The sequence below is a fragment of the Phodopus roborovskii genome, unplaced genomic scaffold (assembly GCF_943737965.1).
Source record: "Phodopus roborovskii unplaced genomic scaffold, PHOROB, whole genome shotgun sequence".
Lineage (NCBI taxonomy): Eukaryota > Metazoa > Chordata > Mammalia > Rodentia > Cricetidae > Phodopus > Phodopus roborovskii.
The window spans coordinates 1-126419 of NW_026125430.1; the positions used below are offsets into that span (position 1 = coordinate 1).

The 126419-nt window shown below is 34.2% G+C and overlaps 1 protein-coding gene across 1 annotated transcript; it reads right to left on the reverse strand.

Annotated features, from left to right (window-relative positions):
* Positions 1-700: 700 nt before the first annotated feature.
* Positions 701-121279, reverse strand: LOC127215308 (glutamate receptor ionotropic, kainate 2-like). Its single transcript, XM_051175679.1, has 5 exons — positions 121235-121279; positions 120909-121022; positions 78696-78902; positions 28262-28485; positions 701-785 (listed from the first exon to the last, which is right to left on the reverse strand). The coding sequence occupies exons 1-5, from the start codon at positions 121277-121279 to the stop codon at positions 701-703; spliced, it is 675 nt and encodes a 224-aa protein (XP_051031636.1).
* Positions 121280-126419: the final 5140 nt, after the last annotated feature.

A 126419-nucleotide genomic window follows, 5' to 3' on the forward strand; every position in this document is an offset into this window, starting at 1 on the left:
CAACCATACAGATATATTGTTACATGTATGCTATAATTTTTGTAAATTATGGAATTTCCATTTAACCTTCATATTATGAATTTTAAATAGTTTAATAAATACATATTTGCATTCACTCCTAGGCATGCAGTATTTTATATTCTCTTATAAGTTATCAAGTATAACTAACATTTTATAAAGAAACAGAAATGGATTAATATTTAAATTTACAAATTTATATGCAATTTAGTAATCATGCAATACAGATGCATCTAATCAAGAATTAATAAGGAAAGAGGAGAATATTTTACATCAAATTGAGACAAGAAACAGGTATTGTAGAATGGATTCTTGCCTCAAGGAGATGTAATTTTAGTATTTCTTTCTAGTGCAGCTTCCTACTAATGAATTGGGTTAGCTTGCTTGTCTATGGAGTAATGTACCTGTAGTGGGTTAATAAATATATAGATATGATTATACTCTATGTGGATTTGCAGAGCTCTTTTCTCAGAATCTCTGAAATGGGATTTGAGAAGGCCATTAAATGCATTAAATAGATGGAGAAGCTGGATTATGGACACATGCACAGGGGCTACCCATGCAAGCTTTGACTTGTGCCAGGAGCTGTCACCCCAGCAAAGAGTGGGACATGGTGCCCAAGGGAAATAGCAGGCTGAATCGTATACCTTGCTGCATGAGAGCCTCAACTCCAAACCAGAAACTATTTAGCAAAGGTAAAATTGTTTTCCACCACGTCTGAGTCAGGATTGCAAGGGTGTGGATTATACCACTCATAGGGACTAAACCTGTGGTAATTGAGAGAAAAAAAGAATATATTTAAATAGCAGTGAGACGATTCTATCCAAAATTCTTGCTGCAAAAGAAATAAAAATAGGTAAGATTAAACAAAACCAAGAAAGAATGCATTTTTATCACAAGATTTCATATGTATGACAACAGTATGAATTTCAAATATCCATTTACTAAATTTATATCCACAGTAATGTAAGAAGTAGCATTCTTCATTGTATTGTCTTTAGAAGAAGAAATCTTGTGTATCAGTCAACTAAACATTTTAATATAGGCTTCTACATATGCAGGACTGTCTTAAAAATAATATTTTTAAAACCTATAGATCATCAAAGAATCAAAGACTGTTAATACATGGGCATTTTTAAAGATGACATAATTGTGAAAGGAGAATAATAAAAAAGTGTTGTTTAAGTATAATAGATACCACCAAGCTGACAGATAATAGAAATAAGCAATGGATATTTAAGTATGTAAGGGACATTATGTTGTGTATACAGCTTTGTGGGGAAATGAACTCAACTTTGACCACACCAAACCAGAAACTCCCAACATTATCATTAGTTCCTGGCATGCATGTAGATTTCAGATCACATCCCAGTATACAAGATGTCAGTGAATATTTAGGAACAAAAATGAATTTGACACTGCATTTTTCTAATTATGTGTTTGCAAATTTGTAGTTCATTTGAATCATTGTGTTAGAAGTAAAGCACATTTGTAACTTTAGGCCAAGTACTGCTGATTTTTGAAGTATTATTAATAATTCTAGAATGATTCACATTTAACTTTCAAATATTGTCATATATATATACATAAAGTGATTTATGATAATTATAATCCAAATTCAGTTATCAATTAGAGACTCTCCAAAACACCATCCCCATAATTGAATGCATTTTAATTATTATGCTAACAAATTATTTTCCCTAATATCTCAAATTTTTAAGCCACTCTTTTACAAATTAATTAGTATATACATCTTTCAGGAAAGTAGTTTATAAATCTCATTTTTAATCCAAGTTTTTTAGAATACTGTATTTGTCATTTTAGAGAACCTAATTTTCTTCGCAAATGAACTTCTGACATTAAAATTCAAAAGATCAAATGAAGCATTTCATCCTTCAAATGCAGTTTTAGAACATGCTTGTCTTAATGGCCTCTGCTTGACAAACAAAGAAGTGTTTTGTTTGGTTTCTAAGTTGAACTGACACACTGAACAGAACGGTTCATTGAATAGTAATTAAACATTCTGATGTGATTTGCTGGGTGTTTCACTACAATAGAACTGGCTTACGTTGGTAGATATTGATGTTATTTAAATCCTTTTATTTGTTTTAGACTAGTAAGAAGATGTCAGTGCTATTTGGAACATAATTTCTACGTGCCAAATATTGGCAATCATCTTTATATACATTTTATTCCTTTCAAAATATAACCCTTGTAGAGTATTTAAAAATCTCCTTTCATATGAATGGCATTGTGATCTTTTGGATAAAAAGTTCTGCAACTAGGAGACACATCTCCACAACTTATAACCAGAAATACCCTATTTCTATTACTTAAAATAAAATTAGTAGTAAGACTTAACTCTCCAGAATTAAAAATGGAACACTAGAATTGTTGTAGTATTTAGGGATTGCTCATTGATTTGGTACAATATAAACATTGTATGAATATTTTTTAATAATATGATTTCACCCCTGAGATGTATTTTTAATTGACAGATTGAAATGTTGAAAATTAAAATATTCCTTTCCTATTCTTGAAAGTCTATTAACTATAAACATACAGCTGGTTTGCAGAGTTAGATTAATTCTCTACTCATTGAAGAGCTTAGAAACATAAGCACAGATCATAAAATTCTCTGTGTGAAAAATTAATTTCTTGATATTTAGGAGCTATGAACTTGACAAAAACAATCTAGTGATGTTATAAGTTGTGTAAAAAGAGATGGTGTGGAAAGGTTTGAGGAGGTGAAAGTATAAACACAAAGATACCCTTTTTCCCTTTCCCAATTATAAAAGTTATGTTGAAGGAAGAAAAAGGAAGAAAGAAGGAAGGAAGGAAGGTGTGGAGTGAATCAAAGAAAAGGGAGAAGAGAAGAAAAAGAGAGAGGGAAGGGAGGGAAGGTCCCAGCTTTTTTCTCTGATAGCTCTCCTTTCCATGATGAAGTAGTCTCATAATTTAAACTGAAGAAAGTAATCAATTTAGGTTATACAGACACTTTAAGTAAAAATTGCACACATTTCATGAGATTATTGTCTGCTTAATGAAATACAAAAGGACTATATGCCCAAAAGATGCATACCAAGATCTTTCCTGTGTCTGCAAACATGATCATCCAGCAGTGACTATATAAGCTCACATTGTTTCTTTCCCACATATTCTTCCAAGTGTCATTTGCCCCTCACAGACTCCACTGATTTCTATGTCTACTTTGTCCCTTTCACATTTGTCAGTAGCTCTAATTCTGTTTATTGTATATTTTTCTGTCTTCCAGTTATATCCACCCTCTGCATTTATAACAGATTTTGCTCATATTAGCATCTGTAGTTCCTTCCCAAATTCTGTCAGACAAATATTCAAAGCATGACTTGCCTACAAATGTATATTTTTACACGTAGATTTAGTTCCTTAATTATTCCTGCTTCATATTTGATATAAAGTGGGTTTTTCACACAATTCAGTATTGTGCTTGACAGTACTCATATATCCAAGATTAAAATTGCAATGGTCCAACTCAACCTTCCACTTGATTATTCACTCCATCTTCATGCCATCTTTAAGTGAACAGCAGCTTAGTAACACTTTGCTCACTGAGTCTCAACAGGCTTTGAGTCATTGTTTTTTTCTTTACCTTCTATTACTACTAAAACATAACCTACAAGCATTTGTCAATTCACATTACCACACAAGGGGATCTCCATCTGCTCTTCTTGACTGACATTATAGTATACTATGGTAGTTAAGGGCTACCATAGTGTTCAGCAATAGGTTTATAAGGAGATATGATTATCTGAAATGTTTTCTTCTCTCTACTCTCCTTGAAAAGTTTTAGTGCAGAATAATTCCTGTGCTATCACAGCTATGTATAAGTAAAGTCTTCAATCATGCCCAAAGTCTTCATTAAAAGAAAAAAATCATCTCTAGGCATATAATTCAAGGCTGTTATACTTTGTTCTAAAATAGCATAACAGAATGCACAACACCAGAGAAACTAGGAACCATGAGGACCCCAAAAGAGACACACATGGTCCCCCAAAGAAGGGGAAAAAGACAACATCTCCTGAGCAAATTGGGAGGGGGTCCAGTGAGTGGAGAGGGAGTTAGGAGAAAGAGAGAGGGGAGAAGAGGTGAGGAGAACATGAAGGGGAGAAGGAAAAATGACTCAAGAGAAGAATAGAGGAGAGCAAGAAAGAGACGCCATAATAGAGGGACCCATTATAGGCTTGAAGAGAAAACCTGGCACTAGGGGAAATGTCCAGAGATATAAAATAATGACCCCAGCTAACAATCTGAGCAATAGTGGTGAGGCTACCCTAAAGTCTTCCCTGATAATGGGATTGATAACTAACTTATATGCCATCCTAGAACCTTCATCTAGTAGCTGATGAAACAGAAGCAGACACCCACAACTAAACACTGAACTGAACTCCCTGGAATCCAGTTGCAGATAGGAGTGATGAGTAAAGGGATCAAGACAAGGCTACAGAAACCCACAGAATCTGCTGACCTAAACAAGGGGGAGCTCATATACCCCAGACTGATTGCTGGGAAACCAGCATAGGACCGAAACAGACGCGCTGAATGTGGGTATCAGCTAGGAGGCCTGAGAAGTCTATGGTACTTCTGACAATGGAACCAGTTTGTATCCCTAGTGCACAAAATGATTTTTGAGCATATTTCCCAATGAGGGATACTCCCTTAGCCTAGAGACACGAGGGCGTGCCTAGGCCCTACCCCAAATGACTTGATAGATTTTGATGATCTCTCAAAATCTGGATGGTGGATGGGACAGAGGAGGGTGGGTGGGCATGGGAGGTTTGAAGAGAGAGGGGAACTGGAATTGATATTCAAAATAAGAAGAAAAAGAATTAACTCTATTTTGTCTTGCAAACTGTGTTCTCCTGCATGTTGGGCTACTGAATCCTTAAAAATAAAAACTTTATTCACAAAATAAAATCCATCTACTTACTCTAATCAATTCCTTTTCTCTCATGACATTTATCCTGAAATTCCTCATAGCACTGTCTAGATATATAGCTCTTCTGATTATCTTCCTTGAGAGATTATGATGATAGAAAATGGTGGCTCAGTCTAATTTTCCATTTCCCACCCCTAAGAATATTTTTCAACAATTCACCTAACTGAAACTCTATTGACTACCTTCCTTTCTATGCAACTTGCTAGAGTTTGGAATATAGTCAGACTATATCTTAATATTTCACTTAAGAACTGTTGTCATGAACTGTCTCTTCTTCCTTGCATTACAAAAGGTGATGAGCAGGAAAGTATTACACGTTGCATGGTGAGAATAACGGGGCCTCTTGTCAACCTTTCACTGAATGAAAAAGCATTAGCATCCCTTCAGATACTCTGTTCCAGCTATATCTGTTAGAGAAGCTTACAAACAGCTAATGTTTTCTCTTTTCCTTATCTGTGGAACTAATAATATCAGGCCATATTTAACATTATTTAAATCTTCCAATATAAATCAATGCACTCTCCTTTTGCTATTACATTGCAAACTAATGCGTTCTGTGCAGTGTCTGATTTAGCTTTGTGTGTGTAAAATTTCTAAAACAAGTTCTTAAACATAGTATTTAAAATACTTTCAGTCTTTAGTGTTCCCTCCTACTTTAGTTTTTATTCATGTCTAGCCGAATGTCTCACCCTGTGTACTGACCTGTTTATGCATTATTTTCTCCTCAACCCTAAGCATCTGTTTCTGTGAAATCTTAATGGACATGTTGATCCTCAAGCCCACTTTTGACTATTTCCAACTTATGACAGAGTTATTATTAGTACTGTCACGTCTTTTAATTACTGGATGCTTCTTTCTTCTTACCCTTCTTCCTATTGCTGATGGCTGGTCTACAGCTCTCAGAACCCCCAATGATAAACACTATGCTAGGGATTTCAAAACTCTCAACTTAAAGCCATAGGATCTCTGTGTGTACTCTATTTAATTATATAAATTACTGTCTAGATAGTTACCAACTTCATACTGAAAGTGTTTAAAAAAAACACAGTGATTTAAAAGAACATTATGTTCTCTCCCTAATTTCTTCCATTTTAAACAAACACACCATTTTCTGCATTCTTAATACAAAGTTTATTCCCATATTTTCTTGATCATTTCCCTCTAATATACAAGCTGGAGTCATGTTCGTGTTTTGTGAACTGCTTCTATGAAGGATTCCATCAGCTTTCCTTGAACTTTGATCTTATTCTCAAATGAGGGATTTCTTTATAAAGGTGTGATTTCTCTTGTTTCTTATGTTGCATATGTTGAATATTTTATTATGACTCATTCAACTAATTCCTTTTAAAATCAACCAATTTCTACTATCCACTGAGTTATTTTTGTCATTTTTCTCAAACTTTGAATTAAACATAAACTTATGAACTTTATTATACTAAAAAGGAAATTATATTACAATTAATGGAGAGTAAATTGCTTATAATATTACATATCAATTTGTACTCAGTTTCTTATTTCCCACACATTTATTTTTTTCTTTTTTTAAAATTTAAATTTGAAACAAAGTTATTTTACATGTCAATCCCGTTTCCCCACCCTCCCATCCTCTCCTATCACCCCACCAAACCCCAGCCCATCTCTATTCTATTCCCCCTGTGGGGGGACTTCTAGGGGGAATCTTCAAAGTCTGTCATTATCATTTGGGGCAGGGCCTAGGCCAGCCCCCATGTGTCCAGGCCGAAAAAGTATCCCTCTATTTAGGATGGGCTATCAAAGTCCATTCATATACTAGGGATAAATACTGATCAATTACTGGAGGCCCCATAGATTGCCCAGTCCTCCTAACTAACACCCAAGTTCAGGGTCAGTCCTATGCTGGTTTCCCAGCTATCAGATGAGGGTGCATGAGCCTGATAGCTGAGAAAGTTCCAGACATTTAAATGTCTTTCCTGTATAGTATCTTTAAGCTGAAATGAGTACGCTGTTTTATAATTTTGAATTCATATCAGTAGTTACTTCATCATTATTATCAAATAACAAATAAAACCTTAAATTGAATTATGATATCACATAAACTAATGCAAATCTTGAAATTTTAATTGTGGTCCGCTATGCCACTCTGAGTTGTTTGTTTGTTTTGTTTTGTTTTTGTTTGTTTGCTTTTTATCAGCTTTACTCTGCTAACTACTATGATTATGTTTTTCATTTATTATCATATAATAAAACTGAGGATTTGAGAACAACTGGTCTTGCACTAAGTTCAAAAGAAAAATTCTCCAAATCTGATATTTAAAATTTCTATTCCTTTTCAATGGCTTGTGTATACAATATTATTTTTGATGATGATAATCATTGGCTAGTGATTTAATTATTAAACAACATCTCAAAAATTTCTTGAAATAAAATAAGACTAATTAAACACTGTAACATCCATTATTGTTATATTTGACGTAATAAAAATTATATTTTAGGGAAGAAAACTGTAGTAAATGTCCATACACATTGAACTATGTTTGTAATGGACTTGGCATAGTGGTGAATCACAAAAAGAACACTCATGCTAGAATATTTTTAAATAGTCAGATGACTTTACTATTGATCTACACTTTTGTCTTTTTAAGTCCTTATACACTATGACAGATGCTTATGGTGACTAGATGCCATGTCTTCAGCTGCACTCTTGTTTATTGTTTATTAATTTTTAAAGGTCACTGCTAGTCAGTTAAGCCATGTCCTTTTCCAAGACAGATGGATCAGCCATGTTTGTGCCAACAAGACCATCATGTACCCCAATGGGTTTATAGCTTAGCATTTACTTAAGAGGCAAAGCAGAGGAGAAAATTTCATAGAAGTTCTACCTGGGCATGCAGCCACAAATAAAGTACCATTTCTCTACAGAAACCCTGGTGGGCTGAGAAGCACAAGAGCAGCTCCACTTACAGGGAAGCAAGCTTCCATTAAGCTCCAGTACATGTGAAGTGTCCCAGTGGACAGAAAATCAGATTGAAATACAGGAAAGAAGGAAAATGGCTTCCCAAGGCATAGAAAAATCTGATCATGCCTTTGATTCATCCTGTTCAGACAATGCTGGTTTAATGATCTCCCTGGAAGGCTCAGATATAAAATGAGAGTTATTCTACCCACTGAATAGAGAGCATGCCTTCCACTATAATCATAGTTTTAACATGAGGCGTATTAAATTAGGATGACTCCCTCCAGACCAACTAAATTTAAATAATGAGATCCAAAAGGTGAGAAATGATTATGACTTTATGTTGTGTCATCCATGCCAAGTATAAGCCACTGAGTTGTGTTAGCTCATCTTGAATTGGTACACAAAATATAATACTGCTAATATCATTAGTATAAAGGAGTGTTAATAGATTCTTGTTCCCAAAATCCACAGAAGTCTGGAGCTAGGTAGTTCAACAAGAATCCATCTCAGATGGCATGAAAGTTCTTTATCATTACCCCCAGAGAAAATCAAAAGCAAATTCTTATGGTCAAGTTAAATTTCCATTAACAGAGAAATATTTTTTTCTAATTTTCCAACCATCCTCAAAGTCAGAACCTTTTCCATTTTCACTTAGAATAGAAGGCAACTTTTTAGTGCATTTGCATCCTGCATTTAGTGGATGCCAAATAATCTACTAATTGAAAATTTTAATGACATCTAAGATGTCATTAGAACACACAAAAACTCAAAATAGTAAAAAGACTATTTAAATAGTAAGCACATTAGGTGACTTCCAATTTCTTTGAAAAATTATTCTTAAAAAAAATGTTTTTTTTTTAATTTACTACTTAGTGACATAGTAATGTACATGTTCAAATTTTAAAATTAAGTAATTATGAAATATTTAACTTTCAAATTTTTTCATTTATTATGTGTATGTATGTGTGTGTATGTGTGTGTGTCTGTGTGTGTGCGTGTACATGGACACAAGTGTGCCACATCATGTGTAAAGAAGTCAGAGGGAAATATATGGAATTGATTTCCTTCACGCTATGATGCTACATCCAGGGATAAAACTCAAGTTTGGCAGAGACTGCCTTTCCTTTGTCCACTGGGCTAGCTCCCTGTCATGAGTTCTTTAGGGGATATTAACTTTAATCTGAACTCAAAAATTGTTTTAGTAGTATTTTGTTCTCAATATTTTCATATTTTTCTATCTCATGAGATAGAGTATTCTTTATATGCTCAATACAAGTCTTCTTTTTGAACCTATTAAGGATTGGTAAAGTCTTAAATGTTAGGCCGTTATCCTCAGGGAGGAAATACAGCATATTAAAGGAATTAGCATATCATTAGACTAAAAATAACTTTTAAGGTACGCTATTGATTTGCAAAAGCTTTTTATAAGTAACTTTCACAAAATGAATATAGGAATTAATATTAATTGCTTCTACTATGGCAAATTATCCATCATAATGTCAAACAGTTCTGGATAAAACACTATATCAAACACATGTCTGTCAAAATTGCTGGTTTACAAGCCCCAGAAAAGTCACATGAGCTGCTGGTACATATACCACAAACACTATTACATGAGTCTCTGCAAAATTCCTATGCCTTTCTCTAGTTGAATCTATACAGTTAACTTTTCTTAACTTGCTACAGCATTAAAGAAATAGACACAATGCCCTAGAATAGTGTTTGCTCCCTTTAAACAAACTGCTACACTACCACATGAAATGGGTACTGAGAAATTGCTTCATGGATATAATCTGGTTATATGTGGTAAGTGTTTTTTTATATATATGTTTTTGTTTACTTTCATAGTTTCTTATTTTTATTGATTTTCTTATTTCTGAAACTTACTAGCCATAAAATTTACATTGTATCCAACTCTTAGTTAATAGTTTAAATAATTTACATGTTCTTAAATAATTTAATTTTCAGAAATAAGGGTGGCCAGTATTTGAGATCAGTTACAGTCATGCATCCAACATTCTTATTATGTAAAAAAAATACTTCAAATACATTCAATTGTATCATGAATTAGATTTGTATGGTTTAAATGTCTGTGCAACTGAATATGATATACAGTCCTATGTAGATTTTTTAACTTGCCCATGCCTAAGACTATTTAAGAATTATTTTGTTTTTTTAGGGTACAACTCTGTAGTGGGTAACTTAATCAGCATGTGCATGCCCTTCGGTTCAATTCCCTGCACTGAAAGGAAGAGTTTCTGAGAAAAATAATTCTCTAGCTGCAAAGTACTGCAAGAGCTTTCCAAATCATTAATGAGCAGGATATTAGTTAAGGATTCCTATGTTTTCTATACTAAGATGCAGAAGGTTTCAACATGTAAAAAATGATATGACGATGTTGAAGTTGATGAAGTTAGATTACAATTAAGAGTGACAGAAAAAATAAGAAACACTATATAATCTAGGAAGTAATAAAACACCAATTTATAAAGTAGATAATTTTCCATTAAATAAACAATTTAACGTATCTGTTTTGTTCAACAAAATAGACCTCAATGCATAAAAATTAACTGTCATTTATACCCTCATGATAACTTTTAAAAGAACAAATAGAAACTATTATAACATGTTAGCTCTGTATTTAAAATTCCTGACACAAGACAGGTGACTTAATACCCATTTAGAAATCAACTTCCATATTGTAAGTACTCTCAAATTTTCATGCAGTCATTATAATTCATGGCAATATGTAGCTGGCCCTTTTGTTCTTCTCCAATAAAGATGTTTATTAGTTTGAGATTAAATAGAACATAATGTTAAAAATAACCCATACTTTAGTTTTTGTGTGTGTGTGTGTGTGTGTGTGTGTGTGTTTTCTTAATTTCTATCTTGCTGTGAGATATCTCAATTTTAATGACCTTCCAGACTTCATACCCAGGCTTCTCATAACAAGCTTATTATTATTTCTAAAATAAACAATGGTTGTCTTTGTAAGAAATCAGTTCCACAGTTAATCAAAACATCTTCGAGTGCAACTCAAGTGAGAATTCTCAGTCACCTTCATCTTTTTCATTATCGTGTACTCAGTCACCAAACTTTCCCAAATTAATTCTTCAGAGTGACTTGGGGTCTTTGTTTGTTTGTTTGTTTACTTTTTAATCTCAATTTCATAAAAACGTTTGCCTATAATTATATTTTGTGCCTTGGACATCTTCTAAACAAATTCCTTTTGAGTCTGCATTACATATGGGTATTAGGAAAATATTCCCATACTCTTATTTTTCTTTCACTATTTAATTAAAAATTCAGAAAATCACTTTTACCTTCTATCTATTCTAACCTTTTCCATAAATTTCAAGGCTGCAAAAGCTATCATGGTTGTGATTATTGATTCTATGAATTCTCCAAACAAATCAACAAATAACTCAATAATTTACATTCATATTAATCTGTTCACATGACAAACATGCTAACACCTCCAAACTTCTGTTGATTCTTCCTCCCTCCCAACAGAAATGTTTTTCTATTACAGCCAATCAATTAATATGTTGTTTATACTTTAACAATGATCTATCTGTTGGATGATTAGCACTTCAAGTGGAAAAAAAATATGCTATGTTTATTTCAGACTCCACCATTGGAAATGCTCTTTCCATTATTGTATATTCAATAGCATTTCTTTATCTGTTCATGACTAATTTATCTATTTGTATAATGGACCCATTAAAGGAAGGAAGTGTGCATACAACTATGATTTGTAATTCTTACGACATTAGATAAATACTGATAATAAGTAAGTGATTGGTAAATAGTGCTACTTCATTTAGTCTTTACATACTGAAAAATAAAATTCTATAACACTTTGTTCAGTGTTACTCTAGGAGGATGTGGCAAGAGTAGGGTTTGAAATCTCAGAGAATAATTACAATTATGTTTGCCACTTAATGATACATGCATTCTCTTAGGTATGTATATGGAAAGGAAATGTAGAATTTATTATCAGTTCTCTTTTTGATTTTTCTAACACGTGGAAAAATTGGTATTATTGAAACTTTGAAAAACAGTATTTATCTTGAACACTGATTATCTGATTATTTGCCTATCTGTGTATTTCTGTTGTTGTTATTATCTTAAATTCAGACATAATTAAATATCTTGAGAATCAGACCATTTTTTCTTTTGTATCCAGTTAAAACTTTCCCTAAACTATACACAGATGACTATACTACCAATATGATGAAGTGACTGGTGAAATCAGTTGGAATTTCCCTCATAAGATGTATTTTATTTACAAACGGGGAAAACATTAACCTTAGGCAAGTACTTGATATTGGACTCATTGGCAAAGAGCAAAACATAACTCCGGGAACCACAAAAAATACTTTCCTACAGCACAGAAAAAAAAAAAAACAAATATTTCTGAAAGGAGCCACAGTGGTGCAGAAGAACTAAGAAACAACAAATCTCTTCAGGAGACTACAGTGTAGACAGTAATACCCACCCATTAGCAGAATCTTGGCCTTGAATGAAAGCACAGCTTTCAACTGTGCATAGAGAGAGGAGAGTCTAAACCATTATTCTGCTCTTTCAGGCACAGCTCTCCCTCCACTGGTAATCATTGTTGATAACACAATCTCTGAGCATGAAGGGAAGCAGGGCACTTAAACACTGCAGGCTCACAGGAATGTGGGACTGACTGGGAATCCTTTTCACACTCAGGAATGTTAAGTACTGGGAGCTAAAGAGGCTGCATAAAAGGTGCATTGTATTTTTCCTGTTCTGAAAACATATAGAATTCTGCTCTGTCTCTGATAACACAGCAGAAGGTTACCTATGCCTGGCATTTCCAGTTCAGTGTCCTTCTAAGTGCCTATACAATTAAACTTGATGCCTAAACAAAACGGCAACTGATAATTGTCTGGACAGAATGGATCACAGTATCTTCTCTATGGACCTGCAGCTCTTTGTCTCTGTCTCTCTGTGTGTTTCTGTTTATGCCTGTCTGTCTCTCTTTGTCGACTTCTCTAAAAATATTAAATTTGGTATTTTATAATACTTTGCATGCATTTATTAAGTAGATATACTTCTTAATTATTTAATTAACATGACAAACACATTATAAATTTTTATGTTATGCAAACATTTTAAAATTGTTCTGACACTATTTATTTACATACATACTTGAAAGAAAGCATTTGGGGTAGAAATTAGGGGGAAATTAGCATATGCAGCATATTTATACATTAGGATATAATTATGCCGTGTATTTTCTAATATAGAAAAAAACACTGTGATATCTACATAAGTATGTTTAATCCATGAAAATAATAGAGGCAATTGTTTAAGTGATTTTTTAAATACCCAGATTTTACATTAATATATTAAAATGTTTTAGGTCATGTACTTTGAGAATTATTCAGTACATAATTTTAAAATTTATGTGTTTATGAGATTTCAATTTGTAGAAATTTCCCATTGTAGTCGATATGATTTTCAATAGTTCTTTATATTAGGTTTATTTGATTGTGAATATTTTATTATTATTTCTTGCAACTAATAATAGATTTTTCTTTTTAATGAAAATGCATGTGCATTGCCATTAATGCTTTCTATTATATGTGTATAAAGTCTGTGTCCACATAATCATGCTGTTATTTTCTCTACACGATCACATGTACGCACATGTGAACACATTAGCTTTATTTTTCTTTCAAAAGGTCAACGGAGATACTTTATATATTTTCACAAGAGCATTTTTCTTTAGTTTTCCATTCATGTTAAAAGGCTTTGCTTCATCTCAGCCAGGGAGACATGGCTCGTGATCATGAAATTAGGGGAAAAAGGCCATTTGTGGCTATTTATCTCTAAATTATCAGTCTTTAATTTCTCAAAGTACTTTTGTAATAGGGTTAGCTACCTATTTCATAAAAAATCTAGACTATTTTCAACATGTTCCAGCATATTTGTTTCCTGGATTACAAAAGATCTTACATATAATATCACCCCCTATCTTCTGCTTTTAATATACAAAAATCTTCCACACACAAATCTCTTAGTATATTTAAAAAGAATCCAAATTATTTTTCACCACACGTCTTTATGGAAATTTCTAAATATTACATTACCAATTGTATCTATATGGAGTTGGTCCATAAGTTAATGATACTTCACTAGAGTTTACAAAAACATTTACCATAGAATTTGCTTCCATTGTAGTAGCAGTCCATTCACCTGGATTCTAATAAAAGGCTTTTCTTATACATTGTATAGTTCATGGTAATTACTTAACAAGGTGATTACTAGGCCTTTTTTACTTGTGAACTTTTTCACAACTTTAAGTAACTCCTATTTCTGTGTCAAGTGAGAGCTTTATGCCTGGCTGTTCTGCCCTGACAAGATAAGTGCAGCAGAAACTTTTTCTCAGTTTCATGTGTATACAGTCAGTTACAAAAATAAAATCAGTATTTAAAAAATTACAAAGCTTGTATATTTGTGTTTAACATTCTTTTAATGTAATAAATTTACTTTACATTGCAAACACAGTCTCTCTTCCCACTCCCCTCCCTTTTTACTACCTTAGCCCCTTCGTAATCCACCCCTCATCTGATTTGCTCATAAAAGAGTAGGCTTCTTAAGAGCATATCAAGGTATGGCAAACCAAGCTGCCCTAAGACCAAGCTCCCCCCTCTGTATTCAGGCTGGGCAAGGCAAGCAAGAATGAGGAATAGGTTCCTAAGAGTAAATTAAATGGACAGACCATGCTAATTGTTTAGAATCCCCCACAAACAGGTCAGGCTACTCAACAGTCACATACATGCAGAGAGACAGTCTTCGTAACTCAGAGTTTTCTCCTTGCTTCCTCGTTTATACCTGCAGTCCACAATGTCTTTTATTGTTTATTGTTTCTTTCAGAGAACTACTTTTATATGAATGGTACATAATTACACTATGAAGACTACACTCTGTCAATTATCCACACTAAAACTCAATAAATTGATAAATATTATGTGTTAAAAATTATTAGTTCTCCTTAATCTTATTAATGTTTTTCTTTATTTTCTGCTGGTAACATGGACTTGTAATTCCCTGAAAATTTGAATTAACTTAATATTTATGTAACAATGACATTGTTATTAATCATAATTTTATCTAGCAATGGGTAAATTAAAGGAACAGTTTTATTTTATTAACAATCATTTAGACAAGGACTAAAAGGCTCTGCAAAAGATAATAAATAGCACATTTTATCAACTGGTCTGTAAAAGTGCATATAACATCACATAACATACTTATTCAATGTAGGATATTTTTCTATGTTTTTTTTCTAGACAATGTAAGACTGATGGGAGATGTCATTCTGTAAATATGTTCCTCTTATTGGTTAATGAATAAAGCACTATTGGCCCATAATAAAGCAAGATAGGCAGGAATAGGAGACATGGAGGATTCTGGAAGGAGTAGGAAGGAGATCCAAGAAGAAGGCCCTAAAGGATAGTACACCAGCCCCTCTCTGGTAAGATAAGGCCACGTGGTAGTACTTATATTAATAGAAATGGGTTAATATTTAAGACAGAGCTAGCCAATAAGAAATGCTAGTAACAGGCCAACATGAGACAATATAAAATTTGAAACTGTCAGATTTCTAAACAGATCCACAACAAATAGCAGGGTTTATCAAAAAATGAGGTGCTAGACAATTGACCAAAATATGGGTAGCATGATAATGACAGAGATACTCAGAAACCATGCTTCATAATGGTCCCCTCGGAGCGAGAAACTCAATGGTTCTGACTATCACATTGTATCATTTTAATAGTCTGAAATGGAGGGACCACATGATAGCCAGGAATGTTGAGTCCTTCCTATAGTGAGAGACTTTAAGCTTTAACCTTACTTCTCTCTGCAAATGTCTAGTCTGCTGATGCCTAAATCTAGTTTTGGGTGTCATGTTGTCATTAGTCTTTCTTCAATTCTTTGACCACATGACTTGAGTTGCAATGGTAGATTTATTATAATTTGTTTTCATATATTTATATAAATATATATTTATCATTCTAATTTGTCAAGAGTCTAGTACCCCAGAAGAGACTGTGTTTTTGAACTGATAAATGTCTTGTTTTTGACATGTAATTTAGTTTTCCTAAATGTCACATTGCATTTAGATCTCATTTACAGACAATGCCTGTCATTATACTGAGTTAGACTTTATGCTTGAAAGGTTTCACAAAGTTTAATTCTTTGTATTATTAAACAACACAGTTATATTTCGACTATTTGTTTGAACATTATGTTAATGACTTATGCCCATTAATATTTTGTCTATTTGCTGACATTCATTTTTCCCATTTTTTTTTTTTTTTTTTTAGAATTGAACTTAGCACTCTCATCAGCTCTCTGTAAATCTAGTCATTTTATTTGTTATATGTGCAATCTTCTTGACTTTTTAGGAAAAGTTTAGATTGATGAAAAAACATTCCAGGATGGAAGGGTCAGTATAAGTTTGATTATATTAACTGATTTCTAAATTGTACTACATTAAGTTGTCAATAGTTAATCTCAAGAGAATGAACACTTACACTGTCTGATCTTAATTGGCCACAGAGTTCTTCCCAGAGGAGAAATTATTTAGTATCTTCTGTTTGTAATAAGGTATCCTAGTATATTTTTAATTAATTTTGCATTTTTATTTAAGGTGTGTTATTATATGTCATAATATTTTAATAACTAGGGACTTACTATGCTTAACAATTTTTTTCATGGCTTAAGTAAAGTTGGGAAAATACTGCTGAGAATTTACCATATTAAATACTTACAATGAGTAATTTTATAGCATCATTTAAGATATTGTACTATACTTACTGGAAACAAACGTGATAAATTCTCATCTAAGAATATATCCCTTTTATTTATGCTGTAATACTAGCAATCTGAGACTGAGGCAGGACTATTACTGTAGGTTTGAGGACAGACTGTTCTACAAATGAATTCAAGAAAAGACTGGGCAACTGTATGAAAATTACTTTGCTGTTCAGTAAAACCCTGTGGCAGACACTGCCAAAAATAAACCCCTATGGGATTATCAGTTTTCTGACATAGCCAAAAATCTTGGCGTTATTATATGCCCTAGATAATTCTAGATGTTAAAAATTTCACATGCAATGGCATAAATAAAGGAAGCATTTCTCCAAGTTTAAAAACTAATAGCTTGGGCTAGAGACATGGCTCCATGGAAGAGTCCAGAGGACACTAATTTGAATCTATTAAGCATATGGTGGGGTACAACACTCTGTAACCCATTTCTAATGATCCATTCTGTCTTCTATGGCTTTTGCTTTTTTATTCCCTTTTTAGGAGTGGCATGTAGATGATAACTGATATTTTAGAAAGCTAAAATCCTAACTATAAGGACATTGCTGCTAGTTACACATCCCAGAAACCTTAAAATTAGTTCTTTAATCTTTCCTTATTCATAGCAATCAAAACACACATATACATGCATGCACACTCATGCATATGTGCATGTATTCGTTCAACCACACACACAAAACATATATTTAAATAACTATATGTTCAGGTTTCCTATTAAAAACAGATGAAAGTATTTTTATTGAAACAGGTTCTGAACCTATCACTAGCCTTTCAGGGAGTAATTATCAGTTTTTGGAGAAGGTTACTACTATAGAAAAATATCGCTATTAGAATAAATTATTAATAATATAACTAGGAGAGAATGTCATGATTTAAAATTGTTCAGTAAGGAAATACTTCTATATCAGTGAAAAGAGCTCAACAATAGTAAACTATCAACATCCACAGTGATTAATAACAATAAAATTATCAAGTAACAGAATTATTTCTGACACATTTTCTTCTCTTCACAGATGTTTTTACATACATTTATCTTTAGAAAACACTTTGCTACTTCTTTAGATATCAAATTATTCTCATGATATAGGATGTATTGGTATTTGATTTTAAAAATGCTCATATAACTTGATAATACTCAATTGCTCTGCAATGCTATTTAGGTTCTAGCTTTCCCTATTATTTTCTAAATCTACTTCTTACCTGTCCAGCACAGCTATGCATTAGCATTTTCTGCCTGGACAGTTGCAATCCGCTCTGTGACTTGTTCTTTCCCTTCCCCTGGAAATGTAGTTGAGTGGCACGCTGAAGTCTCCTCACCCTGAATTACAGAGACAGCTCCATTTAGCTTTCCAAATGCTTTATCCCGGAGACATCTTGGGCTACCTTGATGTTGACTGCAGCTGGATATTAAACCATGAAAATTAGCTAGTGATACAAAAGAAAAACACTACTTCATTGTTTATAAATAATCTGCATATTTCTTAAAACACATACATTATTACTGAGAAAATATGAAAATTTAAAACTAAAACAATTAAATACATTTTTCAGTATTTACCATTGACATCAATTGGTATCTTTTAATGCCAACAAGTAATATTTATGAGTTTGAAGTACCAGGATTACTTTGCAGAAACAATATAATAATATGCCATAGAACATATTATTTAGAATCTATAAATGGTTTAAAAGAGCTTAATGAAATGATAGGAATGATAATATTTACTAATTTGTAATGTATTGATGGAAACAATTAAATTATGGATAAGAAAGGAATAATAAAATAATGATCATAATTGAAATATATGGCTTTCTTAGACTCCTATTTAAAAATAACATTTGTAAAAAATTAACTTCAACAATAAAGTGAATCTTAATATATTTAAAGTTGGTCATAATATATAACAATATATTATTTCTTTAACTTGCCTAAAATTGTCTTATTTGTGGATTAAAAATATTTATTGTAATAATATACATATTCAAAAATTTAAGACAAGAATAAATTGGATGATATGAAATTTTTTGACAGAATTCAACATAAGAGAAAACTTAATTTTCTTCTTAAAACTAAAATCTACTTTTGAAATTATACAATGGTTTCCATGGTACACCATTATATGGTTACCAATAACTCAACATTCATGTAAGAGTGGCTTTAAATTGAGAATTAGCAGGAAAATGACTCAAATTTCAATGCTGCATTGTAAAAACTAAATTTGTTCAACAAATTATTTATTATCTAGCTACCTATTTTTAAAATAACATACTAAATGTTAAAGTTGTTACTTTTAAATAAAAATCAGGAATATTTTATTTAAAATGTTCCTTTTATATTTATAGATCAGAGGCAAGTGGTTCACCTGCAATAGACAAACTAAAGATTTATAACTCAGTAAGTCTAGTGTTCAAAGACTCAGGACTGCCTGCTTACAGACACCTAGTCATGAGATGTATAATAGTGAAACATGAAAAACACTACATCTTTTTATAAAAAAAAAAAAAAAATCTGCACTCAAAGGGGAGAGAAAATGTCTGATATAAATGCTTCATTTAAGTATTTAAAATGATTTAACTGCTGTTATTATGATTACAGGAAATATTATTCATCAACAAACATAAACATGCAATGTATATCATTTGTTTCCTTACTAATATTTTAGCTATAAAATTTATTTTTATAAGAACTTTCATAATTTTTTTTTCATTTATGGGCTTTTTGCTTTTCGACCTGAGTCAGAAATGTCCTGAAATATACTGTATTGTATCAACAAAATGTGTTTAATATATGTACTTACTATGTGCATACCACATAATTCTTAAGACAACTGAAGTATGTTTGGAAATCAACTATTTTATTTTTATCTTCAATATCCAATATAAGAATTATCAATATGAATATTTTCAAATTCTCCACAAGCAATTGAAACATAGCTTTCAAATCTTTCTAATCAAATGATTTCAAGCCCTAATTTTATATATGTATATCCATTCATAAACAAAAAGTCAGCTTTTATTTGTTGTTTCCAAATCATATCTCAGTGTAGCAATTGAATAAGCTTATATTGATGCAAGGTACCCACAACCCCCAATTTACACACCAATGATAGTAAGGGAAGCTAAGAAACACTTACCTAATTTTATTAGGTTAAAATAATATTCAGGTGCATATTCTGAACCAACTTAGATGACAGTTGTAGCCCAACTATTTATAATGTTTATCATGCCAGTAACATTGAAAACCTACCATTTCACCTTTGCTTCAAATATTAAATGCATTAATTAGTAGGATATCTGCTTTAAATCATTTTTATCACTTTGGAGTAGAAAGAAATCAGGACAAAAGGAATAAAACTTGTTTCAATAATTAATTTAAGGTTATGTGTCTTTCCCTAAAACTAACAAAAAATTAACCTGTAATATCAAGGTTGAAAAAATATATATGCTTTTGCTTTATGCAAATTAAAAGTTTGGATTCATGTACCTTAAGTTAAATATATTCATTCTAGTTTTAAAATGAGGAACATAAAATTAGTTCATTAGCAAGTTTTATCATAAAAAATATAAAAAAGTTCAATTATGTACTTTCATATACACATTCTCAACAGGATTGATATGAAAACAATTTAATTTGAATGATGTAATTATGTAATGGGAATGTAAAAAATTATAGCAACTAAGGTGCTGTGGCATGCTCTAATGAATGAAGTACTGGCTGATGATGCTGTATCTCCTACTCATTAATAATTTGGAGAGAGAGTGCATTATTTCATTTAACATGAAGAAATAAAGTCATAAATCACTATTTTTTGTTTTCATTTCATATTGATGAAATTTCACTCATATGCATAAATTATTGGGGATAAGAACAACATGAAATGAATTTGATTCTCATTAGAATTTGACAAAGACTTGCTATTCTTTTACCATATAAAACCCACCATTTTAAAGAGGACAATGCTAGGAAATTCATAGCACATGCAAATAAGGCACCGTGTTTTACTGATATCTCTGTCTAGATACTGAGCATTCTGAAAATATACTTTAACATTTCTTACTTGTAAGGCTAGTAAAAAATGTTAAATTTTCACATGTAGCTACTAAATTATTTTAAGAAAGTATCTGTTTTGTATAAGTGTATATGGGTAATGTGGAAAAAAAGGGTATTGTTTGAATACTTAAATTGATAGTGGAATTTTTTTAAGTTTTGGGTAAATCAGAAGTTGGCTTTAACACTGCAAGGAAAATAATGCAATTCCCTTTTTAATGTATTTTATGTGAGTTTTCTAACTGCAATTTCTTTAAAAAAAAAAAAACTTTCTTTCTGTAACAGCAGATCAGAACTTGAAAAAGAAAAAAAAAAATAACTTTGTGCCTGGGTGGGTAATAGGGTATGGTGCATAATTGATTAAAATAGGGAAATGAGTGATTGTCTCTGTGGTTGTCAGTGTAGTCATTGTTTGCATACTATTCACACACTTCTTTTCTCTCAAGACTTTCTTTACACAGCTTAACAGCAAACAGCTTCCTACACAGGGCAATGCGTATCTGGGGGAAATTCCTGACATAAATAATGACAATAAACCAACAGCTTAATTAAAACTCACATTTACCATTAAAAAATATCTACACTACATTTTTTTTTCTACTTTTCTATATCTTTTAGGAAAATATAGAAAAAAAAAACAAAACAAAAACTGTTTCTGTGTATTTGGTGTTTCAATAGTCCTCCTCATAGACTTTATCTATTGGTCCAAAGTAGAGTTACATATCATAGCTCTGGAGTCTCTTTGTTAGACACTGCAGATGAAACTGCTTCATATTGAATACATAAAAAGGACACTATCTTCACTAGATGAGTAAATTAACAATTTTTATTAGTGTGCCTACCTTCCAAAACAAAAACAATAAGGTTTTCCAGTGTCTTGGGAAAACAGAAGCATTGTTTTCAAACCTGACAGAACAAGCCATGTTTGTAGCAAGATTCTAACCAGCCTTTCCACAGAACCTCCAGCTGATAAAATGAAGATTCTTGGAAACTAAGAAGTATGGAGGACTTGTGGAAAGTGTGCTTCATGATCCTTAGCTGATTGGATCTTAATAGACTCACCATAGGGATTCTTTCCCAAAGTCAAAACAGGGAAATAAAATAGGATTACATAGAATAGAGTAGGAATAGAATCCGACAAGAACTGGACAGAAAAGAGAAATACATAATGGGGTGGGATGGGATGGTGGGATGGGATGGGATGGGATAGAATGGAACAAAATGGAAGGGAACAGATTGGAAGAGAGCAGAAGAGATGAATGACTAGGAGATGAAATGGGATAGAAAAAAGGTTTGGCCAGATTATTGTTAGTTTGCTACAGCTCAGCCTGTGTTAACTGATGAAAGTTAAGAGCATATAGAGGCAACTACCAAGGACTGTACTGGACCCTATATACTGGAAATTTAAATATAACAACTTCACAAACATTATTCTTCAGTACATTAAAATTGTATTTATTGTATGAAATTGATTGATTTGCTGAGTAAGTATTGTGTATCTCCTTAATGGAAACAAGTCATCACAGTCTGTGTATAGTTCTCAGAAGGTTTGTCATTACATTTGTGAATTTGCACAGCAAACAGTGACTCAAAGATGATAGCCACTCTATTCTAGGAGCTTCTGACTCAATTGTGCCATTGAATTAAGAATAGACAACAAAGACAAATTATTAATCTGCAGTATTAGTAAAACTGGAATAATAACTGTATTCTCTTGCTTTTATAATTTATTTTGTCTTAATTTAAAGAAAAATATAATTTGAGAGGGGGCTGTGTATAAAAGGTTTAGCATTAGCCCAGCATGTATGAGGTCTTTGGTGTGGAACAAAGGACAACAAAGCAAGAAGAAAATAAAAGAAAGAATGAAAAAGTAATTTTACTTTATTGGAAAAGTAAAATAAAATACCAACAGATGTTTGATTACAGAAGGTTGCTAAAAAGTCACTTTAATTTTATATTGTCTTTGTATTACTTAATTTTGTTCTAATATCTACTTTTTTTACTGTCTTGAAATTATAAAATTGAGAGTTGGAAAACATGTTTATTTCTACCTCTATGGTTAGAATTCACCTCCTCTTCATAGGCCTATGATCTCTGTCTAGATCTTTGTTGCCTGCATTACTTAGTTAATATCCTCATTATAGGTCATTCCACTCAGTCACCACTGGTTTGGTTCTTCTAAGAAAAAAAAAATGAAGACACACTATCTACTACAATGGCCATGATGTAGGGGATGTGTTATTTTATAGTGGAGTCATCAAGTAACTATGGAGATATGGAGATATATTCCTGTAGTGAGATATTCCCTGTGGTCTTATAAAACCATTCCAGTCTGTAGTTTGAAAGTGTCTTTAGATTGAGTTTGTGCTGGACCGTTAAATGTTTGATGCAGACACATTTTAATACATAATAATTTTTAATGATCTTTCTCATGTGTGTATATATTCTACATGGCAAAAGGAATAGCAAATAGTTTTCCCTTGAATTTACTTTCTTAAAACTTTCATTGAAAATAAAGCAAAATTTTACCTAAACCAATGACAGAAAAAGGTATAGGGTATATAGTTTTCTTACTATGAACTTGGAGAGTTGGTGGTACTAGCACAGAGCAAAATTAGTATTTCATTTTAATGTGACAATAATCTTTCTATCAACCAGCCAATTTCTCTCCCAAAACAGTTATCCATTTTGAAGTGTATAATAATTCATATTTGCCCTTCACTATACATGAGCTATCATTCATCATGACAAGCATATAAGAGCTGTTGCATACTGCTCAGGAAGCATGATCAAAATTGTTAATGCGGACATTGTGGACAAGGGTTTTTAAGCCAGTAAACTATCAAAGGCGCAATACTTAAAATCACTGAGTTCAAAGAGAAACGAAGGATTTCTTTTAAAGTATAAGACTCCAAGTGAGACATAAGTTTGTCATTATGTGATCATAAACCATGTTAGCTGAAACATAATGCAAGGCCCTGCCTAAGGTAACTGCAATTATCAACATTTAAGTAGATGTTGGGGCCATTCTTCATTGTTTTACTCAGAAATGTAGTAGTTATGACTCAAATATTCTAAAAATCATAAAATAGTAAACATAAAATCCATACTGATTTTTTACTTAGAAAGTAAAATTATATATATTCAACACATCAAAATATTCTTTAGTTTGCTATCCTGAGATAGAATTATATGTGATTATACTGTCTTGCTCATGTAAGAAACCTGAACTATAGTTGTGTATCAATATTCTTATAAAATTTGGTGTGAGAACAGCATTTCATCTCAGTTCGTTTACATTTCATTTTCTGATGTTCTGTCCAAATTCATGCATAATTATTCAGGTGACATCAATCCTGTTGAAGGGAAATGTGTGCACCAGTTTTTCCTACATGTGTGTTAAAATCCATTATGTATCTCTATATTACAAATTATAAAAACTGAAAATAAAACTTGGATATTGAAACTCAGGAGCTCAGATTGCCCTTGAGATATCTATAGTTGAAAGAAAGATTCTCTGCTATCTATGGTGATTATATTTATGAGAATTTAAATTAATCCATTCTATAAGTATCTTGTTGATTGTAGTCTATGTTTTTTAAAATGGGAAATATTTGAAGCAAGGTGAAAATCACATCTTATGCATAAATATTGTGGGTACCCTAGTCATCCTTTTTGTATGACTATCATCTCACTAATAATATAACTAGATTAAAGCAAAGCAAATGAGAAATAAAGCGAGTGATTAAGATTCAGAAATATTATAAGGAAGCAAAACATGTTACACACAGTACTTCTTCCTGTCAGCTAATAAAAACTGTTAAGATGTGTAGGACAGGGACATTTGCTGTCTAGAATGTATATATCAGCCTGACATCTACTCTTAAGCTACTTCTCTTCTAATTCAGAGGATGCTGATTGTGTCATTATGCTACAAATAATAAATCAGAGGCCTGTAAAGGCCATATGGCAGATGAAACCAACACTAAATTTTTTGAGGCATTTTTTTGTTGGTAACTATTAAATTTTGTTTAAAATTTAGGTGTATTAGGTGTGATTCTTTGAAAACTAAGGATGAGGTCAGATTATTTTAATTACTAAAAATATACTCCTTAAAAATCTAGCTTTAAAAGTATGAATGCTATTAATTGATATGGAGTTTAAATTTTTAATGAAACTAATGGTGTTAATATGATAACAGAGCATGCATCCAGCTTGACAATCTGCTTGATGCCTTACTTTCCTATAGTTGACTTTATGTATGTTTTAAAATGGAAACAATTTTTATGAATATGAGTTTCAAACATATAATTTTTTAATATTTAAATTTAGGATAATTAATATTTTATTACATTGCTGAAGGCACATGTATATATGTGGGTGCATATATAACTTAATGTATTATACATAGATGTGTGTACATGTGTGAGTATATGTGTGTTAAATAAACTAGTAAACATAGGAAATTTTTCGTGTTTCATGAGATTCTAAAAAGTGTAATTCTAAAGAATCAAATATTTTACTAGTTATAAAAATGAGTAATGAAACAACTGGAGTGAGAACAGGAAAAGGGAAAAATGTGATCTCAAAGAAGATAGTTATAGAAGACAAAGAATAGAAACAATAGTAAATTTTTAACAGGTCAATAATAATAAATTCTGAAAATAGTAAAACAATTGCTTTATTTAATTATGCAGCTATTGTTTTATTTTTTATTAGTTGTTACATAATTTTTAAAGTTTCAATATGATATATCAAAGTAATGTATGAGTAGGAATTGTGTTATAAACTCGGTGGTTGATTTAGACATCAGTGTCTATGACTTACAGTGAATACGACACATATATTGTTATCGTGAGTATTAACAGTCAATTTGGCATACTCTTCAGTCAGATGGGAAAGAAATTTCCAAAAGGGCTTGTTACACTACACTGACCTATGCACTTGCCTGTAGGGAACTGTATTGACTGCATTAATGGAAGTGGGAAGGTCAACCCTAATTGTAAACATCAGATAATTTTCCTGAATTGTCATCCTGGATGGGATAAAGCAGAAAGAATAAATTACACATAGATATCCATTGTTGTTTTTCATGTGTAGACACAGTGTGACCGGCTGCTTTATGCTCTACTGACTCAACTTCCTGCCATGATGGCTTAGCCCTCTAATATGAGCTAAGTAGACCATTTCTTTTTTAATGATTTGTTCACAGTATATTATCACAGAAACTAAGATAAACACCTAATGATTTTGCTTGTTTGTTTGTTTGTTGTCTAAATTATGGGTTTTGCGAAGGCGAGGGAGGTACATCATCACTGAGTAGGTTACCTTTCTATATTCTATAATTTTAATGTAGATAAAGTATGTACTATATGAATATGAAAAAAATAGCATGTATACTAGACTTCAGTACTGTCAGTGATTGATTGTAGATCTCCGAATGATATTATTTTAAATCATAGTTAAAACCAAAGTATCATTTTTATTTTAATTACAAAATAAAAATTATACTTCAATTTATAAGGGCAATTGACTCCTACCTGTAGACTTATAAATTTCCTCTGGGATTTTATTTCATAAATTGCTTTCATACCAGAAAGAGTTATATAAAATCATTGGAATTTTGACTGCATTTTAGAAATTAATTAGCACCTAGTCATTCTTCTGCTTGTCTTAATTTTATGGATATATTTTTTTGGAGATACTTTAAATAAGTCTTCATTACTAATGATAAGCAAACATATTTTGAGAACTTACATAGTATTATACTTTTTATCAAGACTATTAAATATTCTTTATTATTTAATAAGATAATAATACAGCTATTAACTTTCTGGTAGAGTTTTTGTTTTGTTTTACTTTTTACATATTTAATATTTTTTTCACCTCTGATTGATAGGCTAGAGCTGCATAATTTTAATAAATAACTAATAAATATAATCAGTAACTGTGCTAATCATAAAGGCAATAGAATGTGGCAAACTTCCTTCCCTTATACTTCCAAATTTAATATGAATTTTTTCAATGAGGTTTTCTTTATTACTTTTAATCAATAGAGGTAACTCCTCAATATAATATCTTATTTTGACAGAAAAGTGAGAGTTGAAAAGTATTTTGAACTGTTAGGTAATTTTATATCAATATCACTTGCTTTTATTAGTTAATACATCTGAAGCTGGAAAAGAATCTCAAGAGTCTAGTTAAGGGGTTCCAGTGAAGTCCTATTAGACTTTAGCATAACTGATGCCAACAAACTTCCTCAGGACAGTGTAGTGTTAGCAGCTTCCTTCAGTCTCTATTAACACAGAGTAGGTGCATGTGCAAACACAAAGGAATGTTTTGCACATGTGGAGTAGCTCATCTTTCTTGTATGTCCTGGCTTTGAAGTGTTCTAGGCTTAAACTAATTCTGCAAATCACTTGGATTTATTTCTTTGAAGAATTAAAAAGTAGCATGGCTTGTGTTGGTAAATAAACAAATATGCTATTGGATCCAAAGATATTACAAATGTTTTATTTTCATAGATCATGGAAAAGTAGAAGCTAATGGATTATGAACTTCATACTTTAAGTTCTAGTTTTGATGAAGAATAAAAATCTATACAAAAATACTTTAAGCCCCACAACACAATTTCAATTGCTTCATGGTTGTTGGTAAAAGCAAATGCAAACTATAGTGGTATTAAATCTTAATATTAACCAGTTATATAACATGCTAAATTTAAAATATAATTATGTATAAATTTATCTAAATATAAATACATAAAATGTAGCATATATATATGTATATATATATATATATAAAATTTATTCTATCATCTTTCTAAATTAAAACTTATTGTCTTACTGTGAGGAAAAGCACATAACCTTATCAGAGAATTTCAAGAAAGAACAAATAGGTTTTCAAAATTTTTTTCTTACAAAATTTTTTAAAAATTCATATTTAATTTTGACAATTGGGCACATAAATGCATGTAGTTGTAGATTATGGGACTTTTATTAACATAGATATCTACATCTAAATTTTAATACTGTTTACCACAAAGTATAAAAATTAAAAGCCACATAGCAGTAGAATTATGAATCTTCAGGCACAATTATAAGAAAACTAATTTTCAGTATTTTTGGACTCCTTTCACATTTTGGTTAAAGGAGCAATTGCCTACCTACCACACTTGCAGCTTAATGACACAACCAGCATGCTTTCTGCCCCAAATGGCAGCATATTCCCTGGATAAGTGTATGTGACTCTTACCAGCAGCATAGGTCATCGAATAAGTGTGTGTGCATCTTAGAAGGTTATATATCTACAACACCCCCAAGAAACTGAAGAAAGGAGATTGTGACTTTTGACAATTATTAGTTAGAAAAAGAGGTAACAATTGCCAAAAAAATCACAAAAGGGAGCATGTTACCTGGCTATGACAAAGAGCACACAACTGACACCCAAGTAAGCCAGCAGAATATACATCCAGATATCAGGGGAGAGAGGATTCAGGAAGGAGAAGACGCCCGGGTTTGTACCATTGGGCTTGCGGTACAAAATACTTATTCCAAGGGTCATAAATGGCTTGGAAAAGTCGATGACCTTCTCTCGAACATAGGTAATAGCCAGCGGGGCAACTGCGAGGTCAGCTTTCTGTAGAGGGAAACAGAAAAAGGGAAAAAGAATTTAAAAGTTGGTTCTACGTGACAAGTGAAATATACATAAAGATTTTACTCATGAGAATTTCTGTAATGATTCTGTTAACATCAGCAGTGTTCTTTAAAAGGAGGATTTATATGTAGTAAGTTTTCCATTCCCATGTGCTTCCAGATTACTACTATAATAGACTATGACTGATTAAAAGAAGGAAATAAAATTTTGGCATAAAATAAAACAAACTATCATTACACAGTATATTAAATCATTCATAACGAACCTTTTCATAATCTCTTTTAATGTTAGTCTTAAAAATTCAAATTTATATATTATATTTGCTTAAATATATTTTAGAATTGCCAGTGTAGGGCAATATGAAACTATTTACCTTGCAATCAAAAACCATTTTCTGAACCATGGCTCTGCAGGTGCGGACACTTGCTACCACACCTGACAAGCTGATTTCCAACCCTGAACCCACATGGTAGAAGTAAAGAACAGGCACCCATAAATCATCTTCTGACTTCCATGTGTATAGTACCAACTCTCTTATAGAGGCATGGTCATATATTTGCATACACATACACACAAGAATATAAAAAACAATATTTTTTTCTAAAAGTAGAAGATTTCAGCTAAAACCTTTTATAGTTTCCTTTAAATCTAAATATGAGTGCTGTGTACTACCCCAAATTTTTGTTTCTATTCCTCCAATTCATTTTATATAATTTAATAAAAATCTTCACATCCTTGCTTAATCACATTAGAAAATTTTTGTGTTCACATTTCCTTTACTGAAAATATATTTTTATGCATTTTATTCTGATTATACTTCCCCTCACTCTGCTCCTCCTATTTCCTTCCCACATGTCCTCCCCTCTTCTCCCTTTCCATTGCTCACTAGAAGGTAGTAAATTTTAGGTGAAAATAAAAAAAAATGACAAAATAAGATTTTCATTTTTACAAAGTTGTTAATATCCATGGTGTCTTAAAGCCCAATGCTGTGAACTCATGTGACCGCCATCTGCCCAAGGTAGTTTGATACTCAAAAAATTGCAGAAAATCATTATGCTATTCTAATATTCTTCAGACAGTCATAATATTCTAATGCATTACAGCATGTCATTATAACTTACTAATGCATTGCAGGAAGTCACTGCAATATTCTAATACATTGTTGGATGCCATTATTATATTCTAAGGCATGGCAAGGAGTCATTATAATATTCTAATGTGGCAATGGTATCTATTCTAAGAAGCTGTATTCTTGTACCTATTTTATTTTGATAAACATGAAGAGCATTCAGATGTAAAAACATTCATTTTAGAGAGCCAATTGTTGACAATATTATTTTGTGAGTTTTTTTATTTTTTTATGCTAATAGAGATGAGAACATTCACACGTTTTGAGAGTAGTTTCTACATAACCTGAGGAAACAAAATGTGCGTCAGAGTCCCTCATAAGGTTACAATCATATTTCATGTTCATATATCATGGAAATAGCAGCTTTAGAATAATTATTGCTATATTCCTTAATGCTTTTTCTATAGCTCAGGTATTAGGAACGTCATATGAATTTTCACATTTAATCCTTACACAAATCCACTATTATTTCCTTTTATGAGAAAGGAAAATGAATCTTGATAACTTAGAAAGTATGCACATCCTATGTGGTGAACTCAGCAACAGAACCAACTACACACAAATTCAATTGGAACCTATTCTTAGGGTGCATCAATACCAAATGTCTAGGAAAGCAGAAATGAAATTGCAGAGTAGTTAGTTGTCACTCACTCAGTTGCTCACTCATTCATGTATCCATTCACAAGAGTTTCCAGACTTGGGAGATCACAGTCTGTGAAATTAAGAGATTGGTTAAAGGAAGTTATTTTTATGAGAAGGACAAAGAAGGGAAGGAAATAAAGTCTGAAAGAACAACATAGCAAAACTGTTAAAGAAAAAAATGATAATTTAAGAGAGAGAAGCTACAGGTAAAAAGAGAGGACCTTGGGATCTCCTGGCTTGTTTCTATTGTGGGAGGTGAAAACATTGTATACTTTATATACTTTATTTTTGTATCAATTCACTTTGATACCTCATATCCTAGGCCAATGGAAAGCCAATTTTATAGCTTATAAAGTATATTAGTCAGGATATTTTATAGTCCTTTATATTTGTATGTTTGTAAATAAAATTATATGTATTTTTGATAGTATGAGATAATGTTTACATGCATGGATAGAAAAACTATATCTAGCCAATTTACTTATGTAATATATTACCTTCAAAAACCTTTCATTCATGCTGAGAATATCTCAACATGAAAACAGAACTACTATATTAATCAAAAATACCTATTAGGTAAACATTTATTGCAAGACTCTACTTTCATATATGTTTAAATTTACTCTGTAGCCAAGTGGTGGTGGCACACACCTTAAATCCCCACACTTGATAGGCAGAGGCAGAGGTATTTCTGTGAATCTGAGGCCGGGCTGGTTTAGAGAATAAATTCCACGACAGGCTCTAAAGCTACACAGAGAAACCATGTCTCAATGAAAAAATTGCTTAGTTCTTGATTCTAAAATATAAAAGAGTAAAACACATAAAATATTGCATATTAAGCACTGCCCAAGATACTATGGTATCTGCAGAGATAATAAAGAGATAGGGCCTCATATCTTCATTTGGTATGGAAGTGCATACATCTTGTGGTGTCAATTACATTGTCCCTGTTCTTGGTAAAAAGGACATACCACTAAAACTTTTGACTGAAGGCGGAGCATTTAAAAGAAGAATCAAAGGTTGGCATTTGCTATGTATGTGTTATAGAGTAATAAGCCTTCTGGATTAATGTGTTCTGTTTAATGAATATGAGGATATGCCCCAAAAGACGGATTACAAGAGAAGATATTACAATTCTCCAAACCATCTCCCTCATGGCAATAGCATAGGCAGACTATGGCACTGGTCCTGTGACCCTACTCTGAGCAGTAAGACATACTGTATAGTTGAGCTTTCTGTCTAGAAGAAAAGCTACTTACTTACAGGAGGAATTACAATTAAAAACAAAAAGACATTTTGGACACTGTCTTTAATATCAGACTGAATTAGCAGGAAAAGTGGGAAAATGAATGATGTGTTGGAAGTGCTAGTATTCCATGTCTAACTGATGGAGGGATATAAGGAAAAGAGGAGACAAAGTCAGTCTGTGCTGAGGACAGGGCTCCATGAGAGCACTGAAAGATGAAGAGGCATAAAACATGTAGAAAGGAGATGCTCCTCTGAGCTTACATCTAATAAAGTCAAAGGCAAAATTCATCATCCAGAAAACAGATAAGGGCCTTAAATGCTCTGCAACTAAATATGTGGATTGAGGAAGATTTTTAAAAAAATGTTAAAAGTGTAACCTGGCTCATGGGGTTATGAAACAATGGTGTGTGTCTATTAAGGAACTGAATAAGTAAAAACCTATGCTTCTTTAATAAAAATGCTATATAACCTGTGGCAGTATGAGGAAATCCATGTCTAATGGAAGGGCTCATAAAGAGCATTAGTGACAACTGGTTTCCACCAGCTGAGGTCCTCATAAATATCAGGGATTGAAAGATGATAGAAGAAATGTATTACTGATGAAGTTGGACATAATGGAGGCCCTGTTTGATGCTTATTTCATTGTGTCACAGAGGATCATGGTCACGCAAAGTTAATTGCTGAGCCACATGAAATACATGGTCTTGAAGAAGTAGACTAATCTTTGGTAGATGAGGAGGACTTAATATGATTCTAGAGCACTTATGCAATGGAACAAAATATTAAGGTCCTGTCTGGGATACTCAGAAGCAAATATATTGAGATTTGTGTCAAGCTGGAATTCCTAAAGGAAAAAAAAAATAAATAAAAAGATCCAAGAGCAAATGTTTTGAAGGCTTTAAAGCCTTGCCAGAATTTTCTGAGAATGAAAGAATATTCCCCTACTCTGAAGAATGAAATGTCTTGGGAGTATGAACTACTGCACCTGCTTTTTGTAGGGTGTTCAAGGTAATTGAAAATTGTGGGTCACATATAGCGATCTGAGACTGATGGAGCATGTCCTGTAGTCTATGAATATATGTTTCTCATATTTGTTGATGAATAAATACTGATTGCCCAGTAGCCAGGCAGGAAGTGTAGGTGGTGCTACAAGACTAGGGGAATTCTTGGGAGAAAAATGCAGAGAGGAGCCAACAGAGAGATTCCATGTAGTTATCAAGAAGATGGAACACTGGACATTCTCCAGTAAAATAAGGATATATACAAATACATATATTAATAATAATGGGTTAATAATTAAGAGTCAGCTAACCAGTAAGAAGCCTGAGCCATTGACCAAACAATTTATAATTAATATAAGCCACTGTGTGTGTTTTTTTTTTTTGAATAAATGTCTGTGGGACCATGAGGAAGAGAAACTACGTCCACAAAAGACCACATGTTGAATAAAGAAATTTAAGTCACCTATTAATATGCAAATACAAGGGCTTTCATGGATAGCAGGGTAAAGTGTACCTTAATTTGAGGCATGTCATAAAGAACCAGGAGTAATGGGCAACAGTGTACAGGTATAAAAATAGGAGTGAAAAGGTAAAAAAGACTAAGCTTGTTCTAGGCATGCAGCACTATCCTTGCCTTCCAGTAGAATGCTGTGTACATTTCTCCAATGTAAGAGAACATTGTAGAACTCCATGTACTGAAGTAAAACAACAGAGGGAGTTTCCCTGAGAATGAGGACTTGTACATTTAGACAAATTTGGAACCTCTAAAGTTTCCTATTCCAGGTAAGTTTATGAGTTAAAAAAAAAAAAAAAAATACAGACACCCTGGGAGAAAATATTGAGTAGTAAGGGAAACATATAGACTATTCTAGCCTAAATCCTGGTGTGACATAATATGAAAAAGCCTGAAAGCCTGAAGACAACAGCAGTGTATTACAGAGAGCCAAGAGCTATTCTTGCCACTGTTATCAGTATTCCTATTTTGAAAAAGTAAAATGACATGTGTTCTAGGATTCATTGGTTATTCATTAGACCTTGACAAATTCCTTCTTCTGTCTCATACTAAGACAAATTGGTATTCTCTTGTCATGGATAACAGCAGATTTTAATGACATTTCTTCAAGGACATAATTCACTGACAAACTATTTTATGTGGACTGTTTGCCTGGTACCTTGCCTTCTCATTGCCCACCTTCATTAAAATGATAGTGTTATATAGGCAACAGAAGAGTAATTTAAGTGCTTTATTCATTAATAAAAGCATCTGAAAGATATATAGTTCAGATAAATTAATAGGGATGTAGCATCACTTCTGTAATAGCCTGACAGAACTGGAAAATTCTCTTACTGTGCCTATTAATGTAAAACAGCTGCAAGTGACTTGAGGCCATTGTTGACTGTTCATAACTGATACTTCCCAAAGTACCCATCCTTTGTGTAACTAGATAAAATGGTGTGCCTTGTGGGATTACATTATAAAAGATAACGAGGCTTTTGAGCACACTCCGGAATTTTCAGAACAAACTAAACAGATAAATGTCTCAAAATCTCAGTTTCCCTTCATGTTACAAGTCAGTAGATTCCCAGACTGCTATAGCTGGAATCCAGGGGAAAACAGAAATAAACTCGAAGTTCCAACATTTCTAATAGCATTTAGTTACAGTCATTCAGTAGGGAGAAATTCACTGAACAACGCAATAGCAATTGTTAGTTGCAGCTTTAGCATTGCAGCAGATAGAATCCACTGCTGGTTCCCCTTTATTAACAATTAAAATATTAGACAATTAAGAGTTTGATCAAAGGCCCTTAGCTAAGCTTGCTTTTCTCTGAAATAATACAAAACCAGACTACAAAATATCATGAGATTTTTACAAACTATTGGGTTCACAAGTGTTGGCATTTAGATTGTGTTGAGACCACTGATCTTTCAAGACGTTGAGACCTCCTCTGAAATTGAAATAACAGCCAAATCTTATGAGGGACTTCTCATTCTTGTAAATACATAGTACACTAATGGCATAAGTAACCATATCAAAGAAGCATGGATTGCTACAGTATACAAAGGACTATGCATATCATGTGCCTGGAGACAGAAGGAAAAAGTTTAAGAATAGTTCTAGCATACATTCTTATGACACTAACTGACTGGCTGTATTTAGAGCCTTTACTTCCTGGATGGCTGAATAATTAAGGAAAATTGTAAACACTGGGTGAGTTACACATGGGACAACAGATATATAAAAAAAATATTTAAAAGTTCAAGTGAATTAGAACATCTAGTTGAGTTTTGTTTCTTGCTTTGTGTGTGTGTGTGTGTGTGTGTGTGTGTGTGTGTGTGTGTGTGCGCGCGCGCGTGTGTGTGTGTTCTAAAACAGTCCTATGGTAAAAAAAAGAAAAAAAAATCAGATGCCCTTACAGAAATATAAACCATGTCCTTTGAGCTATTTTGGGAAATTTCAAGGGGTTCATAAAATTCTAGAAAGAAGAGAGCAAAAGTTGGCTGGGCTGGAAAATAGCTCAGGATCACTGCAGTCCAATGAAATGCTCTAATATTTTTCAAGGAGGCTGAATATGTAAGGCTGATTATTGATGCTGGCCATCACAGATAGATAATGATAGGGTAAGTACACAAAAGAGTATGTCCTGCAGAAGATTGGAAAGTAGCCAACTCAGGGTCTGTGCTTGCAAATGAGGAGTACAAATACACATGATCTTGTGAACATTGTTACAGGACTCTTGTAAGCATTTGCACTCAAGGGGTCAGCAAGCCGTGTTATCATCAAGTTCCTCACTTAGCTCATTATTAACCCTGGTACAGTGGTGGGAATTAAAAATGTCTTCTATAAACTTTGACCTTTTAAACCTAGATTTTTTATTCGTGACACTATTTGTAGAGATCTAGAGATCCAGCCTTGTTGGAGGAAGTATATTCCTGGAGGTTTCAGAGCCTCATACCATTCCTATTCTTATTTTTCCACTCAAGCTTGCAGTTTATCCTCCTGCTTCAGTTGCCATGTTTGATGTTTATTGCATGTGGTTCTAAATTATACACTCTAATCCTCTAGAATAAAAAACACAATAAATTATTTTATTCATTAGTTGCCTTGGGATATTTTATCATAGCAGCCCAGAAGTAAGGAATACACATGAAAAAAAGACAGAAGACACAGTGTTACAAATACCAATGTACAGGTTGAAGATAACTACATTTCCAACTACAGTTTAATCTAACTTAGGTTGAGTTAATTGAAATGAAAATTGTGTTGCTAAAACTGTGGCTAAAATTTTTAATTTAATGGTCCCTGTGGGGATGGAAAAGTCCATACCCATCAGGCACTAAATTATTAAATCAAACTATCAGTTACATAGGGTCAGCTGCATCTCTGTGAGTTATTGGTCAGAGAGGTACTTGATGTCCCTAAATTAATACCATACTGTTCTTGATTGGCCACCAAAATTAGATATTGTTTTCATGGCTGAAGATAGCACTAACTTCCATAACGTGGAGAAATAAAAGTGAATCTGAGTTGGAAACTTAATTCCCTGCTCTCCAGTTTTCACAAGACAGAAAACACAATGATGCTACTGGCAGAGAATTGTCACCACATCTACTTGGCTTTATATCCTGTGTACTACTCAAGCAACACAACAGGTAAGATATGTCTGTTGGTTCAGGAGTAGAACAAACTACTTTTTTTTTTTAACTGGAGTTAAGGCATATTACACAGAAGGAACTCATGTCTGATAAAATATACCTGGTCAAACTCCTGTAGCTGGGGAGGTCATAGGCCCTAATAAGAAAGCTACTGCTAGTGTTGGCTGAGTGAACATGATGTGAATGCTAAGTTGCCTTGTAAATATTTCATTTTAGAGCCATGGATTATTGCTGTTATCAACTCTGGATTAACAAACTTCTTTATGCAATATGAAATACGGAAGGAAACACAATGGTCAAAGTTTTAATAAGGGACTATTGAATGCTCAGCCATAAAAGGAACCTATATCACTCAACACATAGATAACATAGGTAAGGATCCAGAAACAATGTGTGAACCAGATAAAGGAAATGGTGTAGTGGCATATAATTCCCAGGATTTGTACAGTTAGCCAGTATTGGAGAGTCTAATCAGGCTCATGCTCAATGCTTTGCAAACAATTTCTGTGTAAGAGGCTTACAAGGTCACCCTTCCTCAAGAACTCATAGACAGTTATTAGTTGCTAGGACAATGAGACTATTTTCCCCCCGGGTGATGATTACATCATCTCAGAAAGCATTCAAAGAATAGTGAACCCTGACAGAAGTGATACTTTAGCTAGGAAAAAAATGTAGCAATAATGTTCATCAATTAAAACAAAAAATAGTAACTGGCATATTGTAATCATCAAATATCCTCAAGTTACTGATTTAAGGCATCATTGCAAACTTCACACTTCTTTATAGGATTGTATTCTTGAAATTTAACTTTAATTGTTTTTTTTTTCTGCAAAGATTTCATTTAGAGTGGTTGCTGTCTCATAGTAATATAGTTACAAAGACATCATCACATGCGCTCACTATTTTGATGCTTCTCTCTGTCTCTGGTCAATGAAACAAACATATCACATGGTTAACACTGACATCATACAACAGTGACAGATCTCTTTTTCATCTGTCTATTATATGGGGAAAATACTTAATAAGGGAAGCAATGCCATAATATGATATAATGTCAAGAAAAATTAGTTTAATTATTATAATATTCAAAATATTACCTTATTATTATGTTAGAACTTACTACATAAGTATTTTGGATGGGGTTAAAAGTTAAATATGCTTCAAATATGAAAAACTCAAAGTCCTAAAAATTTTAAATGCATGCTATAATGTATTTAACTACTGGTTTATGGAATATAAAATAATATTAGAGAAATGCATCTTATGTTTTATTTTCACAAAACGAAGCACTTAGAACATACTATCGAGTTCAAAGAAAATAATTCAGCTGGATGATACAGAAATTTCATTCTTACATTAGGGGTTATATGTCTATTTAAGTTGCTTAACTGTTCTTGATTTAATTTTGGTTAAGTGATAGCTATCCAGAAATTTGTTCATTTCTTTTGAATTTTTGAATTTTGGGAAGTACAGGTTTTCAAAGTATGACCTGAAAATTCGCAGGGTTTCCTCAGTATCCCTTTTTATGCCCCCCTTTTCATATCTGATTTTGTTGATTTGCATGTCTTTTCTCTGCTTTTTGATTAGTTTGGATAAAAGTTAGAAAAACTCACCCTTTGTTACATTGATTCTTTGTATTGTTTTCCTAGTTTCTACTTTACTGATTTCAGCCCTCAAAATGATTATTTCCTGGTGTCTACTCCTTGGGGGTGAGTTTGCTTTTTATTCTAAGGCTTTTAGTTGTGCTGCTGATTCTCTAATGTGACTATCCTCCGTTTTCTTCATATGGACACATAGTGCAATGAACTTTCCTTGTAGGACTGCATTCAAAGTGCTCCATAAGTTCAGGTATGTAGTCTCTACATTCTTGCTGATTTCTAGGAAATCTTTACATTTTTTTCTTCACCCTCACTCCCCTTTCTAAATAAACTCCTCATTTAAGCTCTATCTGCCTGGTGTGTTATTCTCTTACCTGCTATGCTTTCCCACATGATCCCTTACGTCAGGAGCTCCCCCCACCCCTCCAGCTTTTATTCTTATAACTGTAACTAAAGAACAACAAACACTTCTCAAATTGTTCCACACAACAGTAGCAGAAGGTTCATTACCAAACACTTTTTATGAGGTTACAATTACCTTGTTACCCAAGCCACACAAATACATAACTAAGAAAGACATCTACAGACCAATATCCCTCATGAACATTGATGCAAAAATACTCAGTAAAATACTGGCAAATAAAATCCAAGAAATATTAGGGAAATCATCTACCATGACCAAGTAGGCTTCATCCCAGGGATCCAGGGATGGTTCAACATATGAAAACTATCAATGTGATCCACCATATAAAAAATTGAAAAATAAAAATCATGTGATCATTTCACTAGATGCTGAAAAAGCCTTTGATAAAACCCAACACCCTTTCTTGATAAAGGTCTTGGAGAGCTCAGGGCTAACAGGAACATACCTAAACATTATAAGAGGAATATACAGTAAACCAACAGCCAACATCAAACTGAATGGAGAGAAGCTTAAGGCAATTCCTCTAAAATTAGGAACAACATAAGGCTGCCCACTCTGTTCATATCTCTTCAATGTTGTACTTGAAGTTCTACTTAAAGTCGTAAGTCAACAAAATGAGATCAAGGGGGATACAACTGGAACGGAAGAAATCAAACAGTCACTATTTGCAGATGATATTATAGTTCACATAAAACATCCAAAAATTCTACCAGTGAACTCCTACAGCTGATTAAACAACTTCAGCAAATTAACAGGATAAAAGATATACTCAAAAAAAAAAAATCAGTAGCCTTACTATGTACAGACTACAAAGGGGCTGAGAAAGAAATCAGAGAAACATCACCCTTTACAATAGCCACAAACAACATAAAGTATCTTGGGGTAACACATACCAAACAAGTAAGGCCTATATAGCAAGAACTTTATGTCTTTAAAGAAAGAAATTTAAGAAGATACCAGAAAATTGAAAGATCCCCATGTTCTTCGATAGGTGGGATAAACATAGTAAAAATGGCAATGTTGCCAAAAGCCATATACAGATCCAATGCATCCCATTAAAATCCCAGCACAATTTTTCACTGACTTTGAAAGGATAATATTCAACTTTATGTGGAAGAAATAAAAGGCCCAGGACAGCCAAAACTACCCTGTACAATAAAAGTACTTCAGGAGACATCACCATTCCTACTCCAAGCTCTACTATAGACCTATAATCCTGAAAACAGCTTAGTATTGACACATAATTAGACAGGTAGATGAGTGGAATCTAATTGAAAATCCTGATATTAACCACATACCTACTAACACTTGAGTTTTGACAAAACACCTAAAAATATGCAATGGAAGAAAGTAAGCATCTTCAACAAATGGTGCTGGCAAACTGGAAGATGGTGTGTAGAAGACTAGAGATACACCCATGTCTATTACCATGCACAAAACTCAAGTCCAACTGGAGCAGTGTCATCAACATAATTCCAGCCTCACTGAACCTCTTAGAAGAGAAAGTGGGAGGTACCCTTGAACACATTGGTATGGGAGACTGCTTCCTGATAATAACACCAGTAGCACAGACAATGAGATTGACAATTAATAAATGGGACCTTCTCAAACTGAGAGCTTCTGTAAGGCAAAGGACACAGTCAACAAGACAAAAAGGCAGCCCGCAGAATAGGACATAGTATTCACCAACCCAACATCTGACAGAGGGCTGATCTCCAAAATATACAAAGAACTCAAGAAACCAGTCATCAAATAACACCATTAAAAAGTGGGGTACAGAACTGAATAGAGAATTCTCAATAGAGGAAACCAAAATGGCTGAAATAACCTTAAGTGCTCAACATCTTTACCTATGAGAGAAGTGCAAATCAAAACAACTATGAGATACCATCTTACTCCTGCCAGGATGACTAAAATTAGAAACAGCAATGGCAACTTATGCTGGAGTGGATATGGAGAAAGGGCAATACTCCTCCACTGATGGTGGGACTGCAAACGTGTACAGTCATTTTTTAGATCATTATGGTGCTTCCTCAGGTAATGGCAATCAGTGTATGACAAGACAAGGCAATTCCACTCTTAGGCATTTACCCAAATGACCCACTTCTATGAAACAAAGACATTGGTTCAGCTATGTTCATAGCAGCATTATTTGTAATAGCAAAAACCTAGAAACAACCTAGTTGCTCCTCAACTTAAGAATGGATAAAAGTAGATGTGGCACATTTACACAAAGGAATACTACTCAGCAGGAAAAACAAACAAACAAACAAAAAAAGAAAAAAGAAAAAACAATGGAATCTTGAAGTTCACAGGAAAATGGATGGAACCTGGAGAAACTATCCTGAGTGAGGTAACCCAGTCACAAAAAAAGAGGAACATGGTATGTACTCACTCATATATGGCTTTTAGACATAGGGCAAATGATCGCCAGCCTATAATTCACACCACCAGAGAAACTAGGATTCAAGGAGAAATCTAATAGATTCATACAAGGTTCCTCATAGAAGGGGATAGGAATAAGATCTCCTGAGCATATTGGGAGTGGTGAGGAGCAGTGAGTAGAGAGGATGTTAGGAGAAAGAGAGGGGGAAGAGGAGAACATGTTGGAATATGAATATTGAGTCAGGGTATGAATAGACAAGAGAAAAAATAAAGAGATACCATAATAGACAGAGCCATTTAAAGAGGTAACTGACTCTAAAGAAATGTCCATGGACCTACAAGAATGACCACAACTAACAATCTGAGCAACAGTGGATAGGCCATCTTAAATGTCTTTCCCTGATAGTGAGATTGATAACTAATTTATATGCCATCCTATAGCCCTCATCTAGTATTTGATGGAAACAGAAGGAGACACCAATAGCTAAACACTGAGCTGAAATCCTGGAATCCAGTTGTAGAGATGTAGGAGTGATAAGAAACATGGTGAAGACCAAGCTACAAAAACCCACAAAGACAGCTGACCTCAACAAGGGGAAGCTAATGAACCCCAGATTCATAGCTGGGAAAGCATCATTGGACTGACTCAGACACCATGAATGTGGGTCTCGGTTTGTAGGTCTGGGCAGTGTAAGGGACCTCTGACAGTGGAACCAGGATGTATCCCTGGTACAGGGAGAGGACTTTTGGAGCAGACTCTTCATTGAGGAATACTCCCTTAGCCTAGAGGTAGAGGAAAGGCCTACATCCTACTCCAAATGACTTAACAGATGTTGATGATCCCAACTGGAAGGCATTACACTCTCTTTTGATTTGGGGAGGATTAAATGGGAGGGAGACCCAGGGCTATGGAGTGAGGGAAGGAGAGGGAACTGGGAACAATAAAATAAGAAAAAAAATATATATATATATATATGAAATTTTTCTCACACTTGTGAATATAAGCAACTAAAAAGAAACAAACACAGTAGTAAATTTTGTAACTACTTTAGCAAGTGCATTCTTAATGCTTTAGTAAGCCTGCTGGTGATTTCTACCCGATTCTCATAGATAACATATGGAAATTGACAAATTCAATTGACAATCTTGACAAGAGCTGTTGTTCAAAATGTTTATAATATTTAGTGATTTTTTTAGGGTAAGAAGAGTTCATTGTTTTGTTTATTCCTGTAGCAAAGTACACTTTGTTATTCATTTTTCTTACATTGTATGAAAATATTTGTATTACACCACAATAACAGTAAGAACATTAGAATTTTTTATCCCATGTCCACAAAATTAGGCATTGTATAATTTTTAAGTTAGCGTACAAAAAGTTCTTCATCATGAAATTTTCATATATTTGTGTAATTCTAAGTTTTATAAATCATGATATAGCTCTAAGGCCCTATTACTGCCTTAAAGCTAATTTGTTTACTTAGATACCACAAGAGTGTGAGGTATTTTACATTGACAACTCAGAATATTAAAGATTATTTAAAATATGTTAAATAATATATGTGAAATAGCATGATCTCAAGACAATAACAATCTGTCAAAATAATATTTTAATTTATCATGTGCATAGTGTTTGAGTGTATATCTGTACACCTTATGTGTTCAGGGATTATGGAAGTGAGTATAGAGTACTGGATTATCAGAATCTGGCATTGTAAGATGCCAGATGGGAGATGTCATTCTGTAAATATGTTTCTTTTATTGGGTAATGAATAGAGCACTTTAGGCCAATAGGAAAGCAAGATAGGCAGGACTAGGAGACAAGAAGGATTCAGGGAGAGGGAAGAGAAGAGTCAAAATGTATTACCAAGAGAGCAGCTAACCCTCCCCCAGTAAGATAAGACCACATGGGAATAGTTAGATTGATAGAAATATGGTAATATTTAAGTCAGAGCTAGCCAATAAGAAATGCTAGTAACAGGCAAACGGCTTTATATATGATATAGCATTTCCATGTGTTGTAAGGGGCTGGCTCAACTATGGGACCAGACTGTCAGGAAAACTATTTGTAACAAAATGGCACCTTCAAAATGGATACTAAGACCTTCTACTTACAACTTAACAAAACATTTAAAAACGGTTTTACAAACAAAAGAACACAGAAAGCAAGGCATTTTGGTAGCAGCATTTTTCTTTGTTGGGCTCTGTTTTGCTTGAGACAAGCAGAGATTTGTGCAGCTCCTTTAAGGAAGGTTCCTTGACTCAGCATAGTGGCAAAAAACCACACAGCTTTTAAGAAGCACTGCTAACAATTCAATGGTGTATGTGAGCAGCCAGCTAAAAAAGAATAAATTGAAAGGTAATAGCTGGGCATTGGTGGCACATGCCTTTATTTCTAGCACCCTGGGGACAGAGGCAAGCAGATCTCTGTGATTTCAAAGTAAACCTGGTGTACAGGGCACCAAAGTTACACATAATAACCCTGTCTCAAAACATGAAAAAATAAAAGTAGAAGAAATGGAGTAACAAAATAGCTACATAAAAATGGAAAGCACACAAAGAGTCTGGATACTCTATGATCTGGTGTTGTCTTTGAATTACTCAATTGCTATGGAAGAAATAATTGCTTCAATCCACTTGATTATCAATGCTGCTAATTAATCCAATTTATATATTTTAAAAAAGCTTTGACTTCCAAATTTAAGTTCAAGGACAGGTTTCTGGGAAAAGGGATTTCTATTTTTCTTTCAACAGAAAAAAAAAAAAAAGCTGTGGACTACTTTAAGACTAACATGGTTTGATCCAGCCAAACCCCCTGAAGCATTTTTTGCAGGTGATCCAACATTCAAAACAGCTGGAACAAGACAGCCTTGCAGACAACTACAGCCAGGCTTTCTGTCTCTTCTTCGGATCCCCATGACAACATCCCCTACCAGCAGGAGGCAATTTGGAAAGAACGAAGCCCAAAACCCAAATATTATCTATGAATGTTTGTTTTAATTAAAATGGGCTTGGTTATAAATGCTTAATGGCCACGACAAATCTCTTTAAAGTTAAAAAAGGGATTATGGTATAAAAATGTATATTTTGTTTTGGAATGGATTTTCAGATATTGATTTAAATATAAGGTCAATGTTGTGATATGTATATTTCTCCTCTTGTTTAGGTATTGAGTTTATATAGTTCATTTCAAAATGTAATACATAATTAAGTACATATTATAGTTACCTATACTAGTCAAAACTTAGAATTAGGTGAGTTAGGTTTTCTAGATATACCGAGATATATTTGAGATGAATAAGCATTGAATAAGCATTTTTCAAACCTATCAGAGACAAACAGAATATGTCATTTAAAATGGTTTAGGGATTTTCTTAACAATGAAGCACAGCTGCTCCTGGCAACACTACCTGCATCAGAAAGGAAGATGGACATCGAAGAAACGTGTTATGGAGTTTACTTCCAATATGGCAAGACTAGCTATTTAGGCAAGATACTGCTCTAGTCTGGACTGCTAGACTTTATATGGTGTACAAAATTAACTGTGGTTCTTATTTGATAACTGCTTTGTTATATATTCTACTATGTTAAAGTTAAAACACTTTTTATTTTAGACAGAAAAGAGGAGATGATGGGAGATGTCATTCTGTAAATATGTTTCTCTTATTGGATAATGAAAAAGCACTGTTAATGAATAGGAAAGAATGATAGGTAGGACTAGGAGACAAGAAGGATTTAGGGAGAGTGAGAAGGAGAGTCAAAATATAGGACAAAGAGAACAGAATTCCGGACACTCACTACAGTAAGAAAAGACCAGGTGGAAATACTTAGATTGATGGAGATGGGTAATATTTAAGAAAAAGCTAGCCAATAAGACATATTAGCAAAGGACAACAGCTTTTTATCTAATATAGCATCTCTGTGTATTGTTTCAGGCTGGTTTGGTTGTGAGAAAAGGCTGGTGGAAAAGGCTTGTAACAGCAGAAATTGTCAGTTACTATGTAGGTGCTGGAAAAGGAATAGCATCATTTGCAACACCAGAAAATACACACTAAGTTCACTGCTCAGCTTTCACTTGTATTTTTAATAAAATCATATATTCTTTCTACAAATCCAGACCTACAAAAAGTTCTAGAAGGAAAACTCCAACCCAAGTAAGTTAACTATTATTACAAAGACATTGGCAATAGATAATCCGACTTCACCAGAACCTAAGGATAAAGGAGGACACATATATTCACAATACCACCACCAACAAAAAAATCTAAAACAAACAAGCAATAGTCCTTACTTTCCTTCAACACAGGATAACAGAACGGAAAGGAAGACAGAATATATCCTTCTGCTGCATACAAGAAACACATCTAAGCTTCAAAGACAGACATTACCTCAGTATAAAGTGTTGGGAAAAGATTATCCAATCAAATGGACCCAAGAAGCAAGCAGGTGTGGCTATCCTAAAATCTAACAAGTTAGACTTCAAACCAAAATCAATCAAAAGAGATGAAGACAGTCATTTTGTATTCATCACAGGAGAAATCCATCAGTGCAAAGAAACACTACTAAAACCCAAAGCTCACATAAAACCTCACACACTTATAGTAGGAGACTTCAATACCCCACTCTTACCCATTAGACAGGACCACCAGTAGAAAATCAACAAAGAAACAAAAGGAGTAAAAGATGTCATATCTCAATTGCTTTAACAGACATCTATAGAACATTCCATCTAAACACAAAAGAATATAACTTCTTATGTGCTCCACATGGAACCTTCTCTAAAATCAACCACATATTAGTTGACATAACAAGCCTCAACATATATCAGACCCACCATGCTTTAAAGTTGGAATTCAACATCAACACAAATCACAGATACCCTACAAACTCATGGAAACTGAACAATGCACAATTGCAACATACCTGGGTCAAAGAAGAAATAAGGAAAAAAAAATTAAGGCCTTCCTAAAATTCAGTGAGAATGAGGACACTGCATACATGAACTTATGGGACACCTTAAAAGCAGTACTACGAGGGAAGGGAAGTTCATTGAACTAAGTGACCATATGAAGTAAATGGAGGATACTCATGTTAGAGAAGTAACAGCACAAATAAAAGCCTTAGAACAAAAAGAACCAAAATCACCCCTGAAGAGTAACACCAGGAAGTAATCAATTTGAGGGATGAAATCAATAAAGTAGAAACCAGGAAATCAATACAAAAAAAAATCTATGTTGGTTTTTCGAGAAAACCAACAAGATAGACAAACCTTTATCCAAACTAACCAAAAAGCAGAAAGAAAGAACATGCAAAATAACAAAATTAGAAATGAAAAGGGGGATATAACAATGAATCCTGAGTAAATCCAGACAATTTTCAGGTCATTCTTTGAAAACCTGTACTCCACAAAATTAGAAAATTCAAAGGAAATGGACAAGTTTCTGGAGAACTATCACTTAACAAAATTAAACCAAGAACAGATAAACAACTTAAATAGTCCTATAACGCCTAATGAAACAGAAAGATTCATCAAAAAAAAAAAAAAATTCTACCAGAAATTCAAGGAAGAACTAATACCAATACCAGTACTCCTCAAATTGTTAGACAAAATAACTCTTTTTACGAGGCCACAATCATCTTGGTACCCAAGCCCCACAAAGACATAACTAAGAAAGAAAACTACAGACCAATATCACTCATGAACATTGATGCAAAAATACTCGATAAAATACTGAAAACCGAATCCAAGAATATGTCAGAGATACCATCCACCATGACCTAGTGGGCTTCATTTATGGGTTGCACGGATACTTTAACACATGAAAATCTATCAACGTGGTCCACCATACAAACAACCAGAAAAAGAAAACCACATGATCTTCTCCCTAGATGCTGAAAAAGCCTTCAACAAAATTCAACACCCTTCCATGATAAATGTCTTGGAGAGATCAGGGATAACAGGAACATACATAAACTTAATAAAAGCGAAATACATTACCTTTAGCCAACATCAGACTGAATGGAGAAAAGTTTAAGGCAATTCCTCTAAAATCAGGAACAAGACAAGGCTACCCTTTCGCCTCCATATCTCTTCAATATTGCACTTGGAATTCTAGTTAAAGCAATAAGACAACAAAGGGAGAGCAAGGGGATACAAATTGGAAAGGAAGAAATCAAGCTGTCGTTATTTGCAGATGATATTATAGTTTACATAAGCGACTAACAAAAAAAAAAAAAAAAAAAAAAAAAAAAAAACCTCTACCAGGGAACTCCTACAGCTGATAAACACCTTCAGCAATCTAGCAGGATACAGGATAAATTCAAAAAAATCAGTAGCCCTACTATATACAGACAACAAAGGGACTGAGAAAAAAATCAGAGAAACATCACCTTTTACAAAAGCAACAAACAACAAAGTATCTTGGGGTAATGCTTATCAAACAAGTTAAAGAAAGAAATTAAAGAAGATATCAGAAAATTGAAAGATCCCCATGTTCTTGGATAGGTAGGGTAAACATATTAAAAATGGCAATCTTAACAAAAGCTATCTACAAATTCAATGCAATGCCCATTAAAATCACAAAACTATTTTTCACTGATCTTGAAAGGATAATAATCAACTTTATATGGAAAAACAAAAGAGCAAGAATAGCAAAAACAACCAAGTACAATAAAGGAACTTCAGGAGGCAACACCATCCTTGTATTTAAGCTCTACTATAGAACTATAGGCCTGAAAAGAGTCTGGTATTGGCACAAAAGTAAACAAGTAGAAATCTAATCGAAAATCCTGATACTAACACACACACCTATGAACACCTGATCTTTGTCAAAACAGATAAAAGTATACGATGAAAAGAGGAAAGCATCTTCAACAAACTAGGCAGGCACAACTGGATGATGGTGTGTACAAGACTGCAGATAGACCCATGTCTATTGCCATGCACAAAACTCAAGTCCAAATGGATCAAAGACCTCAACATAAATCCAGCACCCTGAACCTCTTTGATGAGAAAGTGGGAGGTACCCTTGAACAAATTGGTACAGGAGAGTACTTCCTGAATATAACTCCAGTAGAACAGACACTGGGATCGACAATTAATAAATGAAACCTTCTCAAACAGAGAAGTTTTTGTAAGGCAAAGGGCACAGTTGACAAGACCAAATGGCAGCCCACATACTGGGAAAAGATCTTCACCAATCCGACATCTGACATAGGACTGAACTGCAAAATATACAAAGAACTCAGGACAGAAGTCAACAAACCACCAAATAACTCTACTAAAAAATGGGGTACAGAACTGAAGAGAAAATTCTCAATAGAGGAAATCAAAAAGGCTGAAAGACACTTTAATAAAATGCTCAACATCATTAACTATCATGGAAATGCAAATCATAACAACTTTGAGATACCATCTTACTCCTGCCAGGATGGCTAAAATTAGCAACACCAATGACAACTTATGCTGGAGAGGATGTGCAGAAAAGGGAACACTTCTCCACTGCTAGTGGGAGTGCAAACTTGTACAGCCATTTTGAAGATCAGTATGGCAATTCCTCAGGAAAAGGCGAATCTGTCTACCACAGGACCCGGCAATCCCACTCTTAGGCATATACCCAAATGATCCACATCCATGCAACAAAGACATGTCCTCAACTATGTTCATACCAGACCTATTTGTAATAGCAGGAACCTGGAAGCAACCTAGATATTCCTTAACTGAAGAATGGATAAAGAAGTTTGGCACATTTACACAATGGAATACTACTCTGAGGTTGGGGGGGGGGACAATGGAATCTTGAAATTCGGAGGCAAGTGGAAGTGGATGGAACTTGAAGAAACCATCCTCAATGAGGTAACCCAGTCAGAAAAAGAATAACATGGTATGTACTCGCTTATATATGGATTTTAGACATATAGTAAATGATCATCAACCTAAGAGGATTCTAAGAGATTTATATATGTTCCCTCACAGAAGGATAAAGGGAAAAGATCTCCTGAGCATATGGGGAGTGGTGGGGGGCAGTGAGTAGAGAGGGATCTAGGAGGAAGCGAAAGGAACGAGAGGAAAGTTGTGGGACTAGGAAGATTAAGAGATTGAGTCAGGGGAGGAATAGATGAGAGAGAGACAGAGAGAGCTATTACAGGTTTAAGGAGAAAATTGAACCTAGAGAAATGTTCAGAGTCATACAAGACTGACCCCAACTAACAATTTGAGCAACAGTGGAAAGGCTACCATAAATTCCCTTCCCTAATAATGAGATTGACGACTAACTTATCCACTATCACAGAGCCTTCATCTAGTAGCTGATGAAAACAGAAGCAAACACTCACAACTAAACACTGAGCCAAACTGGAATCCAGATGCAGAGAGGGAGGACAAGACCAGGCTACAGAAACACATAGGGACAGTTGACCTTAACAAGGAGGAACTAATGGGCCCCCAGGCAGATAGCTGGGAATACAGATGGGACTGACTCAGACATCCTGAACATGGGTCTCAGCTAGAAGGCCTGGACAGTCTAAGGGACCTTGGACAGTGGAACCAAGATATATCCCTTGTGGACAAAAGGAGTTTGGGGGCACATCTCCCATGGATGGATACTCCCTAATCCTAGAGACAGGAGAGAAGGCATAGTCCCTGCTCCAAATGACTTGACAGATTTAGATGACCCCTCCTGGCAGGCATCACCCTACATGTTGAGTGAGGTTGGTGGGAGTGGAGGGGGTTCAGTGGTACGTGAGAGTAGAGAGAGAGGGAAAGAGGGATGGAGTGCGGGAGGGAGAGAAAGGCAACAGGGATAGAAATGCAAAAAAAAAAAAAAAAAATCTTCAAAAGAAAGCCAATGAATGGTACTTTGTTACTCTATTGATGATTGGTTATGTTTGAATACTTGTAGAACAGAGAAAAACATGATATTCTTAAGAATGGAAACTATGGACTTACCAAGTAAATACTGAGTAAAAATAGATTTTTAGACAATATGCAAATTTTTAAAATATAATTGGAAATAACAAAAAATATCACTAATTCTGATATTATTTGCACTTCTAAAGTTGCATAGCCTATTTAGTAGCACTAAATAAAGTGTACTCTAGACATATAGGGAAAATGTCTTGTGCATTCTATAATCCTTTATTATATGTTTACAATATCTAAACTTTTAAACTTTAAGTAAATAAGAATATTTGTGATCCATGTCAGTAAGCTAGGAGGTGTTTGCAGATGACCCCCCCCCCCCCCCCCGCATTATTTATAACACTGTAAATAGATGTCAATTTCGCTAAAGAGTAACTTTTTTTTCTTAACTCTATTTTTTTAAAAAAAGCTACAATTTATGTTTGTAAACATCCTAAGAACAATTTATGTGGTACTCTATTCATTAATTTTGAATGAATAGCCCTGCCTGACCTGGAAACTCACTCTACAGCCTGCACTGTGCTTTGATTCTTGCTCCTTTCTTTGCTTTTTTAAAAGGGTGTGTTATGATTAGTTAAGGACATTTGAAAGCAGTTTTAACATGCTTTGCAGATCTGAACATGGGTAACTTTTGATGCACAGAATCTATCTCTGCTAGAAATAGTGCATACCAAACATTTAATTGTTAAATAAATTCTAATATGGAATATATTATATACAAAATGTAAACTCTAGTATCCAAATATGTGCTACATAACTATACTTAGAATAAACACAAACTATGTATCAAAATGTATTCTAATTATTGCTAAACAGAAAAGAGTATATTAAAATAGTATTTGTCATAACAAGAAATGTGTAATTAAATTGTTACCTATATATTTAAAAAGCTGGCAATTACAAATCCTACATTTAATTATTTTATGATTAGTATTCTAGCAACAAGTATGTAATCTTTTTTCTAGTAACCTATGAAATTTCATGAAAATTAATAAATTATTTAGTTATTGGAAAGGTTTAAATATAACTATATTATTGTCCAACATTTAGAATTCTTGAAGTATTTGGATAATATGAAATTTCCCCATATATTTCAAGTCATTAATTCACTAATTTAGTCAATAAATTAGTCACTGATTTACTAAATAAATATGTAAAATTGAATTGCTGCTTTGTGATACAAATTTAAGTGATATTTGTAAATGTTCATAATATAGGTCTAAAGTGTATAGTTAAGTTTATATTTGCTCAGTAGGCAGGAAGATCTGAGTTTTATTCACAGCACTATAAAAACCAACCATGGCAGGATTGCCATGAATCAGATGTCCCAGTCAATTCGAGACCTTGACTATAAAATACTCCATCATCCACAAGCTCATGGAACATTTCAAGGTCAAAAAGACTTGTAATTGCCAAAACCCATGGATAAGAACATGGAAACCAAGTTTTCCTGACATAGCAGGGCAGTATATGAACTCATAGAAATTGTACCAATTGTAAAAGACCTATACAAGCTCAAGTCTCATGAAGATGTCAGCATGGAGATGGATGGAGGGCAAAGATTCCCACACACAAGGCAGGAGATACTGGCAGGTTATGGCTACAGAGAAAGCAAGAGTCAGTTTACAGTTAAGACTGCAGACCATGCCAGACTGAACATGCCTCACTAGAAGGCCATATCTAAGAATATAAAAGCAGAAATAATTGGAAAATTGGAATCTTTTTCTTCTTTTCTTTTCTTTTTTCTTTTCTTTCTTTTTTTTTTTTTTTTTGAAAGCAAAATACCAAGATGGGTAGATAGAGATCTAGAAATAATTGGGTATCAGAATAAATATAATTAAAATAAATTATGCAAAATTCTCACTATTATAATGCTATGAAAAGACATCACAGTCAATGTAACTCATAAAATAAAGCATTTAAAATTGGGCCTGATAACATTTCAGAGGGTTAGTCCATTTCCAGCACAGATGGGTAGTTGGGAATATAGGCTATTTTAGAACTGGGCAGGTAGAGTCAGAAACACTGGACCTGGTAATGGATTTGAAGCCTCAAAGCCCACCCTCATGCTTCCTAGTTTTTCCTAAATGAGAATACTTGAGAACAAGCATTCAAACACAGGAGCTTGTGGGAGTCATTATCATTCAAACCACCACAACCAATAAAACTGCAAAAAAATGTATATATCTTTACAATATGGACAAAAAATCATCAAAGTAAAGCAACATATTCAAATAAAAAAGGTAATTTTATGCAGATAAAACTGAAATAAATAAAAACAAACTGAACTACAGTATATCAGCATAACTAAGACAGGAATGTAACTTACTCTGTTAAATATAGACAGTAAAACCTCTCTGGTATTATAACAGAGTCACAAGTTGAGTTGTGCAGAATAAAGCTGTATAAGCATCTAAGCTATGGAGAACATAATGGGTTACAAAGACTGTGAAATATTAGCATGTCACATCATTTGGAAGAGAAAGAAAATATTTGTTCTATTTCCATTTAATTTAGTATCTTGATACCTGTCCCAGAAATCACACAGTCATTAGAATGTCACACAGGAAACACACAAGAAAGAAGACAATCAGCTGATTTTTTGAGATTATAATTATAATTGCATTATTTGTCTCTTCCATTTCCTATCCAGAACTTCCAAAAACCCTTCCTTGCTCTTTTTCAAATATTTGTCCTCTTATATATATATATTCCAAAATACATAAATGCAACAGCTCAGCATATATAACTTTATTTGTCAGTGTATGTCAGAAAAATAATCTTCCACAGAAACAGCACAACATTTAGATAGCAGAATTTAGAAGACAAACATGTCATGCACCTCTCCTTTCAACCTCTCACAGTTTATTACTAAAATGTTATCAGTTGGGTTTATCGTCTTTGACTTGTAAATGTGGCCTCTATCAATTATATTTACAAATTGTAGTGAAAGAAATCTATTTGTGTTAGATGGAATCAAATGCATGCTAGACATTAAATATTTGAGAACATAACTATAGCATTATACATTTAAGAATGGAATACAAGCAGGATTAGCCACATTGTAGTTTTCTGACCTGTCACATTGACTTTTTATTATCACTCCTAATGTCTTTTCACACTGCCCCCCCAAAGGTCTGCCCTTAATCAAAAGTAACAACTTTTTATGCTTAATAAATACTGAAAAAACAACTTCTTCCTTTCACAGTATTATTTTTATAATAGTTCTAATATAATGGTTGAGATTTAGCCACTTCTCATTTTATTAGTAAAAATTATTGTCTTATTCATAATAGGATTTTTCTTTTATCAATAGCATTTATGTAAAAATTCTGTAGTAACTGGTAGATAAAATTGACTGTAAACATTTAATAACTGAACAACATAGTTTCTGACATTAATTTCTATAGCAGAAATAGTTTTTCCATTTTATTGGAAAAGAATATACAACTAACAAGAATAAGGTATGTAAGAATGTAATTTTTTAAAAATATCCCACTTTTTACTCCCTTTATTCTTCCTTTCTTTATTTTCTTCATATTCTCTTTCAATTCCTACTTCCTCCTTATAATTCCCTTATTTTATTCTCTTCTAAAAATCAAGCACTTTAGTTTCAGTAAATGGAAGATAATCATTTAAAACATTCATGGAACAATTCAAGAGTAGTCATAAATTCTTTCTGTGCTGAGAAACAAATGAACAAGAAGCCATGTAACTTAGATCAATAGAAAGGGCCTAGATATTCTCATAGCACTCAACGAGAGTGCTGCATGGAGAAATTTCACAAGTGATTTCAAGTATTTACTTTCATAAACAATTTGATAGACAAAATTGCCCACCAAGAGCATTTGGAAACTGCTCCAACAAGTCAGAGTATGACAGAATACACGGACTATGGTATGATATGTTCTGATTTTTCTTATGAAATGACATTATGAAATGATAATGTCTGATTAAATATTGAAATATATAATTTCCAACATTAACAAAATAAGAACAGTATAACCAGAAATCTTTAGATTAATTGGTGCTTGAAATATGTTAAGAAATCACAAACTGAAAATATCAAACAAACAATAAAATAATAATGGGTATGTAAAGAATACTGTAAGATAATCACAAAGTAGCTGGTAATCTTTACAATCCTTAATGACCTAAAAATCTATGTTTCAGCTTGATAAGTACAGTGACTCTAGTGAGAAATTCTGAAGTGTGTATTTATGACCTGATATAAAGTTTGGATTCTGCTTGAAACAAAAGTTGGAAGGATATTGGCTAGTTTACATATGATGGGCCATAAATGTATAGTCCTTGAACCTTGGGAAAGAGTTCATTGAATTGTCCTTTTTAGTTTCCATATGCTTTAAATTCTGTATAATCGAATGTTGAATAAACATATAAATGCATAATTAATAAGAAAATTCAAAAGGTTAAAAATGCTGAAAATTGAGATGGTCCTATTTTGTTCAATGAAAATTTATTTTCTAATTCCTCAAGTAAATACAATATACACTATGGCAAAAAAATGCTTATTATCTACCTTAAAAGCCTTCATATATGGAAAATATAATTATGGAAACACATCCAGAATAGTTAAGATAGTTAAGAGTATTACAGTTAGGAGTGTGTGTGTGTGTGTGTAGTACTGTATGTATTTGTGTGTGTGTGTGTGTATGTGTGTGTGTGTGTGTGTGTGTGTATTCTATTCACACTTATATATATGTGTGGATATATAAGATAATAAAGAGGAGAGGAAATTTTTCCAAAGTGTCTGGATTAACCAGTACAAAGCAACTATTTTTAAGAAAACAAGTCAACTAATAAATAAAAAATAATTTTGTTCATTTTTCTTAATTAAATTTATTCAATTATTTTGAATCCTGACCACAGATTCTCTTCCCTCCTTTCTTCCAATTCCTGCTCAGACCTTCCCCCTGATCTTCCCTAAATCCACTCCTCCTTTCTGTTTAGAAAGGGGCAGGCCCCTATGGGTGTCAACATAACATGGCATATTTAGGTAGATAGAACTAAGATCCTCCCTATGGTGGATTAATAAGGGTCAGTTTAAACAAATAGGCCGAATAAATGTTTATTCAGAGAGAAATACCTTACAACCTACACAGATGAACACCAGCAGGTTCCACTGGATGTTCTCCTCTCTGCGCCTGCCAGCAAGAGAGCTCTCCCACCTGCAAGAGAGCTCTCCTGCCAGCAAGAGAGCTTTCCCCGAGGTCCTCCTCAGACCTAGTTCCACAGGTTACTTCTGCCCCTGGCTCCACCCACAATGGGCGTGGTCAGTGCAACAGACATAAAGTGAATATCTCACTACACATCCCCTTGAATTAAAGCAGGGCAAGTTAACCAAATGTGAGGAATAGTTTCCTAGAAGTTAGCCAAAGCATTAGAGACAGCACCTACTCCAACCACAGTGTCCCACAAGTAGATATAGCTACAAGGCTGCCACACATATGTAGAGTACCAAAACTGGTCCTATGCAAGCTCTCTGGCTAATGATCCAGATTCTGTGAGATCCGATCAGCCCAGATTATTTGTGTCTGTAGGTTCCCCCGATGACCCTGTTCTCCCCCCCACACACACACACAATATAATCTTTAATCCCTCTCTTCAACAAGATTCCCTGAGCTAGGACCAGTGGTGAGCTGTCGATCTCTGCATTTGTATCCATTCATCACTGGATAAAGGCTCTCTCATGATAATTTCACATACTTCAAACAGAACAATTCAATTGGAGTCTCTGAAATAAAATGTGCAATAATATGTTTGGTCAAATGTCTGCTGTAACTCTATTTGGAGAGTAAAAATTCTTCTCTTTCACATTGATTCTGCTCATATGCTTTTGACACAAATAGGAGAGAATAAAAATGAAGCAGATTATCTATTTGTTTATATGTATAATGAGACTTGGAGTTCAGAAAAATCATAATAGTAAGTATAAAGGTAATAAATGTTCATTATTTCATAAATTAATTATAATTCCTAAATTGATTCAAAAGTCACATCAATATAAGCTATAGAGAAGTAGGAAATGTTTCTATTTTCTCAACTATAAAAAATATGATAGACCTATTAATCAGTACTCAGTGATAAGTTAGAAAGAATGGAATGCACATTTGAATGTGATCTTTTCAACTCATATAAGGCTTCATGAGGTCAATCAACAGATGAACTATAATATCACTAACAATTAGCTGAAGAAGAAATCAATTGACTGGTTAGATGATTCACAAGACTCTTGTACAAACTCTAAGCAAGAAAAGCAATATTGCAGATAATAAACATTGATTCTGAAGTGACTTGTGACTCAAAGTCGACCAGAATGGATCTATCAAATCTTCTTTTCTGTAGCTTTCCCAGGGGTTCCCTGTCTCATGTAGTACATTAAAATTTGTAATAATATGTATACTTAATATATTTCATCATCAAATATACAAAAATTTCTGATGAGTTTTAATGTGCTTAGTTCTTTGGTGTTTATGTGTGGTGTCTTTCAGTGTGTAATGGATATATTTTGGTATTTTGGTATATTCTGTTTCTTTTTTAGAATTGAGATTTTGTTTCAATGGTAAATATGTTCTCTTTACATCTATATTCTTCTTTCTCAATGAACATTAGATACATTGACAAGTTCTCTTTGTCTCTTAGTCTTTTCAGTGACTCCTTTTAGTGCTTTGCAGTGTCTGCTGATAAAATCAATGAACATTTCCTTCACTTAACTCTGTTGAACATTATTTAATGAGTTTATTTTATATTCATAAGTAACTTACTTAAGCTTTCATTATGAAATTATTTGCCTTATTGTTTTGTATTTATTTTGTTGTGGAATTTATAGTTCCTTTAAGCATAGATCATAGTATTTAAAATAAGCCCTGATTTTAAAATTATTTGTCAGATATTACATAAAACATATTTATGATGACTGAATATATTTTAAGATTGTATATTTTAATAGCTTATTAAATTCTCTTCACATATATTGATATACCATTTACTACAGATATGTTTTTTTCCTACTCAGTATTTCTTCTCTATTATTCCAAGTCTCAGCTGTATTATTTAAAGATAAGTTGTGTTTAAAAGTTAAAAATTTTATTTGTAGACAAATAAGACAAAGAGACGAATAAGGTCTCTTATCTGGTCCCACAGAAATTTCTAGTTAAATGGCTAATCTGTGTCTTCCACTGTATTGAGTATGTAACCTTGAAATAACTTTAGTCCCAGTTCTTCCAATTCCAATAGAAAATACACTCAAATAAAGTGAAAGAGAAATTGAGGGAGGGAGACAAGGAGGGGGGAGAATAGATAGATGATAGACACAGACAGACATACATTATGATAGTGTGATAGACTGATGTATAATGATGACATATACATAAATATATACCTATATACATACATATGAAGATACTTGAGTAGATTTTTACAAGTAAGAAAAAATCAAAGACAAAAGAAATGAATAGCAGTTTGAAAATATTAATAGGAATATTTTTCAAAGTAATATGAGATCAAAAAATTTAGGTGAGATGTCAATTCACTGTAATAGAGAGTGAACCCAATGGGACAAAAATAATTATCTCAAAGATGCAACAATCAAACTAGGTGACAGAGAAACATAAATTATATTTTCAATTGAAACCTAATCATTAAAAATAATAAAAATGAATCAGTAGAAAAAGGGACAGTGCCTAAAGTGAGAGTTGAGGTGCACAAAAATCCTCTCCATTGAAATAAAAAACAAAATACAAATATAAAAAGGCCAACTTATCACACCAAGAAATGAGGAGGGGTAAAAACGTGATAATAAAACACTATTTGTCCATTTGGTGGCAAAAGACTGAGGAAGGATATTTTGATACATTTGTTTTCATTCTCTTCAGAACACAAGAATAGCTTTCATCATTTAAGGAGGTGTTTTCTTCTGTCAACAGCTACAAGATTTGAGGAAGAAGTTTAGAACACCACTGCAACTTAAGTCACAGGGTAGGAGCTACAGTGACCTTGATGGGGCTTTCTCAGGAACTTGAGAGATCTGAGTTATTTTATTCAGATTTTATTTTTCCTATCTCATTGTCATTCTGGATTTTAGTTTACCTCAATAACAGATAAACAGTGAAACAGATAATGACATTAGCACACAGCCAGATTTCTAAATGGTAAATGATATAAACCAAAAGATGAAACATGAGTTTAGCCTTAGATGAAGAGGTAATAGTCAGTCACAGAGTGTACACTGGGAAAGGAGAAGTATGAGGAATAACTTACATGACCAATCAATGTGTGCATGAGTTCAAATTTTGTATAGAAAGGTAGTTACTGAATAAGCAGAAGGAAGCAGTGAATTTATGTAGCACTTATTTTAAAAGCAGTATGATTCAGATGTGACAACATTTATGATTTCCCTGTAAAAGAAGAAGTTTAGAGGTGTCTATACATGAATTCAAGAAGCTTTAGTATTCATAGTGATTGATGATTCTTTATAAGAACATTGAATTCACCAAGAATAATTAGACTATTTTCAAGAGACTGAGTCATCCATCCACCACAATTAACAGTACATGAGTACTTGTAAAAATATGTAGGTGAGAACAAAATAAGGAGAATGGTATACACTGAAGAATAATCTCAAAGAAGTATTGCTTTCCTGAGATCTAAAGCCAAGCAGGAGTAGAGAGATAAGGAAAGCAAAAACAGTCTCAAAGGACACAAAAAACTACTCTTGAATATACCCTTAAATTTATACACAAAATGTGACTTGCTTTTTTCAAGTACATGTCAACTGAAAAAGATTTTCCTGGAAAATATCTTTATTTTCATGACAAAACCCTATACAATAAAAATGAAGCAAATCTTTTATGTGGAAGTTGGACACAGCAATGTAACAGGAGGAAGAGTAGTAAGAGCAAGCAAAAGAGTCAAAGATCCATTTTTTCTCATAGTCAGGAGTCCCATAGAAACTACTAAGTTAATAGCTGTAATATAGATGAGGAGAAACTGGTACTGACCTGTGCATGCCTTATGCTTACTGCTTCAGTCTCTCTGAGCTCATATGTGTTTTGTTTATATGATCCAGAGTGTTTATTTCTCCTTGTGTCCTCCATCCTTTCTAGCTCATACACTTTCTGCATCCTCTTCTGTGGTATTTCCTGAGCTGTGGGCATGGAGGTGGTAAGTTGATGGAGACTTCCAATATGTGGAGACTCCACATAATGTCTGAATCTGTTCCCATCTGCTGTAGAAGGCTCTCTGATGATGACTGAATAAGGTAACAATATCTGGGTATAGCACAATATCAACAGTAATCATTTTAGTGATTTCCTTTTGACCTCTCATGTATGAGTTTACCCTAGGTTCTGGGCTATCTAGTTTCTGATTCTTGGTTACTAAAGCAGTTTTAGGCATGGGTTCCTTCTTGTGGAGTGGGCCTTAAAGTCAAACAAGACATGTTTGGCTAGACACACAAGTTCTGTGCCATCATTGTTGTAGCATATTTTGTAGGCAGGACCAAAAGTAAATCAAAGATTTTATGGGTTTGTATCTACATTTCTCTTTTGGTAACCTACAGAGTATCTTCCCATATCAAGAGACTAGGATATAGGGGTGAAGGCTCCATGTAAGCACTGGCTCAACTTCTTAATGTTCAATAGTTGTGTCAATGTTGTCCTCACCGGTGAGGTACCAATGTCAGAGAGCATACTATGTCTTAGCATTAGGCTGTACTGTTTGGGAATTTCCATGGTAACACCTTGGCCAAAATCCTAATTGAATATAACCCAGTTCCATTACCGGAGACCTTACCTAACTACAGAGATGGCCAGTTGAAAGTCCATATATCCTATTACTAGATTACTAGGAGTCCTCATTATGATCACCTTAACATATAGCAGGAAGTATTCACTGCACTAGATTTCCATAACACCCTCCAAATGTCCCATAATTCCCGTTGTGTAACACTGAACTCTCTCAATTTATTCCATCTCCTCTGCATCTGATACTCCTGTCTTTACCCACCCACAGTCCACCAATAAAATCCACTTACAGTTGAATAAATGCTATATTTGTCTAACTTGGTCTGTATGCCATGATTTTTTTTCTAGTTCTATCAATTTGCCTACAAATTTCCCATTGTCATTTATTTGAGCATCTGAGTAATAGTTTATTTTGTAAGTGTACCGTGCTTTGTTTATTTATTTTTCTGCTGTGTGGCATATAGGTTGTTTCCAGTTTTTGACTATTATGAATAAAGCCTCAGTGAACATGTTTAAGCAAGTGCCATTAATGTAGGATCGAACATAATTTAGGACTATGCCCAAAAGTGGTATGGCTGGATCTTGAGGTAAATTAATTCCCAATTTTCTAAGGAACCATCATATTGATTTCTATAGTGGCTACACAAGTATGCACTCCCACCAGTAGTGGATGAGTGTTCCCTTTACTCTACATCCTTGCCATCATAAGCTGTTACTTGTGTCATTGATTGTGGCCATTCTGACAGATGTAAGAGGGAATCTCCAAGCAGTGTAGATTTGTAATTCTCTGATAGCTGATGATATATTTAATATTTCCTCAACTATTCATCATCCACCTGATATTTCTCTATTGGGGATTCTCTCTTTGAATATATACCCCACTTTTAAATTGAAATATTGTTTTTTTAATATCAGTTTTCTTCAGTTCTTTATACATCCTGAATATTATTCCTCTACATTATGTAGAGTTGGTTAAAAAAAAATTGCCTATTTTTTAGTCTACCTCTTTGACTGATATTATCCTTTGCCTTAGAGAAGCTTTTTAGTTCTATTAGATCCCATTTATTAATTGTTGATCTTAGTGCCTGAGATATCTGTTGTCATTGTCCATGCCTCTATATCCAAGGCTACTCCCTATTTTGTCTTCTACCATATTCATTGTAATTAGTTTTATGTTGAGGTCTTTGAACCACTTGGATTTGAGTTTATACAGGGTAATAAACATGTATCACTTTGCATTCTTCTACAAGCAGACATTCATTTTGATAATTTCCATTTGTTGAAGATGCTGTTTTCTTTCCAGTGTGTATTTCTGGCTTTTGAGATGGCCCCACCATTAAAAGTTAGACTCACAAACAAAATCAAATCATCTTATTTTTTAAATTATATATATATATATATGTATATATACATAGATATATAGATAGATAGATATAGATGTAGATATATAGATAGATATAGCTAGCTAGATACATACATAGTTAGATAGATAGATGTTAGAGAGATGGTATTTTTATTCTCTTCCAATTCAGTGCGTTTTCATGCTTCTCCAAGAAGCACTGAATATTTGTAATATTCTTAGCTCTGTTCAATGAAGTTCAGAGTAATTATGGTGTATGATGTTTACTGTGACATGCAAGCTTTCATATCTACCCTGCCTTAGCAGAAACAAGTGAATCTCAGGGACTCAGGGACTTCCACAAAATGGTTCAAGATCACTTTTCCAATAAAGAATGAAGAAAGGTGTAGAGGCTGGATGATCCAGTAGCATAATACAGGTTATAATTCATTAACCTGTTCTACACCAAAATACATTTCATTCAAATGAAAACAAATATGTATTAAGAAATATTGAACTGAAAATGAATTTTAGAGGAGAAAACAAGTATAGCTAGGTCAATACAGCCAGGATTTCTGAATCTTCTTCGAATTCCCCATGACAGCACCCCTTATCAGCAGGAAGTAGTTTGGAAAGAACAATGCCCAAATTCCCAAATATTGGCTATAAATGTTTGTTTTCATTTAAATGGACCTTGTTATATAAAATAAATAAAAAAGAAAAAAAAAAGTATAGCTAGGTCAAGATCTCACCGAATTATCCAAATTCAATATTTAACAAATATAGTGGCATTATTCTTAAAAACACAGAAAAATGTTATCTATATAAATTCTTGTTTCCTTCTCAGATATCTTTCATTTGTATTTAATAGACTGATATATGGGACATAAACATATTTATCCATAGATATAGTACACATCTGCACAGAATTTCTCTATGCAGATTTAAACACATAAGGAACAACTTGTCATTTGTAATATGCTATAAAATTTTACTTTTAAAAATTTAGCTCCAGTTTGATTGGTTTTAAATGTAGTATGATGGACAATATTTTCAAATTATGATGCATATGTATATTATATGTTTTATTTAATTAGCTATTCAACCTGACCAGTTAGTAAAACAAATGCTAAATAATTTGGGTAGAGAAATATATTGGAAATGAATATATTGACAATAATTGTACCATATGATTCATTATGCTTAAGATTACTGGCTGAGAGAAAGATTTATCATACTTCAAAAATGTTTTACACTACAATGACAGATTAATTTGAAAACAAGAGGACATCAGGCATTTTGTTACTAGAATTGTTCTTGGCAATCACCCAAGGATTACAACTGCACAACCTTAAAAACAGCAAGAAATTGACTGCCTTGACAAAGGCACTCCACAGGGTCACTAAGATTGCACATTAATTCTTACTGTGCATTGATGAGCTCCATTTGAACTTTGCCAGGGCTTAAACAGCAGTGACAAGTCTGGCACTTTCAGAATTATATGGGTCCTGAACAAGACTGGAGAGCTAAGATTTCTTATGTCTATTGTTTTGTTTTTTATTTTTGTTTGTTTCTGTAGGAAAGTATATCTTAATAATTAGTAATTATTTTGTATTAATTAGGACTGTGATCAGCTAGAAGAATATAAATTATAAGAAATGAGCATTTGCCACATTTTCTTCCTAATAAGATAATTTAATATCTTTATTCTTGTGTAAAAAGACATTTATGAATATTTAACAAAAAAAGAGACAATGCATTCACAGGAGTCTATCAAATTGTTTTTTTTTATTGGTTTTAAAGTATAGTTAATTCACAAAGTTCTGTGACAGTGTGTTACTTCCATATATCCATAACAAATAAAATAGTTCATAGTAAAATTTTTCCCTTCTTAAATTGTGCTTATCAAATATTGCCCTCAAAAGTTATTTGCACCTCAAATGATATTATTAATTTTTATGTTAATTCAAATTGTATGGTCTGTGTTTTTGTGGGTTTGTGTGTTTCTACGAAACAAACCATATACAACACAAAGAAGTCTGTGTTAAAATAAAGCAATCATGATAAACGAAGAATAAAACAAACGAATGTCTTACCCAAACCAATAATTGCTATATAAAATAACAGTATTACCATGTGATTTTTAATGCTAAAGATGAATCAGGTTAGAAATACAATAATGATAAAGGTCATAGGCGTAAACTAGTTCAACAATATTAGACAAAGCTATTTTTGCATAATGAATCTATGATCTATATAACATTATTTAAAGTTACCACATATGCAGAAATATATTCACTGCTATACTTTGGTGTGGGAAAAAAAAGAGGTTAAAGGAAATTTTATATCTACTTATTTATTATATAATTATTTGTTGACTATCTCTGCCAAGAGAGAGGCCCTTAAGTAAGTGATGTTGGATGGATGCAAATAATTGAAACGGTGTCTGCTTTACTCACATTGACACAAGAAGAAATAAAACATTTAATCATTAATGTCTGGAATACAACATCAGGAAACTGATATGTAGACGTATTTATATAGGGTTTTCCTAGTAGAAAAACTTAGGCTACATACAACAAAAATATTACTATTCACTAACTCAGGCTATAGTGTAACTCATACATCTTTAGTTCCTGCCATCTAATACCTAATATGTAAAAAGCTGAGATGTACATTAGAAAGACATTAGATAGATTTTGAATGTAAATTTTAGAAAAATAGTAAATCTATAGTGATATTTTGGTGTATGTAAATTGCAAAATGTAAAGGACATGGGGTCTAGAGAAAGTAACCTCTGCCTTTTAATTTAGTTTACTTTAATTTAGTAATTTAATTTAGTTTCAGTACCCATGCCTTGTGCCTGCAGGTAACACCAGCTACAGGGAATCCAACTCCCTCTTATGGACTTCACAGATAACCACACTTACATGGGATTAAAACAGACACTTCATATATACCATAATAAAAATAAATTTCAAAAAGTTAAAGGACATAAGCAAATATTTAATAGGATTAAATATTAAACAAGTGGCAAATTAGTAAATAAATATAGGTAAATAAATATAAGAAAAATCAATTATAAATTAATGAAACCTCACTAACAATTCTTCTGCTCTCCCAATGGTCTAAATCAGAAAATACTTTCTTTGAAAGTTACCTGATAAAAGTAATTGTATCTTTTACACATGTGATTAATATGTAAAAAGAAACTCAGTATTTTGGCTGTAATAACAACATACTGAATGTTCAGAATTTCCTAGAACACTTATAATTGATCTAGAAATTGTATATATGAAGATTTATGATTTGAATATGAAACAATAGTGCTTAATTATTAGGTTAACCAGTGAAGTACAAAATCCATAAGCAGTTCATACTTGAATTAAAAGGTAGAATAAATTTCTTGGTATTTAAGGAAGAGGCATAGAGACTTTATAGTTTCCTCTCTTTAAATTTTTATGAATCAGATCAAATTTTGTCATAAACTGAGTTGTTCTTCAATACAATGAAATGAAACTAAGCTAATCACAGTTCACTGCTACCTCACCTGTGACAGTATGTAAATGATGTTCCTTAGGTGCAAGTAAGTGCACCTAAGGAAATACTGATTTGATACCAGTATCTGTCACTTTATTACAGATTAAGAATGGCACCATTCCTGGCCATGATAATTGCAAACAAGATTAGATATACCCTGGGTTCCATTAATATCCCTTTATTGCGTTATGTAAATTACATGAAAACATTACCTATTCATCTACAATTTATGCATGTTTTTAAATCTTCTGTGTCTAAAACCAAGATTGACACAAAAATGATGAATTAATAATACTAAATCATACTTATATTTAGTAATAACATTAAGAATGTATTATAAAAAAGATTGTATTTCCATTTGTCAAAAGATTTTTGACAAAATTCATATGATATGAAAAATCCAATCTCAATAACAAAGAAATAAGATTGTTTTTATTAAGAAAGACTTGGCTGGCATTATTCTTTCAATAAAAACATTAATATACCTTTTGTTTCATGTTGCCTTTGCTATTTTTTTTTTTTTTTGGTTTAGATTTTTCTGTGTTGTAAAGAATAGGCCCTTGGTCAAATGCTATGTTTGTTTGTATCCATTTTAAAAATCCCATTTCATCTAACTATCTGCTAATAACAGATGCTAATCACACTATGAAAATTTCAAACCCATTGTTCCAGCTGTGCCACTGTAAACTTATCCTCTGAAGCAATTACACATTTTTGGATTTTGATTAAAATACCACTAATACAGCCTAGGACTAACACAGACCCCCTTAATGTGGGTGTTAGTTAGGAGGACTGGGAAGTGTGTGGGGCCCCTGGGAATTGATCAGTATTTATCCCTAGTATAGGAATGGATTTTGGGAGCCCATCTCACACAGAGGGATACTTTTTCAGCCTAGACACATGGGGGAGGACCTAGGCCCTGCCCCAAATGATATGACAGACTTTGAAGACTCCCCATGGAAGGCCTTACCCTCCCAGGGGAGCAGAAAGGGGATGGGCTTGGGTTTAGTGGGGGTGATAGGGGAGGATGAGCGAGTGAAGGAACTGAAACTTAAATGTAAAACAACCTTGTTCCAAATTTAAATTTTTTTAAAAAAGGAAAAAAACTAACACTAGTGTTCTACACAAGCTTATAGGCAACTATTTGGAGCACCCTTTGGCCTTAATACATATTTTTATTTTCATTTTTAAGTAAGATGTTATTTTTCAGTTAACAAAATCCATCTATAAGCATTTTCCATCCAATTCTACTTCATTTTGTTAATTTACAAAATTTGGAAAGCTTGTTTTCAGAAATTCTCCCCATTAACAAAACTGTGAGGAACTAATCGGTGGCTTACTCTCTGTGGGAAAAAAATTTTATAATTTTTTAGAATCCATAGAAGACCCTATGCATTTGTAGAAACCTAAAGAAATCATGCTGTTTTACTGTTCTTTAAGCTTTGAAATTTTTTCTTATAGTATTTATGTCTAAATATTTTCTGTAGATATTTAATTTACTCAAACCAGGAATCATATGAATCTTCTAGTACCATACATGAGAAATATTCATCCAAGAGTTTACAATTACCAAATACAAAAAAGTTATTATTTTTACATAATATTATAATTCATAGCAACTTATCAAGATATTACTGTTAGGAAAATAGTTTTGTTTAAAAATTCTGACAATATGTCATAGATATACATGTACCAACAATTAAAGGGGGGAAAGTGAAGTTCTTGGGAGGGTTTGGAAAAAAAGAAGGAAATTTTTATAATTTTATTATAATCTCAAAAATAAAAGGAATGAAAAATGTGAAAGGAAGATTTCAAAGTTATAACACTTCATAGCATGCAAAGATTGCTTAGTGGTAGAAGTCTATAAAACATTGTAGTCTAGAGGATCAGAGTTAGAGCTACAACCATTGCCACTTGAGTGGTCAGTCCTTCCACCCAGAGCCAGGATGTATACTGAGCCCATGCTGGTGCTAAAGGTCATGTCCTGGTCTCTGGTCCAGCTACAGCTGGGGTATGTTTGGGTATCTGTGTCCTGTCACCTCAAGAGACCCTAGGAACCATGGGAGATGGAATCAGTGAACCATGCTTCATGCTTTGCTAGGCCTTGAAAAGCTGGCCCCTGCATGATAGAGAGATGGCCTCCATCCCTCACCACACACCCGAATGAAACAACCCTGAGAGCATGTATGTAGGGAGCTGATTACACCAACTAGCCTGAGGTGGTGGTCCCAGGGGTCCAGACTAACCAGCTTGGCTATTATCCAGGTCACCAGCCAGGCCTTGGGTTGACCCACCTAGGTAGGACCTGCTGGAGCTGGGGAAAGGCCTAGTCTAGTGCCATGATACCCACAAGATCTTCAAGATTAATGGCAACCACAGGATATCTGAGATGACCCAGTGATGACGGTGTACAAGAAGTCAGATACTTTGAACCAGACCAGTAACTCATTGTAATAGACATTTGCCAGAAAATCTTACAGGAAAAAGAGGTATAACATGGCACAATGAAGCCTCCATTGCTACCAGGACGAAAGGAGAGATATTAGAGAAGCAGGAAAGAAGAAGCAAAGAGACTCTTATGTTGTGATTTTTTTTTTTAATTTTTGTTTTTGTTTGGTTTTGCTTTGCTTTTGTTCACTTGCTTGGTTAGTCAATTTGTTTCCTTATGGGGAGCTTGGCAGGGATGAGAGGAGAAAGGGAGGACTAAGAGGTGAAAGGAATTGGGTGGTTTGATGTGAAATTCCCAGAGTCGATAAGAAGTTATAGAATCAATGCAAAAATAAAATAAGTAACTGGTCCCACAGAGCATTTCCAAGAATAGACATTCAACAAATGGCTGTTGTGTATTTCTTATCAAATATTTTCGAGTGAACCAAAATATAATATAGTGCATATCAGAATTATAATAGTTTTTATAGCACCTGTCTGTATTATCTTTCCTAATATACTTGTCTGAACTCTTTAATCATTTTAAATTTAACATGAGGGATAAAAGAAAGCTCATGAAGAAAGGAACAAAGGAAGAGAGAAGGAAGAAAGGAAGGGAGGGAAGGAGGGAGGAAAGAAGGAAGGAAGAGATAGGTCTAAGTTTCTATTTTATTTTTATTACAAGCATTGGGTCTGAGTTTTCCCACACAGTTTTCTATTCATTTCTTTTTTTTTTAATTTAATGTTTGCTATATTCTCTTCTGTTAATCATTTTAACATTACCATTGTTAAACTGTGTTGACAAAACAGCACACATTGGGAATACACCATCTACCCTTGGACTTTTACTCAGGAGGGGGACACATGAGGACCGTTAGTACAAATGTTTCCTTAAATTATTATTGACATCCAAGCAAGGCTGAATAAGAAACAACAAAAATCTCAAGGAAATTTGTGAAATTATGAAAAAAACCCAGGAACAACAGCCCACCGCTTCCCTGGAAAAAACTGCCCCTGCGAAGCCCATTATAAGCCCTGTGCCTGTTCATTTAGCAGCTGCCATTTTCTGCTAGGCCAGAGTCAGCCAGTCTCCTGGTTTTCTCCCTTCCAAATAAATCTCTTGAATGAGATTTTGGTGAAGATCTTTTTTCGCCACAGCAGAGCAGAGAAGCAGTGGACACTTCTGCTGGGAAACTTCATTAGGGGAGCACCGCAGAAGCGCCAACTTTTCACTGGAAACAGTAGACTGCTATTTCTGCTGGGGTTTCCCCCTTAGTTGAGTAAAGCGGAGAAATAGCAATTTGGTCCAGAGCTGAAAAGAAACAGACATCTCTGCTGGTAAACTCCCTATTGGAGCAGAGCAGAGAATCAATGGACATCTCTGCTGGGAAGTTCACTTAGCAGAGTGAAGAGGAGCCTGCAGTAAGGGCTTTCTTCCAGAGGAGTAGGGTTGGTAGCCACATCCTGTGGGAAGACGGTCCCCCTGGAACAAAGATCTGGGTATGGCTGTATTTCCCAACAGTCACTATTCCTTTCTCCTCAGTGTTCAATATCCCGGAGCTGTAGGTACCAAGAATACCTTACCTTCACAGCTGTAGGTATCCATGATACCTTCCTATCATATTGCACTATGGATTTAAATGACAATATAACTTTTAGATTTCATACATATCTTTAATTAAATGAAATAGCTAATTCAGATGTAAAACATTATGGATTTGTATTTATTACAGTTTAATAAGGGTCAGGATAAACAAATAGGCCAAATAGATGTTTATTCAGGGAGAAATAACTTACAACCTAGACAGATGACCGCCAGCAAGTTCCACAGAATGCTCTCCTCTCCTTCCAGCCAGCAAGAGAGTGTTCCTAGGCTCCTCCTCAGACCTAGTTCCACAGTCATTTCCGCCCCTGGCTCACCCCCCCATGGGCGTGGTCAGTGCCACAGAAGGTGACAAAGTGAATATCCCACTACATGTATTAGTTCATTTTCTGTTGCTGTGATATAATGTATATGTCAACTTATAAAAGAGCTTAATTTGACCTTTGGTTCCAGATGGATGTATGCTACATATGGCAGCTTGAGCTGGAGGCTAAGAACTCACATCCTTACCCTGCAGCTGGAAGCAGAGAGTGGGGACTGGAAATGGTGTGTAGATGTAAATCTCAAAACCTTTTGGTTTTCTTAAATAGGTTATTATATAAATAATTTTTCTGCTCTCTCCCCTCTTATATTCCCTTCCTTATAATCTTTAAAATTTATGGTTTCATTTTAAATATGTTGTTGATAATACCTATATGTATATGCATATGAACATTATTAAATATAACTTATTCATTCTGTATAATGTTACCATCTGAACATTTGTTATTAGATAATTACTGTGACCATCTCTGTAAAAGACTCTCCAATTCTTAACATTCCTTAGCTACTTATGTCTTCTGCATATAGTTGAGACCTCATAGTCTTTCCTCCATCTTCTTTGATGTTTATTTTTGCTGTCCTTGTTAACTCATGTTTAGATAGTCATATTAGTGAGAATTTATGTATGTAGCTTCTGAACTCACTGTTTCATCAAACTTCATAATCTTCTGACTCTTATGATCTTTCCACTTTCACTTTCTCAATGTTCAATAACCAATAGTTTTGGGAGTATTTGTAGATGTATTCAATAGCCCTAGATTTCATAATTTTATATTTTAACTAGTTTTAGTTTTCTTTAATGATCTTTGTCTGTTACAAAGAAAAGTTTCTTTGGTGAATTGTGAGAAGAGTTACATGTGAGTATAAATAAAGAAAGACAAATTGGGGACAAATAAGAATAGTCACAGATTCTGATGCTTTGGTAAAGTAGTGATTGTAGGCTGTTCTCCAAGACCCATCATGACTTCACTAGCCCTCGCTAATTAGCAAGGTTTCAAGTACTAGGCTTTATTTTCTTTTTGTGGAATGCATTTTAAGCTCAGTTAGAAAGAGGATGTATGTAGCCAAGTTATGCATGCCACTACTGCTCCAATATATTTATTTTGCCACACTGACACTTATATGGTTTATAGGCATTATAACCTAGGTAGAACTGTTTATTACCTATCTCCTTTGCAAGCTTGCATGGTGACTTTAGTTTCATGAAAGCTAATTCTTCAGGCAGGAGGTAATCACTTCAGTTCTACCACTGAAACCTCTGAGCCTTATATTTAAAGTGCATGGTGTCTTCAGCAATATTACACTATATTTTTTTTAATACTGTCATGATTTTCCTAATTTCAAAAACTACCAAATTTAAGGAAATGAAGAACAAGTTACCATGAAATTGACACATTAACCAAGTATGATCCCATTTGTTACCACCATATGAATGAAATTAAACTGGTAAGAAATTCAGTTTATAAATGATATAATAGAGAAACAGAATTATTCATCAGATGTTAAACATTAAAACCTCTTGAGAACAAACATCTCAGTATTTAATGCCCTTGAAAGTACACACTTAATGCTCAACAACTCCTTCTTTTATATACCATTAAAGAAACTCTTCCGCATCTTCTAAGAGACATCAGGAGAACTCTTCAGCAGTGCTTTGTCCTAGTACACATCTCCAATAGGCAGGACTGATGTCTAATACCTCTCAATCCAGTGATGCCCTCTTCTAACAAAGTTCTAAAGTTCATGTCAGTAGGAAAGAGTCACTCTTAAGACTGGTTATATCTGCAAATGAATGTGGGTAAAGTGAATCTTTTTTATGATTGACTTGAAAAATTACAAAACTGACCAACTTTATTTTTATATATATTTATTATTTTTTCTTATTTTACGTGTTGATCCTAGTTCCCTCTCCTTGCCTCCCTTGCCCCCCTTGAAAAACTAATGTCCTTAAACTATATCTGTAACACTATGTTTATAATAAAAGAAAGCCGAAAATTTTATCATTAACCATTATCAACTTGGGATACTAAGAAATGATGATTAAACCCACACGTCTACTTTTTTAGTTAATATTACTGAAACTAGTTAATAATAATCTTACCTGGTTTAAAATTCATATTTCTCATTTTTGGTGGTGTTTTTTCCTTGTTTGTTCACTCATTAATAAGCTAGGCCAGAAAATTCAAGGTCATACTATCACAGTTTGAAGCCATACAGGTCACTTTTACCACCTCTTCAAAGAAATTACTTTTTTAATTGCAATTTTTTGCCATTTTTGTAATAATACCCAGAGCCTTTTTAAGTTTTTAGAAAACCCAATATTTGATTTCCTTCTTGATGCATAATAAAAGAGCCATCAGAAGGCAATGAAAAGTGCACTGAGGTCCTTTCAGGCTCATTTATGAGTCATAAAGAGCTTGATATGTTAAATACCAATTTCATTGCCATAGCTACATGCTGAAAAGTCCTCAGACATCTGGACTACTGGGCCTTGTGGGGCTTCTTTAAAAAATGATATAAAATGTGTGTGAATTAGGTAACAACAGACTACTGATTTTATCCTGTTTATACACTGATATAAATTTTCTTCTTCACTCTGTTTTTTCTTTAAAAAAAAAAAACAAAAAACAAAAAGCTGTTTTGAAGTATTTTCTTTGAACCCTCCCCCCCACATACACACATACAAAAAAACTTCAAGTAACAAAGGATAGGATTTAAAACAACAACAACAAAAAATGAACTAGTTTGAGTATAATCTACTTTAATAGCAATGATATTGAGGTATAAATGGTTTTTAATAGGAAATATAAAGTATTATGTGATAAATGATATCTGTGTAATGACTCTGATAATCATAGAAGTTGCCTTGAGTATTACTTGCCATGTGGTTTTGGAAGTCATGCATACTGCATCCATGTTCTAAATTAGAGTCATCATCCCCAAGCTGATGTGATGATGCTTGAAGAGTCCAGCTATAGAATTAAATTCTATTTATTCATATGTACGCCACATTAATTAGCATAATTTGTATTGATTACATTTTAATGAATGCATAATATGTATAAATTATGTTGGTTAGATTTTCTAAACTGGACACAAACTAGAATCATCTTAAAAGGGGGAAACGCAATGGATAAATTGCTTCCATCAAATGGACTATGGGCATATATATCTACACTCACATTCTTTAATGTGTAATGTGCAAAGTCAGAGACCACTGTGGGAGATGACAGACTAGGTGAAAAGCAAACCAATAAAGAGTGGCTTTCTGTTGTCCCTGCTTCAGATCCTGCCCCAGTAACCTGCTTTGAGTTCTTCTCTAGCTTCTTGCAGAAATATGACATAGGGCTGGTAATACAAACTAAAACCTCCTTCCTTCAGACTGATATTTTGCCTACAGTATCACAACAACTAGAACGTAAGATAAAATATAATTTTTAGACTTATAAATGTGAGTGACTGGGATTAAATCAGCATAGTTAGCATATACATGAGTTTAACTTGTTACTATGTCTTTAAAATGGGTGAATTTAAAATTCACTCTTCTAGATATCCTAAGAATAATCATAGTAATGTAATAGATTTCTCCCATTTAAACATAATTTGTGTCACATGACCCACCTTGCATCTTTTGAAAAAATTTAACTTTATTGTTTGAGAATTGTATACACCAGTGCTCCAGGTGAGTATTGGGCCAGAGTGCAAGTCCAACAACCCCCAACCTCCCTGGAACTTCCTGGGCTGCTCTGACTACATTGGACCCACCTAACCATGTGAGACCACCATGAGGCCTCACTCACCTGATCTTTGAACTCCATTGCCAGCCCTCTGCTGGAAAAGAGATCTCCAAGAGCATTTGGATCATCCAGAGTTACATACTTCGAACTCCAGAACCACCTATACCCACTGAGAACGTAGAGTAAAGAGAGAGAAAGTCCACCTGCACCCACTGGAAGAAGCAATGGGAAGACGGCAATACAAGAAAACACCCAACAATAGAAAAACAAGCATGACACCACCAGAATGTAGAGACACTACACCAAATAGACCTGAACAGATGAAGTATAAGAGAATGACTTAAAAATAACATCATAAAAATGATAAAGGTCCTCAAAGATGATATGAGCTACACCAAATAGACCTTAACAGATGAAGTATAAGAGAATGACTTAAAAATAACATCATAAAAATGATAAAGGTCCTCAAAGATAATATGAGAAAATCCTGTAAAGAAATGGAAGAAAAAAAAACAAACAATAAATTGAAAGAAATAGAGGAAAAGACCACACAAAAAGTGCAATAAATGAACAAATCTCTTAAATAAAGTAATGAAAGCCAAGAAAAAGCAATCAAATAGATGAATGAAATAATTCAAACAGTTCAAGACATCAGGACTTGAAAACTGAAATAGAGACCATAAAGAAAACACAAACTGAGGGAATGCAGGAAACAGAAAAACTGGGTAAACAATCAGGAACTACAGATGGAAGCAGTACAGAGTAAAGGAAAATGAAGAAAAAAATCTTGGGCACTGAAGATAAACTAGAGGAAATAGATTAATTGACCAACTTAAGTCCAACATATCTGTAACACAAGACATGCAGGAAATGAGGGACACCATGGAAAGGCCAAACCTAAGAATAATAGGCATAAAAGAAGACAAAGAAGTCCAGCTCAAAGGTGCAGAAAACATATTCAACAAAATCATTGAAGAAAACTTTCCAAATCTGAAGAAGGACATGCCTATGAAAGTACAAGAAGCATAGTGAACACCAAATAGACAGGACAAAAAAAAATCCCAGCACATAACAATCAAAACACCTAACATACAGAATAAAGAATAGCAGTGAAGGAAAAATGTCAGATAACATATAAAGGCAGACCTATCAACATTATACCTGACTTCTCCATGGAAACTCTCAATGACAGATGGTCCTAGATAGATGTTCTAAAATATTAAGAGTCCACAGATGCCAGCCCAGGCTACTATAACCATTAAAAATCTCAATCACTATAGATGGAGAAAATAAGATATTCAATTGGCAAAGCCAGATTTTTACAATACATATTCACAAATCAAGCCATACAGAAAGTTCTGGAATAAAAACTAAGAAATGGCTAATAGATAATCCTACTTTACCAGAAGCCAAAAGAACAAGATGTACAAATATACTCACAATACCACAACCAATGACAACTCTAAAACAACAAGAATTAACAATAAATGCTCCTTTCCCTCAACATTAATGGTCTTAACTCACCTATAAAAAGGCACAGGCTAACAGAATGGATACAAAGACAGAATCAATCCTTCTGCTAGATACAAGAAACACAACTAAGCTTCAAAGACAGTCATTACTTCAGGGTACAGGGTTGGGAAATGATCTTCCAATCAAATGGACCCAGGAAGCAAGTAGGTTTAGCTATCCTAATATCTAACAAGTTAGACTTCAAACCAAAATCAATCAAAAGAGATGAAGACAATCACTTCATATTCATCACAAGACAAACCCATCAGCACAAAGTCTCAATTATGAACATCTATGCCCCAAATACAAAAGTACCTGAATTTATAAAAGAAACATAACTAAAACTCAAAGCTCACATAAAACCTCACACACTCATAGTGGGGAGACTTCAACAACCCACTCTTACCACTAGACAGGACTACCAGACAGAAACAAAGAAACAAAAGTAATAACAGAAGTTATGTCTCAAATGGGTATAACAGACATCTATAGAACATTCCATCCAAACACACAAGAATATAATTTCTTCTCAGCTCCACATGATGAAGACATCAAGGATAACAGGAACTTAATAAAGGTGATATACAGTAAACCAACAGCCAATATCAAACTGAATGGAGAGCAGCTTAAGGCGATTCCTCTAATCTCAGGAACAAGAAAGGGCTGCTCACTCTCTCCATATCTTTTCAATCTTGTACTTGATTTTAGCTAAATCAAATAAGACAACAAATGGAGATCAAGGGGATACAAATTGGAAAGGAAGAAGTCAAACTTTCACTATTTGCAGATGATATTTCCATAAAACACCAGAAAAACTACCAGGGAACTCTTACAACTGATAAAAAGATTCAGCATATTAGTAGGATACAAGATTAACTCAAAAACAAAATCAATAGCCCTACTATATATAGTTTCATATACATGAAACGGGGGCTGAAAAAGAAATCAGAGGAGCATCATCCTTTACAATAGCCTTAAATAAAAAAAAAAAAAAAAAAAAAAAAAAAAAAAAACACCAAAGTATCTTGGGGCAATGCTTACCAAACAAGGGAAAGAATTATATAGCAAGAATTTCATGTATTTAAAGAACAAAATTAAAGAAGATACTAGAAAATGGAAAGATCTCCCATGCTCTTGGATAGGTAGGATAAACACAGTAAAAATGGCAATCTTGACAAAAAGCCATCTACAGAATCAACTTAATCCCAATCTAAATTCCAGAACAATTATTCACAGATCTTGAAAGGATCCTACTCAGTTACCAACTCCTAATATACAAGAGAGAGTTGTATACTTTGAAACTGCTGAATTTATTCCTGATGATGCTGAATTAACTTCACGCTTTATACATTTACTAGATATAATCAGGAATAGGACTCATCATATAAGTGTATGTATGTGTGTGTGTGTGTGTGTGTGTGTGTGTATGTGTGTGTGTGTGTGTTTAGGGTCCCATACAGGTCTGCCATCCCATACAGGTCTGCCAGGTCTTTTGCTTCAAAGCAATGATGAAATTGATTGATTATTATTATTAAGCATGATGGGGGAGTCAAAATTCCAAACCAAACAAAACTAAACAACAATAACATAAAATTCACCAGGTAAAGAGCAAAGGTATAAAAACGGATTTTTTCCCATCATTTGGCATCAAGATAAGGAAATAATTTTTAAAAAAAGTTCTACTTGTTCCTTGTGTAACAAAATTCCTTTACCAACAGATTTTAATCATAAAAATGAAATTTAGAAAATAGATGTGTTTCATTATGCAGAATTTGAAAAATTAAAATATGTGAACCATGCTGTAGACACATTTTCATGATTTCAAATGAGCAACTGCTCTGAGCTCTGAAAAGAATGATTCTGTTATTATACACTTATTAGAGGTAATGGCTACTATGGCTATAGCTACACAAAATAAAAACAAACAAAATTCTGACACAATATGCCTCTAGGAAATTAAACAATTTTGTAATTATTATAACATAAAGGATATTATTGGTATACCACACAATCATACAGTGCAACCAATCGTTGAGAGACCAAATCACAGTATAAACAAGCAGGGGGAACCACCATCCCCAAAAAGAGATTACATAATGTTTTACTAAACTTAACCATTTCTAATGCTGATGAGAAAAGAAAAACAGCCACAGAAAGACATTGGACAATAGGAAAAAATCGTCTGAGTTAATCAGCAAGTGTACTTTATATATGCAGAATATGTATTATATTGGGATAGAGGTATCACCTTTGTTTCTGCAGAAGAGGAAGAGCTTTGGATACTATCCAACTTGATCAAGATCCATTGTACAGGAGAAATCTCTTGATGACAGAAATAATTATTTATATATATATATATATATATATATATATATATATATATATATATTTCCATGAGTTATGGAGACCTCACAAAGTAGGGGAATTGTTATGTACTTGTCTTTACAGAAAAAGAGAAAACACCCACCTTCAAGAAGCCAAAAGACACTGGACTTATAGATGCCTAAAATACCTAAAGAAGAAAGAATAGCTATCCATAAAGAACCATAAACTAAGAAGAATTTGCCTATGATATCTATTCTGTATAAAATCTTTCTGCCTTAAATCTTATACCTCCTTACTTCCTACTACTCTGGGTAGTTCCAATTCATGTAAAACTAATGCTGGATTTGGAGTTGTAATTGGATTTACTTCTGTAAATTCAAGAATGTTGTTAAAATAAAATGCAGACTTTCTGCCTCATATCTAAAAAGCCAATTGGTATAAGACAGAAAGAAACTCGGTTATCTCTCTAAAATCCTAATTTTGCTCGTACTTGTTTTCATCATTATTGTTACTTATAAAAGATAAATTTTTCTGTGCTAATAATACTATTTAAGTCTTCCAGAATGAACAGTAAAAATTCCTAACAGCAATCACAGAACTCTCCAGAAAGAAGATAGGGCCCTGCTTCATAGATTCTACTTGATTCAACTAGATTTTTTAGAACTACTAAACATTAGTCTAAGACTAGATTGGGACTAATATTGCTTTAGACAGTTCCAGACCAGCTATCTGGAATGGTGTACCTTCTTATATTATTCTGACCAGATTTCAGAAAGGAACTTTAGTCAAGGATATCTTGCCACTCAAATACTACCTACCAATGTTAGAGCTAGTCTCACCACACTTTCTGTTGCTTTGTTTTTTCTTAGAGATTCCATGGAGTCAGCATCACCCTATTACAGCTGAGAGTAATTCTGAAAAACAAGGTCCCTTTTCCCCATAGTTTGCAGTAGGATAATTTGGTTTGGATTTTTTTTTTCTCTTGTTACCTGCTTAGGGTTGATTTTTAATTGTGTAGAGTCAGGGATGGAAGGTGATGGTCAGCTTCTGGTATCTCTTTTAGATAGGTTTAGGGATATGGATGGGAAGGGTATGGGTAGGTTGGGATATCTTAACATATCTTCTTGGGATTAACATATCTTCTTGGGAACTAATTTTAGCAACTATTGCATTGTTAGATTCTTATATGTTGACTGAGTAGGGTTTTCTTTCTGGTTACAATATTTTGCACACAAAAATAAAGCTAATTTTATGTGAATATTTCGTATATTGACACAACTTAGGATATTTTACCAAGTTGCACTTTACAGTTCAACCTCTAGTCAAGACATTTCAATTTTATCTTGCTAAAGTATTTTAGGAAGCTTTAGTCATTGAGCAACTATGTTTCTGATAATTACAGATTATAGCTTCCCATACTTCTTACACTTATGAGGTTACTCAGGCAGATACTTGATTTTCAAACACTTCAAAGACCTGCAGAATATGACATTTAAATGTTTTAATATTAGTTCTCCATTGACATGAGATACAATTGTTCCTGCAGCACCCAGATATTCCTGAGCATATGCTAGGCAGTGTTGACACTCCATCTGGAGTCCATTCTCTCCTCAGCTACTGGCTTCTTGGGCAAAGAACTGCCCCCACCTCTCAACTGCTGAACCTGTACATGTTTTCCTAACTCGGCTTGCAAGAGATAAACTTGTCAGGTGTTAGATGAGCTTTAAGACTAGAAATTCATAGCCATATCCTCCTATGTCTTAGATAGACAAGATTTAGATTTCCAGATTAGGACTGCTATCAGAGTATGCTCTGTCATGACTTTACCCTAATACTGTAACACTGGACATGTAGTATATATTTATTGCTCAATGTTGCTCTCACTGGTAGTAGGTTTTAATTACTGTATATTTAGCTTTCTGTTTCCAGGAATATGCTTTACATTTGTTATCATTGTATATAATTTTTGTATCACGCTAAAAACCTTCCTTAGACTAAAAGGAGAATTATAGTGGTCTTGCCTGTAATGGTGGCCACATCCTTTTGAGTATGTCTTCAAGTGAATGGAAGCAGAAATAGGGAAGCATAAGGTGTGGTCTTCCTTGTGTGGGTCTTTTCTCTTTGGTCAGCCAAACTGGTAGGAAGGGCAGGGAAATGCTACAGTGGTTCTTTGTATGTTTTGTGTAAGTGTTTCCCAGTAAACACCCATTTATCATTTATCTTGGGTCTAGTAAAATCATTACACCCTCACCTTCAAAACTGTGTTCTGTTTTTTATACTTTATTTTATTTCATGTTTCTTTTAATATAAATGCTATTATCTTATCTCAAAGTATCATATCCTAGAATAAGAAATTTAGCGTTTGCATTACTTATTCTCTGATGATTAAGAAGTGAGCACTGTGGAAATGAATTCACTGCTGGGAAATCATATAACTAAGACCAGCTATCTGCAAATATTAAACCTCTTAATTCAAGATAATTTAGTACACACATCATTCGTAGAGGGATATAGTATCTTCTTGAATTTGTTTAGTTTTAGTGACAAAAACATATGCTTTGAATTAGATGACTCAAAAATATTTAAAACATCCAAAGATGACAGGTAGTGGGAAAAGATACTCACATGATCAATTAGTTCACGAACCATTCCATTCCACTGTCCATTAACATCATCCTGGGCTCCATATTTTCCATCCTCCACAAGCCTGATTTCATATGTGAAGCCAAGGATTGTGGATAGCTCTCGTAGGAGATCAATACAATAGCCCTCAAATCGATCATTTCCATAGAGAGGTTTGTCAGACTTCTTAAACAGGACATAGGGCTCTTCCTGGAACATTAAACATGAAACAGTAACACATCAGTCAACCAGTCAACCAGGAAACAGCATCAGAGCAATTGAATTTCTTAGAAAAGAGAAATTTTTCATTATTTAGGAAAACAGTAAATCTAATTTTCTTCTTATTTTTTTAAACATGGTTTGAAATATTAATAAAGGAGATATTGATACCACTTAAGGAATAATTGTGTCTTACAAAAAGTAACTATTAAAAACCTCACCATTTATGATCATAAATACACAATAATTAATACTATATTTATGGCATATGGCATATACTACATATATATGCTTATATATATCAATATATATATAACATGATTAAGATAGTCAAATGCAAATTTTACTACTTATATAAAGCCTAGTATCCTTTTTCAAACAGATCTATGAATATAAAATAATCTAAAATTTTTATTACTGTGTATAACTTGGAAGAATACTAATAACTCACATTACTACATTTGTCAGATAATTATGAAGTTACAAGTGCTACAATGAATTTAAGAAGAAAGAGTTGTGTCACTCTTAAAACACAGAGACAGTCTGATGTTCAACATTGTGACACTCTATGTCATTTTGTGTTCTTATTGTGACCCAGCTTCACCTATACATGAATGAGAAATCATTAAAGCCAAGGCATTGATCTTGTAACAGACAATACATACATAAATGGAACACAGAACTTCAGGTGGAAGTTAGTTATCAAAAGATCAAAATAGAAAAAATACATGGTTAGACAAGAGAACACGCGCAAAAATTGACTTGCGTCTCTGGAAACTTTGACTAAGGAGGTACAATATAAGATACAGCCTAAATTAGGAATTAGAGGTAATAGAGTTAAACATTTGAAAGTAGATTTCAGGTCAAGGCATGAATGTCAATATGACTCAGGAATATTGATGAAAAAAAAAAAAACTATCCTTTTGTTTAAAGTGATATCCAATGAAGGGAGGGAGAAGGAACGTTGAACAGACTGAGTATAAGAAACTTAAGTCAAGCACAATACTATGTGTGTGTGTGTGTGTGTGTGTTTGTGTGTGTGTGTGTGTGTGTGTGTGTGTGTGTGTAGAACCACCCCTGTCATTGAATATATTCAACCTTGCTAAGTACAAGTAGAATTCAGATCCTGTTATATTTTGAGGAGGATCAGATAGAATGTGGTATTAGCACAGGCTATACTATTGATCTCTCATAAATCATACCAACCATGTACAATTACAATATGTCCAATGTTTTACCTTTACCAGAATTGTATATCCATGGATAAACACATTATTTAATTTCTTCAGATTAATTTTACATCATTTGGGTAGTGTGCTTTTCAGATTCTTTCATGTGCTTTTTAGGCTTGATAGCCCATTTCTCCTGAGAGATCAATAATGATGTATTGTGCATATGTGCTTCAGTTATTTGTCCATTTAACTGGTAAAGAAACGAAAATTCTGAGAAAGACCTACAAAACCACCATTTGCACCAAGTCTAGGGTTAACATGTCGCTGTGTCTTTGGTAAGTAATAGTCATGTTAAACTATTTTTTAGTTAAAATAGTATTTCAAAGTATTGGGAACATTCTAATCCTTGTTGTTTTCTTCCTCACCAATACTTATGATGGTTAATGTTGTGTACTTTTGGAAATTATTAATGCTCACTATTATTTCTATTTGAAATTCCCTGATGACCCATGATGCTGAACCTGTTTTTAAAAACTTGAATATTGTTATAGTAGGACACATTTGCAGTTATAAGTTGTCTTAAAGTAGAATACATTTTTCAAGTCTCAAAGCTAAAATTGGTGAACAGTTGAAAATAGCCAGAGTGTAAATCTGTTCTGTTATTTTCAATTTTTTGAAATGTATGTTCCCAAGTTTTCTGTGTTGCATTGAATAACAGAAGATTATTTGAAAGAAACAATAAATGTTCTGTTTTATGAAACATTAGTTAAAACAGATAGGAATCAGATATTATCCTGTAAGTATGTCCAGAGTTAGATATAATTGTGATTACTCTCAGCTGCTGTAATTAGGGTAAGTTTATATATATTGTACACACACACACACACACACACACACACACACACACACATATATATATATATATATATATATATATATAATTCACAATTTATTCTTTATGGGCAAATAGATGACTACGTGTATGACAGATCTGTATATAGCATTCTATCAATGAACAATTCCCTTCCCTGGCTTTCCAATTTCATATTTTAGAAAACACAAATCTGAAGAGTCTATTCTATTGATGGGACTTCCATGACTTAGAATGAGGAGTAGCCATAGCCTAATATCATCTTTTCTACTGTGTATTCTTGTTCTAGCCATATTTACTTTGGTTTTTTTTTCCTGTCCCCCAACTACCTTTAACTATTTTTAACCATGTTTCATATTGGAAAGTAGTTCACATATATTAAATCTGAACACACAAATATTAATGAACACTACATATTGAAAATTTATATGGCAAGAGAGTCAACTCTGTAATGAAAGAATCAGCACTGCCAGGCAGATAGTTTTGAATGTAAAATAAATACTGCAGTGAATGGAATCAATCAAGGCTCTATTCGAAGCCATGGTACCTCAATCAAAATAAAGAAAGTATTAAAAACTTCTGAGATATATAAGTGCCTCTTCTGGGTTACAGTGTGGTACTAACATATCCATAGTTCCAAAATGCATACAAAATATTAAGAGGCTAAATATTTAGAGGAGAAAATCTTGTTCCCTTGCAAAGGAGAGAATAGTCTGAGAATTCTGGGTAGATAGAATGATAGTCAAAAGAATCATGTAAGCACAGTAAATTAATTCTATAGACATCATACTGTGATTTTAATTATTATATAATTTGTAGATAAGGATGATATTCAGTTGATTTTATTCTAAAGACACAGTATAGACACCTAGTTAAATTCCATTAACTAAATGATAATTCTAGCTGATTTTTTCCCAAGCCCTTACTATGGTTTTTGGCTCTGCTCTAAGTCCTTTAATTATTTACTTCTTATAATAACTCCATGACAGCAATGATGATATCATTTCATTTTAAAGAAAACAAACTGAAAGGGAAGATACTGAGATTTTTTTTTTAATATTTGCTATAGACTAGGAACCAGGACATATGTAGGTATTCATGTTCCTGAATCTTCAGTATATGCCACCCTGTTAAGGTATCTTTATAATAATTTCCAAACTTTGTGTGAAAACATAATTACGCATAATTCATTATATGACTCAATACTTGCTATATTGCTTTATGATTTTTTTAATCAACTGGGATTAAACATTTGTCTATACTACGTGCAAAATTGTATTATTTATTGAACAGTATAATCAAGACATCATTACAGAAGAGAGTAAGGAATAAAAATATAACACAGAAAATTAATTTTCTACATGATAAATTAACACCATTTCCTAAGAGAGCATATAATTTTAAATACCTAATATACATTAAAGTATCAAAAATTCTTTAAAATGCTTTGAAGTATTTTAATAATTTGGGAGACAGCCTAAGGTATATCAGATTGAGGTACCATTACATGATATTTCTATATTTTCCACTGCAAATGTTGTCAAATTTGAGAAAATTTAAAGTTTTTGATCTAAAATAATGGTATATCTTTAAAGAAAATGAATATTTTAGTTATACTAGAAAATATGCATATGATATGATAGTTTACATAAGCAACCTAATAAACTCTACCAGGGAACTCCTACAGCTGATAAACACCTTCAGAAAACTAGCAGAATACAAGATAAACTCAAAAAAATCAGTAGCTCTACTTTTTTCAGATGACAAAGAGGAAGAGAAAGAAATCAGAGAAACATCACCCTTTACAATAGCCACAAGCAACATAAAGTATCTTGGGATAATGCTTACCAAGTAAAAGACCTATATAATAAGAACTTTGTGGCTCTAAATAAAGAAATTAAAGAAGATACCAGAAAATGGAAAGATCTCCCATGCTCTTGTATAGGTAGGATAAACATAGTAAAAATGGCAATCTTGCCAAAAGCAATCTACAGATTTAATGCAATCCCCATTAAAATCCCACCACAATTCTTCACCGACCTTGAAAGGATAATAATCAACTTTTATGGAAAAACAAAAGACCCAGGATAGCCAAAACAACCCTATACAATAAAAGAACTTCAGGAGGCATCACCATTCCTGACTTTAAGCTCTACTACAGAGCTATAGTTCTAAAAACAGCCTGGTATTGGCATAAAAATAGACAGGTAGAACAATGGAATCGAATTAAAAATCCTGATATTAACCCACACACTTATGAACACCTGATTTTCGACAAAACAGCTAAAATTATACAATGGGACAAGGACAGCATCTTCAACAAATGGTGCTGGGACAATTGACTAAGGGTGTGTAGAAGACTGCAGATAGACCCACATCTGTCGCTATGCAGAAAACTCAAGTCCTAATGAATCAAAGACCTCAACATCAATCCAGCCACATTGAACCTCTTAGAAGAGAAAGTAGGAGGTACCCTTGAACAAATTGGTATAGGAGACTGCTTCCTGAACATAACTCCAGGGGCACAGGCTTTGAGAGAAACAATTAGTAAATGGGACCTCTTCAAGCTTAGAAGCTTCTGTAATGCAAAGGACACAGAGGTCAAGACCAAATGGCAGCGTGCAGACTGGGAAAAGATGTTCACCTATCCTATATCTGACAAAGGGCTGATCTCCAAAATATACAAAGAACTCAAGAAACTAGTCAACAAAACACCAAATAACCCTATTAAAAAATGGGGTACAGAACTGAAAAAAAGAATTCTCAACAGAGGAAATCAAAAAGGCTGAAAGACACTTAAGAAAATGGCTAAAATTAGAAACACCAATGACAATTCATGCTGGAGAGGATGTGGAGAAAGGGGAACACTCCTCCATTGCTGGTTGGAGTGCAAACTCATACAGCCATTTTGGAGATCAGTATGGCGGTTCCTCAGGAAAATGGGAATTAGTTTGCCACAGGACCCGGCAATCCTCCTCTTAGGCATATACCCAAATGATCCACCTCCATGCAACAAAGGCATCTGTTCAATTATGTTCATAGCAGACCTATTTGTAATAGCAAGAACCTGGAAGCAACCTAGGTACCCCTCAATTGAAGAATGGTTAATGAAGATGTACCACATCTACACAATGGGATAATACTCTGCAGGAAAAATAATGGTATCTTGAAATTTGTAGGCAAGTGGATGGCACTTGAAGAAACCATCCTGAATGAGATAACCCAGTCACAAAAGGAGGAACATAGTATGTACTCACTCATATATGAATTTTAGACCTAGAGCAAAGGATCACCAGCCTATAATTCACACCACCAGAGGAACTAGGATACAAGGTGTATTCTAAGAGATTCATATAAAGTCCCTCACAGAGGCAGGAAAGGATAAGTTCCCCCAGAAAACAGGGAAAGTGGGAGGGGGGCAGTGAATTGAGAGAGAAGTAGTAGAAAGAGAGGGGGAGGAGAGGAAAACAATGTGCGTCTAGGAAGATTGAGTCTGGGTACGAATAGAAGATAGGGAGAGAGAGAGAGAGAGAGAGAGAGAGAGAGAGAGAGAGAGAGAGAGAGAGAGAGAGAGAAGGAGAGAGAGAGAACATAAAAAAGGGAGCCAATATTAGTTTGAAGAGAAAATTGAACCCAAAGAAAGGTCTAGAGACCTCCAAGACTGCTGCCAACTAACAATTTGATCATCAGTGGAAAGGCTACCATAAATACCCTCCCCGGAGAGTGAGATCAACAACTAACTTATCCATGGAGCCCTCATCTAATACCTGTTGGAAACAGAAGCAAGCACCCATACATAAACACTGAGTCGAACTAGAACCCAGATGCAGATGGAGAGGACAAGACCAGGCTGCAGAAACACATAGAGACATTTGACCTGAACAAGGAGGAGATAACGGCCCCCAGACTGATAGCTGGGAAGCCAGCATGGGACTGACTCAGGCCCCCCCTGAATATGGGTCTCAGCCAGAAGACTAAGTAGTCTAAAGGACCTCAGGCAGTGGAACCAGAATGTATCCCTGGTGTACAAAAGGACCTTGGGGACACATCCCCCATGGAGGGATAACTGTCTTAACCTAGAGACAGGTGAGAAATCCTAGTCCCTACTTCAAATGACCTGTCAGATCTACATGACCCCAAGTAGTTGGCATTGCCCTACATATGGAATTGGGGTGGGGGGATGGGAGGGGAAGGTGGTTCAGGAGCATTTGAAAGGGCAGAGAGGGTAAAAGTAAGGGAGGGCGTGAGGGAAGAAAGGGGGGAGGAAGGGAAGGATGAAGGGACGGAGGGAGAGGGAACTGTGATCGACCTGTAAATTAAGAAGTTAAATAAAAAAGAAAAGAAAATATGATATTAGTTAATGATGAACATGATGTGTTTGCAGTATATAAATGATATATGTAAGAAATTAAAATAGCAAAAATAGCAAAATAACTTCAGAATATTTTAGCCACTCAATCTTATTCGTCTAATTGCACTATTATTCTCTCTATCTACAGTTTAATTTTACCTATCTACTAGACAATAAGAAAACTCATGTGACAGGGAAATAAATTTATCTGTTCCTAGGTGATGAAAAAATTAAATACCTTTTGTATATCACTAGAGAAAAAAATAGGCTACATTTTTCTCCGCAATGTCTAATGTTACCGTTTTCATATTTAATTCTGATAAGAAGGACAGTTTTCCAGCTGTGATTTCTATCTCTAGCTATTCTGTGTAGACAATAGTTTTACAGAAAGTTATGACTCTCCTTTACACTCTCTTTCTTTGTTTCATATGATGTATGGATAAATAATAACCTCGTGTAAAATAAAGAAAAATGGTACCAGAAGCAATTACTGTATCACGCACCAAGTCCAGTGAATAATATGATAAAGTCTCCTGGGCAGGTTTACTGATTTCTCATATGCTCTCAAATCTGCACATCAGCATTTGCTGGAAGTATAAGCACTTTATTCTGCTGGCTTGGGTAATAAGGATTTTTCAGCATCCCCACTGTCAAACCCAATTTTAAGGAGCCCACCAATAGCTCATATTTTTAATCTACATCAAATTTGGAGTTGGCACAGAATGAAACTACAATGACTTTTGGAAGAAGTGAAATATGTTTTAAGGCCAAGTGCAACAAAATGTTTTATTTAAACATAATAAAACTTCTAATAACTTAAAAATCTATGACTTATATGTTCCTTAGCCCTTATCTGGCATTCAAATTCTTTTCCAAATGCTGGCCCTTGGAAATGTGTTATATCATGCTATTATACACAAGGAGAAGTCATAATGAAAATTAATTTTGGTATGATATTTGTATAACATTTTGTAACATTAAATTAAATAACATTTAATTCAGGATGCATTGAATGCATACTTATTTTATATATTGATCTTTAGGAAAGAAAACAACAACACAGAAAAATATGTCCTTATAGTGTGAGGGATTTTACATTCTTTTTTATAAAATCAGAATCACATTGCTTCATTAATCATCAGAAATTAAGTGTTTTTATAAAGTACATTTCTTGAGAGATAGCATTATGCCCACATTTAGAAGATTCTGATAAACTCCAGAGCAGGTAATAATCATGTACTTTGGAAAATAAGAAGTAATAATCATGTAAACTAATATAGTTCTGAATTTATTTTATTAGCAAAAGACTTAGTCTGAGTTGTGACCATCAACTAAAAAATTATTTGCACATAAGTATCAAAGAATTCTGAATGATACACTGAAGGTATGTGACATTTCAATAAAACTAATGAGAAAACTCTAAAACGACATTGTTTCTCCATACAACAAAGGAAAAAAAAATCAAATAACAAAATGAAAATGTTATATTGTTAAAATATAGGTTATTTAATGTCTTCCATCTTTACACTATATCACTTTTGTCACACAGAAAATACTGTCAGAAATAATAGGGAAGAAAACTGAATTTTCAAGTTATAAAATGTAAATGACAGAGCAGCAGATGAATGGGAATCACAGAGAGCTGGAAGAGGGCAAAGGTGCTATTGAGTCAGCTCTGGTAGAAGATGGGTCAGCTAATAAAACTGTAGGAGTTAGACTTCACAAAGAAAAACAAAACAAACAGAATCCAGGCATCTCCCCCATGGGTCCTCAAAACAATGCCAAGCATAGGATCACATTTCTGTGAGGAAGGTTAGAATGCTGAGAAAACAAATACTAATGTTCACTTTCCCAGTTTCTCTCTGTCCACAAAGTAGACACTAAGTATTTAAAACTCTCTTCTATTTTGCAATAAAAGTAAGCAAGGGTTATTTAGCTTTCATACAATGCCTTTAAGACCTGATTCATATTACTGTTTTTTTTTAAGCATACAAAATAATGGACATTATGTCATGTTCATGTTTCATGTCTTTTTGGACCTGGCACTTACCTACCTACCTACATTACCCTCTTCTCATTTCCATTCCATCCATGTTCTATCAGTTTCCTCTGTCCAGTTTCTTTAAGACCTGTCTTCCTCCTTCCTCCTCATGTTCCTTTTTCTAGGTTTCCTGGTCTGCATCCATATAAACACACACACACACACACGCGCGCGTGCGCACACACACACACACACACACACACACACCACAACATACATGTGTATATATGCAAATCCATTTTATCAGTTCTGTTCCTCTAGATAATCCTGACTGACCAAATGAGTTAAACCTTGAATAATGATGCACAGATTAAGATACAGTATGAGGTTATAATATGGGTTATTATGCTCTCCATGACCCTACCTTAACCAAGAGAGAGAAATGTGGGTCAAGATTTCAGACTTAGCTTCTCCTGCCTCATATCCACACCTGTGGCCATGTTCAAATAGGTGTGGTCAGGGTGGATATCTCACTACACCTGAATATTTGTGGTTTTGCAAGTTCTATAGTCATGAATATTTAATTCGTCTACTGTGAAGCAAAGAGTAACCTAGCAAAAAATTAGCAAAAGCAAATTTTTACTGACTGTGAAATTTAATCAATGTTTACAAAGAAAGTTAGGAGCTAAGCTTAGTGTTAAATGACTTTCTTAGCATAAATGATCTCTGAGTGAGTAACTAAATATCGAAAACTAAGTGAAATAAGGATCACCACAAAGCAAGCCATACCAAGGAAAAGATATCTGTCCTACTGTGGAAAAGGGGACTACTGTGGACAGCAAAAGAGCAGAATTTGTGTAAGACACAGTGTGGGAGTAATGCAAAGTTATGTACTTGGACTATGGTATTTCAACAACATTATGAGTAAACTAAAAGCAAAAAGATGGTCACATTAAACTGACCAAGTGGTTACCGTTCAACCCAACAGACACCAAACCAACTTTAAAGCATCTATCAGGTCTTCTGGACATAATTTTGGAAAACCTTCAATAATAACTCATGCTATGCTCCCAAATTAATGTGGTGTATTGTGTACTGAGTATAATAAGATATATATATATATATATTTATATTTATATTTATATGTATATATATATATATAGTATTTATATTGGGTACAGGTTTTGGAGAAAATAATCTATAAAAACTTTTATTATGCTAATTAAAAATGTAAACTTGATTATTTAATACTAGTAGGTTGTCAGATTATAGGTTTCCGGACACTTAGGAAAATTATATTTGATGAATTTGATTATAAAAAACACAGCCAATATTCTCATGCCTTTTACAGTTGTACAATATTTCCAAAAGTGATCTCCACTGCAATTACTCCCAGAAAAATCCACTGTTATAGGAAAAAGTTGTTCTCATAATTCTGTGTAAATATCCTCCCATGTTTTCTTAATATTTCATTTTTCTCTTATTCTTTCTCAGAATTGACAGTTTACTGTGAGTAACAAAATGAAATTCCTCATCAGGACAGAATTGTGTCTATTGTGTTGCTAAATTACTATTAATAAAAATAACTTATTTAGTTTTAATGTCTCAAATATCTTATTCATCTTATTGTATCCCCTTCTAATTTTTCTTATTTTTATTTTCAAATTATCACTTGATGTATTTGTCTTTCTTTTTCTTTGACTATTATCCATTATTGTGTCACGTTAATATTTCCATAATAAAACATTCATCCATCAAACATCATTTAATAGATACCACCAATGTAACAGTAATTTATCTCATAGTGTCATGGAGATAAAAGGCAGACACAGTATCTTTGCCAAAGTAGCAGGAGAACCTTCAAAGAGGATCTGTGTGTGTGTATGTGTCAATACAATGATGTCATAAGTAAATGTATATGAGTCTGGCTCTAGTCATCATCATATTTAAAAGATTTTATCCCAATCTCCAAAGCTCAAGTTATAAGTGGAGGCCTTTGATGAACCCCCAGATACCCTGATCTAAGGAACTGAAGTTTTAATAATAATTTTTTTCACAGTTACATAAAATACAATCTTTTAGCAGAGCTGCTGGGGAGCTGCTACTACTTAGTACAAAGAGGCAAATGGACGAACAAAGCAACCACCCCCATGGCATGACAGTCTGGTCTCCTACTCTGGTGTCCTTTTGTGAAATCCTTAATATTTCTTAAATTTAGGATTTGGTTTTTCATCTTTATACTGTGAGGATAAAAGAGGAGTGAGTCTAATGTTGTCAAAACATAAAAATTCTGAGTTATATGCCTGTTGCTGACAAGTGGGGAAATATGGAGCAAAAATTTAGGGAAGGTTGAAACTTCTCTCTTTGATGATCCTTTAAAGTTATTGTTCTCACTGTTTATATTTAGACTTTAAATCTGGATTTAAAGATAGAGCAAATGAAGGATGTAGGAAATGCTGCCAAACATTTGGACGAGAATGTGATTATCGAGTTCCTAAGGCTTGTTTTTTTTGGTTTTGTTTTTAGACACAGGCTATCCTGAAATGTGTTGTTCTCTACTTTGCCTCCAAAAGACAGAGATAAAATGGCTAGCTTGTTTTTAACAATTAATTCACATTTTAAAATTCTTTCGTCCAGAGCAACAATTTGTGCTTGAAGCCTTTCTGCTTTTAGAAAGGAGGCTGTAACACCACCTTTCTCCTGGCTTTACATGGGCAAACATTATTAATAGGAAAAAATACTAGATAAAACCCAAATGCTAATTGTCCTCATCCTTGTCATGAAAAACATTCAGTCACTGAGAAGCCTTTTCTATACACTACACGAAGTACCTCTCAGACATTGTCCTTCGTGATCATTCAAACTAGTGTCATATTTATTTTATTAATTTTTTTACAACTTCTTATGTGAGTACTGAATTTTTATCATTTCTACTCACAGTCTTTTCCTTCCAAATTCCACCATGCCTCTCAAACTCCTAAGCTTCATGGATTCTTCTTCTATAATTATTATTGTTACACACACACACACACACACACACACACACGTACAACCTGCTGAATTCATTTAATGTTGCCCACATATATATGTGTTTAGGATTGTCCACTCAGGACTCGGTTACTTTTATGTACAGTTCCAAAGAGAATGTTCTGCTTTGTTGTAAGGAGTTTTTCCCCTGCCGGACCCATCAAGGTGCCAGCCCCAATTAACACACCAAAACTCTGTATTTGATATAATGCTGTTGGCCCATTACTAGTTTCTTATCGGCTAGCTCTGTCTTAATGGTTAACCCATTTCTATTAATCTAAGTATTTCCACTTGGTCTCATCTTACAGCGGTGTGGGGCTGGTGTCTGCTCTCCTCAGTCTCTCAGTGCTGACTCCTCTCTACTACTTACTCGAATCCTCCTTGTCTCCTTGTCCCACCTATCTTGTTTTCCTATTGGTCAACAGTACTTTATTCATTAACCAGTATGAGAAACATATTTACAGAATGACATCTCCCATCACTTTATAATCACATAGAATATCCCATAGAAAATTTCACCAGTAAAGATGATTGAACAATGATTACCAGCCATGTGAATGGAGAAAACATTCAAACAATGTACACACTAAGAAGCAGTATAGAAAAAAACTGCACTAGACCACACTGAAGTTGACAAATGGTGTTTCACAGAAGAACAATATGAATGCATACATCAAAAAACCCAAAGAGAAAGCAGTGAATAATAGCACTACTTATTACATGCATTTTTATTTATTATTAATTTTATACGAAAAGCTGTGCTATATTTTCTACATTTTTATCTGATTTACAAAACAATTTCAATTTACACATTATATTAACACCCATTTTTCAAATGAAACAACTTTATTAAAGGAAATATACTACTAATGATAGGCTCATTATTCACATCTAAGCTTTCTCATTTCTTATTGTCCATTAAACTTGAAGACCTAACTCAAAGGCCTTTGCTGAGATCAACACTCAATTCAGATGTGATGTAATTATAATAAAAATAAATTTTTATTTGTAAGTATAAATATTTGCATAAATTTGATCATAATTATTAGTAGGGTATCATAGTTTTCTTTACTGCATTCATTTGGTAAAACATGCTAAAATTATTCTTTCAAGGAAACTAATTTTTAAAGTACTTGGAAATTCTTTGAAGTATATGTAATAAGCGCCATCTTATTCTAGATTCATTGACAAAGGAATCTAGTGATGAGGTCAATTAGAACGGTCCTCACTGACTAATGTATTTGAATGCTTAATCATCAGGGAGTGGAACTATTGAGTGGATTAAAAAGATTAGAAGGTGACCTTATTAGGAGTAGGTATGGCTTTGTTGGAAGAAATGTGTAACTGGGCTGGGCATACACTTTGAAATTTCAAAATTGTAACTCTCAGATATTGTTCCAGCACCTGCCTGCATATAGCCATGCTCCTTGCATTGATGATAATGGACTAAACCTCTGAAACTGTAAACAAGTCCCCTGTCAAATGCTTACACTTTTAAGAGGTTTCTTGGTCATGGTGTATCTTTACAGCAATAGAACAGTGGCAAAGACAGTAGTGAATTTGTTTACCTATATATGTCTAAACTTATTTATCCATAAAAATCATCTTAAAAGCTTCTCATATGACTTAACTACAAAACTATGTAGAACAGGCAAAAGTTCAGAAACAAACAATAGATACAGACGATATAGCTCTGTGACATAGATAATTAATGTTGTGCTATGAAACTTAGATTTTGCTTCTGTTTAAGATTAGAGAGGAACTGCGTAAAAAATATATGTCTTAAAAGATCAAAGCAGCAAATACAAATAAAGCAGAACAAAACTGAGACATATAGGAAATTAAACATTTTATTGTCTTTGTTTCTAATTACAGATAGTACAGAAGAAATTATTTTCATGTCATGTGAGATGCTTTCCAAATATCATGTTTGACATGCCACTGTATTCTATTCATTATTCAATATAATAGGAAAAAACAAAAACAAATAAGCAAAAAACACAATCAATTTTTTTAAATGGTCAATACAGGTGCATTCAAAAGAGAGGTAAAAGAAATCATGAGGTTACTTTTGTTTTATTAGCAACAACATATAGAACTGACACAGAGGTATCAGAATATATAATTTATGAAATTCAAGTTGTTAAGGATATTTGTTCCTTTCAAGATTAATTAATGATGTTGTGTACAAAATTCCATAGAAATAAAACTAATAAAATAACTGGTAAAGACATACAAACATCATTATTCAGGTTTATGAGCAGAAAGCACTCAATTTTATGATCCCAATGAGGTTACATAGGAGTTCTCTGTTGGAGAAAGCAATCTGCACCTCTTTCCTTGGCTAATTGTGAAAGTATAAATTGGAGTAACATTGAGATAGTTAAGAAGATTCTTGTAAAAAGTATCAATTAGAAATCAATGTCATATAATCAGATTGTACTTAAAAAGCAGATCATGTCTTAGGAATCAGATATCTATCAGAATAAATCAAACATGCAAGTTAAGAAGAAACAACAAGAAATTACTCAACTGTTGGCATGAATATTGAGAGGAACTATATCAACTGCCACAGAATCTGATCTTTACCTCAGGTAGGATTATTCTACTGAGTTCAAGAACTACATATATAAATTTCACATGGGTAAATTTGTGATAAGAAAACTACATAATATATATTTAAAATTATTTTCATTTATGTCCTTTCAGTTTTGTTCTTACTATGTAAAATATACTTGCCACTGATACCTGCTGACAAAGAAAAAAATCAGTTTTCTCCTATGGGGTGTCATTGGTTATATGAACCACATGCTATGGCAGGCCCCATGCCCAGAATTAGCTGCCCAACACAAAATAAATTTCACAGATTTTATTAATATAAGGGGAGAAGGCTATTTGTTTCATTTAGTTTAATTTTATGATTATGTCTTTTTTTAATTTTTATTTCTGTGTTTTGGGGCTTGTTTCTAAAAAAAGGGAGAGTTACAAAGAAAGACAACATATGTTGGATAGAAAGAAAATGGAAAGTTTCAAAGAAGGGACAGGGGAGGGAAAAGGTGATCAAAACATATTATATAAAGCATACCTAATAAATAAATAAGCAAACATATTAAAAGCTCAAAAGTTTAAGGTAGAATCTCCTGTTGTTAATTTGCTCAATGGTCATGTTGTCAAATTCCTTCTAAATATATACATTTGCATTCACTGACCTTGGCTGATCTCAATCCCGGTCAGACAAATTATTTTTAAGGGGATGGCAGCCAGTAGAGAGATGCATAATTGGTAAAATGGCTAAGAACATGAGAATGGATGTTCACTTGTATATAGGGCATCATGATCAGATATTCCACAAGACCAAGCTCAGAGAACATTCCAGAATATGGGGCTGGAAGACTGTAATAGCCAAAGGACATTCAGAAGTACTTCCAAACACGTTGTGGCTACTATATTCATGAATTCACAGCAGCTGTTTAACCTTCACAAAACGTGCACAGATTAGGATAGCTAGAATTTCAGGTGCTTTCCAAGTTTCACCCTCTTAGTTAGGAGATACTGAAAGTTGAAAGATAGTGGAGAGCGATAATTACTATTTTTGGAGAGTTTGAGCACTGGTAGGTTCTCTATGCTCTATGGATGGCCTCACAGCAATGCATATACAGAAAAAAATGAGAGGTGCATATAATTTCATTTCATTTATACATGTGTAAGATTCTGAACACTAAAAAAGACCATAAAATATAATAATAACTATAGTACTGTAATTGTTGGAACAAGAAACACTGCCCATAGTCTTGAACTTTTAAACACTTTCTCATCAATCGGTGGTGCTGTTTTGGAAGTTTAAGTGATGCAGCCTCTTTGAAGGAGGTATGTTATGAGCCGGGAGGCCTTTGAGATTAAAAGTCATTAAAAGTCCTTGTCTAATTACAGTGTGCTCTCTCTGCACTATTTATCCTTGAATTTCATATGTAATCACTCAGCTTCTTGCTTCTGCTATCATGTCTCCTGCTTACTGTCTGTTGTCCCCACAATTATGGACTGCAATCCTTCCCTTGGTCATATTTTTATATTACAGCATAAGATAAGTAACTAATACAATAAAATTTTTAATGAAAAAAAAAGAAATTAGTGGACTGAAAGATAAAATTGAAAGGCAATTTTAATTATAAAATAAAAGCAAAATAAAATATTTGGAATGTGACACAATTAAACAATGAATGGACACATGTATGGAAGATTGTTCTCGGTAATAACTATAATACAGGGCTTGCAGAAGTTAAATAAGATCCTATAAGGTCAGTTTAAATAAACATCACGGAATCCTGTCTCAACAAACAAAAAGGGAATCATAAGAAAAGATTATTTTAAATAAAGTAAAACAATCCATCAATTTAAAAAATGTGGAATATTTAGGGTCTTGGCATTGGTGTTTAAAACAAAGAGACAATGATCAAAATGAACACTTCTAAAAAGAAGAAATACTAGTAGTCAACGAATATTTCAAAATGTGTTGAAATATTTTTAGCCACTAAAAGAATGCAAACCAAAACTGCTGTGAGATTCTTCTTAATGCAGTTAGCAAATACAATGTTCTTAAGTAGAGAAATGGGGAAAGCAGAATTCTGCTAACAGAAACTGGCAGTGTAATGGGAACAATTGCTATTGAATAAGTTTGTAGGGTTTCTCAAACATTGAAAACAGAACATGTGACAGAACATGAAAACAGAACATGTATCTATACTATACATGGATATACACTCAAATGATTCTAGTCCAACACAACCACAAAGATCCTTGCACATCCAAGTTTACTGCTATATCCTTCAGAAAACTCAAGAAATATAGCCTAGGTTTCCATCAACAAGGGAATCGATAAAGAAAACTTACAACTACAGAATGAAATTTAATGACGTTAAAAAGAAACATAAAATAATGTCATTTGAATGAAGCTGAAATAAAATTATCTTTTTTTTTTTAAATGTAGTGTCTCACACCAGTCACATTTCCTTTTATTTTTTTAGATTTATTAAGTATACAGTATTCTGCCTGCATCTATGCCTGCAGGCCAGAAGAGGGCACCAGATCTTATTACAGATGGCTGTGAGCCACCATGTGGTTGCTGGGAATTGAGCTCAGGACCTCTGGAAAAGTTGGAAGTGCTCCTAACCACTGAGCCATCTCTCCAGCCCGAAATAAAATTATCTTAAGCATAGAAATTATTGTATTGTTCTGGAATTTTATATGTATATATGTATGTATGTTTTGTATGTAAATGTGCAGATGTTTGTGTGTGTTTTTTATTCCTGAAACAAGAAAGTTACCATAGAAAGGGAAAATAGGTATTAAGGGAAACAAATAAAAAAGCAACATAATTTATGAGACAGAAAAGTCCAAGCTTTGTCTACTAAAGGGAGAAAGAGCATAAGCATAAATGGAGAAGAGGAGTGAAGGAAAGGGTGTAAAAAGAGATAAATATAAATAAAATATATGTATGTTGTATGTGCATGAAAATGCTAAAATAGAGAACAGTTTAAAATAGAAATAAAAAGTATATAAATATACAAGGGAAGTTTGAAAAGGGAAATAATTAGAAGGTTCAAATCATGTAGGCAAATATTTCATATAAAATATATTAATATAAGTATTTAATCAATTGAAGAAACATTTGAAGTATTTTCTAAAGAATATGAATATTTACAAATTTATATTCTAGTTAGGCACTTATGAATTTCATCAATAGAGAAAATTAAAAGTATATGCGTCATTTATATGAATAGTAAGAAAGATAAATAAAATGTTCCACTCATACTACTTTTGTCATTTAGGATATTGTCAAAGCATTTGGCAGGGAAAATATCATCTCTATATGAATTTATTTAACAACAATAATTAGTACATTATCCAAATCACTTAGAATTGTCTTATATTTCTTCTAAATTGCATATGTTGCTTTAAAATATTAACACACTCCTATGTTGTTTAACAGAAGAAGTTACTCTTCCTGCATAGCTTTCTTCAATTTATGCATTTTTACCCTTTATTACCACTATTCTATTTTATATACCTTTGAGTCAACATTTTCCTTGCAAATAAATATGAGAACATACAGGAACTTTCACTAAACTTAATAAGGCATATTAATAATGTATTTTAAAATAAAATATCATGAGAAAGATTCAATTCTTGAAATTAATAAAATTAACATGTTGACATTTGAAATCTGGTCAAATAAACTGGAATTCCTTGCTTCATTCTGGGAAACATAAAACTGGCGCTCAAAAAAACATAATATAGAATAAAGTAAGTAGGTCAGTAACCACAAGAGATATTGTAATAGGTTTTACAGCTATCATTACAGGGAAAATGATGTGTAAATTGCATTTTTAAACAAAATCTCATTTCATGATAAATAGACTAGTTGAATGTACAGCAAAAGTTCAGAAAGAAGTTCCTAGGTTTTTACATTCATTGACATAACCTGAAAATAAATAAATGGCAAAATGTCTAGACACCACTGAATCCTTCTAGACACGATGTTAAACCATTAATAGAAGTTTACTGAAATAGGTCTAACTAATAATTTTTATTTTGGTTAGTAATTTGACACAGGGTTTCTCTGTGTTACCCTTGCTTGTCTTTTCTTTTTTTTTTTTAATTAAATCTCAATTATTCAACTTTACCAATAAAGTTTCAGAAACCAAATGGTAGAGAAAAAACCTGCTAGCTCAGAGACACAGAGAAAGCACCCAGATGACCTTCCTCCTCCACTAACATCTCAGAATAAAAGACCTTTCCTCCACTGTCTCTAAAAACAAACAAACCAAAAAAAAAAAACCCCAAAAAACAAAAAACAAAACAAAAAAAAACAAAACAAACAAACAAACAAACAAAAAAAAACAAAGGAGAAGAAACCTCAAACACAATGAATCTCCTTCTATTTCCTTTGCATGTCTCTACCTACCTTCTGGACTCCATCTTACTCTGTCTTTTGTTTGTTTGTTTTTTTCCTGTCAACTGGTTGCTGGCTCTACCCCTTAACCTATGGCTGTCTTTATTTAATCCATAAGCAGAAAGTTCTTGGATTGAAGTTGTATGCTAGGGTTGAGCCACACCACAACTAGAAACTGTTTTTTTTTTTCCAACAAATAACACAATTTTGGGTTTCACAGAATAATCAAATATCTGTACGTAGCACCGGCTGTTATGTAACTCACTTGTTAGTCCTATTGACCTCAAAATCAGAGAAACCCCTGCGTGTACCTCCCAAGTACTGGAAATAAAACTATATGCCACCATACCTGGCACAAAATTTATTTTCACAACTATTGTAGGATGAATGCAAAAATTAATCAAAATTAAAATGTCCAATATTAGTGGAATAAAATTATAAATTAATAACAATCTGTGACCATAAACTATATAATAAACATTCTAGTGACACAGTGATATGTGCATTATTAACAAATAAGTTTATAAAACCACAGTTCTTGAAAATTGATTTACATTGTTGGTTGAGGATGAAAATTGTGGAAAGAAATGATGATGCTGATATTTAAAAGTTTAGTCACCATCCCCATCATAGGGGATAGTTTCTTCAGCAGAGTGCCTTTACCTTTAAGCCAGCAACAGACTTTCTAAAGAGTTACATCCAACCTAAAAAGGTGAATTACATATGAAGGCTATGATAGTTACAAAGGATCAAGATTTCCTTCAGGCACAACTTGGGGATATTCTAAGTAGCTTTTCTAAAGTCACTGCCCATCCCACCTAGTCAATGTGGCCTCTGGAATGGGAGAGTGGTCATCTGTAAGCCTGGCACCAACCCAGAGTGGTCATCTTTTAGCCAGGCACCAACCCATGATCAAACTCCTTTGAACAGAATGTACAGCCAAGGATCTCATGTCCTAACTATTAACAATGTACACTTGGTTCTTCAAAAAAAAAAATGTTTATCAGGAGAAGCTTTAAAATACTTGCTATTTTTTTTTCTTTAAGAATAGTTGAACACAAAGAAAGGTCGAGAGAACTACAAGACTGCTCCCAACTAACAATCTCAGCTTCCGTGGAAAGACTATCATAAATGCCCTTTCCGGAGAGTGAGATCAACAACTAACTTCTCCATGGAGCCCTCAACTAATGCCTGTTGAAAACAGGAGCAAACACCCATACATAAACACTGAGTCGAACTAGAACCCAGAAGCAGATGGAGAGGACAAGACCATGCGGTAGAAGCGCATAGAGACAGCTTACCTGAACAAGGAGGAGCTAAGGGCCACTAGACTGATAGCTAGGAAACCAGCAGGGGTCTGACTCGGACCCCCCTGAATATGGGTCTCAGCCAGAAGGTCTGAGCAGTCTAAGAGACCTCAGAGAGTGGAGCCAGGATATATCCCTGGTGCACAAAAGGACTTTGCAAACATATCCCCCATGGAGGGATAACTGCCTTATTCTAGAGACAGGAGAGAAGCCCTAGTCCCTACTTCACAGGACCTGTCACATCTACATGACCCCAACTGGATGGCATTCCCCTACATATGGAATTGTGGTGGGGGGATGGGAGGGGAGGGTGGTTAGTGTGCATGTGAGAGAGCAGAGAAGGTAAAAGGGAGGGAAGGATGGAGGGAGGGTTGGAGGGAGGGAGGGAGGGAGGGAGAGGGAACTGGGATCAACATGTAAAATAATAAATTAAAAAAAAATGCTTTGACTCCAAAATTTAACTTGAAGAACAAGTTACTGGGGAAAAGGATTTCTATTTTTGTTTCCACAGAAAATGGAAAGATGTGGATTCCTTCCAGACTAATGTGGTTTGATCACGCCAGACCGCCTGAAACAGAGTACAAGCTGATCCTACATTCAAAACAGCTGGACAAAACAGCCCTACAGACTACAGCTAGGATATCTGAATCTTCTTCGAATCCCCCAAGACAGCGCCCCTTACCAGCAGGAAGTAGTTTGGAAAAAACGACGCCCAAATTCCCAAATATTGTGTATAAATGTTTGTTTTCATTTAATTGGACTTTGTTATATAAAATTAAATAAAAAATTATAAATAATAATAAAAAAGAATATTTCATTAAGAAATATGGTGAAAAATAATAATTTTCATTCTCATGTAATATGTGGTGGTTTTTAAAAGTATTTTATATTTAGAAGTATTAGGAAACATAATATTAAAGTGTTCATTTGTTATGTAACCTTTTTGACTTCTTTGAAAAGAATTGCAGGTGAAAACCAGCTACATTAATATTAGCAAAAATTACCCAATTACTTGTTCTATTAACTTGTATATTTTTCAAGGAATATGCATAGTTTTTTTTAACTTATAATTTCAATTTAGTTCTCACAATAATTACCACCACTGATCTAAATTATATTTTACCTGTCTATACTGATCTTCAAGCACATTTCCTTAAACAAAGTTAAGGAAATTTCATAAAGAAACAGCAAAACTTTGATCTCAAAAAGAGAGTGATATGAGTGAATTAATTGACATTAAGTTTAACTGGGAGATAATTTTATTACATCTAAATATCTCATAATTCCCTAATGCTGCAGGATAAAAGGAACTCAGAAACCAAATGATAGAAGGTTAAAGTAAATTTACAAAACCCAGTCACAAGAAAGAAGCAATAAACACAATAAGTAATCTGTGAGACAAATAAAACTACAGTTAGATACTACTTCAGTCACCACATGTATTACTATGTATTTACTCTTTTTCAATCTTTGTTATTCTTAACTAATGTGCTTTTACTTGTATAGATGTAGGATCCATGGCTTGCCATTGTTGAATCTGGGCTTTCAATTACCCTTTATTTCCAGTGACTCTTCAAGTCTGAATTCTGGCATAGCTAATTAGCACTTACATGAGAAACCCACAGAGCACAACAGGATATCACAATGGGAGGACAGAGTGACAGAAGGAAGGCGGAAAAACCCTTGAAGCTGCCATGAGGAAACTTATCAAAGAACTAAAAACCAAAAGACCATAAAATTGTCAGAATGAAAAACTGGTGAAGATCACCACATGCGCTAATAAACCTTTTCTTTTTCTTTTCTTTCTTTCTTTCTTCTTTTATTTTTTTGAAAATATTTTATTTAAATTTGAAACAAGCTTGTTTTACATGTCAATCGCAATTCCCACACCCTCCCACACTCCCCTACTCCCTCCCCCCACTAACCTCCATCCCTTCCCCTTTCTGCTCCCCAGGGAGGGTGATGCCTTCCATAGGGAAGCAGGGCCTAGGCCCTCCCTTACGTGTCTAGGCCAAGGGAGTATCCCTCTATATGGAATGTGCTCCCAAAGTCTATTCATATACTAGGGATAAATAATGATCCATTACCAGAGCTCCCACAGATGCCCTAGTCCTACTAAAATCCACATTTATAGAATCTAGGTCAGTCCTATGCTGGTTTCCCAGCTATCAGACTGAAATCCATGAGCTCCTCCTAGTTCAAGTCAGCAGTTTCTATGGGTTTTTCCAGCCTGGTCATGACCACTTTGCTCAGCACTCCTCCCTTTCTGCAACTAGATTACAGGAATTCGGGTGTGTTTAGCTGGGGGAGTCTGCTTCTGCCTCAATTAGCTACTAGATGAAGGCTCTAGGATGGCATATAACATAGCCATCAGTCTCATTATCGGGGAAAGGGCGTTTAAGGTAGCCTCTCCATTATTGTTCATTGGGATCATCCTTGTAGACCTCTGGACAATTCCCTAGTGCTGGATTTCTCTTCAAACCTGTAATGGCTCCCTTTTTTATGTTATCTCTTTTCTTGCTCTCTGTTCTTACCCTGACTCACTCTTCCCTATTCCTTCATGCCCACCTCTCCCCTCCTCTTCCTTCTAACACTCTCTCCCCACCACCAAACTCCCAATTTCCTTGGGCGATCTTGTCCCTTTCACCTTCTCCAGGGGACCATGTGGGCTTCTCTTAGGGTCCTCCTTGTTTCCTAGCTTGGTGGTGTGAATTATAGGCTGGAGATCTTTGTCTCAAATCCATATATGAGAGAGTATATACCATGTTTGTCTTTGGTGACTGTATTTCCTCACTTAGGATGATTTCTTCTAGTTTCATCCATTTGAGTTTGAATTTCAAGATTCCATTGTGTTTTGTTTTGTTTTTTCTACTGAGTGGTACTCCATTGTGTAAAAGTACCACATTTTCTTCATCCATTCTTCATTTAAGGGAGCATTTAGGTTGCATCCAGGTTCATGTTGTTACAAATAATGAACGTAATTGGACAGTTGTCTTTGTTGTGTGAATGTCCATCTCTTAGGTATATGCCTAAGAGTGGAATTACTGGATCTTGAGGTAGAATGATTACCATTTTCCTGATCTCCAAAGTGGCTGTATAATTTGTACTTTCACCAGCAGTGGAGGAGTATTCCCCTTTCTTCACATCCTTTCCAGCATAAACTGTTTTTGGTGTTTCTAATTTTAGCCATTCTGGCAAGAGTTAGATGGTATCTCAGTGTTGTTTTGATTTATATTTCCCTGATAGCTAAAGATGTTGAGTATTTTCTTAAGTGTCTTTCAGCCATTTTAGATTCCCCAATTGAGATTCTCTATTTAGTTCTGTACCCCACTTTTGAAATGGAATATTAGGTATTTTGGTACTTACCTTCTTGAGTTCTTATTATATATTTGAAATCAGCCCTCTGTCAGATGTGGGGTTGGTGAGTATCTTTCCCTATTCTGTGGGTTGCCATTTTGTCTGGACTGTGTCTTTTGCCTTACAGAAGCTTTTCAGTTTCAGGAGGTCCCATTTATTAATCGTTGATCTTAGTGTCTGTGCTGTTGGTGTTATGTTCAGGAAGCATGCTCCTGTACCAACTTGTTCAAGTGCACCTCCCACTTTGTCTTCTAAGAGGTTCAGTGTGGCTGGATTGATGTTGAAGACTTTGATCCATTTTGACTTAATTATTGTGCATGGCAATAGATATGGACCTATCTGCAGTCTTCTACAAGTCAGCATCCAGGTATGCACCATTTTTTGAAGATGCTTTCTCTTATCCATTGTATAATTTTAGCTGCTTTGTCAAAATCAGGTGGGCATACATGTATGTGTTAATATCAGGGTTTTCAATTCTATTCCATTGGTCCTCCTGTCTATTTTTGTGCAAAGACCAAGCTGTTTTCAGGACTATAGCTCTACAATAGAGCTTGAAGTCAGAGATGGTGATTTCTCTGGAATTTCCTTTATTGTACAATGTAGTTTTGGCTATCCTGGGTCTTTTGTTTTTACATTTAAAATTGAATGCTGTTCTTTCAAGGTCTGTTAAGAATTGTACCAGGATTTTGATGGGGATTGTATTGAATCTGTAGATTGCTTTTGGAAAAATTTTTGATACTATCTATCCAAGACCATGAGAGATCTTTCCCTTTTCTGTTATATTCTGTAATTTCTTTCTTTAAAGACTTAAAGTTCTTATTATATAGCTCTTTTACTTGCTTGGTTAGTGTTACCCCAAGATATTTTATGTTGTTTGTGAAAACTTTTCTCTTGTGAGGAAAATCCCATATCTCAATAATTTGTATATCTTGTATATAGAACCTCAAGATACTATAAAAAGTCATTTTGACAGGGGATATATAAGAAGTGACCAGCTCTCATAATGTTCTGTTTAGGTTTTAACTATATCATCTTGATTTAGAATTATTCAGCATTAACCACCTCAATATTTTTTCCACTGGAAATCTTTATTAGTTTTTTTTTTATTTTTGATAGACATATTCTGAGGAAATCTAGAAAATTTATTTTATTGAATGGCTTTTGTAGTCACTGTAACATTCAACCATATGCCTTTGTACTTTAGATTCTAAAGCACATGTTAAAATACATCAGCAAACTATATAGGCACAATCACAGTTATAGTTGTTAGAGCCTGTGTTTATCCCCTTTCAGAAAAATAGTTTTGGAGATTTTACTAGACACACAATAAATATATACATAAGACTTTGTTGGCCATAACGATCATCCTGGAAATATTTTTGATTTTGCTCTTCTGACTGCAGAAAATCAACCAAACTCTTAGAAGGAATAGACATGTCTGTGTTACAGAAAATAGTATTTATTCAACTGAAAACTCTATCCTGAAGAAGTAAGGGCTGTTGTAATAGACTTGAAATAGCTTTTATAGGGAGAACAATGGTCTTGCTAGTGTACTATTCACTCATATTTTAGTAAAGTGGCATGCCGGAAGAACAAAAGTTTAAAGATGAAATTGACATTGTGATCAGAATGCATTCTTGCAAAAACAAAACACTATGTTTTTATTAAAGTTGGTAGGCCACTAGCTTTTACTTGATTATCAGTATTATTGTGATATTTTGGTTGATATTATCATTCTGCTGATATTTGTACTTTAGCCATTAAATTCTTTACTACCTAATTCATAGGAGGAGAGTAAAGGATATTGAAGTTCAAATCATCGCACATACCATTTCACTGTTTCTAGTAAAAGGTTTGCTGGGAAAGGAGACTACACTTATTAGCTAATCTCTCGGCTTCATTTCTTCCCTGACCCTAATTTATTATCAAGATTTTATGGCACAAAATTTATTGCCAACATGTCCAATACAACTCATATCTCTTCCCCAATATCCTCAACATGCTCTCTGGGAATGACAGAATCCTGAAGAATCCTGACCCCAGGCTTTTCCTCCTAAATCATCACTCTTTTTTTCAATAGATTTTTACTCAAGAAACTCCATACCAGATTTTTGAAAGTTTGGTTCCCTTTCCTAATACATTATTTCTCAAAGTACACTCACTTACTAAAGTTCTATTTAGCAAAACCCATGAACAAACCACATACATCACTTGTCAACAATGATTAATTGACACAATTTTTTTTGTAAGGTATTCTGAAAATAAACATTTGGTAGTTTACTTGCCTGCATTGTAAATACAGGTCTCAGAGCATCTGAAATACTCACAAAACAAAACAACAAAAGCCTTTGGCATGGTTGAATAGAGGGCTACAATCTCAAGTAGAAAACTAAAGCAGGAAAGAGGCTGAATCTGCAGAGATAAGGAACTCAGATGTAGGGACCCAAAGATGGGTTGTCTAGACACCAGGAGATGCAGAACATGCAGAAGAAGTTTGAGAGCCAGGGGAGAAATGGGAGCTGAATTAAATATGGTGAATCCACAGTGTAGACTCAGGAAGAGGCACAAGCTGACTCAAAGCATGGTGTACAAGCATGGGGGAGTCCCACAACCCTGAAGAGAAGCTTCAGACTCAGTGACAGCAACAAAACTGAGCCAGGATAAAGTGAAACACAGGTCCCAAAACAGTTGGGCAGAACCTGGAAATGACTTGGGTACCTTTCAACTGAAAATGGATAAATACAATTTGGTACATTTACACAATAGAATATTACTCTGCTGTGAAAGCCAACAAAATCATGCAATTTGCAAGCAAATGGATGGAACTAGAAAAAAAATCATCCTCAGTGAGGTAACCCTAACCCAGAAAGACAAACACGGTATTAGATTTAAAGCAAATTATTGCCAGCCTACAATCCTCGGCCACAAAGAATCTAAGTAACATGAGGACCCTAGGAAGGAAGCATGGATCACCCTAGAAGGAGAAATAGATGAGATACCTGGGTAAACTGTGTGTAGGAGGGTAGAGGATAGACGATGAGGAATAGGAACATGAGTGAGACAGGATGGGTGAGTTGCAGGAGAGACAGAGAGGGAGAGTTAGGAAACAGATATCTTGATAGAGGGAGCTATTATGGGGTTAGAGAGAAACTTGACCATTGGAAAATTTCCAGAAATCCATCAGGATAACCCCAGCTAAGACTCCTAGCAATAGCGGAGAGGGTGCCTGAACTGGCCTTCTCCTGTAATCAGATTGGATACTGCCAAAATTGTCATAATAGAACTTCCATCCAGTCACTGACAGAAGCAAATGCAGAGATCCAAAACCAAGCAGTGGCATGAGCACTGGGTGTTGAGCCAAAGAGAGGGAGGAGGGATTATATGAGAAAGGCAGGTCAATATCACTAGTGGACAATTTACAGAGACAGCTGGCCTGAACTCATGGGACCTCTTAGACACTGGACGAGCACCTGAGGAACCTGCATGGGCTTGAAATAAGCCCTCTGCATTTGGGTGATAGTTGTGTAGATTTGTCTGTCTGTGGGGCCCCAAGGAGTGGAGCCAGGATCTATCCCTGGTGCATGGAGTACCTTTTTTGAGCCCATTCCCTATTGAAGGTTACCTTGCTCAGCCTTGATCGTGTGTGTGTGGGGAGGTGGGGGTAACGGATGCTTGGTCCTGCTTCAACTTGATGTGCCAGGCTTTATTGACTACCCATGGGAGGCATTACACTTTCTGAGGAATGGATGGGATGGAGGAGTTGGGGGCGTGGCAGAAGGAGAGGAGGAAGGCATAAAATTAAAATAGTGTAGACACAATAAAATGTAACAGGTCTAAGATGTGGTAGAGATTAATGTATGTTATTCACCAATAACTTGGAACATTAATGGTCTCTACTCTTCAACAAAAACATGTGCAGTCAATCAGAAGGCAAGATCTATTAATGACTGCTTCCATGAAATACACCTCACTTTCAAAGAATGATACCAACGTTGGGTAAAGAAAGTTATTTCAGGCAAAGAGATACAAGACATGTATAATTGTAGCTATTCTAATATATACCAAAAGTTTGATATTTATTATTGTACCATAATATAGTACAAAACTACAATATATAATAATCTTCATCCTAGTAGAAAAATGTACATAAAATTCCCTAAATATACACGAGTATTTTTATTATGTATTGGTCATTTACAAGGCTTAAAATATTAAAGTGATAGAATTTTTTAAAAGTCATTCCTAATTTCACTTAAAATTTCAACATTATTTTTGGTTTCCCATTTTTTTAAATTTAATTAATGTTTTGAGCACTTCATAAATGCACTCCTACACTTAATATCTCAATTATTTATCACACCCTTTGAAATGATAAGTTTCTCTTTAATTATTAGTCTCTCTCTCTCTCTCTCTCTGTGTGTGTGTTTGTGGGGGTGTCACCCAAAACAAATAAACAAACATACAAACAACAACACAAACCTACTAGAGCTAACAACTTGAGACTGGACAATCTTTGTGGGAGAATATCCCTGAAGAAAAGATTCTCCCTCTCTCAGAAACCTTTGATTATCTTTTCTTTATCTAATGGCTTAACATTATGGAATTTCTCCTGTCAGCATTGGCATGTCATCTGGTATTGTCATTCAGGATTCATTTAGGCAGACCTACTGCTGATTCTTAAGATGTACAGTTTTCAGATCATCCTAGAGAACACTATCCATCTGCGAGCATCTGCTCCTCTGGTTTGTAATATTTCCACTATCTTTCTATATTTTATCACTGATCCCTCATATATTAATTATACCATCACATACCTTCATATTTATCTAACTGTGAATGACAAATAAAATTATTAGAATTAAATATGATGGGCCAAGAAAGCAAGAACTGGAAGGGGGGACTTTAAAGGAACCACAATTCCTGAAATATACCAAAAGTATAGTTTGGAGAGTTATATGGCATTTGAACAAGTAGGTTGAGAGAGTTAACAGGTATAAGTCTCTGTCATCTCACATATTAAGCATTTAAGCTATACACATAATCTATGCATGATACTCTATATAACTGTGATCTCATTATTTCCCCAGTAAATGTGTAAATCTACTTAGAAACTATATGCACAGTGTAAGAATACAATCTTTTTCTTAGTGAAGAAGTGTCTGTATGTCCAAGCCTGAATGCTATTTAAATATCTGTGAATCACATACTTTGTAGCCCTATTCTGATAATAGCAAGGAAGGATCATTGGCAGATGTTCTAGAAACCTGATTTGTTGATATTACAGTGAAAGCTGCAAAAACTATTTAGGTAACATCTTGGTCAACTTTCTCTTTTATATTCTGAACTTTTATATTGCCATTTGGGATTTTTTTTTTCTCAGATAAATCTGTGTCTAAAAATCTTGAAAAAAAAGTTAAGGAACCTAAGAAGTAAACTGGAATTTTCAATATACAACCTTCCAGAGGACAAAATGAAAAAGGCTAAGTTGTAGGAGCATACACACATATTAACCTCCTTGAACAACTGGAAACAGTTTTCCTGAGTGCAAATGTATTCCTGACAAGACTGAAAAGCTCCAAGGCTGTCATGTGCATATCTGTAATATACAAAGGGAAGGAAGGGAAGTAAAAGTGAAGTGGCATATAAGGAAAAGTAATCCTTAGATTGACCAAAATCAGTTCTTATACAAAGCCAAAAAGTGGGAAGCACTCAGTATATTTAGATAGGAGGTAAAGTATCGAAAATAAAGAACCCAGAGAGAAAACAGACATTCCCCATAGGAGTTTACATAAAGTATCATAAATGGAAAGAGGAGCCTAAAATTTTAAACAGAAACAGAGAATTTCAACAGTAATTACACTTGCAATTTGAAGTCCAAAGTAGTGTCGGTAAGCATAGTAAAAGAGAGAGGACCTGAGGTGGACAGCTGTACATCCTTACATCTCTAGACTTGTAATATTACCCTTCCTATTCAAATGTTAAAGGATAAGCACTTAAAAGTGGTTAATGCTTTCTAAAATAAATTTTCTTCACAGTGTAAATGTATATTTTATCCCACACAGTATATTGGGTCTAGCTCCTGTTGCTAAAGGGAGAGTATAAAAATATTGGTAAACAGCCCAGATTTTGAATCTCAGCTTCAAAGAGTAAACTTTGTTTGAGTCCTAGTGCTATTTTATTTGCCTATTGAATATGAGATTATTATCCAAAGAGACTGAAATAAAACTCTGCTATTTTTGGTAAATACAAAAAATAGATCCAAGATACTCAAGCAATAGGGCCCAAGTACTGTCTTCTATAAAGGGAAAAAAGTAGATATCTAAGGATGTCCAATAGAGACAATACTGCTCTAGGCAGTATGGGAGCTTGTAATGACAAGAATTGTTTTAGGTAAAGTGTTCTTAGTCAAGGAGCAATTTTGCTCATAGTTATAGTTTTGTAGTTTTTTTTTCCCCTCATTTCCACAGTATATCATGAAAAATCTACAAATCTCATTTTGTAGTTTATGGTGGCCAAATAATTTAGAAGAAATTCTATGACTCAACTTTCCAGGTGAGTAGCCATGAAAAATGCATAAAATTTACATTTGTAGAATTCTATATGTTATTTTCTTCACATATAAAACTGAAAAATGGTATCTACTTCAAAAGATTATTATCAAATTTGGGGCTTGGGAGAGGGTTAAGAATATTTACTGATGTTCAAAAAGACCTGAAATCAACTCTCATCAACTACATGGTAGCTCAAAATCATGTGGAACTCTAAATCTCGGTGATGAGATTTCCCTTTCCTGCCCCTCAGGAGCACCAGGAATGTACATTATGGACAGGCGTATATGCAGGCAAGATACTCGTACTCATAAAGTACATTAATAATAGAGCAGAATTAGAAAAGAACATAAAATGCCTTATGTAGTGGTACATGCACTTATTTTTAAAAACGTTATTGTGAAAACTACAATGTATGGCAAATGCTGTGATTTATGCCTAGGACCAAGGAAGCATGCTGTTATTGTAGATTATAATTGACCATATCCACATAATCCATTCACATAAAATTGAAAAACAAACCAGTGTGCCAATCTTAGTCCTCATGGCCATCCTAAAATGTATTTGAAATCTTTTTTCCATCAGGGATTTTACATAAACTATTCTCACCTCTTTTTGAGTCCTTCTTGAACATTGGTTTTTCAACTGCTGTGCTGGGTGTCTTTTTTCAACTTGGCACAAACCTAGACATATCTGGGAAGTGGAAATCTTAATTAAGAAAATGTTTCCTTAAGATTGGCCTGTAGGCAAATCTGTTGGGTATTTTCTTGATTAAATGTTGATGTGAATAGGCTTATCTACTATGGGAGGTGCCAGACTGGATGGGAAAAAGCAAGCAAGCTGAGCAAGCCATGAAGAGAAAGCCAATAAACAGCAATCCTCTGTGGTTTCTGCTTCACTTGCTGCCTCCAGATTCTTTCCCTGCTTGAGTTTCTGCCCTAACTCCTCTCCAGGGAATGGACTGTTACCTGAAATTGTAATATGACATAAAGCCTTTCCTCCCTATGTTACTTTGGGTCAAGGGGCTTCATCAACAGAATGAAACTCTTAATTAAGACAACTGCCTTATTCAAAATTATATTTGTCCTGTTCCTTCTGTACAATATTACTTGTATGTATGTTTTCAGGGTTAACCATTTGACAGTGGAAAACCAATTGATGTGTTTTTTTTTTTTTTTTTCTGCTTATTGCAACATTATGGTGCAGCTTTTCATGTTACTAGGAAATACAATCTCACTTCAAGCTCTCTGGTAGCCTAGCTGTTACAGTCTTTCTGCCACCTTTTGGGTAGTGCTCCCTGAATCTTAGGTGTTTTAGATCTATCTGACAAGTTTAACACTAAGATACAGTGATGGGAGATGTCATTCTGTATATGTTTCTCATACTGGTTAATGAATAAAGCACTGTTGGCCTATAGGAAAGGAAGATAGGAGGGACTAGGAGACAAGGAGGAAAGAGGAGGTAGTAAGAAAGGGCCAAGATGGAGAATCTGGAGAGAATAGAACCGCCAGCCACCTCTCACTGGTAAGACCACGTGGAAATACATAGAAATGGGTTAATAATTAACACAGAGCTAACCGATAAGAAACTAGTAACTGGCCAACAGAATTATATCATATACAGATTCTCTGTGTGTTATTTGGGGCTGGCGTGCCGGCGGGACAAGACTGGCAGCGGGCAGAAAAACCGTACTCCTTACAGTACAGTAGTGGCACATGTATCTTGGCAATAACCAACAGGTCTCTAATTGGATTTCAGAACAGATGAACAAGATGGAAAAAATGCCTAGTACTGGAATGCTGGCTAAGGACTACATGCTAATAACACAATAGTTGCTGGAGGAAAATTGACAACCTCCAATTTACTAAAATAGGGTAATCCATAACAACAATCCATAACTTTAAATATTTAAGTGATTCTTAATGTGAAATTTTCCTACTCATAAGCATATAACTAAAGCTTGAAGCATTCAACATTTTCTTTTCATAATACAGGTAGTATGCATGTATGCATGTGTGTACACATCTGTATTTTCCTAGTGCATCATCATAATTTCAAAGGTGTATACACTTGAACATTTTATATGTGTGTGTGTGTGTGCAGTGTGTGTATGTGTGTGTGTTTATTCTGTTCATCAAATAGAGATTTAAGCATAAAATGTTATTGTACCTTCATTATTCAATAAATATGTGTTTTGTCTCTCAGAATACAAGTGTTATAAAAAGAAAAATGGGGTTGAAACTTGTGAACAGAGAAGAAGGTCAGTACAGTAGGAGGGAGGACAAAGAATCATGTAAACAGAGCTCTTTATTGGTGTAAATAGTAAAACCTGGAGTCTGATAAAGGAAAATGCTCAGAGAACAGAGAGAAAGGGCAAGACAAAGCCACCTTTGCCCAATCAACTTTCCATTGGGTGGGGGAAAGCAAGTTCCTGTTTCATCCTGCTTATATCCTCTTTTCACCAAGCCAACTCACTCCATGTCTGTACAGACTTTCTAACCTCTATGGTAAACTAGTGTCAAGTTCCTTCCTCTGATCTTCATGCATGCTTTATTTGTACAAGCAAGGTATCACCATAGGGATCTGCCCCAGCAGGTCAGATCATCCTAATCCCTGCCATCCTCTCGGTCTTGGCCTTCCTACACCTCCTTCTTGAGGTGAGTGTCTACTCCCACGTCCAACAACCACACCTTCTCCTTGGTACATACTGGGTTGGCTTTGCTTTTGGTGGACTTGCCTTGGCACTCCTGACAATTGGGGGCCTGCCCACATCTAAATTTTGGGCCATCTATGCCTTCTGATTGAGGTGAGTCTGGGGACATCTCAGGTCCAACCTCCCCACACATCCTTTCCTTGGAACTTCCCAGGTTGCTTCTGCACTTAGCATACCCACTCTTGCACATGGACCACTGGCATCCTGTCCTCATCACAGTCTGGATCTAGGTCTTGACTAGACTTTCCCTGGCATGATAAAACATCTAGATCCTGCCCCCATGTCAGCTTTAAACCCTTAAATACTCTGCTTGAGTCTTGCCTCCCCCATGCCTTCTGTGTAAGAAATCCAAGAGAGCTCAGACCATCAAGAGTTATTGACATCAAGTCCTGAACCTCCTACAGCTACCTGGAGAGGAGAGTAGAGAGAGAGACCACAAATGCCACTGGAAGATGAATTGGGAAGACTACAGTACAAGAACATATTCAACAAAAGAAAGAACAATATGACACTACTAGAATATAGGGACGCTACACCAACAAAACCTGAACATACCAACAAAGATAAAGCAGAAGAGAATGACCTTAGAAACAAATTCATGAAAATTATAGAGGCCCTCAGAGAGGATATGAGACAATCCCTTAAATAATTGAAAAAAATATGAAAGATATAGAAGAAAAGACTAAACAAAAATGCCAGAAATAAACATATCTCTAAAAGAAAGGAAGGAAGCCAGAAAAAAAAAAAAGCAAACAGATGAATGACAAAATGAAAAGAGTTCAAGACCTGAAAACTGAAATAGAGACAATAAAGAAAACACAAACTGAGGGAATGCTGGGAATAGAAAAGTTGGGTAAATAATCAGGAACTACAGATGCAAGCATAACCAACAGAATACAAGAGATGAAAGAAAGAATCTCAGGCGTTGAAGATAAATTAGAGAAAATAGATTCATCGACCAAAGAAAATCTTACATCCAACAAATTCTTAACACAAAATGTACAGGAAATGTGGGACACCATGAATATACCAAACCTAAGAATAAAAGGTATAGAAGAAGGTGAAGAAGCCCAGCTCAAAGGTGCAGAAAACATATTCAACAAAATCACTGAAGAAAATTTTCCCAATCTGAAGAAGGACATGCCTTTGAAATTACAAGAACCATAACAAACACCAAATAGAATGGACGAAAGGTGGGAAAAAAAGCCCACTTGCCACATTATAATCAAAAACACACAGAATAAAGAAAGAATGTTAAGAGCAATGAAGGAAAAAAGGCCAAGTATCATATAAAGGCAAACATATCAAAATTATACCAGACTTCTCCATGGAAACTCTGGAAGCCATAAGATACTGAACAGATGTTCTACAAACAGTAGAAGACTATGGATGACAGCCCAGACTACTATAACCCCAAAACTCTCAATTACTATAGATGGAGAAAACATGATTTACACAATATATAGCCACATAACCAGCCCTACAGAAAGTTCTGGAAGGGAAACTACAAAAACATAGGCAATAGATAATCCCACTTTACCAGAAAACAAAATGAAAAGCAGAGGGAATCTTCTCAAAATACTATCAACAACATCAAGTCCAAGACAAACAAGAATCAACAACCAGTGGTCCTTACTTTTCCTAAACACTAATTGTCTTAACTCACCTATAAAAAGACACAGGCTAACAGAATATATATGAAGACAGAACCTATCCTTTGCTGCATATGAGAAATACCTTCCAACTCAAAGATAAACACTACCACAAGTAAAGTGTTCGGAAAAAAACTTTCCAGTCAAATGTACCCAAGACACAAGTGGGTGTAGCTATCCTAATATCTAACAAATTAGGATACAAACAAAAATCAGTCAGAAGAGAGGATAAGATCATTTCATATTCACCACAGAAAAATCCATAGGGACATGGTAACAATTCTGAAATTCTGAACATCTATGCCCCAAATAAAAAGGCACCCAAGTTCATAAAAGAAACATTACTAAAACTCAAACCTCACATAAAACCTCACACACTTATAAGGGAGACTTTAACACCCCTCTCTCACCACTAGAGAGGAACACCAGACAGAAACTTAAAAAGAAACAAAGGAACTGACAGAAGTTATGACTAAATTGGTTTTAATAGACACATATAGAACATTCCATCCAAACATATAAGTATATACCTTCTTCTCCTCTCCACATAGAACCTTCACTAAAATTGTCCACATACTCAATCAGCAACATAGCAAGCCTAAACAGATACAAAACAATTGGAATAAGCCCCTGTATCTTATCAGATCACCATGCTTTGAAATCAACTAGAACAACCCTACAACATCATGGAAATAGAAAACATACACAATTGGCAATTCCTAGGTCAAGGAAATAATAAAGAAATAAATCAAAGACTTCCTTGAATTCAGTGAGAATAAAGACACAACACACCCAAACTTATGGGACAGACACATTGAAAGCAGTACTAAGAGGAAAGTTCATAGTACTAAGTGCCCACAGGAAAAAGCTGGAGGATAGCCACATTTGAGAATTAACAGCACAACTGAAAGCTCTATAACAAAAAGAAGTAAACTCACACCAGAGGCACAGAAAAAAGAAAACAATAAAATTGAGGACTGAAGTCAATAAAGTGGAAATGAAGAAAACAATACAAAGAATCAATGTAACAAAGAGTTGGGTCTTCAAGAAAAATCAACAAGATAGACAAACCTTTATCCAAACTAACCAAAAAGCAGGGAGAGAACATGCAAATTAGCAAAATCAGAAATGAGAACAGGGAGTGAGGACATACCAACAACTAACACTCTAGAAGAAATCTAGAGACACTTCAGGTCATACTTTGAAAACTATACTCAACAATATTGGAAAATTGAAAGGAAATGGATGATTTTGTTAAAACTTTAAATCAAGAACAGGTATGCAATTTAGGTGAACATATAACACCTAAAAAAATAGGAAGGAATCATGAAAAGTCTACCAACCAAAAACAAAACAAAACAAAGCTCAGAGACAGATGATTTCCAGGAAGAATTCTACCAGAAATTCAAAGAACAGCTGATACCAATAATCCTCAAAGTGTTACACATAATAGAAGCAGAAAGTTCATTGCCAATCTCTTTTTACCAGGCAATAATTACCTCGGTAACCAAGCCACACAGATTCACAGCCAAGAAAGAGAACTACAGATGCAGAGAACATGGACGCAAAAATACTCAATAAAATACTGGCAAATCAAATCCAAACACATCAGAGAAAACATCCACCATGACCAAGGAGGCTTCATCCCAGGGATGCAGGGATGGTTCAACATATGAAAATCTATCAATGGAATCCACTGTAAAAAACAAACTGAAAAAGAAAAACCATATGATCATCTCATTACTGTTGAAAATGACTTTGACAAAATCCAGCATCCTTTCATAATCAGGGATAACAGGAACATGCCTAAATATAGTAAAAGCAATCTACACTAAACCAACAGCCAACATCAAACTAAATGGAGATAAACTCAGGGTGATTCCTCTAAATCAGGAATAAGACAAAATTGTCTATGATCTCTATATATCTTTAATATTGTACTTGAAGTTCTACTTAGAGCAATAACACAACGAAGAGTGATCGAGGGGATACAAATTGGAAAGGAAGAAGTCAAACTTTAACTATTTGCAGATGATATGAGAGCTTATGTAAGTGACCCAAAAAACTCTACCAAGGAACTCCTACAACTGAAAAAAACCTTCAGCAAAGTGTCAGGATGCAAGGTTAACTCAAAAAAAAAAAAAAAAAAAACAGTACCCTACTACATACAGATGATAAAGGTGCTAAGAATGAAATAAGAGAAACATCATCATTTACAATAACCACAAACACAATAAAATATATTGGGGCAGTGCTAACTAAACAAGTAAAAGACCTATTAAGCAAGAACTTTGAGTCTTTCAAAAAGAAACCAAAGTAGATACTAGAAAATGGAAAGATCTCCCAGGATCTTGCATAGGCAGGATCAGCAAAGTAAAAATATCAATCTTACCAAAAGCAATCTGTAGATTCAATGCAATCACAATAAAAAACCAAGCACAATTCTTCCCTAACCTTTAAAGGACAATACTCAAATTTATGCACAATACGAAAGACCCAGGAGAGCTGAAGCAACCCTGCATAATAAAGGAACTTCCAGAGGCATCATGATCCCTGAATTCAAGCTTTACAATAGAGCTATAGTCCTGAAAACAGCTTGGTATCAGCACAAAAATAGAGGAATACCAATGGAAATGAATTGAAAACCCTGATATTAACCCACACACCCATGAACACCTGATTTTCACAAAGTAGCTGAAAGAAAAAAAGAAAGCATTTTGAACAAATGAGGCTGGCATAACTGGGTGTTGTCAAGTAGAAGACTATAGATAGATCCATATCTATCACTGCAAAAAAATTGAGTTCAATATTGACTCAATGGAACAAAGACCTCAACCTAAATGTATCCATACTGCATTTCCATTGCACCACAGAGCCACAAAATATACTTCATTTCTTAGGAGAGAAAGTGGGATATTTCCCTTGAACAAATAGGTACAGGAGACTTTTCCTGAACATAACACCAGTAGAACAGTCAATGAGATCAATAATTAATAAATGGGACCTCCTGAAACTGAGAAGCTTCTGTAAGGCACAGTCTACAAAACAAAACAGCAGCCCATAGAATGGGAAAGGATCTTCACCAACCCCACATCTGACAGAGGGCTGATCTCAAATATACAAAAGAACTCCAGAAACTAGTCATCTAAACACCAAATAATCCTATTAAAAAGTGGGGTACAAAAATAAATAAGAAAGTTCTCAATAGAGGACTCTAAAATGGCTGAAAAACACTTAAGAAAGTGCTCAACATCCTTAGCCATCAGGGGAAATACAAATCAAAACAACTCTTCCTACTATTACCACCCTACTGCTGTTGAATGTCTAAAATAAGAAACACCAATGAAAGTTTATGCTGAAGAGGATATGGAGTAAGGGGAACACTCCTCCACTGATGGTGGGAATGAAAAATTATACAGCCACTTTGGAGTTCAGTGAATCAGTTCCTCAGTGAAAATCAAGTCATTGTACCAAAAGATCCAACAATTCAAATCACAGGAATATACCCAAAAGATGCACATTCATGAAACAAAGATATCTGTTCCACTATGTTCATAGCAGCATTATTTGTAATAGCCAGAAACTGCAAGCAACACCCTCAGCTGAAGAATGGATGGATAAAATGTGGTACATTTACACGATGGAATACTACTCAGAGAAATAAAACAATGGAATCTTGAAATTCAATGGCAAATGGATGGAATTAGAAGAGATCCTCTTGAATGACATTACCCCAGGCACAAACAGATGAACATGGTATGTATTCACTCATATATGGATTTCAGACAGAGCAAAGGATCACTAGCCTACATTCCACAGTGCCAGAAAAGCTGGGAGAAAAAAAAAAAAAAAGAGGACCCTAAGAGAGATATACATGTTCCTCCACAGAAGGGGAAAGGGACGAGGTCTCCTGAAAGAATTTGGGAGCAGGGAGGAGGATAAGGGGAGTTATGGAGAAAGAGAAGAGGAGAGGAAAGGAGAGGATAATGTGAGAGAGGGGTAAATTGAGTCTGGGGAAGAACAGAGGAGAACAAGAAAAGAGATTCTATAACAGAGGGGCCATTACAGGTTTAAACAGAAATCTGGCACTAGGGAAATGCCCAGAAACCCACAAGAGTGACCCCAACTAACAATCTAAAAAGTTGTGGAGAGGCCTACGTTAAAGGCAATTTCTTGATAATGAGAATGACGACTACCTTATATGCCATGCTAGAAACTTCACTCAGTTGCTTATGGAAACCAGCAGACACTCATGGCTAAACACAGAGCTTATCTCCTGGAATCCATTTGCAGAGAAGGAGAAGTGATGAGCAAAGTGGTCAAGAACAGGCTGGAGAAACCCACAGAAACAGCTGACCTGAACAAGCAGAAGCTCATGGATCCCAGTGTGAATCTTGGAATATAACATAGGAACAAACCAGACCACCAAAATGAGAGTCTTGGTTAGAGGATCTGGGAAGTCTATCGGATCTATGACTATTCCCCATGAAGGGATAATCCCTTAGCCTAGAGACACAGGGGAGGGCCTACACATTAGCCCAAATAACTTGATAGATTTTGATGATCCCTCATGGCAGGCCTCACCCTCCCTAAGGAGTGAATAGTGGATTGGATGGGGGGCGTCTGAGACAGGAATGGGAGGATGGGAGGAAGACAGAACTGAGATTGATATGAAAAATAAAAAAAAAACATATTAAAGAAAACAATTTAAAAATTATATCATCACAGAACAGATAACATCAAAATTGTAGGAATAAAACCTTATATAATCATATTATTTTATATTTGTAAAATTACACACAATATATTTAAGTGTATTTATGCATACTTGTGTGTGCATATGTATGTACATATATGCTTAAAAGAGATTAAGTCACTTGGATTGACTAATATACAAAAGCCACAGACTAACAAAATTCCAGCCCAAGGCATAAGAAAGTTCTTTTCAAATGGTTTGCAGTACAAGCAACCCCTAAAACAATAGACTATTGCCATTACCATCTCGGAATTTGAAGTCCCTATTTTTGAAGCCACTGTACACTGAGAACACAGACCTGGAATATGAGATCTGGATCTACCCTAAAACCCTCTTTATTTCTGTCTAATTCCAGGGTGTCAGAAATACTACACAAGCTGCCAAGGGTGGGAAACAACTATTAGTCCTATCCAGATGTCACATCTACTAACTACGGCAAGATATTGTAAAGGCTCAGCATAAGCATTATAAACACCCTTTGAATTTATTCTATTTTTGTTATGTGGTCTTGATGACCAGAGTATTAAGTAAAAAAAAAGAACCTCAATATAAACAAAAACAAATGACAACAACAAACAATTTGAGGGTACATAGATAAGATGATGTACCATTTAGAATCTTTTAAAAGCTAGCATATTGAAATACTCTAAAATGTAAATAGTATATTTATAAAATCTAAGCATCATGTGATTGATAATCACATTAGTTATTAGGAATGTTGAACTAAGTTGTAGTTGTCAAGTGTCACTGGAAATCACCACTATCATTGAAACTCTTATACATAGAAACAACCAAGCCTGAAGCAAAGAAACCGTACTTCAAATGTTTCAGGTTTGCTTTGAGAGTTGTAATGGTATTATCCTTATTCTTTATAGCTCTCATATAAGTCTCAATAACCTCGCCGTGGTAGTTCAAGTCTATCATCCCAACTGTAGGGGAGGCTGAGCAGAACACAAAGCCAAAGCAGTCTGGGCTATAACAGTTGATCAAGGCTAGCTTTGACACTTAGCAAGACCATGTGTTAAAACAAACTATGTTTTTCTTGGATATGCCCTAAGCAGAGCTCACAACCTAGTACCACAAAACAAACAAACAACAACTATAATCAAATGGTACTTGCGTATTAGTAAATGCAAATTGCTTATGATTGAGAAAATATATAAATTCCTTTTTAAAGTATTAAGTAACAAGTAAATAGTCCTAAGTAATTAATTAACATTATGTGCTATTAATTACTTTGTTTTTTATGAATATTGATAAATATTTATTAATTTTTATAATGAAAACACATAACTCTGACAGTAAGAAATCAAAGGAATATGAAGTTTGAATGTTGACATTGTAAGAAGATAGAGTTATGCACAAATTAAAAATCCCTTTTAATGCATGGTAAATGTGATGACAGAATATTGTGAGTAAAAAGTACACAGCTTCTCAACACAGCACACACCTAACTATGAAGAGTGATTACATGATGAACACTTCAGAGATGAGGCTAAAATGATGAATTGATATGTGTGAAGTGTAAAGAGTAAATAAATAACTGAGTAAACATTTGTGGTTATAAAGGGAGAGCATCCTTTATATGATTGGAAGGAAATAGAAAAGCTCAGATTACAGGCTACCAATGTTTCAGGCATAATCTTTACTCTGTGTGACTTGTGGAATACATGTTATATAGAAGAGAGACCCAGTCAAGTTCAGTTCGTCAATGTTTTAGAAGATGATGTGCATATAAAACAAAAGAGTATAGGTGTTAATTGTGAATTGTATGTAAGTGAAAAGGGTAATGATGTATCAATCGGAAAGACCATTTGCCAAGAAAAGAGAATCAGGCTTAATCAAACACAATAGAAGGGTTATCTCTATATTCCAGTTCAGTCGGGACACAGACTTCCTGGTGAGGAAATGAAGACAATGAGTGGAAACAGTTAAGCCACAAAGTCTTCAAAATCAAGGATGAACTATATGTATGTTTTGCAGACCACTGTGGAATATTTAAAATTATGTGTAGCAGGAAGTCAGGAAAAATACAGTATTACATTGTTACACTAAAAAGCACAGGGGTATATGATGGCTATCAAAAGAAGAAATAAGTGCATGTCTACTGAAACTGTCTGAATAGAAAGTTATGACATCAAAGACAAATGGTTTGAAGGACATAGAAGTCAGGTGTGTTACTGACTGTAGTGGAAGTTTTGAATAAAGATTTGTTCCAGCATGATGTATGGTAAAAGATGAGAAAACACAGGAGAGACCTAATATTAAGTTTCAGAGACCATTAAAGGTTTTAGATATGACATAGAAGGGTCTCAAGTACTTAACTAATGAAATAAGAAAAACCCTCACGATCCCAAGGCCTTTTTGTCATTGTTTCCAACATTGCTTCATTATCAAGAGCATAAATTTTTTTTTTGACATGCCTCCAGTTTTGACAACCATTTTTGCTACTAAGATAAAAAAAATGTACCATTTCCTCCTGGGCCTGATTTATCACTGTACACAAATTTAGTGAGTATGACTGCAATGTATTTACAGGGGATTTCTGAGGTTCTAAATTTGTTTTCCTCTGATCAAGGGTGACATAGAAAGGGTATTAGGTAAACTCTCTTGATAGTAGGAAATACTGACTAAGGGGTAATATAATACTTATACTAAAAATAAGATTATCCTTTGCAAATGGCATAAGTGATCATTACTGGCAAGCTAATTAAAACATGTAATTATGACACTGGTAAAATATAAAACATATTAGCATTGATTTAATTATGATGGCAGTGAAAATGGTCTGGCTTCTAAAAAGCATTTTCCATTCTGTTTCATGAAGGAAATTAGTAAAATGAGAGCTATTAGTCCAGCTGGACACAATAAAATTGAAAACAAGATTATAAGTATGACTATAGAAAAAATATTGAAAAAAGAATTGCAATAATGTGAAATACATATTCAGTGAAAGAAAGAGTTTGTTTGGCTCTTCATTTATCTATATCCATCTACATGTCTATGTTGTTTTGCATATGTGTATGTTAGCAATTCATCAATAGTAGCAAATTCCCTGAAAATGTAAAGATTTTCAATGGGAATTCACAAAAGCTGTTCATCAATAAAGATAACTCAAACATTCATATGTTTTATATATCACTGAAGAGTAACAAAAATATGTACTGAATTGAATTTTATATTTTATAGTAATTGCTAACTGACTATAAGACACATTAGAATATGGTCATTAGTATTCCCATTACATTGTCTTTTTCTATCTATATCCATGACATCTACATTTTTCTAAAATAATTGGAAAACAATCACTTACCAAAATGGTGGTAACAATCAATGAACGATTAGACAAGGAGTCTGTGATGTTTGCTGGCTTTCCTTTCTGACTTTCGGTCATATTCAGGCCACTGGCTGGATCCCACGTTCCAATCTATAAAACAACAAGTGTACTTTGAGAAGTGTCCATCGGGCATCTGTGAGAGCATGCTGAAAGGGAATTGAATACAACCAACACTTACTATTCACCTCTGCAGTATTGTGTGCTGTCATTAAAGTATAGGCTGCTGTTTTAAGCATGATTTACTGTTGTGTCAAGTGTGTCTAGTGAAGTGCGACATTAAAGAAGAAAATCATTCACCATACTGCCACTGTCAGCGTGAGAGCTTCATTTTCCATTAAAACTTTCATTCTACAAGCTAAAGCACATTTGACAATAACTTCTTAACAACTAGAAACTGATGAATAGGGTATATCCTTTAGTGTAATGGCTCTATTTTATTCTCTCATTATGAAGAGAAAATTATTTACCACAAACAAAGCTGAAATATGGGGAAAACTTGGGATCCAGGATAAATTTATAAGTATAGATAGGTTTATGGATGGGAATGACTATTAGTTTGCATAACCTCAGGTAGAGTCAATCTACACTAATAGATCATTGCATCTTTTAAAATAATCTTTTGTAGTGTTGAAAATACTTCTGGAAAATGAGATTTTTAGAACAATCTCATCTAAATAACTGACTCCAGTGTTTCCTTTTGTCCTTTATTTAAATAGATTTTTACTGAACCAATGCCTTCTTATAGGTGAGGCTGTATTGCATACATTATGTGTACAGACCTTTTATACCACTGAATATAGCAGATGGGATGGCAATAGCAGTCTCCTTGGAAAAGACATACAAACACAAATCCTCAACAAAAGCACAGGTTGGGTATTTACTGGTAATTGCACAAGAGCATTGCCATACAAGTGTGAATCATCAGTGAATTAGAACATAACAAGAACTATGGATATGGTAATTCTTTATCCCTACCTTCCTAAACCTGAGGATCATCAGTAATAAAATCTGTCTTATTTGTTTTCCATATTTCTGTAGCCAGTTGCCTAACTTATTTTTATCAAAAGACATGCAACATGCTCTCTTTAAAAGTCAATATCAAGAATAGATATTACCTATGGTAAAGAGTTAGAAAAAGATGTTCAAAGCAAATGGACTTGAGAAACAAACTGGTGTAGAAATTTAATGTCTAACAAAATAGGCTTCAAATCAATTTCATAAGATATAGAGAAGAGATGCATATAGACATCAAAGAAACATCAATCAAGAATACGTTTCAATATTTAACACCTCTGCCTCTGAGGGGCAAACCAGCTTTGTAACAGAAACTACGGGTTAGCTAAACACATATTGGCCCTCACACATGTTTAGTGAGAGACCTTCAAGTATCCCATTATCTCATCAATAGACAGATTGCCATACAGAAAATAGACATAGAAAATTCTGGAACTAATGTTACAAACCAAATAGACCTAACAGATATTAAGGAGAATAGTTAACCCAAGGCAAGGGAATATAACTTCTACAACATACCCTCATGGAATTTTCCACAAAATTGACCACATCCCCAAACATAGAAGAAGGCTCCAAAGATACAATGAAAAACTGAAATATAACTCCCTGAATCCTATCCAACAACCACAGATTTAACTCCAGATTTCAGGAGAGCAGAAACAACAGAAAGCTTAAACCTCATGGAAGTTTGAACAAAACCTTTACTGAATGAAAATGGTCAAAATAGAAATAAATGCAAACATTAAAGACTTTCTAGAATGTAGAATGGAATGAAAATGAATACATCAAAGCACCCAAACTCAGGGGCAAAATGAAAACAGTACAAAAAGAGGCAAGTTCATAGCACTAAATCCTATATTTAAAACAACGAAGAGATCCTCAAACTAGCAACTTAATAGTACTTGTGAAAGTTTTAGAGATAAAAGAAGGAATCACACTTTAAGTAAGGGTGAATAGCTTGAAATTCACCCAACCAGGAGATGGAAATCAATGAAATAGAGAGAAAGAGAAAAATACAAAGAATCGATGAGACCAGGAGTTCAGGCCTCTGATAAAAGTAAATGTGATTGACAAACTCTTATCCAAATTAACAAAAGGGCAGTAAAGAATACCCACATTAATAAAAGCTATAAATTGAAAGTGAGTTATAACAACATACACTGAAGAAATTCAGAAAGTCATAAGGACATAATTTAAAAATCTGTATTCCACCAAAATAGGAAAGGGTAAAAGAAATGAATAATGTGGTCATTAGAATAGAACTTACTAAATATAAATCAGAATCACTAAATTTAAATCAGAATCAGATGAGCAATTTAAAGAGACTTATAACCCTAGTAAAAATAGAAGCAGTTGGCCAGGGGCAGTGATGACACATGCCTTTAATCCCAGCAATAGGGAGGCAGAGGCAGGCAGATCTATGTTAGTTCAAAATCAGCCTGGGTCTATGAGAGCTCGTTCCATGACAGTCTCCAAAACCATAGGAGTTATTAATGGTATCACAACAAATAAAAGCCCAGGGGCATAAAGCAAGAAGTGTAGAATTCTGACAGACTTTCAAAAAGAGTTAATACCATCACTTCTCAAATTATTCCACAAAGTAAACACAGAATGAACACTGAATTTTGTGCATTTCAATTATATGTGTCCAGAGTTGCCCAGATAGTAAAACCAGCATACAGACCCACCACAGAGAAAATTACAGACCATTATCCATTATGAACAAAGATTTAAATACACTAAATAAAATACTTGCAAAAATGAATCCAAGAACACATCAAAATTTTCTTCACCCAAGATCAAATAAGCTATACCTTAGAGATGCAGGATGGTTCACTATACAAAAATCAATAAATGTAATCTGCTCTATAAACAGATCCAGAGAGGACAAACTCATAATAACTCATTGGTGTCAAACTGAACACTTGATAATATTCATGAAGGTATTGGTATGTTAAAGGGACATACTCGAATATAATAAGACAATTACAACAAAATACCCAACATCAACTTATATGGAAAGAAACTTCAAAGAAACCCAATACAAAATCTGGCACAATACAAAGGTCATCATTCCTATTTTAAATTTCAACTACAAAGCAATAGTAATAATAATAAAAAGGCTGCATGGTATTACCATAAAAACCATCATACCTATGAATATCTTGAATTTTTTAATAAAGAAATTAGAAATCAGTGTTGTAAACAGAAAGCATCTTCCAACCAATGGTGCTGCTCTAACTGGATGTAGGTAGGTAGAAGAATGCAAACAAATCTGCACTTATCACACTGAATAAAACTCAGCTCCAAATGGATCATGTGACCTCCACTAAATCCAGACTACACTGAACCCGATAGAAGATAAAGTGGGTAATTGCCCTGAATGCATTGGCACAGGAGAGACTTTCAGTGAAAAGCACACTGATAGCACAGGCACTAAGATCCAAAAGTTAAGAATGGGGCCTCATCAAACTGAAAATCCTCTGAAAGCCAAAGGACACTGTCATTTAGCCAAAAGAGCAGCCTAAAAAATGGGGAAATATTTACCAACTACAGATCCCATAGACAATAACAACTAAAAGATATAATGAACTCAAGAAAATATATCAACAAACCATACAATCAAACTTAAAAGAATGTTGTCCAGATCTAAACAGCTAACTAGACAAAACTAAATAGCTGAAAAGCATGCAAAGACGGTACAACATTCTTGGCCTTTCCATAAATACACATTAAAACTACTTTGAGTTTCTATCTCATATCTGTGAGAATGTCCAAGATCTATACTACAAGTGACAGCTAAGGCTGGCAAGGACATGGATCAAGAAAATACTCATCCACTGCGGAAGGAGTTCAAACTTGAACAGACACTATGGAAATAAATATGGAAGTTCCTCAGAAGGATGGGAATCAGTCTACCCAAAACTAGATATGACAACTGTTGGTCCTTATATCCAAAGTTTGCTTCACTCTTCCACAGCCATGTCTCAACCATATTCACTGGTATTCTATTCATATGAGATAGAAATTTTAAGTAGCCCGGATCTGCTGCTCCAACAGAAAAATGATAAAGAGAAAATGCTTGATGCATTTACAAAAATCAAGTATTGCTGCTGTTTAAAAAATGACATCATGAAATTTGCAGACCAAATGGGAAAAACCTCATCCTAAGTTGGGTAACACAGAAAGAAAAATATACTATCTATTATTTTATATGTGGCTATTAAAGAATTAAGTAAATGATAACCAAGTTACACTTGTAAACAAAAGAGAGTTTAGCGCTTATAGGAAGGCATTGGGGGACTCATGGATCTTTCTTGGGATGGTATAGAAGAAATATCTTGTTGTAGAATATATAGTTGAAGTTGAGTTACATTTGTTTATGCTGTGGATTATTTGGTTAATGATGCAAATGTCTTAGCCTTTTTTTATGGAGCATTTGTTTAACTCTGAGAAGCAGCATGTTATTTTTTCTATATGCAAAAGGTCTTAGCTGACATATCTAATAAAGAGTGGAAATGTCCATAGAAAGGCAGGAGAAAGGTAGGGGGGGCTGGATGGAAAAGAATATATAAGAGAAGAAATCTTTGAGAAGACAATTGAGGAGCAAGAGAAGTAAAGAGCACAGAGGATAAGCCACTGCTCCCAGCAAACCAAAGAGTAAGCACCAAAGAAGTGTAAGCAGTGTCCCTTCATAGCCTTCTGAACCATCTGGGCCTGCCCTCACCCCTAACCTTTGGGCCACTTTGCTCTCTTGGGCTTGAGATGTGAGTCTGGGACTAGCCCAGGTGAACACCCCCCACACACCCCCACACATCCTTTCCTTGAAACTTCCTTGGGGTCAACTCTTCATCTTTAACCCCTACGCCTTGACCTATGTGGTCCCACCCTGCTGAAAAAATCGTCTAGAGCCAGCCTGCCCTCCCCCTTATCCTTGTCCCTGATGGGCTCCAGCTTGAGGTGTTTGACCAAATTGGGACCTCAAAACCCCAAACCTCTCCTTAGAACTTCCTGGATCTGTTATGCCCATACTAGATCTGCCCCTCAAAAACGGAACTAACTGGAGCCTACTCCTTACTGGACCCCTTGGAACACTTCACCCTCTGCTTGAGGAAAGTATAGTGACTAGCCCAGGTTGTCCTCCACCCCCACATCCATTCTTTGGAACTTCCTGGGTCAGATCTGCATCTTGACAACCCTATGCCTTCTGCTTGGGCGACGTGGTCCTGTCCTTGCACATTGGATCATCCAGCAGCCTTCCCTCCCCATATCATTGGCACTGCAGTGGGCTCTGCTTGATAGACCCTCCAAGAAAGCTCAGAATATCCAGAAGTCCTAAACCACCTACACCTACATGAAAGAGGAGTGTCAGAGAGACAGAGATCCCTCCTGAACCCAATGAAAGAAGGATGGTAAGATGGCCTTACAAGAAAAACATATCAACATAGAAAGACCAATATGATAACACTAGAA

What these genes read in the sequence shown, in the direction of transcription:
- LOC127215308 (XM_051175679.1), bottom strand. Translation starts at nt 121,279, where the DNA reads ATGAAAGTTTTAATGGAAAATGAAGCTCTCACGCTGACAGTGGCA. An exon ending in TGATTGTTACCACCATTTTG is followed by an intron (nt 78,903 to 120,908) that starts GTAAGTGATTGT and finishes TTAATGTTCCAG; the next exon opens with GAAGAGCCCTATGTCCTGTT. An exon ending in GTGCTCTTTGTCATAGCCAG is followed by an intron (nt 786 to 28,261) that starts GTAACATGCTCC and finishes CAATTACCACAG; the next exon opens with GTTTAGTCCCTATGAGTGGT.